The sequence below is a fragment of the Thunnus albacares genome, chromosome 15 (assembly GCF_914725855.1).
Source record: "Thunnus albacares chromosome 15, fThuAlb1.1, whole genome shotgun sequence".
NCBI classification, from domain to species: Eukaryota; Metazoa; Chordata; class Actinopteri; order Scombriformes; family Scombridae; genus Thunnus; species Thunnus albacares.
This window is the reverse complement of record NC_058120.1, coordinates 9,401,367-9,545,545: the sequence shown is the minus strand read 5'-3', so window position 1 is coordinate 9,545,545 and position 144,179 is coordinate 9,401,367. Positions and strand designations below refer to the sequence as shown.

Genomic DNA, 144,179 nt, shown 5'->3' with positions numbered 1-144,179 from the left:
GGCCTACGGATCAAACCTGACCAGAGACACTCATCCACTCTGCATGCTTTCCATCTATTAAGGCCACACAGCACAAGGCCTGGATAATGGTCAACACCTCTGATTATTGCAGTGGTTTGATCTCGGGGGATGTTTACTGTGTTGGCCCGGGTGTAAAACCAATTTTTGACTGCTTTCCTGAGCTGCACTGCTCAGATGTTGTGTCTAGAACAAGAATTACTTTTGCATTTTCTCTTACAGATCAAGACATGTTGGAAAATGATTAATGATGTTGTCTCTTCTGTTCTTAAGCCACATAAGTTGAAAATGCTGACGTGGCCATTTGTTTTGTCTTTGAGTAGCTTATATGAGCTTATGTTGCACAAGCCAGGTAATATTAACCACACAAATTCTTCTCATATCACTAAACCCGATTAAAGTGTTTTCGCTGTCTCTCATCCACACACTCTGTGAATACAATACCTGGTCCCAGTTAGGTGTTTCTTTTATAGCTCAGCTCTTCAAAGGGAAGAAAAAGATGGGTTTTGACTTCTGAGCCATGGCTCCACAATATTTGGTTTCTCTACATTTTCATTCATTTCTCTTGGCAGGCACAACCAGTAACTGGTGGAAGGTCTTGGCAGAACATGCGATAAAAGCTCATGATTAAAGGGACTAAAATAAGTACTGTATATAACTCATGTATCCATTAACCACTGAGAAGAGAAACAGAAAGAGCAAAAAAATTGTTATTCTTTTCAACCCTCGCCTGGCCAGTTAGTCTATATTATAAATGTATAATATATTCATCCTCATCTCTTTCTTTTTCTTCTCTTTTTATGCTTTTTCTCTCTGCTTTTTTGCACCTTCTCCTTTGGAAAGCTATATGTGACCTCTCTTGGTAATGATTTTTTGTGATGCATGTACTATATGATCAGTGTGGTTGACCTGCGCCCGTACCTTTTCTCAGTTCTTGTTCGCACATACACACATGTGCACAGTGTGTGCATGTCCACACGCCGACTGTCCAGGGTCATTCGATCCCAGCCAGCAGGCCCACACACCTTGGCTGGCTGGGTGGTGGTGCCGGTGAGTACACTGTAGTGGTTTGGCCCCGGGCCCCTGCCTAGCTTGCCTGCCTGAGTCTGTGCTTTAGCTCCTCTGGACAGTCGGCCTCACAGTGCTGTCAGAGACCTGGCTATACAGCTTTCCTTTACCTTCAGACGGCAGCTAAATAGCAGCTGTATAAACACATATACATTAAACCAGGCCTGTATTAATGACTTTATTTTGGAGCCTCTCTGTGGCGGCGGTTCTGATATTCTAAGAGGTTGTAGTGGTCGTTGTAGTGGTGGTGGTCTTAAGCATAGAAACGCTGATGTCGGCTGACTCTTTCAAGGACACACACTGGTGGGGAGTAATGGCGCGGTACCAGCTGGACCGGGCTGGACTTCAGGAAGTGGATTTTGAAATGTGTAGTATAAGAGTGATTGCCCTGACTTGGACAATGTAGGTGGCTATAAACTATTGTGTTACAAGTGCTTTGGCTATAGTGAGCACATTGTCTTTTTATAATGACAGGTTTTATGATTATGGACTTTGTATGCTACATCTGCCAACCTTTTCCAGAACTTTGATTTATCTGTGAAGGGATCAGACAATGAACCAATTGAGCAGTTTGAGTAGTGATTGTTAATGGTTTAAGACAGAGAAAGGTTTGTTCTAATCCATCCTGCACAAGCTCTGAGTGGGGCCCATTGTAGAAAAGATTGATTTACTATTTATCCCTCTGACAGCACAGATAGGGAAGAGTCATAATTCTGTGCACTGGGGAGATTAAATTCCTGTATCGTTGTCAGCTACATTAACTGACTTCCTGGATCTCAATTCAATTAGCGCAGCAGCATTCTCTAGCATTAATAAATCAATAGTGATGGCCTGCTGATAGGCGTGCTGCATGCAGCATGTTGAAGATGCTTTCTGTACACATACACACACATACACACACAAACTCATCTGTTACAGTATGTCCCTGTACTGTTCATTACTGTTCATTAATGACTACCAGCCCCACTGTAGTCAGAACAGCTAGCTCGTATGTTAGTTGATGTTTAAATACATGTCCACATGCAGGATTGGGCATGTTCTTTAAACATAGATGGATTTATGCACATTGTAAACACACAAACAACACACACACCTATTGACATAATCTCTGGCAATATGGGTGAGTACAACTTTACAGAACAATTTATCAGTTTGCAGTTGCTGCTGCTTATCCGAGTAATTAAAGACTGATTGTCCCTGCAGGCCCTTAACTCTTCACTCACTGCTTTATCGACTCAAGCCAAGAGACGCTTGTGCCTGTGAGCTGAAGAAAAGACATAAGCCATTGTTTTCCAGCCGTTAAACCTCCACAGCTGTTTGGAAACTTCTGTGACAGCCAGTGGAGAAGCGGAACCAGATCCTGGGTGCCACTGACAAGGAGGAGGAGGAGGAGGAGAGAGGACATGATATTGCAGCTGAATTTTTTTTTACACACTTTTCAGCATTAGCAAAGATGTCCAGATGGGAAAAATAAAACTCATACACACACTAACTTTGCTGCACCAAAAGCCATTAATTGATCGGTCAGTTAATCACTTTATTGGCCTCTATCACACACTCACGCAAACACTCACGTGTGACAATAAGCATACAGACGAAATCCCGATGTGTGAGCCAGTGTGATCTGACTGTGTGGAGGAGGAGATGTCCAGTCAGTCTGGAGTTGGCAAAATGCCCATTGGATCAGCTGTCGAGTAGTTTAAATATTATTTCTGTCTGTCATATCAGTCTTTTCAAGCTCATTTATAAATGCATCTTGTAGATCCTTCTTGCACTATTTATCAATGTAAAGACTATCTTGGGTAAAAGGCATCTTTCAGTATCTGTGATTTGTTGACTTGGACCTTTATCATCTTCTTCATCTGTTTCTGTCGCTGGCCATTTCTCTAGTTAACTGTTCTGCTCACTGTTTTTCCAGTGGATACTCTTGTTTCTTAGATGTTGATTTCTCCCTGATTACACAAACTATGCGTCACTCTGTGAATTGCCAGAGGCTAATTTGGCCTGTCGTCCTGATGGGACAGTTGATAAGGGCATTGATTGGCTCTCTTTCTGAATGAGGGAAGGATTTCATTGGGACAAAGATATGGGGGCAACACGGCATTCATTTCAGCAATCAGCTCCCATCCTCCCTCCCTCCTTTCCTTTCCCCATTTGGCCAAACTCTTCCCAGAAGTCTTTCAATATGGATTACACTGCATGGTGAGCACAGTGGTAATTCAAGGTGAAATAAAACTCTTTAAATCCTATTGGCTGCTGCAGTGAGAGAGAATTGGAAAGTGTAGAAGGACAGACATCAAACTAGAGGTGATTAGAGTTATAGGCCTTTCCTTTGATGCCCATATCTGCCTATTGCTACCTCTGGAAGTTGATTCGGTAGTAACGGTCTAGTGAGCACGTCCTTAGTCAAGTCCCTGTCTCCTCCTTTTCTGGATGCGAGCGCTGCTCCAAAAAATCATAGGCCTTCATTATCTCCAGTCAGGCAATTTTGGGAACATAATACTGTTTTAGGATTGGAGAGCTTGCCCCCATCAGGGCTGGGGCCTGATCAAACCACTTGCACTGGGAAGGGGAGTTAAAGAGAAGCACGCCCGCCAGTCGGTTCATCTCCCTTCAAAGGCATATGGTGCAAATTTGATCAAAAGTGGAGGGAGGGGAGGGTTTGAGGGGGCATTCACGTCGCTGATGTGAAAAATAAGGCCGGGCTGTAAAAAACCAAATCAAACCATGCTTGGTTCTCTGGGAGTGATTAAAGCCAAAGAAGAACCAGCTGCAGCATCGTCAGCCGCATCTCAATCTCCTCCACACACTGGCAGCCTGCTGGCTGGGCAGGGCAGAGGCAGAGGCAGAGGGAGAGGAGAAAGACAAGTGCTCATCCCTTCATCTTTCTCAGTGGCTCCTGAGCTTTGAGGAACCACAGAAAGAAAAGACAGCGTTAGACATGAGGATAAGGAAAAACAGAATGTGGATAGTGAAGGAGTTGTAGAAAAAAGAACAAAGGATTCAGTGAAGAAGAAGCAAAAGAAGGGAAGGAACGGAAGTGCAAAATGTGACGGAGGTCAGGGTTAGGAGAAAGTGCAATAAAGCAGGAGTGCGAATAAAGGGGCCTGCTTCAGCCCCTTTGGGATGTCAAATGGAAGAGTCCCAGTGTGTCCTTAAATATTCATGGGTAGTTTGAGTTGCAGGCCTCTCTAATGCTCACTAGTGGCCCTATGAGACCAGGCCCTCTGTGGATGAGTGTACACTTCATTTCAAATTACAGTCTATTGTTTAGACAAACACATATAGATCACTGTTTTATAGTCATGAGATCCTGTTATGATGAATTTCTAAAATTTGGGCCATTCATGTCGGAAGGTAGTGCAGTTTATTTGCTAATGATGTAGTATTATTTATTGGTGACTAGTGTGTATATGACATCTAACTAATATGTAAGTAAGGCTTTTTTTGTAACTGATTTCTTTGAAAACACTCACAATTCTTTCTTCAGGTTGTTTAATCTCGACCAGCATTTCTATATATTTCAGTTAGTGGAGAAGCATCTCCATTCCCAGAGGTTTAGTATAAGTGTCACTCTGGGCTACCCCTCCTCAAAGTCCTCTCAGCCTTAATGACAGCAGTAATTGAGATGAGATAGAGAGAAGTCATCACCTCGTGACTCTGACTGCATGCTCGTCAGGGCTCTAAAAGCCCCTTTGTCCTCCACAAGGGAGGGTGTGAGATGGAGCTGAGAGGGTGTAGGGACCAAAGGGACTGTATACTTTGTATTTTACGTCTAGAGGTAGCGAGTGTTTGTCATCTCCATGAATCATTCAAAATGCTCAACAGAGCCATACAACATCCATCTTGTCCCCATAATTTAAGGCCATCAGTTTGTTCTATTAGCAATGCTTACACATGCTCATGCCCTCACAAACACACACACACACACACACACACACACACACACACACACAAATCCTTGTGTCCAGGAGCAGTAATCAATGCCATTACCAATAGAGCCACAGGAGTCACTGCAGGGCACGGCCCCCTCTCTATCCACCAAAGCCATGGTCAGGTCCAGAGGTGAAGGTCAAGTTGCCAGAGTGGCTCTCCCAGCTGTAGCTCAACCACAGAGCAGAAGGCTCAACCTTGTGTTCCGTCTGTTTGCACATTTTGCACTGACCTGGGCTTTTGTCGAGGCTGTGGACCCCCAGATTGCGAATGGTCCCCCCACGTGGCCCTTGTGGTCACGGTCCGCAATGACCATGCTGTTGGAGAGAGAGGGGGGTCACAACACAACAAAGACCTCTCCTGTTAGGGAGTGGGTTGGTCAGGGTTGGCAAGAGGGCAGGGTGAAGGGTGATGATATTGATTGGTTATTTTCTAGTTTTAAGAAAAACACATCAGACTACTATCATGAAGCCTAAGGCCTTACTGTATCAGGGCAATGATTGATCAGTAGAATTATTAGTCATTGCATTCATTGCAAAGGCCATTGAGACTGAGCTGGACAAAAACATGTTGGGTGCTTCAGCTTTGCCAAGTGCTTTTTGTATCTTACATAATATGCAAAAAGATGAATTTATTTTGAAACACAAACTAATGGGGATGAAAGCATACCACAGTTCTGTCCTTGTTTTTATTTTATCCCATACTGCATGCTGTGCATATTATTGTTGTGTCGCCATGGTGGTGTCTGTTTGTGTCTGTCTGTTTGTGCATAGACACATTCCTGCAAACACAGTTACGATGACTCATCGTAGTCTCACCACAGGTTTCCTGTCAGGACATGTTGTGGGAGAAATGTTTGCCAAATAAGTCCTTAATTCGCTTAATTATAAGTGCTAATAAGCAAAGCTAGTTCTGTTTAAAGCATAGACTGTAAAAAAATAATTGATGTATCCACCATGACATCACCCACTGGTTTGTGGACTCCCGTTTTGATGCATCGAGTTTGGCATTTTGACTGTCACCATCTTGGATTTTTGGAGCCAGAAGTGATCATATTTGCAGCTGCTAGCTACTAGTTTGGTTAGCATGGTGCAATTACAGTCTATGGTTAACTGTAATGATGCTAATGCTAATTTTTGCTGGTGAAAAACAGGCTTAAAACCATTAAAACAAATTGTACTTACCGGAAAAACTGAAAAATCGGAAAATCTGTCTCCTTATAGGGTCTTTCATATAACCAAACACTGAACAAGACTTTTTTAGGTGACCAAAATGTTACAATTAACTTTCATGAACTGAAAACACACTGAAATAGCGATGGCCACAACTACACCTATACTGAATCTGGGGTTACGCCATGGTTACGTTACCTAATCAACGTTGTCAGCATGGTAGCAACTTGTCAATCAAAACATAGTCACACCCTAAAACATACCCTACTTTATCATCTATTTACTCTAAATGGCACCATAATCTACAAAATGAACATCATGCTGTTTTGAAGAAGACTTGAAATTAGCAATTAAGACCATAAACTTGTTAGGAAACTGTTTACTGAGGCAATAAATCAAGTGATCAAGTCATTTTCTCATAGACTTCCATACAATTGGATTTCTTTTTTGCAATCAGTGGAGTCGCCCCCTACTGGTCATTAGAGAGAACGCAGGTTTAAGTCACTTCTGCATTGGCTTCACTTTTCAGACCTGGAGCTACACGCATCGTTTAAAGGCACTATTACTGAGAAACGGTTCTTTAGTAGCATCTAGTGGCAACTGTGGGGAACTACAACATTAGCAAAATCATATTTTCTCCAAAATTCACAATATTTTTTGAAAGCAAACATCTGGATTGGGATTTATCTTGTACATTTTTTTTAGCTATCCAATAAATATGCCATTTTTTCATCGGTATAGAAAGTTTTTAAAATCTAAAAATACAGCACCAATGTTCAGTTGAGTTTTGAGGATATTAAATTGACCTATTATACACATTTACAGGTCTATATTTATATTCTGGGGCTCTACTGGAATATCTTTGCATGATTTACAGTTCAAAAACCTACTTATTTAACTCATACTGACCCTTAGTGACGCCCCTCAGTTCAGCCTCTTTCTGAAACAGGTCATTTTAGTTCCTGTCTGTTTAAGGCCCCCCTTCCGAGGAGCCCACTCTGTTCTGATTGGCCAGCTTCAGGAAGCTGCCCCTCGAGTAACTTCCGCTGGCTCCAGAGGCTACGTCAACAAACCATGCAACAAAAACAGTAGTAGGATTTCACTTTACTCAAATTGTGAACTTCTCAAATACATCTATACATGTTCAAGCCAAAATCTGATCTGAAATATGAGAGTGGACAACACAAACACATGGAAAAACCTTAGCAACAACCTAAGCAACAAAGACTACAGAACAGACCACCGTTTATTGGCATGCACAACAAGCTAACATCAGCAAGGTAGAAAAACATGTTGCAAACGAAGCTAAGGCCTGGGCTTTTGACTTGCAGAGAGGATTTCTACATATGTCAACCTCAAGTTTAGATATCTGACATCGTAAAAGTATATAAATAACAGAAAATCACAAAAAGCATAATATGTTCCCTTTAACTAAGTGACCATGCACAATGTTTAATTAAGGGGAGCAAGGAAATAATGATGTGGAAAGAGACAGCAAAGTATTACTTATTGTACCTTTAAAATCATTACCAAGGGTCAATATGTAGCTTGATTCTGTTGTGTTGAATATCAAATTAAAGGAAAAATACATTTAAGCTACATTGGCTTGCAGCTCACAACCTGGCAAGGTTCCTACACCTGCCCGTGACTAAAGGAATCAGCCTTATTCATAAAACCTCTGACTACTTTGACATATGGGGAAGTGAAAAAAGTTTGACAATTACCCCCCTTCTATGAGTTTTAGTCATTTTTCTTCCCCTGCGCTGGTACGTATGGATGTATTCAATCAGAAGCCATTCCCACTGAAACATGCTCTTACACAGCGAGTGAGTAAACCTTTATGTAACCGCCAGTCGAGTGGGGAGTTCATTTGATGGAGAGCCCTGCTTGATTTGTTTGTGGCTCCAAAGAGGCTTACGACACGCAAGCTGCCCCTGTTCTGCTCTGATAAATTGTTCTGGTGAGAGGGAGTAAGGAGAAAAAGTGTGTGTGAGACCTTGCCAAAGACTTTGGGGTTTTTCACAGCTTAACTATATTAAGAGACAATCTCCCGCAGATACACACACACACAGGGTACACACATACATATTCAGCTAATAAATATGAACACACACACACACACACACACACACACACACACACACACACATATGTTAAGTCATGTGAGAACATCCATAAACATTCTCACATTTTTCACTCTCACACACACACACACACACACACACACACTGGGTGGTATGAATTGAAATAAAACAGTGCAGTGATGAGGTGGGAAGCTTTTCTGTTCAGACTCCAGAGGAAAGGGTGGCTCCTTTTTCTTCCACTCACTCTCCATCCTCCTGCAGAGTGTGTCGTGTGTTTGCTTAGTAATGCAACGCTGCTGTCTTTTTGTCTTCTCCGTGCCGACCATGCAGGGCTGTAATTGAATGTTACCTGTCCCACCCAGCCAGTCCCCGGCAAAACACTGCCACAGCCGATTAGCTCACGCTGGAGCTATGCTAATGGTCCGTGAACGCACAGGGGCCCACGTGGAATGTCTGTTCATGACAGTGTGTGTGTGTGTCTTTTTTAGTCTTTTACATCTGCCTGCCTCTTTGTCTCGTTGACTATTATGTGTAACGAGTGAGTATTACTATAGCGACCGGCTGCTGACAGGCCACACAGAACGGAACACAGTGGTCATACAGTTGTCCTACCGACTCCCCCACTCTCCCCACAACACACACACAGTCCTCATGTCAAGACTGGGCAGCGAGTGTGCCACTGGAACACACAGATTTGCTCCGGCTGATGGCAAACCACAGCAGTGGAGCCTGTGGCGGCCTGCATTTCCTTTAATATCCTGGCTAATGTACAGAGAAAAGCCAGGGCCCCAGAAAGCCACTGGATCCCAGCCAGACTTCCTAACCTACCACCACACCAGTCTTATGTAATGTTTTGATCAGTACAGTAGTAGTTTAGTGTGGGAGATCTAAATGGGACTCATATCAGGACATGGCAGTGTCTCAGCTCATATGAAAGAGCTCCCATTTGTCTACAGTTTTTCTTCACTAATAGGCTGTTCTTGATCTCTTGGTATTTATAGCCTCATTTTAGCTCTTACTCTAAACTCTTACAGAGTCAGTAGTTTGACAATCAAGAAATATGCAACTAAATTAATATGTACTGTGTTGTGAAATAATGAAGCCCGAGATCAAGCTTTGTTGACTTTATCACCAGACAAAAAACTCCAGATCATGTGCAATGCCAACGTTTTCAGAAGTCCCACAATATCTGTGCTTGGCAACTACTGTATGATTAAGTTTAAAGAAAGCAAGTGGTCATGGCAACTAAAACACTCAGTTAAGGTTAGAGAATGATTATGGTTATGGTTAATACAAAAGCAAGCATTAAGGTCACTGTTCTAAAGTCATTTCTTCAACTTCTTAGCTGTAATTTCTTGTCATCTACACTGTTTGGTCCTCTCTGTCCTGCTGTTATTAGAGACATGTCTGAACTGGCCGCGTCCCCTTGACTCGCTCATGGACTTGTCTCTTATATTGAGCTCATGATGTTTTAACTCAGATGGTCTAGGGCTTATGGGAAATGGTATTCATTAAAGACCTCTAAAAACAGAAATTTTGAATCGAGTAAATAACAATATTAGATTGTTTTTAGAAGAATTTTGTTCTGATCTAGACATATGGAGTGAACCACATGACACACTGTTGAGAAAGGCTTTGTTCCATGGTTGGATTTATAGTTATTTCTGTTATTACAAATGTCAGTGGGATTTCAAATGAGGTTTCTTACTTCTGGGGTGAAACCGGGAAGTTCTGGTTTCACTTCAACACTCTATAGGGCGCACTACTTCATCCATTGACAGTTAACACTGGCATTGGACGTGAATTGTAAAGTGGAGAATTGTCCAATTTGGAAGTACTGTCAAGGGAAAGTGGGCCGTCCCGAGAGAGAACATAAAAATAAAGGTAAAGCAGAAGCTGCATTCAAAAAATTGCAAAATTCAGAGTGAACATACATGAAGATGATGGCGGGAAAGAGAATATTGAGAGAGATGTTGGAGTGAAGTGGTGGTGGGGGTGTATCTTAGCCTCGACCACGCAAATTAAGCATGGCCTCATGCTCAGACCTTCATTGCAGGATTCACAGCAGCTGGAGAAACCACATCTCCTCCCATGGAGCGGAGCCAGGGCCACAGCCAGACCCGAATAAGCATCATCTTTTTTGTACCACAAAAGAAAAAGAAAGAAAAAGAGACTGAAGGAGAGAGAGAGAGGGGTGGGTGGGGAGTGGGAGAGAGGACGGTTTAGAGGGCAGCAGTAAAAGAGAGGCTGTCTGCATGGGGGTTTGGGGCCGAGGAGCTGAGGAAGGAAACCACAGGAGGATTACGAGCGAGGGGCTCTGTGTTTCAGTTAGACTTCTCTCTCTCGGAAACCGTTATATAGACTTGCTGACCCTTTCTCTCTCAGTCAGGGCTTCCTGCCTCTGTCTACCATGCAGAACCCCTCACCCACTTTGAGCCAAATCACACCTCTCCGTCGGTCTGTGGCAGTTCATGAATTACTCCACAGAGAGGTGTTCTTGCCTAGACTCACTCCCTTGCTTCCTACTCACAACTGGGGGCTACACTCTTGTATTTTCTATATTCTAAGGTGGCTCAGCTTGAAACTGGCAGGTTTTAGGTTGGCTGTCACCAAGTCGTTGAGTAGGCACACCTGAGGATCGCCAATATGACAACTTAGGACTTAACAGCTGCTTCTGGCACTTTGATGAATGGCAAGTGAAATATGAGTGGGAATATGAGAGGAAGGCTCACTCACTGGTGTCCTAAACCTGCCCAATACTGTGTTATTTCTCCCGCTCTGAAACTTCCTGTTGACCTTGGTCATGTGACAGGGGTGGTTGCGGCCAGTCGTGATTGGGTGTTCCGGCCTTGTCTGGTCAGGTCTGGTTTCTCTCCTGACGTGGGAGGAGCTGCGCTTGGCCCGGCTGCCGCTCTACTTGGGTTGGTGTTAACAATGAGTAAATGTTACAGCTAGTGTGTTTTTGTGTCAACGCAGGATAATTGCACCCTGTCCAATGGTCATCCTTGGACCGGTACTATATGCAGTATGTGTATTGACTTTACTTTTTGGACCCTATATTTTTCTTATTTGATATTTTTTCTATGGCTGGCGATGAATCTTTTTGTTGTTTTGGTCTGGGTTGACGGAAGTGGTTTTGAATTGATGCAGAGAATAAAGTGAAGGGCTTCCTCCGTTGACAACTGTCTAGTTAAAAAAGCACTTATTAAAAGCAGATCATTCTAATGCAGAAACACCCAGAACTGTCGCTTTTCTGGTGTTTGTCTTGTGTGTCAGTAAGGTCCCGACCACCTACATTGTACAGTAGAAACCCCTGCAGCCACTCCAGCTGCTCTGTGTTTGCTGAAGCCTTTGTAATCCAGCAGTTGTCATAGGAAATACATGCAATTAACATTATGCTGTTAGTTGCTGTCATATCCTGTTGCTCCCTGCACACACTGGTGAGGGTTTTGCAATTTTCCATTTATTATTTACTATTTCTTTGTAGCTTATTAGAGAAGAACCTGTTTCAACTGTGTGGCTATAGTCTCCTCTGTTGGTACATCACGTTTCTACTCATCTCAGATCTGGAAGAAGGGAAGAGCAGGAACATCTGCAAAGAGCCCCAGTAATTATATCTGAAGATGTGGAGAAAGAGAGGGGGGTATAAAGGAATAAAATGAAGGGGGTGAAGAGAGGGAGGGGGGAAAGAGACACACACACAGAAAAAAAAATCTGACTGTGAAATGACTGCCAGATTTCTATTTGTGCGTCTTGAAAGGCCCGTGTCTCTGCCGCTGCATATGGGATGTGGGATGAGAGCTCTGGCAAATCAAAGGCGCACTGGATAAAGATCTCTGGAAGCCCATGCTAGTAAACAGGCTCATAAAAGCAGCTTGCGGGGTGGAGCGTCAAAGAAAAACTTGAACGTCTGCCCACCTCCAATAAAGCCAGAGCTTCTGCAGGCGTCGGTTCCAGCACTACGCATGGCCAGGCGTGCGGGGCTGCCGGTGGTTTGGAGCTTCATCATTGTATCATATCCTCTGATTAAGGGCTATCAGTCATGCAGAATACTACCATGTCTCCAGTGGATTTTCCAACTCTTCCTCCAGTCTTTTTTTTAGTTTGCTCTCTTTTTCATCATTTTGTTCATTGCCCTGCATGCCAACTCTACACCATTCGCTTTTAACCTATATTACACACATTTCAAATGCTTTATTTCCACCTTTAGTCTGTCATTATCTGTAATTACTAACCACCGGTTCTCTTCTATCTAACCCACTCAACAATTATTTTTCCAGCAAACAAGGCCTGCCCTGCAGTAGCAGTAGCATTAGCACTAGCAGTCAGTCAGTAGCCCAAAACACTGAGTCAGCAGATCTGTTCTTGCTCTGCAGCTGCTTCATTTTTTGCACTTTATCGCTGCCAACCGTCGTTGCACACTGCTTTTTTTTTTCCTCCATCAAGGATGTAAGTGTTTGTGACATTGTGGCTAGAGGGGGCGGAGGTGTTGAGGCCAAACTATTTCATATGAAACAACTCAAACCCGGTAGCATTCCAACGTAGGCAACCCTCCTGCAGTTTGCCCGGGAAGGGAAAAAAAATAGGAAATAGAAAAACATGGCTGCGAGCTTTGCGGTAGAGGAGGCTTCATGCTGTGTGGCATTTGTGTGTTGTTGTTTTTCATTTTGGTGAGCAAAGTACTTCACACCACAGAAATGCCCTTTACCTTTAGCATGGTTTATGATACACACTGCTCACATTGGTGCATTTGGTTGTCCTCCTTATCACCTACTGTATTCACAATAGAGCCAATATATCACATTAGGAACACACACTAGGAATAAAGCAGCAAACAGTGTGCTTCAAGGAATTTGTCTGACTTGATATCTGTTCTTTTGTTGGTCATACAGTTGATCATACTGTACATGCGACTCGATTTCTCAAGGCTTTAGAAAAACCTAAGTTTGAAATTGACATCACACATGATGCAGAATGTGGTAAATATCTAATATAACCTGACTTTGTCCCTGTTAATCTTCCCAATACTGTGTGTCTGTGGCGAAAGCATCTCCCAACAAAGAGCACTCTGTGTGAAGGTAGACGGAGCAGTGCCCTCCAGTGGTGTAGCAGCTAAAAGGGGCCCTTCAGAGCCACACAGCTTTACATGCATTCCTGCTCAGCCGTAGTCAAGGGCTCCTGGCTGACAAAGGCACACACAGCAGCTTTTAAAAAAATCAGTTTCCACCACAGTCTGTGGAATGTTTATCAGTGGTAAGCACGCTGCCCTGGAAGCATATGGTGTGGTTTCACTGCTTTGGGTGCACAAGAGGTGAACTTAAGGAAAAGTCGTATGATCATAGGAGACCTAACGGATGGCTGAACATGTGAGTGTCTAGTAGTAATTTCTGCTTAATGCGTCCATCTATTCATCTGATAAAATTACTGAAAAAAAATAAAGTGCAGTATAATTTATAATCCTTTACTTTTGACACCTTCCTCTGAAATGCCCTTAAAACACACACATGATTTTGTGCATACATGAATACATGTGCACATTCACGCACACACACACACACACACACACACATATATATTTAGACAGAATATATAATGTATATGTAGATGTAAAGTGTATGTTACTGCCAAGTTATGGAAACCACTTTTTAGGCTGTATGGCTGCCACAACCAACCAGATCAGCATGACATGTTCCTCAACTGAGATTCTACTATTGTCTGAGACAAAGATTTGAGGGAGGCGCTCTCTTAACATCATGATGGGATGCTAATTGGCGCATTAACTTTGGAGCCACACCTGCTTTGATTATAATTTGTATTTCCCACTTTGTATGCCGCAGATTGGTTTCCTTAAAGTGTCATTACCCGCGTTAATTTTTTCAGAATAAATGCAGACTGATGCAGGTATATAGCAAGTGGACATAATAACATGAACGCCTGTGCAGTAGAATACAGTCTGGTTGGCAAACCACACACCCACCCTGCCCGGTTTTGCAGCAATACTATACTGAAATAAGTGAAACTATGGATACCATATTTTAGCATTGTCCCTGTTATTACTTGGTTGAATACGTCAGTTACTCTCTCAACAAACTGACAGGTATCTCTTTACAATTTCTAAATTGAAAGTATTTTTAAAAAGAATACAGTCTACAATAGCCCAGCAGTAAATATTATTTTAGTTGAGCTTATAATGTTCAGTTTTTCTTCATGAGAGCTGTTTATTCAACTTTTTTCTTTTACAGGTTGTGCAGTATTACAGGTGTCATTGTGTCCAGTCCCTGTATTATGGTTTTCACTATGTAACATTATATATCCAAAATATATATACAGTACTACTATACCTAATTCTACAAACTCATCATATACACACACAGTCTCCTTGTCTGTCTATGGCAAGCTGATTTAACATTTAATAGCTAGACTGGATATGTATTGCAGATATCTTAATTCAATTCTTCCTAGTCAAAAAGAATATTTCAGATATCCACAATGACACTCTTCCCATCCACAACTGTCATTTCAGTTATCCACAACATCATTCTTCCTCAAATGATGTCACTTTTGCCATTGATGTGTATGGGGCTTTCAATTTCAGATATCCACAACTACATTTTTGATTTTTGAATAGATAGAATTCTTATAAGTAACTCCCATTTCAGATATGTTATGGATATATAACGACAACAGATATCCACTAATATATTGTGGATATCTGCAATTGCATTGTTTCTAGTCATAATATGGGTATCCATACCGACATTTTTACCAGTCACAATGTATTTTGGATTTTCAAAATTACATTATGGATATCTGGAATTAATCTAATTAAAATTATGACTAGTAACAACTGGATTGTAGATAACTTGAATTGGAGTTTTTAAGAAGAATACTTCAATTTAGTTTTGACTGGTAGAATCAAAGTTGTAGATATCTTGACATACAATTTCTTTATCTTAACTTTAATTACCATTCTCACCAGTGAGATTACAATTTTGACTAGGGGAAATGCTATTATGGATATCTAAAGTGTAATTACAGATGGGAGTGTGGTTTAATTAAATGTTAAAATAGCTTGCCATAGTGTCAGCAAGGCTTCCCGTGCCCTCACTTTAATGACCCTCTCCCCAGTAGGCCTCGTTAACTTCTCCTCACGACAAATTAGGAGGTGTTATACATGTCAGAGGTCACCCTGTTGCTCATATGGCAGTATGCAGGTCCTCCAAATTCACAACACATGTTCTCATCATCTGTAACCCTAAAAGGTGTTAACTCAAAGTTCACCACCTCATTTAAATCCCTGGTTACTGCCACAGCTCAGCCTAGCTGAGTCATGGGCAAACAGTGACAGTTTAATCAGATATGACTAGACAGGGGTTGCTGCAGTACGCTGCCTTGCTGGCTGAAGCTACTGCCGAGTGACTGTTTTTCTTTGGTGCAAATAAATAGGACCTCTGGATGTAGAATAAAGGACAGTTGGGAGCCGTGCAGTAGAGGGATATATAGTTGTGGATATAACACAGCGGATGCAGAAATGTTGGACCAGATGATGTGAGCCACAAGTTCTTTATTTTGGTGTGATGCCACATGTCACTGGTTTATATTTAATAGATATTATGATATTTTTAGCTCATGGGGAAAAAGACATTATGCTGTGAGCTATGTGGTATTAAAATACTAGCCCATACACAGTTTCATCAAAAGCAGTAGTGTGTAAAAAGATGGATATTCATCCCTTCAGGATTTCAACTTTGCTAAAAGGAAAAGCCTTTTTGCTCTTTAATTTAATTGATTCGGTTCACATTGATAAATGGTTCATTAGAATCTGCTGGTTCCAAACTTTTCCAATATGAATCAAATCAAGCACACATTTGCTGCTTTACAGTGCAGATTATTAGTGAAATCAGAGCTCACCGGATAGGATTCATATAACATCCCCTGCACTCTTTGGAACAAATACACTTGTTTATTTTGGTCTGCACCCCGTGATTTCTCGAGTGTAAGTGTAAATTACATGTCGCCACCATTAAATATTAAACCCAATGGAGCATTAATAATTGATGGCATCACTTCTTATGCAACGGTGGCCGAGGAGCTGGCCCAGAAAAGGTTCCTTTGCATTAGGCTCTTCTTGAGGTTAGAGACTGTGGCCACCATTCCCACCCATTTCTTTTTAGCGGGCTGATGGATGATCACAGGAAGTTCGTAAAAGAGGATCTCCCCCACCAGAACGGCATCATCTTGGGCAGGGAATGGCAGAGCGCTGAGTGGATGTAAGTGCTTCTTCAACCACAACTAAGTATGTTCTGTGGACCTGAGGACTCTCAAGCTGTGGGCAGGATGGGTATAATGATTGGTTTGGAGGAGAGAATGGTGTGTGTATGTGTGTGTGTTTGTGTGTGTGTGTGTGTGTGTGTGTGTGTGTGTGTGTGTGTGTGTGTGTGTGTGTGGACAGAGTGGTACAGGGTAGGTTACCCACATGGCTTCCAATGCCTGAAAGCTGCCCCCAAAAGTGGTGTGTTTGGGGTGGCTCTGGCATCTCAAAGTGCTACCGCTTCAAAAGTTTGCTCAATAAATGGACAGCCATAATTATTGTGATGATAAAAGCTCAAAACCACTGATGGAATTTGATGGTAAATATGACTTCCATGACACAGGCCTGGAGAAAAATCCTGCAGAGAAAGGCTGCTTAATAAAAATAACAAAGCTAAAAACAAGGCATGTCATTAGAAAGTTTGTTTATTGTCAAACCTGCTTTAAGCTGTTCAATACTGTACATTACTACAGTACAGTATACTATAGTGCAGGGAGCTGTAAAAGTCTCTCACTATACAGTTCAACAGCCTCTCTCCAGCACTCTTAGTTCCCCCTGGCAGTAATCAATAGAGCTTAATAATAACCTATAATCAGTCTCGTCACGTTGGGAGTGATGGTGACTGATAGGCCTCTGCTGTCCGCCTGGCGTTCCTTCTGACACTAATGCACCGACTGCCTATGAACAGCTGTTTATTACTCAATAAGGACATTTGGAAATAGCCTGATCAATAATGAATGGTGCTCCCTTAACTCTGTCTGCATGCATGGAGGAGGAAGAGGATTAACATGTAAACAACAACACATCATGAGCAATGTCCCTCAGAATTACTCCAGAAAAGAATGAGACCAGTGAAGGTCCTTGTTTAACTGGATTGCATATTCAATTCAATAAAAGAACGTTATATTTGATTGTCACAAGTGGTGGAAGAAGTAGTAGCTAGTAGTCATGAAACCACAGTGAACTATCACCTGACTCAGTTCTCCAGAGCTCCTTGGAACATTTTAGCATCTTCCAGCTAGATGTTTAGCAAGGTAACTGCTTTGGTTCACTCTCACAGCTCTCATCAGCATCAGTTTGACAAACATAACAGCAAATGGATGTTAGTGTTGCTCTGTGTCTGCTGGATACAACAGGCATCTGTTAGCTAAGTTTACCATATCAACTTTAAAAGGTGACAATATGTCAGTGTTGTTTTTACAGCTAGCTGCGCTACCCCCAATAGGTCAAAAAGTCAATCAATGCAGGTTTAGTCATAGTAGTAATAAAAATACTCCATTACAAATAAAAGTCTGGGCCCCTCTTATTATTAAACGGTATATTATATTGGTGGAATATTTTTTAGCACATGAATGTGTGCAGCACTAATGTCCCAGCAAGTCAAAATGTGGCTAATTTTAATAAATTTGTATTTTTTTAGATAGTGAAGTAGATACAAATGCATGTAATTTTGCAAGTAACAATAATAATAATAATAATAATTTAATTTTTACTGCACTTTTTATTCACAGTGAATCTTAAAGTACTGCAGCGTTAAAAACATATAACATAAAGAAGATAACAAGAGTTAAGATCAAAAAGTCATATGTTCTGTGTGTAAAAATCTTCTGCAAAGTAAGTAGTAAAAAAATGACCACAACTTTCAGGTTAGTTTAATTAATTTAACAAAATTTAAAATGTAGTGAAGTAGAAGAAATAACGTAGCATCATTTGCAAATACTGATTATCTGACTACCACTGAGTCACTATATGTTGCTCTCATTGCAGAGATTTACTGCTTTACAAGGCTATTCAAAAGGCTATTCAAATGTCTGGGATCTTTTCAGCATGACCACCAATAATTAAGGTAACGGACATTAGATGCTGTGGAGGTGTATTTTGCTCTGTGGACTTAGGGGGCCTTCCCTCTCAATAGAGGACCATTTCACATGGTCAAAACACTTTGATTCTGGCCAGTGAATGGTCCTTTTCAGCTGACACTCACTTTCAAACAGCAAGGGCGACAGATATATAAAAGCAGCTCTTCAGGCCTTAGAAAATATTTTGGGAAACCGAAATAGCCTGGCACTTATGAGAGAGCTAGAGAGAGAGAGAGAGAGAGAGAATGACACTTTTTTTTCAATATAACTGGAAGGGGGACAGGCACTATATCTAACTGTTGAAATCGCATTGGAAGGAGAAAATGTTTATTTTTTTCCTTTTGGCCACAACTTAGAAACCCAAGGAATCTGCTGTCCTCCTCGCTCCACCGTCTGATGGTTTAGTGTTAGTGTTTGCCTCCACAGTCGTCAAGGCGGGGTTGGGGGTTGGTGGGGGGGCTGACTGACTCTAAAAGTGGCTGAGGTTTCCTCAGGTCTGTTTGAGCATACCGAGGCCATCCTGTGCTGAGCCCGGCCTAACACCAGAAGTAACCCAGGTAGAGAGAGAGGAGACGCCCCGTCGTCTACCCATCTCTGTCAAAATATTTGTTCCGCATGGATGGGAGCTGGGTGTGTGTGTGTGTGTGTGTGTGTGTGTGTGCGTGTGTGTGTGTATTTGTGTTTAACAGGACGGTCAGTGGGACTTGTGGCACTCCATGTGTGGGCACTGCCCAGGCTGTCTTGCCACCCTTTGCCACCACACACACTCACTCATCTCACCTTTGCAGGACGAGTGTATGTCCTTCCCTGTCCACACACACGCACACACCAACACCAGACTCAGACCACCCAGGCAAGTGGGGAACCAAGAGAAGGCCACTTTATGCTCCCAGACAGCCCAGTCCGACCACAGTGGCGCCCCTCTAACACCCATGCAGCCGCTATTACCCACAGAGCCTGTGTGTATGTGCACGCATACGCATCTATGTCTGCCAGTCTATCCGCTTGCACTGACAAATGTGTGTGGACGAGGTAGTGACTCTTCTCTTTATATTCTGCCAACCACAGGCTCCAGTACATTTAACTGGGTTAATTTAGCTAAATGACTCTTGTGCAACATCAGACGTTTTACATTTGCTACCTGGCAAACCCCTACTGAATGTGTTAGTATCAAGTCCAGCCTCAGTCATTACTCCACCACTTTCTCTAGCACAACCATTATCCTTGCTAATATTTATCGTGCTGGTGTGTTGATAGAAACAGAATGGGAGGCTGGATTGGTCAAAGTGCTGACATATATCCTGTGTGTTTGTGGCTGCGATGGTTTGGTTGGGACTTGTCATGTGACCGCCTAAGCTTTGTTCTATCTCTCTCTGTAGACCATCACCCGACCATGATGGAAATTGCAAGGGACAAATTAGCCACATATGTTGAATAATGGTTACAACAATTGATTGTGCACAGCTTGCCTTTAGGGGAATTTCTATGTGTGTGTGTGTATGCGTGTGTGATTGAGCATATGCATGTGTGCCTGTTGATTTCCGAATGATTGTTCTCAGGGATTAAGTAGACTGTGCATGCAGACTGGTGTGTGACCCACTACATGTTTCAGCACAACAGCTGGTACGTGTGCAGTGCAACACGTACATTTGTGGGTTTGTGTCCATCTTGGTATCAATTCTTTTTAAGTGATCAATGATCAGCAACTGTCATATTTTCTCTGATCGCTGTGACATTCCAGATGAGGGAGGAGGAGATGCAAGGGAATTGCACCAACAAATCTGGAAAAGCATGACTCATTTTCTGTGATGCTTTTTCCAGCCAAGCCTCCCTCACGCTACACATGCCATGGCAGCCATTCCACCTTTGATTGATGACTTCTCCTATTGTCGGCCCTCGTGCCTATGATCTTTTAATAAAGTTTGTTTTTACGCCCAGTCGGCCCTCGTGCCTATGATCTTTTAATAAAGTTTGTTTTTATGCCCACAGAGCAGGTTGGACGCACTGCAGTGACTCATTGCAAGATGTTGCTCTGTCACAAACAGTGCAGAGTGAAACTAGGTGTCTGTGTACAATAATATATTTATTCTGCTGTCGTCTCTTGAGGGTTATTTGATTTTGCATCTGTTTATCAGCTCCCTCTGCTATAGAGAATATTGTAACATTGTGACACTTGGCTTGTGCTTTTTATATGTCATTGTGCAAACCAGTGTTTTTTTGAGTTTGAACCATACAGAGACCAAAAGTCAAAGAGGTCAAAATCTAAACAACAGTGGCTACTTAGATTTTTTTAAAAAAAATAAATTCCTAGAGTATCACTTTAATGCTTTCAAATGCAAAAGCTTATACTATATCACATTCCTGGAGGCTGGAATGGTGTATAATAACATGTTTTTTAAAAGTGTGCAATGTACAGGCAATGTGTACATGGAAGATGCTTTATTTTATTGATTATGTAATGTACAGTTGACTTAATTAATATAATTATTACCACACCAAAATTATGTTTCTTGTGCTGTGGTTAAAATGGGACACCAATGGGAAAGATGAGATGAGGGTGAAGGAAAAATAGAAAGTAATAACATTCTTGGGAATACTGTCGCCATAGCACAGGACACGCAAGCAGGATGATGAAACCACCGGTGCATGCTGTCCATTCAGTGTCAGAGCTTCCTATTTATTTTTCTTTCCTGCCTTCTGATTGGCCGGCAGAGGTGTGCGGCCTGTGAGCTGCGAGCTTCCCCTCCAGAGCCCGATGACAGATCTAAAGGATAGTTCCCTATCCCCCTTGTTACAAATAACTTCCTCTGACATGTTTGGGCACGCTGACAATGTTTTGAATGAAAACAGCTTTCAGGGTTGGATGGGATACAAGCTTTCAACCCCTAGGGTGGGCTACTTCTTCAACCGCTGCTTTATCCCTCAGAAGAGAGAAGGCAAGAGGGAGCAGAGAGAGAGAGAGAAAGAGCCCAAGCAAGGCTGGGATTAAGGACTGCACAAGACAGTGAAGCGCCATGAATAAAAGCCGTCTGGACTGTAGGCATTATGGCTTTACAGTGTGACACAGGCCTGTTTTTTCTCTTTCACTCTCAGTCAGTGCTTTAAAGACAGCAGGATGAGGGAGGGGACAAGCCAGAGCAGAGGTGTGTCATTGTTGACACAGACAGGGAAGAATGCCTGGACAGTTTTCCTCTGTTGCTGTGACTGGATCCACTTCTGTGGTCTAGGCTGTGTGTTTAGAAGCAGTTCCAGGTCGTTGAAAGTGATCAGTGTCGTGGGCACAGACAGGCTTTGTGTCTGCACTCTGTCCTCCAGGTCTGAAATCATTGAGCAGAACACGTTCTACTGCTTTGTATATACTACAAATCCTTTGATTTGAGTCAGTCTATGCGTAACAGTATTGTTGTGTTTCCTCCTTTCTTTTAAGTTTATCACTGATTGAATGTTCCTTTAACTCCACACCCGAATGTTGATTGTCCAATCATAGCTTAGCATCTGTAACTAGGCCTGAAAAAATTTGGATTTCTCCAAATGCCAAATCAGTGAGCATGGCACTGAAGCAAAAGGGAAAGTCTGCATTTAAAGAGCTTTTAGAGTGGTGTCTTTTTTTCCAAAAGCCAAAACACAGAAATGAGGGTATAAGGAATCAATTAAACTGTTTATCTGCCCTAACGTAAGCAGTAATTGCTAGCATGCCTGGCTAACTAGCTTACTACCTACAGTAGTAGTTAAGTGTTACTTCTAAGACCAAGGAGAACATATTTTACTAACTTCATGAGTTTTTTGGAGTACAGGTAACGTTACAAAACAACCACTGTATTTGTATTTCTCTACTGTATGGAAAGTGGTCCTGGACACTAAACTGATAGGGTCCAGGACCACTTTCCATACAGTGGAGAAATACAACACAGTGGTCATTAGCAGTGCTAACATTAGCAGCTCTGTAACGCTCTTTATTGAATTGGGGAAGTTTACACTCCAGCAACTCAACCAACATTTCCAAAGATAGCATTACATTTGCCAGATGGTAAATTCATATCCTAAAAGCCTTTTCTATCATAAAGTTATGAGTAAAAACACACTGTTTGAAAAAACAAATATGTAAACTCTGCCAAACAGGGTTACGATAGAATGAAATAATTGCTCTAACATTTTTCCTTACACTTAAACACTTAAAGGGGACATATCGTGCTTTTTGTGATTTTCTGTTATTTATATATAGTTACGTTGGATAGTTCTCATGGTCAAAGTTCCAAAACTTGAGATTAACGTGTGTAAAAATGCTCCCTGCGAGTCAAAAGCCAGGGCTTTAACCTGCTGTAAGTGCTTTATTTGTGAGGGTTTTTCAACCTTGCTGATGAGCTGATGTCGACGAATTTGAAAAGTTGACATTTTGAGTAAAGAATGAGAAAAAGTAGTAAAATCCTGCTACTATAGTTTGTTTCATGGTTTATTGACATAGACTCTGGAGCCGGCAGAAGTCTCCTGAACTCTCCTCTCAATCAGAACAGTGTGGGGGGTGAGTTAAAGAGACAGGACCTAAAACAACCTGTTTCAGACAGACACTGAACTGAGGGGCGGCATAAAGGTCAGTATGAGTTAAATAAGGGGTTGTTTGAACCGTAAAGCATGCAAAGTTATTCCAGTAGAGCCCCAGATTAAAAATATAGATCTGGAAATGTGCATAAAAAGTCCCCTTTAAAATTCTTGGGTTAACTAGCATTAGAAGAACAATGCTGCTTATTTATTTCCATGTCTTCTACATGGATCAACTGGTAAGGGTGGTGACTCAGGACATGCGGCTTTAGCCTCAGTCTTTTAGCACAATGTCATATGAAGCCATTAAATACATATTTACGACTCTTTTTGCATGATTCTTGTTTTAAAACAAGTCAGCTGAAAACATTAAAATGTCATCTGGAGACAGCATTTTGAAATAGCATTTTTATGTTCAACTCGTGGAGCTAACATTAGTTTAATTAATTTGCTAAATGCAGCTGATAAAATCTGTCTAGAAATCAGAAATGAGAGGCTGCTTTTGTCTTCTACTGTGTCAAATAAAGGAACTATTGTATCAAAAAATACTAAGAATTTTGAGTGTTAAATCTGCCAACGTTATCATTGTAAACAGCATGTGTGCTGTGCGCAAACTAAAAGCTTGACAGATGTAGCAACAGTGACTAAGGAAACGGGGCTTAGTGAACGGTCAATTCAGGTCTCAGTCATTCTTTTGTCCCCTGTCTCTCTTGTACTTTTTCCGTCTAATTTTTTTCAACTGTCCTTTGGGGCAAGTCTTCCTGATCAGGCATCGGAACGCTGGCATGTTCTCCTCAAGTGCCTAATCAGAGAAGATGGTGAAATCAATGAGGTGGATGGATCCTAACAGGAATCTGAAATGAACACCAGCCCCAAGGATCAATGTGTATCTTTGCCTGTGTGTTTGTATGTGAGAGTGTGAGGGGTTGAAGATATTCGACCTTTGCCAGGACAGTGACACTTTCTGCTGGCTACATTCGATCACTTTTGGTAAAGGATAGAGGGGGAAGGGCAGAAATGGTGTTAATTAGAGGTCAAAGGTCTGCTGACGGAATCAGCCACCACAAGGCACTTTAGGAAAATCAGAGCATTATGTTCTGAGGCCAAAGTCAATCTGTGTATTGTACAAAAGGACAACTGATCCCATACGATCAACCATACGATCAATCATAAATGTGAAGTGAATGCACATTGATTTAGTCTACAACTAGTCTACAGCAATTGGACTGGAAACCAAAGGCAATAAAAAACATTTTGATGGCAACAGCAGAGGACAACAAATGCAGACGATCTGACAGATAAGATAAGCTAACGGCAGAAAGAAAACCATATGGATGAGAAGTGAAGAGAGGAGAGATTCAGGAGTGGCTCGTCACCATCTCTTCACCATCTGGTCCCCATCACCTCTGCCATGACTCCAATGATGTCACTGTGAGAGGGGATGGTACCAATTACCAACCAGATTGAAGACATCTCTTGTACAAGGAGGCACGGGCTCAGTCCCAGGTCTCTGTATCAATAGTCTGCTGCAGAGTCAGTGGGTCAGAAACCTAAAGGGCTTTGCTACCAAGGCCAGTTATCCACACACCAAAGTATTGATCCTATATTTTTATTTAATGGTGCAGAGCAAATCACATTATCAGTACTCAGCTTTGTAGATAATGGCTGTCTAGCTGGGAAAATCCACCACATTTTAGAGCTCTACTGTCACCTCAGGAGCAAGACGAGCAACGCTGGCTCTCCTCTTATTTCTTTATCAGGACCGGAGACGGCTCAAGCGCTTTCCCAGAATCTGTCAGGGCCCAGCGAGTGCAACGCTTCATCCATCACAGGAGCCAGCTCCACAGGCTTTTCATTTTACTGGGGAGGCCCACTTCAGAGGCCAGGCCCATTAAGTTTTCACATTTATGTCCCAACGCCTGTCATTTGGCTCACATCAACCGAAACACTCTTTCATTCTTGCAGTTTCTCTCTCTCGATTCTTCTTGTCCCATTTATCTTTATTTCTCAGTTTCTCCCTCCTTGCCCCCTGTCGCTCCATCACTTTTCTCACTTCTAATGAGGAGCGAACTCGTTTTGAAAATTATGACGTGATCCCGAGGTCAAAGCTGCAAATGAAACACACGTTTCGGAGCTCACCCAAGACAAAGCAAAGAGGGGATGTGCAGCGCTTCCAAAATAAAGCTGCTTCAGTGTGTGCGTGCATTTGTGTTCCTTTCATGGTGTGACTATTAGTTCCCATTTATCCCACATAAACAGAACATCACACTGTAATTTCTGGTCTAACAAAACAATCTCCCTTAATCCTCAAGTCACGTGCATACCAAACAAAATAGTGAGAACAGCGCTGTCTCCCTCAGAAGTTAAGCAGAAAATTCCTCGATCTGCTGAATGGCTGAATTGACCATCTAAACACTATCAGGTTCCTGCTATTACTCCATTTCCCCTTCTAAAAGCATGGCGTGCACTGTGTGTCATTCTGGAGGGCCCGATCACAGACTAACATTGTTGACAGTCAGATTTAGTCTTGGAACAGACCTGATGCCTCAATCGCTTTTCCCCCCTTCATCTTCTCTGACCATTTAAAAGTGGTTCTGGTATCACTGCCAATCATTCCGCAAACATTTTCCCTAATAGGAATCCGATGACTCAAGGCAATTTATCCCTCATTCTGGCACTGCCTAAAATTGTTTTGGGGCCACAATTCTGGCATGATAACATTTGGTCTCAAAGGAGGAGCGATGGCGTCTCTGAACTATCCTTGTTATGGTTCTATACTGTAACAAAGTGATGCAACACTAACCATCAAACACTCATGTAGTCTACAGCATATACCAGGGTGCTCAAATACAACTCTTAGAGGTCCACTTACCAGATTTCCACCACTTCAAAGGTCCAGTAACAGAGCATTAAAAAAGGATATTTCAGTAAAAAAGAAGAATAGAAAAAAGGAAATAGATAGATAGATAGATAGATAGATAGATAGATAGATAGATAGATAGATAGATAGATGGGGTCACACAACAGAGACAAACACATGGATTGACACTTTATACACCACAGACTTGATGTCTTGTAACTTCAGAGAAGGTTACTTATTTAAAGCTTTATGGCTGTTAATAGGAGAAATAACACCTTTGATGTTTAACCAAGTCGTCAAACTTGAGCATGAAATGATGAGATGTCCAGGCAGATATCCAAGCATGTTTATTAATGAATCTCCTGTATGTGGTATGAGTTCTTCACTGCATTCATTGTTGAAAATGTCATTGATTTTATAATTATTCTGCTGGAGGCTTGATATGACTTCAGTTGGTTCAGTTTTGTGGTTCTGGTGATAGTTTTGTTCTAAATGGGCATGTTTGGTGTCATGGTGGCATTTTACACACTCAATGCATCACTCTTCAAATGCAATCGTATTCCTCAGTCCGCTCATCCTTTAATAGACAGTTTTAACTGTCAACCTTACTTTTCTTTGGAAATGCAAGGGGGTTTTGGGGTTGTTTTTTTTTTTTATAAAGCCATTTTACGTTATCAGCCGGAGCTCCAGCATCCAATAACAACTGTACTAACAGTGGTGACTAGCAGGTAGCTGAAAGATGACAGCTGAAGTTACATGATATTGATTTCTCACTCAAAAGCGGTCTGGGTTTCTGATCCAGAAACAAAACTATTTTGTATGCATGGTATGTACAGTATGTGCCCCTTTTGTACACTTGCCATAACGTATTCTTCATTCAAAGCAAGACTGTGCAACACCGTCTTCCTCTCAAAAATACAATTATAAATAAAAAGTTGAAGTCATCGGCAATAAATTGCATCCTTGCTCAAGTATAAACACTCAGGGGTCCGCTGAAGTCTTACTTGGTCTGGTATGATCAGTAGTTTATGGTGGCTAATGTTAGCAAATTTAAGATTGATATTGCTGTGTAACAGACATTATGGAGTCAGTTCAATGACTTTATGACTCTTCCCTACTCTAATAGTGCTCCTGTCACACTACATTTTAGTATTTATCATTAGCCCGTTAATGCCACAGGTCACCAGTTGTCACTGTTCAGAAAAAGTTGCATAGGCTCATTTAAACCAGATTAATTTACGTCTATAAGTCGCTGATTGTGAACGCCCCCGTCGCATAGATTATCTATGCTAAAGTTACTCAAAATTTTGATTGCTGAAGAATCATGGGATTAAAGGCACCCTGTGTTTACATTCAGTATTTCTCACCATCATAACTATCACCTTCAAGGCCTAAAAAATGCATTCCTTCCTCATAAAAAATTGCAAAGCAGGTTTTTATTTATATTGCACACCCATGTTTACATTCACTGGCAGTCTTCGTCTTTCCTGCAACTCGCTGGCACATTCGTACATTTTTTAGCACATTATCACTACCAATTATCAATCTGTGGAAACGCAATAAATCTGTCAACAGGAATATATAATGCATAGAAGCTGTAGCAAATCTTTTTTATTGCCAAACCAAAGATTAAGTGATTTGTTCTACATATTATTAGTTTAATACAATAGAATAGTTAGTTCATGCTGTCAAACATGAGCATTATATATAATTTCACAGTCAGTAAAACATAACTGAGCCGCTAATTATTTTTGAAAGTAATTACCAAGTCCACAATAGGTTTTCATTAACTTGATGTAAAAATCATTAGCACTGAGACAATAACACAAATTCCCAGTTCATTTAAAAACATGTCCCAACTACCATGAAATTTACCTCCCTCCAGCTCTTCATTACAAAACACGCCACAGAATTCAGTAAATCCCATGTAGTATTTCTGTAATAGGTGTTCTGATTGTAACCACAGCTCCTAACTCATTAGACATGAACAGACATGACCAGGGTTGGATTTTGCCATCTCATTTACATGTCTTCATTGTTGTTGTGCCAAGCAAACATTTGTGGGAATCCACATCAGACTGCCAATAAGGCAGCATTTAAAGTAAACATGCTGAACATTCCTGTGTGTTGTGATTGTGGTACAGTGTGTTCTTACACGTTTTGTGGGCAGAAGCACGTATCGCCCTCTGCGTGTCAACACTAAACAGTTAGGGTCCAGAGAGGGAGTATTGATTAGGGGTTGGTGGTGTGCAGACGGTTTATTTACTCTCCTCTGACGCTCGCAATTTGGAGGGAGGAGCTGACAAATTTTTCCTGAACAGCCTCTTTGTCGATTTTGACCTTTTCTCCTCTCTTATCCCCCCGTACCACTCGTACCTCCGTTCAGGAAGGAAGCAGTTGTTGTGAAACACTCTGCTGGCTTCCTCTGTACATCATCTGTCAGTTCTCTTGGAAACAGCAGCAAAGACAGAAACGGTTTTGGACATTGTTCTATCGATCCATCACTGTGTTTAGGTTATCTTGCAGAGCACCAAACATTTACTTTTGAGTCTTTTTGCACATGTGCAGCACTCCAGTAAAAACTCCACTTTTATTTAATCTCTACATTTTGACTCTTTTACTCTCTTTCCCCCTCTCTCTCTGCTCTTTAAGGTGTTTATATAATGAACATATTGAATTTGTTACTGGGTCCAAGTCTTATTTCCACTTCACTCTGGGTAAATAAAAGGATAGACCCTATATTAAAACATATTTTTAAAATTATATGATAATTAAACCAATTAGGAGTTGTTTATGGGCCCGTGCTTGGGTTATGGCCACTTTGGGCATGCCATTGAACAATGTGGATCTTGTTTGGCTGACGTTTGAAGCGGTTTGGCTGTTTGGAGGGTCCTGTTAACTGAGACTTTTAAATAGCTGCTTTTTGAAGCTCTGTCGTGCGCGCTGCACTCAGCCCAATCCGTGGGCTCCTGGAAACCCGAGGGGAACATTATCAAATTTAACACAAAAACACGCATTCTGTTTTATATTTTGTCAACCATATCCCTTCTACCAGCCCGCCACCAATAAAAAGACACCGGTTCCTTTTTTCTACAGAGCTCCACCTACTGTATTCTCTCATCTTCATCTTGACTATCAACCAAGTGTTGATCGTACAAGGTTATATCTCTACTATCTGAAATACATTACTGCCACATTTTGCATCTACATCTGTAATTGTTCCTCTTAAATCTGAATTAATTTATATTACAGTTATAAGAAGTTTACAGAAAACTTTTTTTATGTTCATACTTATGAAAAGTCAACTTTTAAAAGATGAGATTCTACTTTGAGAATTGCATCACTCCTGCTCTCTTGCTGTTTGGAGTTGAGACAAGACGAGCGAGAAAGCATGCATCAGTGCCTTCCCCACGCACATTTCAGAGAGGGCTTTCACAAACCACTGGTAAAAATGTTTGTCTCAAGTTAATGGTCCTCTTCTCACACTTGAGACCAAACAGAACAAACAAAAAGCACTTATGTCAAACAGCATCCTTCATTACATAGGAAAGAGAATGTTTTATTAACTCTAAATAAGCCCCACACCTATCGTAAACACCTATATTACTGTAATGCTATAAAATGAATGAGCGAGAGGAAGCCTTTCAGCCTGATAAACAGCAAACAGCTCTCCATTTGCCTCTGACTAAAATGATTTAATGGCCAGATTGAATCAGTGAAATTAAGTTGTTGTTTCAGTCCCAATGTATAAGCAGCCCGGCCTGAGCCAATGGGAAATCATATTCCTCTAACTCTAGGTAACCGTAACTTCTCCATGTACCATGTGATCTGCTTTATCATGCTCAGGTTTTATCAACACTATGCGCCCATAAATCTATCCACAGTCTGTAATGTTGCTGAGTGCAGATAGACACGTCATTGCAGCATCACGCTGCATGATAAGGCCTTGTTTACTTTTGAATATCAAACAACTTGGTGCGTGCCCATAAAGAACCCACATGCCTTCATGTGTGGGAGGACTCCCGGGCCTGCACTCATACCTTTGGTTAACCATTATCTTACATCAGGTTTAGCATGCTAGGCCGCAACCCAGATCAGGCCTGAAATAGGCGGTTGATGTGAAGTGTGTGTGTGTATCTGTGAGTGTGTGTGGGGAGGGTGAGCGACGTAGGCCCGCTCCGGATCGGCGTTACCTGCAGCAGCGACGCAACTGCTGCTCAGGGCCAGCTCGGGGTATTTTTAACTGTCAGCACTAAATGCCTCATTCAGCCCCGGCATACCCCCCCACCCACCTCGTAACCTCAGCCAGAATACCTTCACTTCTGTGTACACAGTACCACAGGCAGGCTTGCCAGCTGTTTACACATGCGCACACACACTCAGACGCTCACACACACACTTACACATACTTAAAAAACACAAATATGCAGCAGGCTTTCTCTGCTATACACACAGACAAACACTCATAACAGAACACATCTATATACACTCAGTCTCCATGAAAACATATTCATATTAGCAAATGCAGACACACAAACAGACTCCTCCACTCATACTGTACACACACACATTATGTGATTTGGCCCGGGCCTGTCCCGTCTGTTGGCGAGTTAGAGGAACGGAATGTGTAAGAAACGGTGCCCACACATCGAGCAGCCGCCCAGCGCTCGAATTGGCATCACACACAGTCGGGTAATATACCAAGTGAACAGCAGGAGAGGAATGCAGACAAATAACTTGTCTTTATTAAACAATAGTGCTGCAATTAAACACACACTGTCTCACCTTCTGTCTCTTTCTCTCTATCATGAGATCTTGGAGATAATGGGTGGCACTACGTGACGAGACGATGGTTATCTATGAGAGCTAGTCAGAGGCCAATCCATCATTTCAGTGAGACAGCTTTATGACTTCTAGTGAATCTCTCCCACGCCACCAACAACACTGGATTTTCAGTCCCAGCCAGAAGAAGTTTTTGTCCCCAGGCTGAAATTCAAAGGCGTTTATCTGACGTTCATCTGAAGTTGTGCTTGTTTGGCAAAAGAACCGGTGCTTTTTCTTGAGGATTGATGAGATCTAAAGTTGTCTCATAGTAGAGGCGCATTTCTTTTTTCCACACCTACTGTTAGGGATGTTTCGACATTGCATCACCCCGTGTGTGCAGCTGTCTCGTGGGTCCCTGCTTTCCCTCTGTTAGCTCCTGTGTCTGTTCAGTGCTAATGAATGAACGAGAGGAGCTGTGGCTGAGCTGCTCTGTATTTTTAGGGCTGTGCGCCTGTGGTCTATGTGGCCTGTCCCATTCAGAGGAGCCATGGGGGGATATTTTTGGCCACAGGCTGAGTTGAGTCCAGGCCCACACAGAATCGCTGACAGACGCAGGCAAGGAGGAAAGAGGGATGTTTTCCTATTGGGAGGAAACCAGGCCTGATTATGGAGGGGAGAGAGAAACCAAGAGAAAAGGCAGATGGATCTGTTTGAATGTGTGTTTGTGTGTAACAGAGATGAGGAGAGAGAAAAGAGAATTTTTCTGATTTCAACATCCTCTTTCTTTGTACCCAAATATTTGACAGGCTTTTAATATGATATTTTAGTCTAATAAAAGGAAGAGGAAAAAGAGAGCACATTTTGTCATACCATTATCAGCTTTTACCTTAAATTGTTAATTTTATTCACTGACACACACACAAGGTCAATGCAACCATATGCCACAGCAGGTTCACATGCAAATTAAAACAAAATAATGATAATTACAGTAATTGCTTCCCAGTTTTATATTATTTTTTCCCTCCGCAGTTGGTTTAGTCCATATTAATGATATTAAAGATAACCCTAGTCTTATTTATACAGCTTACCAGATGCTATTTCAGTTGGCTCACTGATTGGAGCGATTTGCATGCTCCATGTAATGTGGATACAGCTCTCAGGCTATGATTCCCCATATTAATATTTAATTGCCATCAAAGTGTGTTTTCAAAGTATAGGGTGACGCTCCGATCTCCCAGCCCAGTCACGATAGAGCTGATTCCGGAGCGGGGTGAGGAGCGTAGTGTGGTTCCAAAGCAATGAGTTCTCGGTCATCTTATCCCTCCCTCCTCATGCACTGGCACCTGTAGCTCCTCTCCAGCAACAGTAAATCACGTGACCATTTCCTCGCTAAGAAATTCTAATCCTCGTGCCAGATCCGTCCGGGCGCACGCAGCTGCCTCGGCCCAAGACATATTGAAACCCGAGGCGACGGCATTAAGAATTAAAAACGCTAGAAAGTGGTCCCTGTGCGCACCTTGTTTTGTCATCAATGTTCCATTAGTGTCACTTTATTCCGCGCCTCCCCTCCTTCTCCCCTCTGTGTGTTTGAGTCAATATCGGGAAAGCCGGCCCGTTTCTGCCCAAATGGTTACAATATACCATCTTCACGCCTAAAGAGCTGACAAAGGTTATTAAGCTGACCTGCGCTCTGAGCATCAGACAAGGCCAAGCAGATAAATCAGAGCTGCAACAGATATGTTATCGCAAGCCCAGGGAATTTGCTCGGAGATGTCTATGTAGGAGGAAGTGTGAGGGGATATAAGCATGTTGAAGTCCATTAATTATGCTACTGCAAATTAAACCCATCTTAAAAATCAAGAGAAGCCAAAACAACATTGAGACACATTTTAATTTCTCTTTAGTGTTGGTTACAGAGAGGGGTACTGGACTTCCTGGACAGTGGCCTTGGTGTTTAGAGGCCTGTCCTGCAGCAGGAAGTCTCATGGATATAATACCTATGTGTGTCTCCAGACAGTGGCCAGTGTGGTGATGTTGATACAGAAGCAGACCTGACACACAGCTGTTGTTTATGATGTGGCTAGCCCAGGTGGACGGCGCACAGCCACAAGCCAACCTGACCTCGAATCCACAGATCTATAGTCCCAAGCAGAGCTGTTTTAAGTCTTTTGGGGGAAGTCTAGTCACGTCTATCCAAGCAAGTCTCAAGCAGAGCCCCAAATCCTTTCGAGCAAGTTCACGTCAAGTCTTATTATGAATTTCATATGCAAGTATTTCAAGTTCTAGTGAATTTCAACATTTTATTTTAAAGCTATTTAAATAGTGTCAATGGCTGAAACAAAATCCCTCAAATGGAAATTATTAAAAATCAAAAATGTGCCATAAAGAAGAAAGATTAGACACTCTTTTGGAGGGAAAGGCTCTAAAAGATTTTAGTAACTTCAAACATACTCATGTGTACAGCTCTGGTCCTGATACACATACACACATGCAGAGGGTGGCATATATACAAATACATAGACATAGATTTAGACATACATGCATATGCATGTATGCAGGTTGTAAATCCAGAATGTTGTATCTGCATTACAAATTAGAAAAACCCTTCAGTTTCCAGTTTTATAATAACTTCAATTAATTTCAAAAAAGGAGGTTGTGTATAACTGATAATTTATTAAAAAAAATCCTGGAACTGACCATTATTATATATTTATATTGAGTGAAATGCATTAGGCCTTCCAGTTTATTTGAGTTTCTAAGAAAAGTTAAGTAATTATATAGTAGTTACATAAAAATGGAAGAGGTCAGTTTGACTGAGTTCACAAGAAGCTGTTAATGCCTTAAAAATAATTCACTGGACAGTTCTTTCCACTGAATTATTTTCAGATTCTGGATTCATAATTGGAAAAATTGAGGCAGAGATCCACTTACTAACCCATGTAAGTGAGGAAAGTTTATTTACTGTATATGATGTAGCACCTTTCTAGAGAGAACATCACAAAATGCCTTAATAGACAGTAATAAAAACAAAACGAATGATGGACACACAAAAAATAAACAACAGGCCTGTCTGTCCAGACTAGATTGTTGTATACAATATAAAGACTGTAACAGGTCCAAGGAGCCACAATGGGAAAAGCTTGGTCACCCTCGCAGTTGAATTTGAATCGGGGGACAGTCAGTAAGTCTTGGTCCAGAGTTCATCCTGTACAATACGGTGTTAAAGGAATTGTTTGAGATTTTTGGAAATACACTGATTTGTTTTCTTACCAAGAGTTAGACAAGTAAATCATAACCACTTTCATATTTGGATGCTAAATATGAAGCCAGAGCAAGTAGATGATTAGCTTAGCAGACTGGAAGCAGCTTCTGGCCGTAAAACCACAAGTGATAAAGTGATGTAACGTGTTAATTAGTGAGCTTTAGAGGTGCTGCTAGCTGGATTTTTTAAATGTTTGGACAGAGTCAGGCTAGCTGTTTTCCTTTTCTTCCAGTTTTTATATAGTACAACCATGAGAGTGGTATCAATTTTCTAATCTAACTTTAAGCAAGAAAGAGAATAAGTCAAACTGTCCCATAAAGATTTCCCCATAAATATTGATTTACAATGAAATAAAAACTGAATTTATATCTACATTGGAAGACAAACATCTTGTTTGAGAAGTTGTCTTGATGGCAACTAACCCAAAGGCTTTTAACACAACTGTAGGTACCCTGACCTCACATCCACAGCTTCTTGAGCAGACACGGTTAATAGGCTGAGCTCATAAACTTGTAAGTGGCCTAATGCTGCACATTACATTACATACAAGTAATTCTTATCTACCTCTATCTACTTCCCAAAATCATTTCCTAATGAATTATTTTAGGAATTATAGCTTCTCATAAACTTTTCTAAAGCTAGCTCTTCCGTTTTCTGTGAAACAACAATTTCATTTTATGGCTGTTTTGTAGAAACTCTAATTAATCAGGAGGTTTTAATTAACTGTGCCTGCTGTTCCTTTTGTCCACATTCACTGTTAGTAGTGCATAATGCTAGGAAATGCCCTCAGACATTACCATTTACAAATAAACTCCATTCTAGGTAGTTACCAAGAAACTAAAGGAGTGGTACCTTCGATCGTTATCCATTGTTCAGGGACATTGCTCTCCCAGAGGCTTTCAACATTGTATAACAATCCTTATATGGTTTTTATCTTATGACATATGATATCTGTGAACCCATAAGCAGCAACTGTCCTAAAACATTGTTAAAGCCTGATGCTGCATGTACAGTGCATGCATTCAGTTGTACTGATACACATCTATACACACAAACACAAAGGCAGAAACAGAGCTCTCTGCTCCCTGGCCTTCGAGTCATCTCGCTACATCAATAAATACAGCAAAATAGCATTAGCAATAACTTCAACTATATGACCAGGCTCTAATATGATAGAATTAGTATCAGTGTTTTAAGGTTTGGCCATTTAGGTGAAATTCTAAGCCGGGCAGGGAGTAATTTGGACACAGGAAAAATTGATTTTGACCATCAGCACTTTCTCATTTTCAAACAGCGCCTGCGGCTAAATGGGTTAGCCTGCTAAGCACATTACACAGGTAGCTTCTCCTTTCCTCCCCAATGATTATGTGTCCGCCTTGAGCAATTGATATTTCTTGCAAATAAGAAAATTATCATATTCCATGACTGGAAAGAGAAATTAGGGCCTGCTGTTATGGAGCGCAGCCTCAAGACTGAGTGAGGGAGACTGAGGTACATTTTTTCTTTTCTTTTTTTGTTTTTAAGGGTGCGGTGTGAGTATCAAATGTCCTAAGCTATATTAGAATTGGGGCACTGTCAGGCTTCATCAATAAAAATATACAGTGATAGACTGTAAGTGGTGGAGGGGGAACAAGGAGGGGATGGAGGGACGCTAAGACAGAAAGATGGGCTTTTACTCTGTGCTGAGGCAGAAAAGGCTGGCTGGGAACATATACAGTAGGGCGTGTCATAAGAAAGCTGTAATTTCATTACCAAACTATTCATTGGTCTCATGAATCATACTTCTAGTAAAATTCCTCCTCTAAATTTTTATTTTGCTTCTGTGTCTGATTAAAAACTAAAGACTAAAGAAGCATTTTATGCAAAACATTTGTCAAAATGTATCAGTTTATTGACCGTCTTACATTAACCTTATAATAAATAATAACCAGATTGCCTTTTTGTTGCAGTGTCACTTTTTACTTGACCTATCTTATCATCCCAAGTAAGCAAAGAAGCCCCCTCCTGAATAACAGTAATGATCAGTGGGCAGTAACACTTTCACTCTGGGCAGTCAGGCACCAAAGAGGCCATGAGGCACCAGTTGCTAGCGATGAGGTGTGTATCATTATGTGGGTTATTGAGCCTGCTCCATATCCAGTCGGTGGGGCCTTCCTCTGCATCACTCCTGCCCTGTGGCCTGAGAGGCTGTCTGCAGACTTGTAGCCGGAGCCCCTGGCGGTCTAAGTGGAACCACATGGGGGAACCTGATAGTGGCGCTTGGCCAGAGAAGTTAACCTGGGCAGTGCGGCAGGCAGCCCCAGGCCTGCGAGATGGATGGTCACTGCCGCAGGGCCTGACCCTTCAGCATTCAAACAGTCACACACGTACACAATATCATCATGTATATCTTGATACATGCACATTTAAATGTACAGTATGTTCACTCACAAGGATGCTCGAACAGACACTTTCTCTTACTTGCCCTCATGTACACACCTCATCCATCCTACACCCTCTCAGGGGTTTCTGTGGCTGCGGTGCCCTCAGGAGTGGCCGACCGATAAGGAGCATTTACCGTAGGGCCAGTCGGAATGTGAACAACACCGAACACACTAATGGGAGCGAGACAAAGCCACAGGCCACAGACATCCAGTAAGCAGCAGACCACAGTCCACGAAATGTAAGCTCTCTCCTCCATTTGACCATGCAGGTACACCAACCAGAGTTGTGACTTCCTCAAGTCTTTTGTGTGTTACCGCTTGCTGTGTGGCCTGAGTAACTTGAGTAACTGTCTACAGTAGGCTTGTATATAACAGAGAATGCCCAGCTACTGCGGAATAACAGTGTCATTAGGTTGGTTGCTCTCTTACACCTCAGTACCGTGAAGGATCTTTAATCGGTGGGTCAGTTAATAGGAATAATCAGTCTCTCTCTGTTTCTCTCCTTGTATCTAATGTGCTCTGCAGCCATGTGCTTCCAGTTAAGTTGACGCTCAGCTCTGAGCAGAGGTTAAGTGAAACTACCTGCTCCTCTGTGTCTGGCGATTATTTGCTTTGTCCGCGGCGCTGCCAGATCATAAAACACTTGCGTCCACTTTCCTCCCGCTCTCAAAGTCCCTGAGGTTCATTATTGTTACGCCTGGACATGTGGCTGTACAAGGCCGCCTTTTTAATGTCACGCTGTGACAGCCCACTGAGGGTTTCACTAACAACACGTACCGAAAGCTAATATTTCAACAGCAAACTATTATGCACTTCAAACCTTTTCCAAAAAGATTTCCCCCCTCCTACATTTACACAATATTGATGATCATCAGTCTGGAAGTGATACAGTAAATAATGAAAAATGAGGTTTCTGCAGGCAAATGGGATGAGACATGAAAGCGGACTGGAGTGCTGGCTCTGGTTTCCTGTCTGAATGGCTGTTAATTAATGGAGCAGACGAAGGCCATAATTCTTCACTGGCCCGAGACTGCCACAGTGCCAGGCAGTTCAGCGATCACAATCATACACATGCTGCTGGCCTCATGCGTACATTGTTTTGGGTTTTTTTTTTTCAGTTTTAAAGAATTCGCTTCCATTGGTCCTCAAGGAAACTCAAGCCACTTTTCTCTTTCTCCGTTTTACGCCACACGCACTGCATAAAGAGAGAGATAGGGAATCAAGAGTCGAGATCAAGGCTTTTTCAAACCCTATCAGTTTGGAAAGCCAGTCCGTTCTAAATGATTTCCAAAACCGCAGGTGATTCGTCTCTGTCTCTCCCCCTGACTTCATTTGCAGGATTCAAAGATCAAAAGGGCATGGAGATCTTCTAAGATGAGCTCTAATCGCTTGAACTCCAGCACGGTCATTAAATACAGTAGTATGGATGTCTCTGCCCGAGTGCCAGCTAAAAAGTCCCGCTCTAAATTTCTGCTCTCTTTAGCAGACGCCACTCATGGGGAAACATTGGCGCCTCCCATAGACTGTGATTAAAGTAAATGAATGAAATAAGATACAAGGAAATTGAAATGATTAGTTTTTATAGTAACCACGACGACTGGCAAGGCCCCGCTGCTTCAGAATAGGAACGACGGAGCCAATAAAGAAATTGCATTCAACTGTAAATGAGGGGGAGGGCAAGCAGGCAGGGAGGGTATATGCACAACATAGCAGAGTAAGACAAAAATTACATTGATTATGTATTCCAACGCATGGATTTTTCTATGAAATTTGGTCGGCTTTCAAACATGGTTGAATTTCAGAGGTACATTCAGAAATCCCCTAAACAATGTCTGGTTTAGATCATTGACAGACACTGACATTTCTGTCATGTAATTCCCAGAAAAACTTTTAACATGCATGTTTAAATGTTCAGACTAAAGCGTTTCTTTTTTTTTTCAGGCATCTTGGAATTCACTTAATTGAACAACATATTTTTATCATTAGAATATGTAAAAAGCTAAATTCCTCTCTGACCATAATGAGTACTCAGTCACTCTCATGACTCATTCCTACAATTTAATGTACATCCCTTTCTAAAGAGTGCATTCATATATTATATTCATGCTGTTTTTCAGAAGCTTGACTTGTTGATGTTGTTTTATTTTATTTTATTCTAATACGGTCTAATACGAGGATAAACCCCTTGAGATGCACCATCTCATTTTCAAGGGGGTCCTCAGAATAAATAATCCAATGATGCAAAACAATCAACATACACGTAAGGGCTCTCCCACCATCCTAAACCACATCCACTACATCTGTTACATGTGTCATCTGTACAAAAAATGAACGAGAAATAAAATAAATGAACAGACCAAATAACATTATGTCAAAATACTGAGTCTACTTATGAGCTAAAAATGAAGGTAAATACAATCATGAACAAGAAGTAGATTTAAGATAAACAAGCAAAGACGTTTTGAAGTCATGGAAAGAAGTAATCAATCTGAGTGAGATAGGCAAATTATTCCAGTCTGATGGTGCTTTAAACTTAAAAGCATGTCTCCCAGTTTCTTTAAAGATTCTAGGCACAATTAAAAGAGGTTGTTGAGTGTGTCTAAGTGAATATGAAGATCTGAATGGAACTAAAAGCTGTTTTAAATATAAAGGATAGTTAAAGTAAATGCATTTGAAAACAAAAAGGAACCAGTGAAAATGTCTCCTAGAGTGAAGTAGTAGCCAGTTCAGTGTGTTGTACATGAGACAATGATGTGTGTGGTAAGGACACCTCAGGACAAATCTACAAATATTATTTTAGACTACATTTAAACTCTGAAGATGTGTTGGAGGTGTTCTGGTATATGATATTACTATAATCAATAATGGGAGATAAAAGCTGTTGGATAGTTCGTTTTCTTACTTGGAGAGTAAAACAATTAATTGACCGATATAGTATTCTGAGACTAGCATTTGTTTTATTTCTAATAAAATCAATATTAGGCCTAAAAGAAAAGAATCAATCCAAAGTCCCAAGTATTTAAATATATCATCTTTAATAAGTGGAGACCCATCAGTAAAATGAATAGCCAACTCAGCAGATGAATTATTAAAATTATAACTAGTACCAAACCACAATCTGCTTGTTTAATATGAGATTATTTAAAAACCATTTTTGAACAAAAGAAAATTCTGATTGCAGAGAGCTTTGAATTTTAATTATATTGGAATCAGATGTGTATATAACCGTGTCATCTGCATATACCTGAACAGAACAATGAGAGCAAATTTTTGGAAGATTGTTAATTAAAATAGAGAAAAGTAAAGGTCCTAAAATGGATCCTTGAGGTACACCCTTTCAACAGTTAAATAATCCAATTGATTGTGATAGTTAAATCAATAAAAAATTGCACCTGTAAATTGACCTTTGTCTATACATCATTGGTAAATTTTACAAAGGCAGTAGTGGTAGAAAAATTAGACCAGAAACCAGACTGAAATGAAGATAAAATATTGAGATAATTAATATACTGTGGTAATTGATTAAAAATTAACTTCTCAAACATTTTAGTTGTAGTGCAAATAATAGAAATCAGTCTATAGTGGATCTCCTCCTTTATGAAGTGGAGTGACTTTCCTACATTTCCAAATAGATGTAAGTTTACAAGTAGATAGGGAAAGATTAAATACTGGCAAGTGGGAAAATAAGCACTTGAGAAGCTAATTTTATAAATTTAGCCTCTAAGCCATCAGCTCCAGGAACACAGCCAACATTTAGGGCAGAAATAACTTTCATAATTTCAGTAGGTAAAATACATCTAGAAAAAAATGAGCTACTGGTAATTGAATTTCTAATTTGATGATTTAAGTAAGGTTAAACAAAAGAGTAAAAACTACAGAGGAAAAATAATGATTGAAAACTTTTGAGATAATGGCAGGGTCATGGACAACTTCATTATTAACATGGATCTGTGCAACAGAGCTTTTACTGGGACTGAAGATACTTTTCATCCTGTTCCAAAACTGTTTAGGGTCACGAAAATCTTGAGAAAGACTATTTCTATAATAGTTGGACTTCGTTTAAAAAGACTTATCAAATCTGAACTAATCCATGGTACATGTCTACCTTTAACTTTCATTGTTTTCCAAGGGGAATGCTTATGAACAACTTTAATAAATTCACTCAAAGAAAATTTCATGCGTCTTCAACATAACATATCAGCTGAAACCTACCCCAGTCTATTGCAGTAACATCTTGAATAAAGTCATCAATATTTATGTTTTTACACTGCCTCATACTTATGTATCTTGGAGGAAGATGGGGGATTTTAAATTTCCAAACTCAGCAAATAACAGAATGGTCGTTAAAATGATCAGAAAGCACCTCTGACTTGATCATCCTATCTGGGTGAGAAACAAACATCAAATCTAGCAGAGATGATGATATTTCAGTAACTCTGGTAGGTTCAGTAATAAGTTAAGTTTTTATCATTTGAAGAGGAACGATCAAACCAATTTACATTAGAGTCCCCTAAAATAATCAACTCAGACAGATAATTAAGAGAGCCAATTGTAGACAATATATATTTAGTGGATTCAGAAGGTGCAGATGGAGGTCTATAGAGATTTCCTATAACTAAATGTTTATTGTGATGAAAACAGGGTCAGTTTGAGGAATAACAATTTGTGACCTCAATCTCCTCACCTAATGTTCAGATGGATAACTCTTAAACCTTTTACGTTATTAATGATGTAAAAAAATTAAAATTAGTATGACAACTGCATACATACATAGCAAGTCAGATGAGAGAGGGATGAGAAAAGGAGAAAGCCACACCAGAGCACAAGACACACACAGACATAAACAAAACAAAAACAAGACAAAAAACAAACAAGCAAAAACTATTTACCCACAAAAAAAACAAATGGAAAAATAAATTCATCCGCCCGCCCTCCCAGTTTTGCAGTGTCAACTTATTTTTGTATTATATTTTATATTTTTACTCTCCCTCTTCCTACACCTCACTCTCAGTCTGTGTCTTTAGGCGTGGGTGTAAAAGGGACCGCATTCCCAGCAGGGACAGTTAAGTCCCTCACGAGGGGAAGCAATCAGACCCAAACCTCCAAATGATGAGTGTCGTCTTCTTCCCTCCCCATCCGGCCGGAGCCTGTGAGTGGTGGTTGGTTTTTGTCCGATCCTCACCACCACTTCTGGGCTGGGGTTCCCCACTGAGAACCCACACGGCTGAGCTGGAAGGGCTGGGATAATGAGACACTGTGGGGACAACAAAGGCATCTGCCCCTGCTCTGAGTCACATCACTAGTGCAATATGTATGTGAAATTCCCAACCTCAAATACAGTATGCAGAATCAGAGTTTGGACAGTGACGCTGTTGACTGGCAAATTACAGACATTGGTCATGGTGGACAAAAAGAGTGGTATATTTCATAGAATATGCTTTGCTAGTGCACATGGAGTAGCAATTTTAAACATGACTGGAACTATAAATACCTCACATTAGCAACTGTTTTTCAAGTCTTTTAGTTGAACCTCTGCAGGGTAAACAGTGCAGAATCTATTTTCAGTTAAATGTTGTGTGTCATTTTTCCTGGTATTAAAGAGGGAAATGAAACACAGCATCTAACATTTCAATGAATGGGACGTTAATAGCCTCAGTAATATTCCAAAACCAGAGATGTGGAAGCCTCATTAACACTAACAGAGGGGGGAAAAAAAAGCCAGAGGAAATGCACAGACAATTTGTGCAATAATTAATTTCATATGAATTAAAACCATCCAGTCAATTGACCACTCCTCACACTCCTTGCACCACCACCACACCACCCTTCACTGCCTCTCTTCTGTTTGATCCCTGGCCTGTGTCCACCCCCGCAGTGCCCTCTTTTATCCCCCGCCCACCTGGCATGAGAAGAAAGGCTGCCTCTAAAAAAAAAAGTGCAGAGTAGGTCGGGCCCAGCGGGCATCGTGCCATGCGTACATTTTCACATTCTCTCATCGCCTGTGCTGTGTTTCCTCTCCAGAAGCCATACATCAGCCACCGCTGGGCCTGCGCCTCGCCCTGCCCAGCTCCTTTACGCCTCACAACACGACTACAAAGTCATGGGCCAAATGACAGGCGTGGAGACGATGTACAGGATGACGGGGATGAAGAGAGGGGGGTAGGTATTTAACATGGAAGTATTAAAGTGAACACAATTCACATTCACTCTCCGGTAAATTAAAACATTCAGCTACATCAGTGGGTGTCTTGCTGTGAAACTGGGTGAGGGTGTGGATGTCATGGCTGGTTGCCATGGTGGAAGCTTCAGGGCTTCCTAGTAGAGCACAAATTGTCACATGCACCAGTGGCCAAATCCAAACCACCATGACCATGGGTGGAAGTGACATCATTCGCTATGGCTTGGCAGGCAGCGATGATGGCATTATAATAGCAATGGCGTCGCTCTGAAGGAGTGAGCCAAGAATTGGTTAACCACCGAGGAAAAGACATGGGGGCACAGTGAATGACAAGAAAGGAAGGGGAGGATTTGTCAGGTGGCGGTTAATTGATCTTGTTTTTAGCCAAAAAGGCTCAGTAATGATCAGTTTTTAGCCTTGCTATATGGATGACAATGCCAGTCTGCCAGTCCGCCAGTCGGTCCACCATTTTGGTCCACATGGAAATATTTATTGGAAGAATTGTTATGAAATTTTGTACAGACATTCATGGTGCCCAGAGGATGAAGCCTAATGACTTTGGTCATGAGTTTTACTCTAGTGCCACCATGAGGTTCACATTTGTGGTTCTGAGTGAAATGAGCAACAGTCATGTTCCCCTCAGGATGAATGATAGTTACATGGTGGTCCCGCAACTTTTCATGATCAGGAAAAAATTTTAATTGACTTTGGTTTATGACTAAATAATTATAATTATTAACCAGTAATTAATAATTATTTTTATATAACTTATTTGTGTTTAGTGCTGATTAGCTAACGTGAACATGCTAACGATATAACTTCTTTGTGTTTAGTGCTAATTAGCTAACATTAACACACTAAATTAAGATAGTGAATACAGTAAACACTGCTAAACTGCTAAATATCAGCATATTATCATTGTCATTGTGAGCACGTTAACTTTGTCAATATGAGCATATTAGCATGGTAACCTTAGCATTTAACTCGTAGCTGTGCCTGAGTACAGTCTCACAGAGCCGCTAATATGGCTGTAGACTCTTCACAAATGCAACGCTAAACATACATATTACATGTGGTGCAACAAAAATTGTGCATCATACATTAGTAACAAATAAAATTTAAAACTGAAATTAAAACTAATCTTTTGCCAAAGTATGTATGAAAGATTTTATCAATCAAATAACAAGTTAACTAACTAAGTAATCATTAAAACATGAACTGAGATGCTACAGAAAAGTCTATCCATCTACCAAACTTACTTAACAAATACCAGTTTTTCTTAGCCCACTACAAATTTACAGCAGCCTTCTTAATTGACACAGTTTCAAACACCTTTTTTAGGTTTTTGCTGTCAGGACATTGAAGCTCTACACTCAGCGCTGGGGCTTTCAAACGAATGATACTCCCGAAGCATCCTGAATGTGTGTTTATAAACAAGACTCAATATTATTGTGATGTCTGAGCTGAATTCGATAGATTCCTCCTCTGTCAGTTGGGCTTCCGCTGCAATATGATCCGAAATTACATTCAACAGCAACAGGAGACGGGCACGGCTCATTCTCTCTCTGCCGTAGCGCTCCTGCTGCCTCTCTAACTTCATCACAGGGGCTCAGCGGGCCCCGTGAGGGGCCATGGGAGTCTGAAAACACCCTGGTCCATTACTCAGAGTGAGAGGCTAACCTGGAGTTAGAGTGTCTTGGCTACCTCCATCAGAGTCCCATGTCTGGCTAGAAGCGTTCCCTCAGAGGCTTTTGGCTTTAATGGACTCTGCTAAACACATTCTCTCTGTATATTACCTTTAGGATTGGCCCCTATCTGGTTTCTATATACTCTGTTTACACATAGCTCAAGCTTGTTCTGCCTCATGCTCGTCTTTCCTTTTTTTTCTCTTCATTTCTTCATATATTCCTTCTTACTCTTTCTCTACATTCCTGTGTTTTTGTTTTTTCACGGTCGACAGCAATTCTCTTTTTCCCTGCACAAGATTTTAAAAAGGACCTCTAGTCTGAATTTGTGCTGAATATTTTCCACGGCACTCTGTCTGCTCCTCCCAAGAGGGTCAGATTATAGCCCACATTAGGGGAAACACCTCATTCATTCACACACATAACCCTACATCACTGCAGATTGTCTGGCTGAGACAGTTCATTGACTCTGGAATATCCGTCATTGTTTTCCCTGTCCTGTTCAGCGCTCCCACGTGCACGTCTGGTTTTAATGACTGTAAGTCACCCACAGACTCCGTTATAACTTGACACACCAAATGGTGCCAATACCACACTGGAAATTTTTACACTTTAAAAATACATTTTTTTTTCAGTCTATTTGAACAGCAGCAATTGTCTTTGTCATTAATTGTATTTAGTTGTCATGGTTTGATTCTGCCTCCAGTTCTGAGTCATCACTTTATCATCTCACCTGCCCACCAGCAGGCCTACTGAGTTTACAGCCTCAGCTCATTTCATCTGTATATCATCCAAAATCCCTTACAATGTTGCCAGAGGTGTGTTTTATGTGTTTTTATTATGTTGTCAGGTGGTCTGTACATCCATCCGTCCATCCCATTCTCTTGAATGCGATACCTCAGGAATGCCTTGAGGGAATTTCTTCAAATGTGGCATAAATATCCACTTGGACTCAAGGATAAACTGATTAGATTTTGATGGTCTAAGGTCAAAGGTCAAGGTCACCATGACCTCCAGTTTTCTATCGATTTAGACCCCTAAGGTACTTCCTCTCCCTGGATGACAACCAGCACAGGGGTCCTCCTGTTCCTCTGGTAGTCCACCACAAGCTCATTTCTTTTGCTGATTTGAGCTTCAGGTGATTATCGTTGCACCATGTGACGAAGCTCTCTATCAGTCCTCTGTACTCCTCTGTAAAAATAGTCTCTAAGTGAAGACAGCAAGTTTCTCGCTGGAAATTATTCACTGGAATCATACATGTCAATATAGTGAAAACTTCCATTTCACCAAAAAATACACTTAAGACCTTTCATCAAATTCCTTCAAAGTCTTCAATTCAAATATTATATGAGCCTGGACAGACATGGATGTAAACTGCATCTTGACTGGTTGGCAGAGGCATACAACCATGAGGCGGTATTTCTAGTTATTCTTTATTTGGTTGCCTGCTTGTAAATGCTCTGATGACCATCTGCCTGCCCATTCACTATACAATCTGTGTGGACTTCTGAGGTTCAAATAATTGAAGTGATAATTGCTAGTTTCTTAACTTTTTTGCTGTTGTTGTTGCACATGAATCTTTACAAGGCAATGAGAGGAATTTGTTTAAGAGCTGTCATAGCACTGGTTTGAATATAATATTGTTTTTCTGTCTGTTTTCAGTTTAATTTGTCATTCATTCATCTATTTATTATGCATTATATATGTATTTCTCTTTTCCTCTGTAATCTCCCAGATATAGTTTGAGGGTTTAAGGAGAGGACTGCTGGCAGTGTGGGCGGAGTAAGGTGGTTATGAAATGTTGCTATGGGAGGAATGGGAAAATTGTGGGCATGCTGTATGGTTTGTGGACATACAGTGCAATATATATGTTGATATGTGTCTTCATTACCACCTTGCTGCACCTGCATAGTGTGTATGTTTATGTTGTAAAAGCACTTTTTAAAAAGCTGAGCACAAAAGCACTGTGCAAATGTACGTTGCATCCATGTGCTGCTCTTAATTGCAGCAATTCCCTTGAAATTAATAGATTTTGGTTCAGTAAGCGCTTCCTCTGCTTTTGTTTGCTGGTCTACAAGCCAACAGTTTTATAAAAATCTGCTTTGTCTTCTTTGTCTACCTTCATGTATCAGATCTGTGTCGCTGTGTTATAGAGCATGTGCTAAAATGTATTGTAACATGTAATAGTATATAATGCTATGAATACTTATTGGACCTTTTTTTATGATTGTAAAGTTTATTTGAAAATGCTTGTAAATTGTGTAAAATACTGAAGTACAAACTGCATATATTCTTTTTTCCAGATTTTTCTGTATCAAGGTGTTGATAATTTCTCGCATCACAAGTTCTACTTTATTCCCGGGGGGAAATACTCCCCACCTTGAAAATGACTAAATTAAAATTTTCTGCCTCACAAAATAAGTTGGTTCATGAATATAAAAGATCTTTTTAAGCCCTAAATAGTTCAGAGAATAAACCATACTGACCATGAAGAAAGAGCTCATTTAGCAGTTCACAGTGGTGTTGTTGTTGACACTTGTTTTAGATATTTGGCACTCGTTTGTTCATCATCAGATTTGGAATTAGATCATTGGCGCCTTCAACTTAACATGAAAGGAACTGCAGTTTTTGCCCTAAACAGATTGTTAGTTCTCAGAGCCCAGAATTGGGTGGGAACGGGATTCACATTTGTGTGTGAGTGGTGTTCTGCGCCCACATGCATTTTGACACGTGTGTGTGTGTGTGTGCCTTTGTAAAGTTATTTGATCGGGCAACTGATTTTGCGTGTCAAGCCAGGGACAGATAGGGAAGACTGTTGGCCTACACAGCTGCATGTCCAGAGGCTGTTCGCTGGCCACCTCTTATCACAGCCCTCTACAACAGCGTATTGTTTGGCCAAGTGAGAACTTTACTCTCTCATTAAGGTCACTGGGTAAGAGGATGGGAACTCAGAAGCGGAAACCCATGACACTTCTGGGCCCCGCTCAAGGGGAGACACTCGTGTTGAACTTGTGTGTGGGTATGGTGGTGAATAGATGCTTCACAGCAGATATGGAGCCCACTGCTTTCATCTGTGGTGAGAACTCAAATCTATTGGTGATTGTGGCTGTGGGAAACAGAGACACAATTGCATAAGTAGGAATAGGCATGAAAATGTGGCATTTTTATTTAATATTCTCACTGAGGTTTAATACGACTGTCATTTCTGGTAAAACATCAGGGAAATGCCTCCCTCTTGTGGTAATTTAGAGTGTAATGGGTTGCAGGAGAAAGTGGCTTCAGCCACTCCTTGTCATCACTTCAGTGTTTTTTCCTTCTCAGGATGAACATCTCACAAACACTTCCCTCTGATAGTCCCATTTGGCCCCACTTACCGGAATCGCTCAAACTTTTTTTTTATTGCAGTCCTCTGAGTTTATATTTTTGCTGCACTTTAATTTTGATCAGTAATTATGATCATAAAGTTTGTGGATCATTCTGAGTTCCTTTGGATGACAACACAGGAGACATCTGTGTGCCCGCAATGTACGGGCCGTGGAGCTGCTCTCCCTGTGGTTGCTGCTAGTGGAAAACCCATAATGGCCTTTAATTGGGACTTTAATTGTGTGCGGTGGAGCAAAAGCATTGACTACAAAACTGGTGGTATTTGAGTGCATACATGCATCTTTTGTGTAAGTATATGTGTCGCTTACCAAATCCTCTTCCTCTCTTGGCCTGTGAATGGCTTCACTGCGAATCAGAACGGCTAGCACTGTGTCAAATCATATATGTCATGATATATATGATGTTAGCATTCTTTTGCCTTCGGGGAAAGAAGTTAATTGGTGAGTCGAGCTCGAGAAAGACACACATACACTGGCATTTGTGCTGACACAAAGATGCATTTGGTGTGAGGCATTTTATAGGGACTGCCGTCCAAATAGTTCTGTATTCACCCCATTCATGCATGCCCTTTGGATATGTTTAGCAGCAGCAGTTCTGAAATCAATGGGATGCATTTTCAGTGCTATGGATGGCTGATAATGAGGTGATGTGAGGAATAGTTTGAAAATTTGCTTGTTGACATATGACTGTGTGAGAGATTGCAATTTCTCACATAAAGTAGAATATGTATCGCTGCAGTAAGTATTTGTAATTATTTTGGCAGCATTGCAGACACATGCTCTCTCTCCAAGGTCTTATCATCACCTTATATGTTATGTTAACAAGCATGCTATCTGATATGAATAAATAGAATTGGGAGGCATGGATAAAAGAGAGAATGGATGAAAGGCAAGAGTAGTATAAATGAGGTGGATAAAAAGGTGGCAGAGCTAAAGAACAAGAGGAGTGTGGAGGGGCGGAGAAAGGAGAAAGATGAAACAAGGCTGGTTGTGCCTGTCATGATTATCCTGGCACCAGTGGGAACATTTGGATGAGATGGAAAACAAGACGCCATCTTGTGTTCCATTCATGTCTGCAGTGCCTTGGCCCCTGTTCCCTATACATACACACACTCACACATACACATCCACACAAACTCACACTGGCAGAGCGAGGCAGGAGCTTGTGGTTCCAGTCCAGTGACAGCGGCCTGTAGTCAGGGTGGCGACGCTTCAGGAGTAGCTCCTCGTATTGGAGAAGCATGTTTGTGTTGGCCCTGAATTAATAACTTTTCATTTAGTGCGGAAATGACAGGAATAGTAATTAAGGAAATGGAATGATTTTATTGGCCATGATGTTTATATTAAGTTCCAGATGTGAAGCAGCTGCTTGCGCAGCAAGAGGCCCAGCCCCCCATGTGCTATCTAGAGAAACTCTTATTAAGAGCAAGATAACAGCACCAGTCACATGTATTTCTGTGTGTATAAAAACATATAGTATCTCATTCACAGCATGTCAAAAAGTGAACTAATATCATGTCCAGTTTGATTAATGGGAGACGGTTATGAAGGACCATGAGGTCTGTTCTGTATTTATAAATGCGCCCCTAAAGTGCAATTTATTTGCAGATATAATGTTACTCTATTTCAGGCCTGATTTGCCTGACTGGAAAAGTTAATATTGAGGAGTGGTTGTTCAGCATTTTTGGGTGGCCTCCCCCAACACATGTGAGATCCATGTCATACTGCACTAAAGTTCAGTATCCCTTAAATGGCAGTGACAGCATTGCTGAGACCCTCACGCTGCCTGTCACAAAGCCAGTTTGGATTTCAAATTTAGATCAATCCAATCTCTACTGTTACTTATGAAGCTGTTGTCAACTCATGTCAAGCAGTGGCACAGAAACAAAAAAAGACTCTTTTTCCTTTGCTTAAACCATATTGTGCATATTGTTCCTACATTGCGCAAGTGTTGTATTCTCTTTCCTGATTAATGTCAACTATAATGTAGTTTATGTGTCCCCAAACACTGTTTAATTATTTAAATGTTGCTAAAATGAGAGCTGCTATACCTCGGGTTTATACATGACATGAACATTAAACATGAAGGTACAATTGTTACATGAGTTTGAGAGTTTTGTTAAGCTTTTTGTCCATTTCTGGTTATTCTCCATGGACTGAAAGCAAAACATGGTTTATCTTCTGAGGAGGTGAGTGAAGACACCCTGAGGGGAGTTCAGCTAACATATGAAAATGCTTGAAAACTGAAAAAAAAAAAAAAAAAATGTGTGTGTACGTTTCAAATAAATTAACAGATAGTGATGAAGGACAACACCCATAAACTGTAACCTCTCACACTCATTTTGTATTGATGTCTGGAAATTTGAAAGTCATATACACCACCCTCTCTTTTCCTGTTGTTTTGCAACTGTTCTGCACACTGCCATTATAAATTTAAATTAAGTACAGAGGAGAAGCTATTTTGCTTCATTCTCTTTTTTTTCTGGTTACTTTTCTCTTTTGCATGGCAATAGTAGAGTCCTGCCCATTAATGTAGCCAATGATGTTTTGTTCTGTTGTGATGTTCTCCCATCTGGTTTCCAGTGAAAATGCATCACTTCATTAACATTGCCTGTGATCTAGAGGATGCTTTAATCTAAGACTATAAACTCCATTTAATTACATCCTCCAAAAGAGCTCTATTAGTATAATGCAATCAAACAGAGAGCACATCCATTTTGGCAAGTCAAACATGCTCAAATGGCTCTTGAAAGTGTTTACTTTTGTCTTCTGATCAGATCATAGAATCATATTTGGAGGTCCAAGGTTATGTTCCAAGGCCCTGATTGATACTTTTGTTTTTCGTGGGTAAAAATAAGTTGCTATGGTAAGAAGTTTGAGATTCCATTTCTCTACAGCAAAAACAACCATAACAATTGAGTTTAGGGGAGTCTAAACAGACTCTCTGTGTGGCACACTGATGACTTTATGGTTGATCTTTCATGCCTCTCACTGTATAACCTCCAGTCATATTCATAATTGCTGTCTGTGTGCATCGTGCCAGTTTCCATTAGTTTGGCAGTATTCTTTGAATTCAAAATTTTTCTTATTTAAACTTCAAAAGGCAGCAAAACGGCCTAGTTTAAAATTATATACAAAGACATTATTGTAAAACTCAAGCTGCCTGGAGATTATTTTTGCCATGAGTGCCGCGATAAAAAAAGATCTAACATATACACAACTGATGCAACATTACAGCACATTATTATGAGGCTGACATGTTGATATATCAGATTTGTCATTGTTTTTATGTCTAATAACTTGGCTCTGATGACACAAATCTGCAGCTGGGTTGTCAAATAGAATAAGACTGTCAAAACCTCAGTTCCTGTTCAATATCCCCTGCTGGAAAACTTCCTTAAAAAAAGATAAAGAACATCTACAAGAGATGTGGTAAATAACAAAACACAATCTGTTCAACGAGTACAAGCCTCCAGCTCTTTGAGTTCATCTATTTTTATGACATGGGTCAATAAAGGATTGTTGTCCTCTTTGGTACTAATATAGTAGGTGCCTTAAGTTGTTCTGTAAGTGACTGAAAAAAGCTGACACATATTTCAAAATGAAGTCTATCCTTCTATAATTTATACATGTAGCTTCTTTGTTGTCAAGTCCCTTTTTCATGCAGTGTTACAGCTATTTTCCCCAGCTCTTACAGGGCATTAGATCATCTGCTCCTGCACATTCTTACTTAGAGTAAATCATAAGAAATTCATACTGTACACAAGGTCATAAAAATACTATGATGTTATGTTGTGAATAGCTCTGCAGTAAATAACTTGGAGGTATAGATATTACATGGGTAAGATGTGTTTTGTCCTTAGGAGGTCAAAATAAAAGATTTATTTCATGATGAAGAAATAGAGTTCACATAATTCAGATGCTTTTGAAATGTATTTTTCACTCATTTTTCTTAAAATAAAGGATAACTCATCCAAATTAGAGAAAAAACATGTTCATAGTGATGAAGGATCAATGTTTTTTGTTGTGTAATTTAAATCCATTTAGCAGAAAATTGTGTTAAACAACCAATTAAATCTATTCATAACATTTATGTACTGTATATATGTATATATTGTCTAACAATATAATTCAACATAACCATTTATCCATTTTGTAATATCCGGTACAACGTCAGACTTCTGCTGTGTAGTACAACAATGGCGTCCTGTTCTGCAATGCAAGCTGAAATGGGGGAAATGCCTCTGCAAATTAGGAGGGTCAAGCCTATGTTGGCAATATTGGGTTAATTTGCAAGGACGCAGTAGATCAAACCCTACAAAGGCCATTTTGCAGGAGTGTTGGGAGCATAATAAGTCTGGATTTTTCAGTTTTGGTTGGATGGGGAATGCTAAGGCGCAATATGCAGGTCTATGTAATCTCAAAATGAGCCCCACTGCTCCATCATCAGCCATACATTCTTGGAGATTCATTATGCCATGTATAGATACAAGTCTGCAGCAAAAATTGTAAAATAAACTTAAACTGTTACCAAAGTTGATAACAGTACAAAACTATAAAGATCAAGGCCAACATAAGATATTTATATTTACAGATGGTTCAAAAGAACTGGAAACTTGGCAAACAGGTGCTGGATTCCTCATCCTACATTGTGAAATAGCAGTGAAAAAGAGAGCATCAGACCATCTTTCAGTTTACACAGCTGAATTACTTGGAACATTGTCAGCTTTACAGTGGGTGGAAAAAGTGTCGTAATTGCCTCTGATAGCTTATCAGCGCTTTCAAGCATTAAGTCTGGAAAGTTGTCATGTAGGCAGATTATTGTGTATGAAATCTTTCATGTACTACTCAGGCTACATTACAGGGGATGGGATGTCTCCTTCCTTTAGGTTCCTGCTCATGTGGGGGCGGAAGGAAATGAGATGGAAGACATATTAGCTAAACAGTCAGGTTAAAACTATTATTAAGGATTATATTTGCAAAACTTGGCACTTGACACAGGAAGACATTTTTGCAGTGTTCAAAAATATGTTAGCGTTGGTGGAATACAGGGCAAGAGCCAAAGGGAAGAGATAGTTATTACCCGTTTGAGAACAGGACATACAGGTTTAAATCAAATACTCTATAGAATAGGCAAGCATCCTACTGGATTATGTACACACTGTAATAAACCTGAAACTGTCAGATGTACTGATAAATTGCAACAGCTATAATGAAGAAAGAAGGGAATTACTATCAGTATTAAATGGTGAAAAACACAATATTACATTGGGGAATCTGGTAGGAAAGACATTGTGGAAAGTACGTGATCTTCTGATTAATTACTTAAGAGTTACAGGAATAAAAGAGAGAGTTTAGGTTTTTTTTTTCCCCTGCCGAGCTACTGTTTCACACTCCAGTCCAGTAGGTGGCGGTAATGCGACTTTAAGCTGGTTTGCCAATCGCCCTTAAAACTCAAAGAAGAAGAAGACGAAGAAGACGAAGAAGAAGGAGCGGAAGAAGAAGAAGAATGGCGTCCTGTAGTGAGGTTAGTAGTTTCTTCATTTTAATGTCAAATTACCCAGTTTATTCGATGTTTTGGCAGATCATAGTTGGTTAATATAATTCCTTTGAGAACAATTTGTCATTATGCGGGAGGAGGATGTGTTCGTGCTCCACAATTGTTGTTTACAGTCTCGTGTTGTGGTGCTAAGCTAATGCTACTAATAACGGAACATCTTTTCCCTTCGCTCTCCGATTGTTAGATAGTTTCAGATAACTAGTCTGTAATAAACAACAGTCGGCCATAAAGCAGTCCTTTTTAATTGAGTATTTACACAAAGTTAACGGTAATGGTGTAATTTGCAGGAGTCTACTAACGTTACAGCCACCGAGGAGGAGGCGACAGAAAGTGTTGCGTCCCAGAAAAGAGAAGCGAGGCTACGAAAGTTTCGAGAGTTACATTTCAAACGGGTGAGTTATTTAACTAGCATTGAATTTTACAGCTGTTTGGTTGTGTGTAGGTGGTAAACATGACTGACATCACCTGACACACAAGTGTGACAAACACATTGAACACGAGAAGCACTGTTTATGTGAACAGTGTCAGTTTAAGACATATTCATTTTCACTTCCTAGTGAAGTCATCAGCAAGTCATCAGATATTTTCCTCCACAGAATGAAGCACGTAAGCTCAATCACCAGGAGGTTGTGGAGGAGGACAAGAGACTGAAACTCCCCACTAATTGGGAGGCTAAGAAAGCCCGGCTGGAGTGGGAGCTTGCTGAAGATCAAAAGAAAAAGGTATTTCAGTCTCTTAAGTATTTCAGTATAGTACCCATAAGCTCCGTGAAACTTCACATATTCAGCATGATATATACAGTACCAATAAAAAGTCTGGACACACTTTCTCATTCAAGTTAATGGGAAACTGTGTCCAAACTTTTGAATGGTTACGGCAGTGTTTCCCACAGAATCAGGTTGTGTTTGTGGTGGTAGAAGGTGGGGGACTTGTTTTTACAGTCTATGGTCAGCGCTTTACAAAGCAATGTAGACACACAATCTATCTTTAAGTGTTCATGTGGAAATAGTGCCTCTCAAGTGTAGATGGTGTGATGTGACTGTAGGGTAAAAGTTCAGAGGAGGCTGTTTGTGTGCAGCGGGGGGAGAACAAACCAGAGCAGGTGTGTCTGTGTCTGTTTGGGATTATGTCAGCGTGGTGCAGCTCCAGAAATAGAAAATCAATTTGTGGCAGGCAAAGTTTTATTGTGGCAGGCTGCCACAAATAAATAAATGAATGTATGGGAAACCCTGTACTGTAGATAGAGATGTTTTGAGTGAGTTAAACTGAGCTGACTGACCAAAGCAAAGTGCAGTAGGAGCATAATGTCCTAACATCGTGCTCCATACAGGGTGCTCTTAGAGAATGGAAAACATCCACCAGTAAATTGTAAATGTTGCCACAGACTTCAAACAGGGAAAAATTTACTCTGAAATATCACACCAAAGATTTTAAGTGAATAATTTTCATATACAGTAAATCTTCAAAGCAACATGTTTTTTCCTGCTTTGCATTAATGAAATATCAATACTTGTCTTTCAGGATTGTGCTGCCAAAGGTGAGGACTATGACAGAGTGAAACTGCTGGAGATCACTGCTGACGATGCAGAGCGGTGGGAGAGAAAGAAGAAGAAGAAGAACCCAGACACAGGATTTGCAGGTTGGTGGAAGGGTCTCCAATAGTGGTGCAACGGATGCCTATGGTAAAATCTTGGTCACAATCTGTGTCAGACTGTATGATATCAATTTGAGACTGTCAGATTGTGTCCATGGTGAATTGTAGCAATAAAATGTAAATGGAAAACAGTATATGAAAGCAGAGACACGTCATCAGCTTGCATCATCCATCTGCTGATCTGATGTTTTGAAAATGCAGATAAGTCACACAAATTCATTTTGTTTTTTTGTGTGCCATGGATTTATGTATTGAGGAGTGTGTTTTCTCCCTAAACTTTATTTTTAAAAACTGCATTTAGGAGATGTCACACTGGACAGTGTAACATTTCATGCCGTATTCTGATTTATTATATCTGGTTTATTTGTAGACGTCATAGCAGCAGTCAGAGAATTTGATCTTAAATTTATGAAACTTTCAGAGTTTTGCCTCAGGCTGTCTTTGGTTGCCAAACCTCCAAATAGGTCATTGGTCAGTGGAAGTGTCTCACAGTGCGATCTAGGACCACCGTTTTGGATTGACAGCCAAAGATTTTACCATGTTTCTCTCATGATGGTCAACTTTAGTCTCAGGCAGCCCAAAATCACACAGTGTAAAGGGGCCTTAAGTCTACCCAGTTGTTTGTTTGTCCTCCTTGGGATGATGTCAGCAGCTCACCTGGTGGTGCACCCTGGGCTGCTGCATATGAGAAACCTCCAGCACTGGTTTGCACAGTTTTGGCTGCACTCAAACCGGGACAACAATGTCCCGGCTTGGGTGCAGGTAGAAGCTTATTCACCTGAGGGCTTTCTCCTCCCTCCTCACACCGGTGGGAGGAGGAGCGTCTTCACACCTCACACCTCACAAAACAGCAGAGCATGCGCACGGCAGCTTTCAGGAAGTCCGACTACAGAAGTTATTAGGTGGTTGGTTGCCCACCCCCGGTGGGTATGAGGACGCACTCCACCAGGGGCATCGTATCTTCTATGGCGCCAGTGTCCTCAGTGGAGGACATCTGTTTGGCTGCTTCCTGGTCTTCCACTTTGACCTTTATGCAGACAGATCTCAGGGACATGACAGGTGATTCAATGTTTCATTCAATGCTTGGTGCACTGTCTGGGGGGGGGACCTCGTCTGGAGTAGGCTGAGGTGTTTTGGTAAGCGTCCAGCTTGTTACTGGCTTTTTGCAGTCCGGTGCAAGGCCCTCAGGCAGCTGTCAGGCGGCTGCTGTTTCTTGGTTGTGGCTGGGTTTGGACTAGTGTCAGTTCAGGCCCAGCTGGGAGTACATCTCATCCCTAACAGCCTTAGCCTTAGGTTTTAACCAATAGCGAAGCCTGTTAGAGGGTGGAGTATGCATGACATAAAAATAGTAGTTGCCTGGACGCAACTCCATTTCAACGAGTATGTGCGTAGCCCTCTAACCACAAGCCCAGCTGACCTCAGTTGTTTGTTTGTTGAGTTTCAAAGGGAGACGAGCAGCAAGTGCGCTGGGGCTTTATATTGGGAGGGTGCTGTGTGGTAGCTATGTTCTGGTTGGGCGGTGAGCGTAAAGGTCTTTCTCAGGTGCCAAGACAGAGCCTCGTAGGGTAAACCAATAGCAAAGCCCATTAGAAGGCTACACACATACTCATACATAGAACTGGAGTTTTTCTGTTGTTATCTGGCAGCATCTAGGTGTGGGATAGTTGAAAGGCTACCACAGTACCACCCTTATCCTGGTTAACTGTTCGTTTTGCCCCTTGAATATTCTAGCTTATTTCTTGTCTACTGTATACTTGCACCTTAACATATGATTTGTAAGCTGTCTGAAATTTACAATTCACCTCTTTGCTTGGAGATGTTTTGTCAAATTTCCAATGTGGTTTGATGTATTCTAGAGATTATATATAGATAAGAAGAGGCGGTGCTGTACTGGAACTCGTTATCAAAGTTGCAAGCTACTTTCCTCCCTCAAATGCTGTGTGTGACTTTCCAAACAACTTGTATTGAGGTAGGTGGGTGGAACCATGTGGATGCCATCTTTTGATCACCCAGCAACACATGCTGTCACAAGCTCTATATTTCAACTGACAAATAAACAACTGTGTGAAGCAGTTAAGCTCAAAAGTAAGATCTAAAGACAGCATGCTTATTTAGCTTAAAGTTTTTAAAAAGGAATCTAAGCTGATTACACATTTCTTTATCGATTATAGGAAATCATGTTTCTCTCTCTCTATCACACCTAATATGATCAAGGTTGTTTAACACACTGAAGTGGTTGTCACTTACTGATTGTATTGACTTTGGAATCCTTTTGCAAGCGTTTATAGTCACGTCAGGAAGTAACCTGGAAGCACATAGCAATTGGATCAGGGCTGCTCTATTTTAGGCATGGGTAAACCCCCCCCCGTCACGCCGTAGAACCTCAGTCTATTCATTTAGTAAATAGTAATTTAATACAGTTTACTGTTGAGGAAACAAGTGGTACACCGTGATTCTTTTCTGCTGTGCTGTAGCATGTTTGTTTAAAAAGTCTTTCCACTTCCTTATCACACAGTGTTGCCGCTAAAGATGGCTCCACCTAAATTATACATAGTGTACACAGCAACACTGGTTGCATGTAAGGACCCCTTGGGTTATTAATCCTCTCAAACTGCTCCCAATTTAATCTACTAAAAAAGGGGCTTGTTCTGTCTCCTAAATATGGCTGCCATCTGTTGCATCAAAACCTCGTCTGAATTAAAACCTCTGGGGAGAAAATTATCACCAGAGGGGCTTCAATAGAGGAAGGGAGGAGGAGAGTTGCCTCCTCGTCCCTTCTTAACCAGCCGCAGGTTGTGTTGCTGAGCCTCGTGCCTGCTTGCTGTTTGTTCCGGTAATTATAACTCACTCAAATTTTCTTTCTTTCTCTCTCTCTCTGTGCCTCACTCACACACACTCACACAATGGGCTGCAGGTTATGCTGAGGCCCAATTCAGACAATACCAGAGGCTCACCAAGCAGATCAGACCAGACATGGAGGGCTACGAGAGACAGAGAGAGGAATGGTGAGTTAAGTCCGTCCCATCTTTTCTTTGCTGTGACAGTACTGCATCTGTGTCCTTGATGCTTTCTCCAGACAGCTCAAAACGGGAAGAAATGTCTTCTGGCAATACTAGACTTTTGTGCATTCCCACTAAGAGGCCCATAAAAATGATACATGAGGATAACTCTACTATTAAGAGCATAACTGTGAAATCTCTAGTCAAGTAAAATGAATTGTAAGGATTTTCTCAGCGTAATCCTCTTAAAATTCACCCATCACATGTGCACAAAGCATTTCCTATATGTTAACTATAGTGCCCCATCATTTGCCCTGGGGTTAGTGCTGACATAAATGCCCACCCCCATAATAATTTAAAGATTTTCAAATGTAAATTCAAGGCATACACGCTAAGGTCGAAGTAGAGTTCAGTGCCTGCATGTTTTTTACCCTTAAAGGCTTGCAGAACCGTGAAGGATGCACCGACACATTTTGCCCTGAAGTCGCATCATCTTCTTTCATCAGGATGACTGTAATCACAATGATGGGATAGAAAAGCCACTTCAAGTATGTTAAAATGGTGATTATCTGTGATAATGTATTTCTAATTTCCTTTGCTGGGGTTCCACAGCGGCGAGGACTTCCACCCCACGTCCAATAGCCTGATCCACGGCACCCATGTCCCTACAAAGGAGGGCATTGACCGCATGGTGGAAGATGTCGAGAAACAGTAAGTCATACTCAAAAACAGACAGATATGCCATATCCCTTCCTGACCCTCCATTAATATCATCTCAGTCTCAAAATCACTGCGTGTAGACTGAGATAACGACTAAGATAAAGCAGCGTACTGACTGACTATTGCTTTCCCTTCTATCCCTGCAGTTTTCTCTTAACTAGCTAATAAGCTAAACGCTAAATAATTGATAACTTTGAGAAAATATTGATCCCTACATAAGTCAACCATTAGCTACTTGTAAAAAGGTCCTCAATAGCATTTTGTCCCTCCATCACTATCAAACAGAATCACTGGTGAGCTCAGCTCTATCAAGGCTCAACCTTGCTGATTGTGATTGATTTATTCAATTAAAACAGCCAAATTATTTTTCCATCCATCTCAGCATGACGGTGGGTTCAGTCAGACCTTTTCCGGCACTGGTACACCACAAACTTAATCTGGAGATAGTTCTCGATGATGTGAGACTATTTCAATCGTAATAAATTGTGTGGAAGGACTGAGTTTGTGATCTCTTTGCCAATTTGGATGAGGGGGATGTTTTGTGTGAACCAGGGCCTATCTGATGAAATCAGCCCCGGAGTGGAAATCCTGATGCAAGTGGCTGATAGCAGGCAGCTCATTACTATCTGCATGGGGTGATACTTAGATGGGAGGAGGCCAACTTACCCAACTGGACTATTTTAAACATGTTTACCAGGGTCCTTGTCAGCACACGGCTCCTGGGCAGACCATAGCAGTCTATGTGCATGACCTTTCATCTGTTTGATATCTCATGTCACCACAAGGAACCTTGATATGTATTTTGGTCAGTGGGTGTCGGTAGATGGTTTGGCAAACCTTTATGAAAACCACGAGAGGCCAGTAAAATCATGTAACAAAGGATCAAACGGTACCTTTGGTGTCTCATATTTAACTTAAAGCTGCTTCAAACCGTTTAGTTCTTCTACTTGTCCTTGTTAAGTTTTTGTCTTTGCTACAGAAGTCCCTTTCACCTTTGATTAGCCTGGTCTTTCCCTGAGCCGAGCTATATTTGAGACAGTCTAAGGCTTGTGTTAGAGATGCGACTGTGGGGCATTAGACAAGAGTTCAGCTGCCAGGGTATGACGCACAACAATGCTTTGAAGACACATTGAATCAAGACTAGGAGCTCACAAATTGACAGTATTTTCCTCTGAGTATGTGAGTGGGTGTGTGTGTGTGTGTGTGTGTATGTATGAGTACGTTACGTTTTCCATTGCCACTCTCCTTGCCAAATGTAAATGCACGGCCCCAAATTATTGCCTGCAGCCAATTATTGTTATTGGATATGCCATGGATAGTGGCCATATTGGTTTACAAAACCTTCACTAAGCTGCTTTTATTTGCGATTGTCAGAATCGAGAAGCGGTCCAAGTACAGCCGACGCAGGGCTTACAACGACGACGCAGACATCGACTACATCAACGAGAGGAACGCCAAGTTCAACAAGAAGGCGGAGCGCTTCTATGGCAAATACACGGCAGAGATCAAACAAAACTTGGAGAGAGGCACAGCTGTCTAGTGGGTCCAGTCACCTCATGGACATGTTCATTGCTTCAGTTTTCTCTTCATTCAGGAGTCTTGGATGCATATTTTTCTTCCAAGAATACATGTATTTCATAGCTAAAACAGACTTTGTTGTAACGCTTAGTTTATTTTGAGCTGAAAGATAATTCAATCATCTGTAAGATATGTAATGTTTGGTGTTTCTTTGTACAGTATAGGAAGTGAGAACAGTTATGAGTATTCTTATCCTTTTTTTTTCTTTTAAATAAACCACTTTCAGTTTTCCAGTTATCTTGCACACTTATTGGTTTTTCTGCGTGTGGTCTCATGACAGAGACCTTTCGAGCGTGAGAATGAACTACCATTAACTAGCATCAAAACCCTCGGGGGCACGTTGAGCAGAGGATGCCAGCCAATGAATGTTTTAGTGTAGGTGCACATAGAGATAAGGACCAACAATTGAGCAATTCAATTTATTCATTATCACCCACATCTCAGTTTAACCAACTTGCCCCAAGCTGTGACATGAGCAGGAAAGCCTTGTGACTGAAGATAAAAAGAAAAGAAAACAGGTTCCCATGCGAGTCTCCCATCTCTGCAGTCCTGTCGGTCAGAAAGTAATGGCATTGCTCCCTCTACAGGGCAGACAGCTATCACTATGTGTGGGGGGGGGGGGGATGTAGTATTAACAGTGAATGTGTCCTTACTTGAATTGCAACGTTACATATCTGCATCACTCAATCTTCTAAATAAGCCTCAAAATAAATTTATGAGATGCCCTCAAAGGGTAGTAAGCAAAGACGTTTTGACAGAAGTTGTTTATGTCTTGCTGATGAAGGCTGGGGGCCGGGGCGGAGGGGGGTCATCAAATTATGCCTTTGATAGCTGACTCAACTTTAGAGCTGTTATGGAGTGTATTAAGTGTTCATGTGTATGATTGTGATATTTTTGTAGTTTTATCTGATTAGCCCAAGGATATTGGCTGGGGATTTCATATGGAACAACGGCATAAATTGTTGTTGTGTCTCACACACGATATGACACCTTTGATTCTTTCAAGGCCAACTGCCAGTTGAAATGTTCCCCTTATATAACAAAACAATTTAAGCCTAATAAACATAAGAAAATGACTGCATAACAGTTAAGTGTCAATAGGTGAGTTTGCCTGCAAGTGACTAAGTGGCACTAATTCTTATTTTTAAAAAGAAACCTACAAGAAAAAAAACAAAACATGCATATTCACGATGAATCAGTCATAAAAGAATGACAGGACGAACTTGTCTGTCTTCTCTGCATTTCCTCATACAACTAGGAAGGAGTGTGCTATGTGTGCACATCACTACAGCTGACGTGTAGCAAGAAAACAGCACCTACTCCCTGCTCGTAATTTCTGTAAGACTTACTGTGTTACGTGTTTTCATGTCTTATCTCCTATCAGAGTAATTATTCAGAAGTGCAGGTCAGTTTACAGCAAGAGACACGCAGTCTGGCAGTCAGACGTACTCAAAACAGTTAGATTTTACCTTTCTATTACAACAGATTGTGACACGCATCTAAGTTATCAGCCTGAAAAATCTTGGGAGGATACATATTTGTCACTTATTCTATTAGATAAGTTACCTCTAGCGGTAATTCACTAGTATTTTCAACTTAGGCCAAGAAACCGTCAAACTCAGTAAACACATGCTTTAGGATAAGACGCACATAAGCCACAACAGCAGGATACATCAAGTCACTCGAGAAGGAACATGTTCAAGTCTTGTGTTAGTAGACAGTTGATGGTGATAGATGGTTGGATCATCTGAGCTGCCAGAGAAAGAGCTGAGAGTGTGGTAGTGATACATTAATAAAGGCTTTTTCTCAGAGTAGATGTTTTGACTAGTCCAATAGTAGGAAAAGCACAGGTGAGACTTATAACATTAACAAAGGCTCCGTCTTATGCAAGTGTCCCAGCGAGCACAATGATGCACAATACCAGAACTATTCACTTTATCATTCACGCCTGCGATTGTCCTACTGTGACATGTCAACATGAAAAATTGTAAGATTTGATGCATGAATTTGATGTACAGTAATACAGCCGTTTCATTTCACTTCATTCATATCTTACATCCCTCAACAAACCGGACATGTAGGCTGTAATTCAGAGGTCTGTAACCAGGATATTACATAAACCCAAAAATCTCAATGAAAAGAAAACGCCCCTAGCAACCAAGTGGGGAACTGTTTAAAAAGAAAAAAAGTTTCTGTATTATGTGATAATGCTGACACTGTGTGGTCATGCTAGAAAATGCAACTAACTTGAATGAGACCTGTTGACATTGTGCAGTTGTAAGAGGACAGAAATATCACGGCCATGAGAACATGTATTTATGCTGGAATGTAGGAGAATCCCTACTGGCAAAACTACAACTAGACATGCACACAAGGCCAAAAAACAAACCCTGCACCTTTTTTGTGGTGAAGCAAATGTGTCACCCTGTTCTCTATCTCAACTGCCTGATGTATTAACCCGCATGTACATGTACTCACTATTGTGGCTACTGCAGGATGATTTATAGATTTCTTTTCCATTGGTGACAATAAAACTAAATGTTCCATGTCATTGACACTTAAGGATTTTTATTGATGTATTTTTATTGAGCTAAAATGATTAATCGATCAACAGGAAATTAATCTGTAACTGTTGAACAAAAATGCCAAACGTTTGATGGCTCCTACTTTTTAAAATGAGGATTTGCTGCTTTTCGTTCTTTTAACAAAAGCAAATTGAATGTCTTTGGGTCTAACTGTTGAACAAAACAAGACCTCAGATAAAATCACCTTGGACTGTGGAAAACTAATGGGCATTTTTCTAGTTTTCTGATGTTTTATAGACCAAGTGATTGAGATTTTATGCTCTATAAAAATGGATTTACCTGGGTTATTTTACATGTGCCAATTAAACAGATGTCTCTTCATGTTTATTACTACTTGACTGTCCATTAATGCATCATTACTTTCATACAGACTAGTAACTGACATGTACTGAAGAACACTTTGGATTCCCCTTAGCGTTCATTAATAGTCTGTGTAACCATCGTGTCGTCGTATGATTTAGTCAGTCTTGGGAACATCTGAAACCTGACAACTTTCTTTCAAGGCTCAAAATTGGCTCACTGACTGCAAATCAGCAATATATGTGACCAATTAAAGAATGCAAAGACACATTATGTATTTTTTTAATCAAATAAAGACTTTATTGAATTTATAAACAGCACCATATAAAACTAAGGGGAAAAAAAATTATCCCACCTGAACGAATTCTTCAATTCTTCCAACTTAACTCTAACATCTGAAAGAAAACATCTGCTATAAAATGATTGAACATAATATGGACAAAATATTTACAGTATTTACAGTGTCCATGTACTCTGCCACACTAGTGTGACATTTTGAGTGTATGTTTGCGTGCGTTTGACGTTTGTCGTGATCTGACTGGAACCCAGTGGCCGTAAGGCTTCCTGCTTTCATAGCTGTCCACTCTGGGAGTTACCTTAGCACAAGACGGAGCTGCCACTGTTGGTTTGGCCACAGAATTCTGAAGGGACAAGACGAGGAGAAACAAAAAGTAATTAGAACATGTTCAGGGTAATGTGAAGCAGTGTTTTTGGCTTTTAACATAAACAGTTTAATTTAAATAAGACTGCAATTTAAGTCACTTACATTAATGCTGAAAGAGATGGTTTTCCTTTTAGGGGACATCTTTGGGCTGAACTCATCAGGCTCCACATCACTGCTCTGTTTCAAAAAACAAAAATCAGACTTAGTTAGATATGAGTGTAAAACTTGTGGTAGAGCTTTGACAGTTTGTGAAGTTCATACAGATTGATTATAGGTGCCATTACTAATATTATAAAGCACTTCTATTGCATAGGTAATCATTTAAGTGTTAGCTTCAACAAACTGCAGCTCTCATGCACATTTTCTCCTCACACTGCTGTCAAAGACTAGGCCATTAAAATGAATGTTTCAAGGACAGACCTTGAAACAGAATAAAGATAAAAAACAAATTAAAAAACAAAACTGCAAACAAAATAAAGTAAAGAGGATGTCTTCTCTGTCTAGAGTGGCAGAATGATGGTGACGTAGGTTTCCCAGACCCTCAGCACACGCCTCATGTACCAACTTATCTTTGGCATATGGAGAGGAGTTCTTCATCTGTTTTTAGTTCTCGACAGGAATAGTCACTATAATGCAGCCCACACGCCTGCGCTCCATCAGCGAGTGGAGGATTCTGCTAAATAACAATGACCCATTTCAACTGCAAGCACAAATACATTCGTCATGTCAAAATTCTACAGCCTGTATGAAGTATGAAGTCAGTGAAATTCAGTGTCTGAATTGCTTGTGTATCTAAATATCTATGTGTGTAATTAGCATTTACAAAGACTGTGCATCATATCTAAATGTGAGATAATCTGTGTATTTATAATTGAATTCAAACCTCTAGTTGATGAACTACGCATTGTGAACATTGCAAGAATTATCAGTTAACCTTTCACGCAAACACATATTGTCGTCACCCAAGTCACATGACAGCCCTTTAATCCCAGGTGCCGATGAGTGAAGGAGACCACTGTCATGTTATCTATGAAGACAGGAATAAATACAGAGAGCATGTGTATTCCCTCAGGGGTCCAAAGGTCAACACAAGACACAGGAAATTCAACACAACATAGACCTGAAGCTTAACAATACACAACTTTAGAGATTAGCACTCTGTTTGCACACTGTATCTTTGTTGCAGCTTTGGTAAAATGGTGCAACAGCTAGAAGCAACTTATTTTAAAAAAGAAAAGAAAACAAAACAGTACAGCCAAAGATATGTGTATCATTTACCCATATAGTAAAAAACTAAATAATGGACAGTGCATTGTCATGCACGAGTGGTTTGGAAAAACTGATCCCTAAAATTCTCATCACTTGCCTTGTCCAAGATAGAAGAAAGTACTTACTTCTAGGCCTTTAATTACAATTTGTGCCAAAGCCTCATCTTTACTGTGTGATATGTTTTGTGTATACCCATCATTCACTCTCAGACACCCACCTGTGATGGAGTCTTTTCAGGGTCTTGTCTCACCCATGTCTCTGACACTGGTGACTCTCCGCACTGCTCTGACAGGATTGGTTTCACACTCTCAGGAAGTTCAAGCGTCTCCAGTCCTAGGATCTTCACAGCATTGGCAGCAGCATCTTTTAGGAGTTCTCTTTTATCTGTGGAACAAGTTAAGAGTAAATTTTAATCAGTTGTATGATTTAACACTTTTACCAACTTCAAAGTCTGCCTCTCTAGGCAATAATTAGAAATACACAAAATTATGTTCAGTCATCTCATCTAATCAACTTACCACCCAGACTCGAACTGACAGAACGTCCTGAAGATCTGGACCTTGAGTGGCTCCTGTAGCTTCTGGGTGAGGATTGGGAAATTTGGCATCTTAGCCGACTCCCAGCCCCCCTGTATCTTCTCAAACCACTTGAAGACCTGGAGCGGGACCTGTAGCGCCTACGACGTGAGTACCTGTCTGGCGAGGGCGAGCGAGAGTGGGCCTTGTAGTGCCGGGGTGGGGAGCGGCGGTAGCGGCCACGGCCATATCTGCGATGGTTGTCACAGCGACAGCGGGAGGAACGTCTGTGGCAACGAGGGTGAGAGCGGGACCTGGCGCGGGAGGAAGACCTGCTGCTGGATGAAGATGATGTTGAAGAAGAAGACCTGTACCGTCCCCTGTTGCTACCCCGTCCCCTGTAGCTGCCAGAGCTAGAGGGACAGCTGCTGTCACTGCTGGTTCTGGTTCTGGACCAAGATGAGGGAGGACTGTTCTGGTCAAAGATAACATTGATGCCATCACTCTGACGAGCAAGGGCCATTTCAGACCTTGCGTCTTCTCCCTTGGCCATTATGATGTCTTGTGCCACAGGCTGAAATGAAACAAAAATGTGCAGGGATATTTAAGAAATGTTCACTTTTTACAGTAACCAGTAAATCTCGAATGGGCTGGCACATTTGCCCTTTCTAGTCATTACAGCAATAACGTGCGTCATTAAATCTTTTCAGTTAGTGCCTCAGTGTTATCAGCTTATTGCTCTAACAGCTGGTTGCACAACAGCTTTTCACTCAGCACTGCCCACAGCGAGCACAGCAACGTTACGTCACTGCAACGGCCAACTGGAAAATTCCGGACTGATGCAAGCTAAAGATAGCTTGGCTAGCATTAGCTTAGGTCTGTTATCGCTCGAAGATTTCATATTCAATTCTGTAGAATTTGATTCAGAGGCAAGTTCGACATAAACATTGCAAATACACATGAATATTTATAAAGAGTAACTTAACACCCAACTCTAGCTCGGCAAAACAAAGTTTTTATGCTACCGTGGCCTTTCTTACCTAGTCGACTGTAGCTCGAAACCTTCGTACGGTTATCGTCGATATAGATCTGTAGAGTCGCCTTCAACAAAGTATCACGAGTTGATGATTTTCAAATATAACTCAAAATGTTCAGATTTGGTGGTTTTAACTAGCGGCTAGTTATTAAACGATTTAATAGGTTCAAAAACGCGACCGTTTCCTCTTCGAAGTTCAACCGTCTGCAGTCGTCACTCCAATGAAGCGAGGCGGAGCAAAAGACTTTAAGTAGCCTCTGGAAAATTCCAGTCACGTGGTGAAGAGAACGATTTGATTCTTTTGAACGACTCTTTGGATCTGTTTGGTTTGAACCGAAAGACTCGATTTGCTCCGGGCCAGAGTTGTTTTTTTTTAATGTTGTTCAAATGTGACATTGTCGCATGTGCCCTTATTATCCAATAATGTGCCGAGCTGTCTGGATTCAGGACAGTAGGAAGCCATTTCATCAACATCATTTAAACTCTGACAACGTTGTTCAAAAGAATCAAATCATTAGATCGACTATAAACCAGCAGGGAAACAGACATACAAGCAAATGCAAGTGTAGCAGAAAAAATACAACAGCGTGTTGATCCACCAAAGTGAAAATAGAGTAAATGCAGAAAGCATTATTTACAAAGCAAAACTATCCTTCAAAGTAGGTTGTGAATATATTCATTAAGTCCTAGTACTTCTCAAATGTTATTAATGTACTCACGGTCTTTGCGTGTTCATGTTGGTTTCATGTTAAGGTTTACCCATTGATTATATGGTGCAGATAAGGAAATCATCTCATCTCTTTGGTCGCTACATTCATTAGATTTGGGGAAAATGTACTTAAAGTGTGAAATTAAAGGTACACGTTTGGTCCCTCTGGCTGATATATTATTATGTAAGACATCATTGGACTGTTAATACTGAAGCATCAGTGTGTAAACAGCATGTTATTGTTGTAGCTGCTGGAGGTGGAGCTAGTTTGAACTACTTCATATACAGTTAGCTAGTTTAATCCAGTGGTTCCCAACCTAAGGGTCGGGCCCCTCCAAAGGGTCACCAGATAAACCTGAGGGGTTGTGAGATGATTAATGGGAAAGGAAAGAAGAGAAACAAAGTTTTTGGACTTTTTCTCCAGTTTTTGAATTTTGATGAAATATTGGATCATTTGAACATTTATTGAAATGAAACCATGTGAGAAGTTTAGAGGGAAAAATCGCTATTTGGTGGAGCTGTTCACAACTTATAGACATCTGAAATGTGACCCTGACTACACACTGCTTTTTGTAAGACGTCAAAAGCTAAAAAGGTTGGAAACCACTGGTTTCATCTTTAACAATGTGTTGTATTTTAAAAGCTTGTTATATTATCCATTGTGTCCGTGTTGTACTTAAGTACAATACTTGAGTAAATGTACTTACTTTTCACCACTTTACGCTTGTTTCCTTTCTCCTAATTAAACAAGTGCTCTCCTCATCTGAGACTCATGCGTAATGTGACAAAAATGAGGGAGGGGAAGTTTCCAGGCAGGGTCCTACTCATGGATGTACCAAGGTCCTACTCTCTACTATTCACAAGCTCAGCCACATGCAGGATTAGCATATATTTTGTTGATAAGTCACAAATTCTTTATATAGGCTACAGTTGGTGTCTCAAGAAGGTATTGACAAAATGGCATAAGATCAAATCAGTGCACATTCCATAAATACAATATATGCTTTGCGACAACAGAGCTGCATTTTAGGCAGCGCTGATATTTTTGATTATATATAGATTTTATATATAGACTTGTCCTACAGACACAGTCTGCATTGATTGGTATTGTGAGATAATCCTAAGCATCTATCCATGTTGATTCTAGAAAAATAAAAAATCATGAATAGAATGTCATTTTTTTAACATTATATACTTCAGACGACAGCAATTATGTAATTCCGTCACGGCTGTAGGTCATAAGTAAACAATACGATTATATATGTATTATAATGTTTTATGTTGTCATAAGGACTAGAGCCTTGAAGGTGATGATAATGATGATGATGATAATGATGATGATGATGATGATGATGATTATTATTATTATTAGTAGTAGTAGTAGTAGTACAATTTTGGGGTGTAAGAGTGGGAAAACATTCATGTTTCAGCATGTGGACTTAACTTGATCAACTGAAATATGAGGGGTAAAAATTCCTGGCATTGCCCTTTAACTATAACCACAGCAAGCACGAGATCTCGCGATATTTTTATATAACCTCAGCTCTGTTTACGTTAGTTGCTTCCTCCTTTTACACAACGCTTTAAAGCAGAGTCGCGTCCTCTCCCCTCGTCTCGTTTGCGCGCCGTCGTGTTCTGTACACCTGCAGCTTGAAAAGCAGGCTAAGTATCGACAGGAGATGGATATTCTGACAGTGTTACCGTCCAGTTTTGGATATGTCATATTTACTTACCTCTACAGCTGGATAATGCTTGGCTATCTCGCGGTCAAGGTTGGGGCTGCCAGAAAGAAGTACGATGTTAAGGTAGTTAAAATTTTACTTAAGAGGAAAATATTGAAAAAAGTTAGAATTGGACGCTCAAAATTGTTTAAAGGTCACTTTACTGTGTTTCTTGCTCTTTTGCATGATTAACGTTTGCTTTACTTTGCAGTATCCCACTATGTACAGTGATAAGGAACAGGTATTCAACTGCATCCAGAGAGCACATCAGAACACCCTGGAGGTTTACCCTCAATGGCTTGTTTTCCAGACCATTGCAGCTCTGGTCTATCCAGTATGTATCATTTTTATACACTTAATTATACACAACCATAATTTCTCTGTGTTGTCTTTAGTCTTTTGCTGTACTTTTTGGGCATAGAAGTGAATATTAATGTCCACAAAAATTGTTACAACTCATCATGTCAAACGTGTGGGAGGGGCAAACATTCCTCATGATCTTTGGCATGAATCACCAGATAACAGTCAAGGCTGAAAAACAGTGTCACAATGATTAAGCACATTTTCACTTAACTAAATCACCCTTGTTCTCTCCCATTGACTCTGATTCTGTGTTTATATACTCAGCTATCAGCATCTGTGCTGGGGGCTATTTGGGTGACCAGCAGGTTGTCCTACGCCTGGGGCTACTACACTGGAGGTAAGACTGACACTGGTTTAGTGGAAGTGAGGACGCACTTGAACTCAATTTACCCACAAAAAAGATTTTATATACATTTTAAGGTTGAATAAATTAATAATACAGACCAATGTAGCATCAGAGTATCATGTGTATATTTGGAAATATTATTGCAGTATATTATGATGTGGAGTTATATCAGGATAGAGCCTTTTTAGGAATAAAACACACTTCTGAAGATATAATAGTTTGTTCCTAGTTGCTTTGTAATGATCACTGCATAAAGGTAACAGTCAAACCTTTCACTGCACTGCTGATAAATAGACAATATATTTACTCTGATACTCAGCAGTATAATAGGACCATTCATTGATGCATAATAAGATACCATTTTTGTAATTTTGAAGAAAAGGCAGCATAACACTGTAGCATTAGGTGTGTAAAGGCTGAAGTTCAGGTGTCACAGAGGTTACAAAGCAGTGATTTTCTGAACTTTTTTTTTTTGGCTCTTTATTGCTAGTTAATAATTTACACAAGATATGGACATGTGGATCATAGGTTATGAATGAACGGTTATGCAGCTAATACATTCATAAATGAGTTTTATGTGTTAAAAAGTAAATTACAGTCATTGCTGAAGTTAAGTGATGATAGAACAAGTAATTCACTTTCATGCATTAGCTACAAAATATTAGATGAGTAAAATTTTAAAATCAAACGTCCCTTATGAACAAAATTTGTATTCACTGTTCATACTAAATTGTATTAATAAGTTTCAAATAATTCTGCCTTGGTTTAAGTTTGCATTATGCTTTTTTATGTTTTTATTCCAGATCCAGCCAAGAGGATGAATGGTGCCTATGGCTACATTGGATACTTTGGAGTCATCATCCTTTCCATATCTGTAGCCTTGCAATTGCTTGGAGTTTTTTAAGATCATCTTGTATTTGCCCATCTGGCTGAAGTGTTTACTCATTTATACTGGCTCGCGTGGTACTTTGAAATGTAGACTATCAACTATAAAGTAGCTGTACAGTTTGTTGAACTACTAATTTCAAATTATGATGCACAACATAATATTTTATGGACCACTAACTTAATAGTTGATGTCTTTTTTTTGCAATATTGATTGTGAATGTATATTCAATGTAATCAACAACAATAAAATACATGTGGACTGGTGATACAGCCCCAAGTGTAATCTCTATAGCAGTGGTTACAAACTGCCACAAGGGATGGTGAGATAAAACTGAAGAGTCTTCAGATGAGGAAAATAAGGAAAAAATCATATTTAGGCTTCATGAAGTTATGTTTATTTTTATGTTTCCATTTTATTCTTGAGAATTAGTGTATTTTTTTCTTATTATTTTTCTATAAATATACAGTGTTCAAATAAAACAGTGGAAAACAAGTCTGTCTCTGGTTGAAAAGGTCACAACTGGTAGACGTGTGCAACCAGTGACAGTTTGTCCCAAGCAGACTATTTGCTGCTTCTTTCCAAAGGGTCACGAATCAAAAAGGATTGGAACCCCCGTTCTGTTATACCCTGATCACAGTTGCAAGGATTATAGAGTGTAAATAATAAAGGGTCAGCAGCAGGCGTGAATGCCCCATGTGACTCACACATGATGTCTCTGTCACTAATCCCCCAAATGCCTCCAAGCCAATCTGTAGATCATCTTAACAGAAAATGTAATGAAAATGTTCTGATGACTGTCTCAGGAAAGTTGCTTCCACTGAGATAACCAAAGTATAAACATTTTTTCAAAATAATAAATGAATAAATAAACCACCTTTTACATATGTTGCTGCTTTCTCTGCCACCACGAACATCACTGAACCCCTATTTAAAGTATTTCCGTGTTTATTGTTTGAGTCCAGCATTTGTTGCAGTTTGCAATATCTTCATAAGTAACTTTACTTGTGCTAAATGCAATGTTGTAAAGTTTGGTGAGCATTTTTTAACATTTGCGCAGATATTCAGAATTCCATGCTGAAATATCGTATTAAACTAGAAAAAGCGTGTTCATGTGTGTTGTTTTATATTTCACTTTTAGTATGAACTGTTTACAGCATGATTTTACTCCCTTCTTGTACGCTGTTTTATGATTAACGATGTTAAAAATCCCTACAACCCATATATAGCTACCACTTTTTGACTCGTCCATAACCATTTTGTCCCACGACACCTGAAGGCACCAACATCAACAGCGTCTCAGAGGTTCACTTCATCAAATGGGTGGGGGGTGAACTGCGCATGTGCATGACCGAGCTCTTTCGGAAGCAAAGTCGAGCTTAACCAGGGGGTGCACATCAAAAACCGAAAATAAAAGGTAACAGTTCCCTTTTAAAATGACATTGTGTTAGAGCAACGCCACCGAGGTGTATGTTTTTCCTCGATAACACCGTTGTCGTTTGAGTTGTGTAATTATTTTCAGCGACTTCGTAGCGAGAAGGAACCTTCAAGGAAATGATAGCTAGTGCCAAAGCGATGAACAAAAGAGCCCGACGACACTCTGGTGTTTTTTGACCTGCTTTATAAATAAACGGCGTGTTTCCACTGTTTTGAGGCGGATACGTCGACAGCCTTGTTGTCGAGTAGATGTCACTGATCATTTGCGGTTGAATATCTCGCTGTTGTTGGTCTGTGTGGGAGTCAGGAAGCTGAGCATCATCCTTACTGTACAGCGATTGCGCACAAAGATATTCATTGTTTGTGAATTCCGATATAAGTTTTTTTTTTTTTTGGTGGATATTGTATTTGGCTGTTACATGTTGGTCAGTATATATAATGGACGCCTGTGTTGTCGAGATGACGGAGTTTTTCTATAAGTTTCTAATGTTGTTTTCACTTTTGTCATTGTTCGACCTGACGCTGTTTTCCCAGAGTCATGTCAGGATTTCTGGACGGGATCCGGTGCGGAGACTGTGAGTGCAATGTGGACTGGGGTGAAAGAAGAAACACCATCGCATCTATAGCTGCTGGAGTCCTGGTATGTCACTTATTTCCCCAGCTAGGGCATACACACTGTATGTAGCCTTGCCTCTAGTTGCAATTTATTATGCACAGCTGTGAATTCCTGTTTAAGAGTTATATATTACACATTCTCATTAAAACTTTACATGTCACCATAATGGTCATTGAGATCCTCAGGCTTACTTTGCATCCTGTGTCGTTGCAGTTCTTCACCGGTTGGTGGATCATCATCGATGCAGCAGTGAAATATCCTGATGAGGGACAGTTTCATCACGCTTATCACACTTGTGGAGTCATTGCCACGGTGGCTTTTCTCATGTAAATATGAGATGACTTTGCAAACTATTCCTGTTTCATGAAATATTGAATCCTTGAGTTTGACAAAAATCATTCTCATCACAAGGTCCACTTACATGGTGTTTCTGAAGCTTTCAGCTGTCTGTAGCTCAGTTGTCATCTCATGTTTATGTTGTCACATGACGTCAGTATGGAATTTCGGTCACATAATAACAGTTGTTATGGGGTGAGATTGTTAACACTGTCTCTGAACTGTCTGTTCAAAGATGGCCTCCTTAATCTTATTCCAACCATCCACTGACTCCTTGCTGATGACTTTGAACCCTTCCCAGTCGATGCGGTGACTAGTTTACGTCTAGTGCCCACACAACAAAGTCACATGACCAAAATTCCATCTTTAGGTCATGTGATAACAACTAAACCATATCCATGACAACTGAGCATATCCGTTCGCTTAGGAAGACCACAAGATGTGGCTGACAGCTTCTGAAACAGCTTCTGTAGCTTATCATATGTTTGTATTTAAAGTTTCTTCTTTCTTTGATTCATCTAGGATAAATGCTGTGTCAAATGGCCAAGTGAGAGGAGACAGCTACAGCGAAGGCTGCATGGGACAGACAGGTGTGTATGATAGGAAACATATGGTGAACTACTGGATATTATGAGTTAAATTCCCCATAAACATTTAATTTTCTCCATTTCCCATTTCTTTACTGGCTAGCTGAATATTTTGATACTGTTACATCCGGTTGCAGTACTTACAGTATGCCTTAATTTCAGACTGTATGTATGACCATTACAACATTTAGTACAGGCTGTAAAACACAAACCTTTAAAGATCCCCTCCAGACATGTGAAAATACTCTTTGTGCGTAAATAATAATTTGTGTCTAATACGGTTTTTCGACAAAAAAGTTCAGTTAACAAGTTAAAAATTCTTAAAATAACATCTTCTCCTTGTCCTTCATTGAAAATCCAAAATCTATGAATATGCACATATTTTTCTGTTCAAAAGTTTAACTGCTGGACACAAGATGTTTTCAGCTTCACTGAAAAGTCCTTTCTCAGTGTATGTGCGCTGAAGGCTCCATGTTTCCACATTACATTCTTATAAGCTGCATATTGGACCACTATTGGCTCCAAACTGGTTGCGATGACACAAATCCTGCTTGTACATACACGTCTTAATCTCAGATTTACGGTGAGCACAGAGAAACTTTCCCCCTTCAGTAGATGAGTGTGGAAACAGCTTTCTAGTGTTCAACTCTGCACATACATAATTCTGCACAGTGAAGCTCAACCATCCAAGCGAAGTAACAATAATAAAAACTTGCGGTTGAGTGGAGGTGAACCTTTAAGAAGTGCTGTGTGGAGTCACCCAGTAACCCGCCCTTTCTTATCTTTGTTTGCAGGCGCTCGTGTCTGGCTCTTCATTGGCTTCATGCTGGCTTTTGGCTCCCTCATTGCCTCCATGTGGATTCTGTTTGGAGGATTTGTAGTGCCTCGTAAGTCCTGTTTGTCTGCTTTCAACTTGCACCTACTGTATAGTTTTTGCGGTGTGACAACGAGAGGCTCTTACAGTGTTTTTTGAAAACTGTAGTGATCAAAGATAAGCCAATTTGATGCAGTAACTGAATATACATAGTATGCTTTATAAAGTGAATCAAATTTGATATAGTTCTGGTGTGCTATTGTGCAAAATAATACATACTGCCTCATTTTTTCACCTCTGTAAACCTGTTGTCTTTTGCAGAGAAGCCTGTTGTGTACCCTGGTATTGCCATTTTCTTCCAAAATGCATTCATCTTCTTCGGGTAAGTTAATAGTCCTAAGCGGCGTCTTATTTCCAACCCTTGCTTACACTTCAGCACAGGTATTTTGCAAATTGTGTTGCTGACATTACCATCGTTTCTCCTGATTTAGGGGTTTGGTCTTCAAGTTCGGACGTACAGAAGATCTGTGGCAGTAATGGACTCTGTGTGTCTGTTTGTCCACTGTTAAACACTCTGCTTTCTATATTGTATGAGACAATATGCTTTAGTGGTTATCCACTTTATATAGAGACTTTTTTAGCTTTCAGATTAACACATTTAATTTATGTTGTTTGCTGTATAAAAAGGCTAAATCATATCTAAGCACAAATTTTCACAGATTCCTTGAAAGTTTGAATATTTTCAAATGTGGCACCTCTTTTAAGTGTCTGTTTGCACTCAGACTGCATAGCCATGTTGGTATAATGGTTTACAACTTGTGTATAACAAAATGTGTATTTTGGGAGCTATACTTCCCTGAACTGTCCACATTTCTTTTGGGTATACTGACTTCTATGACACCCTTTAATTTGACATTTATTTGTCTGTAGAGTGGAAATATCAAATTATCATGGTACAAAATATCATTGAGAGAAATGCATATTTCACATTACTGTACACACACATATTTACTGAATGTAATCATGTGGGACTGTTTGTATTCCTCTGAAATAACACTACATCAGGTTTAAAATGTTGCAGTGATCCAGATTTATTGTTAAAGGTTAATTAGCTTACACTGCTGACCTAAAGTCAACAAAGGTTTCACAACTGCAGGGTGTTATTTATGTACTGGAGATGTGTTTGACTGCAACACATCAATTTGCTCGTGTAACATCCATGGCAGCATTAAACAGAAACAAACGGAGCAGTAAATGAGTCTTATATTCCTCCACATCTCAACCTTGCTTTTTGTCCCAGTCTTGCACACATAAAAACATCTAATAACTACTTTGCATATACATGATATAAATGTATCATATGGAATGTAATATATTGTATGAAATCATATACACTGACATGAATGAATGCAAAAAAAGGTTTGTACTTCCAGGATCAGACTTGGTCTGCTTCTTTTTCCATCTTCTTACTTGCGCACTACAAGATGGGGAAACTGCAAAACAGAGATATTTTGTTCAGTTCTGTCTTATTCATTTGAAGAAAGGAAACATTCCAAGTGCATTTCTGGTTATTATCCTTGTAGATAATTAGAATTAATAATATTTTTTACAGTACAGTGAATTATCTTCTGGTGGATGTTTTGTTTCCTTGTTAAAAAATTAATTTTGATCACCAACCTCCCAGAAAGCCTGATCATCAAAACATTTGTTGTCTTGAGGGGGTCTCCAGAAGTTCCACTTCAGCAGCAGCCCTTTGAATGGTGACATAAAAGTCATAAGGAAAACAAGCTAACAAGTGACATATAATACAGCACTGACTTATGGATGTCAACCTGAGTAAAAGGTGTTTACATGCCGTAAAAAAGAGGCAACTTCAGGTGACTCCTGGATTTCACAAAAATAATGAAAACTTAACGTAAAGTAAAAATGTACTGCATCTTGTGGTAATATTTCACTTTCGATTGCATTAAGTTACTACAGGATAATGCCAAAAAAACCCCAATCTTCTTGTATGATTGTACAAACGTGCAGATAATCAAAACCTTACCAGTAATGATTCCCGTCAACAGACTCAGAGTTACGGTGATGAAGAGAGCAGAAATGTGAAACACAGCAAACCTGATTGCCCTGCAAATGGAAGACCAATTAATAATAATAATAATAATATTCATAATAATACAGTTAATTTGTACTGCACTTTTCATTCATAGTGAAACTCAAAGTGCTACAGTATTAATAACATAGAACACACAACACAAAGAAAATAGTAAGAGTTAAGATGAAAAGGCCTTCCTGAATACAAAGGTATTGTGAAAGACCATAATATTGTGTTACACCTTTAGTGTGTTTATGTGTTAATATGCATATGACATGATAGCACACTCTTACATTGTGTGGTTATCAGCGTCTATAAGCTGCAGGATGAGATGTGCCAGCCATCCCAGTAGACCAGGGAGCCCATATGTGCTCAGAACAGCACAGGTGTCATGGCACTGAAACGCGAGCAGCATGTGGATCTGGAAGATGAGAGGTTATGAGGAGTTGTGATGACTGGATTATTAAATCAAAGGGTTAAATGTCTTCATGTGGTGATCCAAACCTTGAGGTATCGGAATCCAATGGTTGATACAACAGCGGCAGTGAATCCGATTGTCATGGCCTGCCACGGATGATGAACCGCTGATATGGAAACCCCGACAGCAACACCGCCAGCAAGGATACAAGACTGCATATGGATCTAATAGAGGAGTGAAGACATAAGCCCCATTGTAGATCAGATGTTGCTGGTATGAAGCACATTGATAAGATTTATTGGTGGTTGTCATGGTCTTAAAACAGGTATCAGTCCTTCTACTCCAGCCATTAGTGACTCTATACATGAAAGAGCATAATATTGTGCTAACATATTAAATGTCAGACGTACTGGGTTTAGTTTTCCCTTGGGACTGGTGAGCACAGACACAGCAGCTGCTGTTACAGCACTAACAGCCAGGGCCAGGTAGGTGTTGCACACTGCCCCCAGCTTCCTCCCAGGAATACGGTCATCCACAAGGACTGCGTTAAAACTGGGCCAAAACATCCACAGAAACACGGCCCCTGGAGAACAGAGACAACAGATAACAGGAGTAAGAGGTTTGCTCTCTTTCTCAGAGACGCTTCACCAAGGTGGATGCTGGCTTTGTACTCCCCCCTACAGCCCTGTTTAACAGTAACATCGGAAAGACAACACACCTAACATGGAGAATAATCCTGTTTTGCGGTCAAATGTCTCTTTCTCAAATTGCTGTTCTGATCCTTTCCGATACAGGATCCACGTCAGCGTGAGCCCAAAGAAGGCCCCAAAGATGTGAAGCAGCATGATGCTGTTCAGAAGCCGGACCTAGAATCAGGAAACATTATCATTAGCAAATTACCAACAAAAGCAGGATAATCATATTATTTACTTGAGTAGCGTGCACAGTGTATGTGTGTACAGTGTGATGTGAATTTTTTTGTCCTGAAGGGTGTTAAAAGTTGCTCACCTTCAGCAGAGTCTGGAGGAGCCATTGATTCAGGACAAACCCTGACACCTCCAGCAGGGCGATGAGGATGAGGTGGACAGGGTTGGTCTTCCCCACCACAGTTCCAATTGCAATGAGTGCAGAAGATGCACACATCTCAGCAACCACCAAGCTATGTTAAAATGTAACAAGAATTTACAAAACTATATAATATATATATTATATATATATATAACAAAAGTTAGGAGTGAAAAGATATCCTACAATATTATGTTCCTTATATTTGCACATTTAACTGATGTTTTAAGTTACCTTTGTTCCATCATGTAACTTTATCTTTTGCTATACGCCATACACACATACTGTATAAGGACAAATGGATCCAGAAGAGATCCGCTTATCAGAATTAAAACATGATCACTGTACCTTTTCAAATCTAGCCTGATCTTCCCTCTGTAATACCAGGACTCAATGCCGTTGAGTATAATTGCCAACTGGGTGGCCATGACAGCCACAAGGAGGTTGAACCCAGTGCCACTGAAGCCATACCGCACTAAAAAAGTGCATAAGAAGCCAAAACCTAGAATCACCATCACATTCACATCCTGGAATTCTGCAAAAGAGGAGAAGACTTAAAAATTGTCAGACACCTGAATCACAATACAGTCCTATATGATCTTATATACAGTCATTTTCTGCTGTATTTCAGCCCAGTTTTCATGAGACAATTTAACAGTCATCTGGTCCTAAAGTTTGAGCCAACTCTATGAGCTTATCAAGGGTCAACAGTAATAACTGCAGCCCCTCCCCGATATTCTTGGATTCTGTATTACTTTGTTTTGTTTTTTAAAGTTTATATACGACGTTAGTTTAAACATAGTTTCTTCGTTAATGGGCTTTTCAGATGAAACATGAAATGCTATACATTTTACCCTCACCATTCCCACTCCAAACTCACAACAAACTCACCTGGGTAAAAGTTGCTGAATGTAGTCCTATCTTTTTGTACGTTGTTTTCAATCTCAGTGCAAAAGGCATATATAACAATGAACCCTATCTGCAGGAAAAGCAGAAAAGGTGCCAAACGGGAGCGCAGACTTGGTGCGTACCGCGGAGCCATTGCAGATCTTTGCGTACTTCTCTTTCAACTGACGCATGTGTCGCCCTGGCGCTTTGAAAAGGGGCGCAACCGCAAGACCTTACCAAAGGCCCCATCTGAAAAATATCTCATGATGCACAAATACAGAATATGCATATTTGTATATTTTAGTGAGCCCGTTAGCTATTTTTTTGCCATATATACAAAAAAACGATAACAAAACTAACAACAACCAAAAAATAAAACAGGAAGTTTGTCAACTGCTTATTCATGCCCAAAAAATATAAATTTACAGATTTCTTTTTAAATATTTGAAAATTCCTTTTATATTTCAGCTAAGAAAATGATCAAGGTCACTTCACCTTACATATTCTCGCTCTACTTTTATCCTTTTATTAATTAAGCCACTTTGTTATGGTCCAACAGACAATACTGAACAAACCAGCCACAGGTAAAGTTACTTATATTATAGGCAACTGCCAAAGACACCCTTTTGTCAAATACACGCTCACACTAGGCACATAATTTAACGTGGTAACCAAACATAGATGGCATACAAGGCCCTGGGGCAAGTATGTCAATGAACCACAGACAAAGGCTCTGATATAAATAACCTCGCAATGCTGGAATGGATGTTTTTGTATGTGGCACAAAAGGAATTTTTCCCAAAGACTGCATATTTTCAGTTCATAATAAACCAAAGGCAAAAAACCTCTAAGAAAAAAAACCCGCCTCTGTAATCAGTTGATTGGTCAAGCAGCGATGCCCGATTTGTCCACAAACAATCTGATTGGTTAAACGTCAACACGTCCCACACACAGCGGCCCTCATCTCTTCTCTCTCCCTTGTTTGTCTTTGGTGGAGGCGAGCTGAGCGACCGGACACGGTGCAACATTAATGGCCCATCTCTGTATCCGTCAAACAGAGAGGCCTCGACGGATAAGATTGGTTGGATATAAGGACCGTCTGACAACTAAAACACAGCGCGGTTCGGGCTTTATTGAGCCTGCGCTAACAGAAAAAGAGGAGGTTCCCGAATAGAGTCCTTTATTTATTTCTTTGTTTCCAGTGTGGGGGGGATAATAACAGCGACATACACCACAGGCACTTCATTTATTATCTTTGTCCGTATACACAAGAAAACTGGATAAGATTACAGTGGTTACTCGAAGGCCCAAGCCAAGAGGAGGAGGATGAAGCGGCGCAATGCGGACTGCAGCAAACTCCGACGGCCGTTAAAACGGAACCGAATCACCGAGGGTATATACGGCAGGTAACTTACATGCAGACTGGCTCCTCACGACAATAACGGGGGCACTGAATGCACATGGCCCGAAAGCTGCAGAACATGAAACTTTCCTGACGTTAACTGTTTATGTCAGTGCCCTGCCATGTTTTCGTTGTACATTAGCAGGTAGCTGTTAAGCTAGCTGTAGCGCTAGGCCCCAAAAACAGCCTGTTTTTGAACCATGTCACAAGGTCTCTTATAACAGCAACGTCCCCGTTTGAGAATGAGTTGTAGCGGATATTTGGATACTAATTAAACAACACGGACTATCTACCGTTTGCTCACGTCAGTTGTCAACTGCCAGCCGCGTTAAAATTAGCCGCTTTCCTTGTTAGCTAAGGTAACTTGAAGGAGCTAGCACCAGCAGCTTTGTCTGCTCATTGCCAACTTCACTACATGCGCCTTATTTATTCAGTAATGATATAGCTAATGTTAACCATCCACCAGTTAATAAGACAGCAGTCAGATTCGGTAGTGCTTCTGCTGCACTGTTCAGTTTGAACAACTTGGAAGTTGATTGGTTGTCCTTCCCAGCAACACCTGACAGGTCCGACCTCTCCGAGACTTTCTACTTATCTGACAAGACAAATGCTAAAGGCCACTAGTTACACATGTGGCATCTAGATCTACAGATGTGAGGCAGTCCTTGAATTATTGAACAGGTGCCCCATCATAAAACAGTCATGCTTTCGAGATCAAAGAGGAACAATCCCTGCTGTGTCACTTTCTGGGTCTCAGTGCTTTTAAATACAAAATAATGTCAGCTGCAATCCAATATATTCATCCCATTCAAGTAACATGGATCGTGAAACAGGAAAGACAGCAAATACATCATAACAACGTCCCCGGGTGTATGCACCTCCTCCACAACCCAACATGTTGTCATGTCCAAATTTTTAAAGCAGCGTCACCTAAGAACATATCAAGGTGCAGCCACAGACCTCTTACAGAATGCTTACACAAGTCTTTTACATGTTTTTGTATGTGTCCTGTACATACGCCCAGTTGCATTTCATAACATAAACCACCTCTACTGATCGCAGCACACACAGGCAACTAATCTATCAAACAGCCGCAAAAAGCACCAGATATACTATACATTTTACACTACCACCTCCTACACATTCACAATAAAGCTGAATCTCTTTGTTCTAACATTATAATGATTTCCTATATATTGACTGTAGATGATGAAGAGGAGGGCCATTCTTGTCAACACATCACATGGCCAATATGAAAAAACACTCTTGAAGGTTGTTGTGTGTATGTGCTCCATAACATATTGTGTCAATAGTTGTCCTCTCTCTCTTTTTTTTGTAGTACCTTCCTGTACCTGAAGTTCTTGGTGGTGTGGGCACTGGTGCTACTGGCAGACTTTGTACTGGAGTTCAGGTTTGAGTACCTCTGGCCATTCTGGCTCTTCATCCGGAGTGTGTACGACTCCTTTAGATACCAGGGGCTGGTGAGTGGCTATATCCTGTCATTAAATGTACCTTCATAAAGATAGAGAATGAGCAATGTCTTACAGATGGCTATCTCAGCATTTTGTTTTTTCCTGTTTGACACTCATCATGTGCTATTTATCACATTTAGATTACATTGCCTTTTTGCAGGAGCTGTATCGCTTAAACGCCATGCAAATGAGAATGAGTTGACTCTAGCACGATAAGCCAGATTACTGTTTGTGAAACATGACTTGTTGGCCGTGTACGTACATGCTTTACTGGGCTTTGTACAAGCACGTATGTGCATGAAAAAGAAGAACAGATAAAGTATCGCTTTGACAGCAGTGTGTTTGAATGAAAGGAGATATGAGAACACATAGTGGTGCATCTTTGTGTCCAAAGTAATTCAATCCAAAATCAGACTGAAACTGAAATGAAGTCTTAATTCTGTAGGTCATTTGTCACAACTGAACTGTAAATGGTTGTTTGTGAAGTACAGACACACACACGGTAAGACAAACGTGTCTCTCACAGTACATGACCTTTCTTATCACTTCACCATGAGTCCAGTAAGTGAAACCAAAGAAAAAAACCAACTTGACGCTTATAGACTTAGGAAATGTCAGCTTTGATTCAAATATGTCACAGAGGGTTAGAGGAAAGATTGTTTGCTGACCAGCTGCAGGTGAACATGGATTATACCGTAACACACTTATTGCAGTGCTCTGATTTCTTGTCTTACCGGATTTCTCCCAACACATAATTTCTTGTGTGCATGTAAACATAATCAGTGATTTAGTTCATTAGCAAGAGGAAAAGAGACTGTGGAGTAAAAGAGTCAGACCCTATCCCTTCAGAAGCATAGAATAAAACACAAGATGATTATGTTGATTCTTAGACTCAAACAAAAAGAAGTATAAACTTCATGAGAACCCGGGAGGCAACAGAGGGCTGATCAACAGGAGAGAGCAGTTACAAATATCAGAGGTAGAGACTCATTATCCATTGTGCACCTGCTGCAGCAGAATATAAACACTGGGCGACCATAAACAAATTTCAGCTTTCAGCCAGTCTCCCGTCACCTCAGTTGAATTCTGTTAGACTCTCAAAAATGACAAGCTGAACCACAGATCTGATCAGACTTGCAGGTCATTAGTCTGTCTGTCTGTTATAATTTATGGTACATGCTGTCTAAATCTTGTATGCTAATGTTAGTCTATCATAGTTGTAGGTCCATTGTGTAGGTGTGTGTTTGTTTTGTGTGTCTGTGTCTCGCAGACATGCAGAAAGAGAGAACTGAGAATGTAATATTGGTGTAACCATTCTTGGTATAATTTTCGAGCCTTGTCTCAACCATTTCCCTTTTTTCTCTTTTAAGGGAATGGTTCAAATTGAGATTTGATCTTAATCTGCATTTTTATGTTTAGCAATCATATTTTCTGTTGACTTAATGTGCCTTTCATTTATCAGAGTTGAGTGTGAAATACTAACCAGGACAAGCAACCTGCATCTCTTTCTCCTGCATCTGTTGCTGTTTTATCATAGCCACCTCTAATCTCCCCCAACAGGCCTTCTCAGTATTCTTTGTGTGTGTGGCGTTTACCTCGGACATCATTTGCCTCCTCTTCATCCCAGTACAATGGCTGTTCTTTGCTGCCAGTACCTATGTATGGGTCCAGTATGTCTGGCACACAGGTAAGGCCCTCCTCTGTTTAGATGTCTTGATATTTGTTCATTTAAATTCTGCATTTGGGAAATGCTATTAATTTGACTAAAGATTTGCGAGAGACCCATAAATGGAGAACAAAAGCTACCTCGAGACCACGGCCCTTGTATCTACGTTAGTTCTGCAAATGCAAACAAATGAAGGAAAGAAGGAAGAAGCTTTCTGTGTATTTACACTGTGGACCTAAAGTTGTAAATTGACCGAATTCTTACATGTAGAACTTGTACAAGTTTGAGTTGTTGTTCTTCCACTGCAACAGGGGAGAGTGTGAGAAGTGTTGCACAATGCCCATGCACATCGATGTTGATGTTATTTACAAATAGTTGGCTTGCTTCTTAGAATTTTGCGTGGTGTGTAAGTGAGCTGCACACCGCGGATTAGTTGTCAGTCTGATTTAGCGGTATCCTCCTGTGTTGACCAAAGGCCAGGTGTCAGATTGAAATCCTAGTGCCAGTTGGGGGAGGGAGGAACACAGTGTGGTCCCCAGTTGCTTTCTGAGCCATCCAACTTTACTCACCAGTGACATTCATACATCCATTGGTCATGGGAGTATTAATATCTCTTACCACTCTGCAGCCTGGTGGTGAAAGTGTCTGACTTAATTACAACCAAGAAGACAATGGGTAATGTTCGTATCCTTACCTCTCTGTCCTGAGGCACCTGGTTCAGTAATGGTGCGGCAGTGGGGAGATCACCACAGAAGTTTACTGTATGTGTGTGCGTGCAGATCTTAATTAATCAAGTCTAATGATCCCGCCATTGTCCGTGTTCTAAAACATTTGTATGGGACAGTCACATCATCTAGTGGGCACTTGGCCCAAGTCAGCAGTGTTTGTCTAAAAGCAGGTCTGGGTGTCCTCTGATATTTCTCCCTATACTAGTACTATACCTGAGTTTTAGTATAAATGATAAAATAATACTCAGTTCAATACCTCTCTTTGCTAAGTAAATACATTTTCAGCAAAAATATTTTTCTGTCATTTTTAAAAACAAGCTCATATGCATCGTTTTGACACTGAAAGACCTGTAAGAACGTTGTCTGAATACAGCATACAGTTATGATTCAGGTAGTATCTCGAGAGAGACGTAAACAATGACTGAGCATTCTTGCCAACTTTTGCAGTTTTTGATACTCATTGCTATGGACACAATGTGGGTCTTAACTCCAGCACTGAGGTTTGATGCTCAGTTCTAACACCTTCGTCCTGTTTTGTTTCCTCAGAGAGAGGCGTCTGTCTGCCCACCGTGTCTCTATGGATACTCTTTGTGTACATAGAGGCAGCCATCAGATTCAAAGACCTGAAGAACTTCCACGTGGACTTGTGTCGTCCTTTTGCTGCACACTGGTGAGGCCCTGTTCTGTGTTAAATAGAGGCAGTGGAACGCTGACGTATTTCGACTGAAACGCATGTTTCGGTTTAGTGTCTACTGTGAATGTGTCAGCACGGTGCAGAGGAATGACGTGGACTAAAGGCAGCATTATATGAATTAGTCTCCATCTTCAGTGTCACATGATTGGTTACATTGTGGGCCTCATGCCTCTTTTTTTTGCTCATTTTCATGGTGAATCAGAGTAAATTCACTTAAATATGTCTGTTGTGCAAGTAGGAACTATAAATATATATCTCTCCTTTAGCAAGAGCATCACTTGTATTTATTATTGGTTATGTTAGCCATTAGCTTTCAGAAAACAGTATTACATTTGGTTATTGGTCTATGTTAAAAAAGGGGCTGAAGTTTCCTTTTAATTCTTTCTAAACTCTCTTTGTTATTATGAAGAGAAATTATAAGCAGATAATTAGCCTATTTATTAAAAAAAACCTGAAATTGGCATTGCTTCTATAGTGTACGTTCATATACTGCATAAGGCTAAGAGAGGGCCACAATTTTAATCTAATGTGCTTTTAAGACCGTTGAGCTGGATTTGGATTTGGCTATGTTAACTTATAATATGTTGTGAGGTCAAGCTGTTTACATGTCTCCTTGATTGAATCAGTACTTAGTGATTTTGATCTATGACGAAAGAGTTTACTTCCTGTGTCCATCTCTGCAGCATTGGCTACCCAGTGGTCACGCTGGGCTTTGGCTTTAAGAGCTACGTAAGCTACAAGATGCGCCTCCGGAAGCAGAAGGAGGTGCAGAAGGAGAATGAGTTTTACATGCAGCTCCTGCAGCAGGCTCTGCCTCCAGAGCAACAGATGCTTCAGAGGCAAGAGCGAGAAGCAGAGGAAGGTAAGATTCATGTGCACATACATTCACATGAAGCACCTGGCTCAAGAAATCTGAGGTTCACGTACACTCTCTACCAGGACAGAACAATAAAATCACATTATGTCATTAATTTGACATGCACAACTCACAGTAAAGAGATTTCCTCAAGTGTGCATAGTGTTATCTTGTTGCTCTCTATCAAACAAACAATGCTCATTACCATCTGGTTTGCTAGCTTGCCTCTGTGAGTCAGTGGTGACACACTCATGGATTGGGTATTTGAAAGATGTGCCAGTCAGTCATGCATCAGTCAAAACTGTTGTTGGAAACTGGAGCAGCAAGCAACAACAACAGTAATGTCTTCAGTGTGATAAAGATGTGATATGGTGTTTTAAAGTCTTGTGTAGCATCGCTCCAATAATGCTCTTTGTGCAACTGATGTTGTACATGAAGGCCTGATTAGTACAGAGTACTGTGTCTTTGAATTGTCTTTGTTTGTGTAAAATTGGTTAAAATCATAATCATCCATAGCTTTGTTTTGTTCTTGAGAGGTTTTTCGTTGGACCTGGGGAGAAAGTTCTCAGCAGATTTTGGTTGGAATCCTTCAATTTGATGATGGAAAAATACAGACCCTAAAAACATAACTTTTATCAAGTTCCTGTTAGTTTGTCATGAATCTGTTTTGTCAAACAAGCCAACGTTACTCGAACGTACACTTGCAGCACATGCTTTTCCTCTTCAGCCAAAGTCTGTGGTTGCAGGTGCACCTGGTTCATAGTTTAAACAAACCATGCACACAACGATCACAAGAGGCTCTGCTCATTGGGTGTCATAAGGCAACGATTTGAAAGGGGTTCTGGTTTTTCTTACAGATGGAGAAATTGATGGAAAATTGTCACTAGACAACCAATATGAAAAAGACAACGATCAATTGAGACACAACACAGCAGTGTGGTTGTGTTGTGCAGTTGTTTGGCCATTTCACACATTTCAGTGCTCATACTGGTTACAGTCATGTTTCAAATAGGATGTGGAGAGTTACACACTGGTCAAGAGAGGAAAGAGAACTTTGTGAGATTTTCTTTAAGATGAAGTCTTGTGGCAGTTATATATATTTCATATACCATATGTATCTCTTTCACTTCCCTCTTTTTTCATACAGCAGCAGCAGCAGCAGCTAAAGGAATATCTGAAGTGGACACACCCCCAGTGTCACAGAATGGCGCGCCCGCCAATAAAAAGACATCGGCACCACTGCCGGAGTTAGAGTATAGAGAAAAAGGGAAAGAGGGAAAGGGTGGCGGAGAGGCTAAAAAGCAGCACAACAGCAACAGCATCCTGCCGTCATCAGTGGACTCTAAACTCCAGGAGATGGAGTATATGGAGAACCATATGAACAACAAGAGACTGACCACAGAGCTGGGCAGCACAGAGAACCTGTTGCTTAAAGAGGACAACAATTCCTCCTGCTCCTCCTCTTCCTCCTCCTCCTCCAAAAACTACAAAAATGCTAGCAGCAATGCCGCAACACTCAACTCCTCGCCCCGCGGCCATAGTGCTACCAACGGCAGCGTGCCCTCCTCTAACTCATCCTCCTCTTCCACGGCGAAGAACGAGAAGAAGCACAAGTTAGCAGTGAAGGGGACATCGGGTGGCTCCCACAGGGATCCCACAGACAACTGTATCCCCAACAACCAGCTGAGCAAGCCAGAAGCACTTGTTAGGTAAGAGACACATGCACAGACCTGTACGTACTCATTAAACCTCAAGCACATTACAGTTGTGGCATGATATATGTTTTTTTTTTTGTTGTTGTTTTTCTTGCATCACTTGCTGCCATACTTTGGCTCTTTGGCTGGCTGCTGTTTTATTTTATGCTTCACTCAAAAACTATGTGTTTCCAGTTTTTTTATGGATTGCACCAGTTAGTTTTAACAGCTGGTGCACCTGGAAGAAACACATGACCAGAAATGTATGATGCCAAAACAGATCATCACAAAAATGGCCAAATCTGCCCCTATTCCTCTGATCAGCTGATCAACTTCTGACCTCCCTAGTTAAGGCCATCCATGATGGAAAAAAACTGCACAAAGCAAACAGATGGTCATGGTTGAGTCTCATGTGGTTTTTATGTATTTTATGAGTCATTTCCCAGGGGTAAAAGTAGGTTTAGTGTTGGGTTGATGATGGCAGATAATTTGGCATAATGTGCAGTGTATCATTTTCTTAGCGCCCCCCTGTGTGTGTGTGTCTAATTTTAGCAGCGGTTTACATTTTGCAATCCCAATTTTTGTCACAGATTTTTCTCTGTACCTCACAGATGGCAGCAGATAAAACAAGACAAATTTTAAAACAATATCTGTAGCATCAAATTAGATTCTTTCTCAGGAATTATGCTGAAAGTTTGACTACGGCAGATGATATTTCTTTCCTCAGAGTAGGATATTAGAAACTGCTGTGAAGCTTCACTTTCTGCTCCTGCAAGAATTAGTTACATCACCAAACACCCAGAAGCATAAATGCTTAGTTTTCTTTGTTAGGCTGACTGATTTAAAAGACTTAGGTTAGTCTTTATTTTATTTTTAAGTCTAAATAAATGAATGTGAACATGCCTTGGCTTGGCTCCAATAATAATTTAGGCAGTGCTTTGCTGCATGTGCATAATCTATGGTTTGAATTTCAGGCTACAACATCTGGAATCATGTATTCATAACTATATACATGTAAGGCTGGGCAATATGGACAAAATCAAGATATTCTTGACCAAATACCTCTATGGGTATTGCGACAATATTGTAGAGACAACTATTGGTGCTTTCACAAAATATTTACACAATGAGATTTTTGATAAATGATCATGAGTAATGTGGATATAATGACTAAGTGGGTAAATGCAAATAATAGAACAGCTAGAACAGTCTGGTAAGTTCAGAAACTTACATCACTGTAATGCAGCCTTTAAAACCAGGAAAAGGCAACATTTATGCCATATCACAATATCCAAAATCTAAGACCATATCTAGTCTCATATCACGATATCAATATAATATCGATATATTGCCCAGCCCTATATACATGTAACTGTTTTTTCTATTTTTTTAGTTTAGTTTAATGTCATATAAGTAGCATGTCAAGGTGTCTCTCTGTTCTTGCTCACCCGGGATAGATTGGAGCAGGACGTTAAGAAGTTAAAGGCGGACCTGCAGGCTAGCCGGCAGGTGGAGCAGGACCTGCGCAGCCAGATTGGCTCGCTGGGCAGCGCTGAGCGCTCTGTACGCACTGAGCTGGGCCAACTGCGCCAGGAGAACGAGCTGCTGCAGAACAAGTGAGTGGCTCTACTTTCCAGTAGGTCGGAGAAAGGTCAGACTCGTGATCTTTTTGGTTTCGGATCATTACAAGCTTAGGGGTATTGGGGTGCTGTCATGTCATGTGTCAGTGTAAACAAACAGTCAGGAAAGAGCAGCTGTCAGCAGAAAACCATCACATCAACACTGCAAAACAACTTTACATTTACAAGTTAATTTCTGCTCAGGAAATCTATGCATATTTTTCAATCTATCTGCAGTTTCACTTTCATTCAAAACAATAAGCACAGTTAAGAAATACTGATCGTTCCACCCGTTATTTCCTGTTTGCTAATGTGCTGTTTTATGATATGTATGTGTGTGCTCTTGTAGGCTCCATAATGCTGTGCAGGCAAAGCAAAAGGACAAACAGGCAGTGGGCCAACTGGAGAAGAGGCTCAAAGCAGAGCAGGAGGCTCGTGCCAACGCCGAGAAACAGCTCGCAGATGAAAAGAAGCGCAAGAAGCTAGAGGAGGCCACAGCAGCCAGAGCAGTAGCACTAGCAGCAGCATCCAGGTAAGATAACATCTGATATTTGAAACGTAGTGTTCAAGTATTTTACCAGAATGGATTGTTATACTCCTGACTTATTGTTTGTTTCTTCATTTATTTTAGTTTTTACTTTAGTTTGTTTGTTTACTTATTGTGTGTTTATGATTTGTTATTGCCATCAAAATAAATTCACTTAATTTGGTTTCCCAGAGGGGAGTGCACAGACACGCTGCGGCGGCGGATAACTGAATTAGAAACAGAGTGTAAGAAACTAACAATGGACAACAAGCTCAAGGAGGACCAGATCCGAGAGCTTGACTTGAAAGTTCAGGTAAGGATTTGTTTTATGAATTTCAAATTCACGATTTTTAAAAATTGTCTACATTTGAAAAAAATTCTTGTGTTTGAGTGAATAAAATAAACTATTTTGTTCATAATCCTGAGAATTTCTATAGAAGCCGAATTTTGTGTGCATCCCACAATCCGCTAATGGGTGTTCAAGTCTAGTGAAAAGAGTGTAAAATCTGTACATATTCAACTTGAATGGCAACAGAGAGGATGTATGTGCTGAATGAATTTGCCACTCACATCTGTTATGGAAGTTGTTCAGCATCTGTTGGGGAAAATGGAAATATCAGCCAATATTTATGTCAGACAGCGTTCACACTGCTCACTGAGCCGTTAACAAAACATGAAATTTTGCCAAAGCATCCGGTCAAGAGACGTGACCCTGACTGTATATCTCTTCTCCCTCGTCTTTAAGGAGCTTCATAAATACAAGGAGAATGAAAAAGACACAGAGGTGCTGATGTCAGCGCTGTCAGCCATGCAAGACAAGACCCAGCACCTGGAGAACAGCCTGAGCGCAGAGACCAGGATCAAACTGGACCTCTTCTCTGCGCTGGGAGACGCCAAAAGACAGCTGGAGATTGCACAAGGTCAGTCCGATTCACAAAATATTTATTCACACACGAGACTCGGAATACGAACTCTCAAAAGTTACCTCGTTCTTTATGACTGACTCGTGGATGTCTGCCCGTTTTCAGGTCAGATCCTGCAGAAGGAACAGGAGATAAAAGATCTGAAGCAGAAGATAGCTGAAGTGATGGCCGTCATGCCAAGCATCTCCTACACAGCCGACACCAGCAGCATGACCCCCGTGGCCCCCCACTACTCCTCCAAGTTCATGGACACCAATCCCTCCGGCCTAGACCCCAACGCCTCCGTTTACCAGCCACTCAAAAAGTGAACGCTTCGTCCCGTCCCTCCATCCATCCTCCCATCATTTTTATTTCCCCTGCAGGCTCACCACCTTCCAATCTGCTCGGCATGTCTGCGGCTGAGAACGTTGTTTTTTTTCTTGGGTTTTTTTTTTGTTTTCTCCTCGCCAGGTCAGAAGGATGTTGTATTGTGTGACTGTATTTGTTGTAGTTAAAACAAAAGACAAAAAAAAAAAACTTAAACGGACATCACATGTCAACTAGGAAGTCCCGGTTGTTTTTGGGTTTTTTTTTTTCTTCTCATAAGTGTCTAGTGAAACCTCACAGATTCGGGTATGTATCTTCATCTCAAGGGTGTTGCTCTCCCTTTCCCACCACCACTGCAACTACCTGCAACCAGTTACCTGCTCTTTTGGTCCTGGGGAATAACTGCTTTATTATTTAAGTTGATTTTTTCCCTCCTAAAATTGGAAAACAGTTCTCCTTTATCTGTCATACAGCCCGACTCGGATCCCAATTTATTTGACAGATTGTTTTTCTCCCAAGGTAGTATGGCAACATCTGTAAAACCAGAGGAATGTAGTGCAAAGTTAGCACAGCCTCTCGCCCTTGTTGTATTTAATTTATTCTTTTAATCTACAATCAGACACCAAATTAACCCTGCTCTCAGCTGCTTCGGGGTTTGGTGGCAAATTGTTCTTTTTAAAAAATGTATCATGTGGTTCTATTTGTTTGCTCTTGAAGATTCAAGTGTTGATTACAACAAGTTGGAAAAGATCTTTTGATGTTAGCAGAAGCAGACCTTGAAAATCTGTAAAGTATGAATGAAACCCAGGCAGCACCAGTGAAAACAGCAGTTTGGTAACCCCCCCCCCCCCCCCTGCTTTGAAGAAAGAGTGCAGAAAAAGAAGCCTGTGTTAAAAGTGTACAGTTCGTCTTCTTCTGCAGTCTTTCATCAGTTGTCATGATCACAGTGCCTTGAGTGAGGACATAGAGTGAGTTTCATAATGAGATACAACCCACCCCTTCTGAATGAGTTGCAAAGCATCTGGCTAAGCTGGAAAGGATAAGAATTTGACCCCCACCCTGTAAACTGGAACAAAGTTGCCCTCGGATGCTGATTTGGCTTTCGGACTCCCTACTGATTTCCCCTCTGGTGGGGAAGCTGATCCATTATGTGCAGGCGAGGGCAGCTTTGTCCCTTATACATGTCACATTTAACAGATACACCGGACAGCACCAAATCCAAGACTTGGTCATTCTCTCCTTTTTTCTTTATAATCTATTTGCCAATTGGTCAGTAAGTTGAGATGATGTTAGCCACCACAGAGTCTACTGCACACAGGTTTCCGGCTCATCACATGTCCGCTCATCTCTACTGCTGTTTAAACTCCAAATCCCTCAGTTTAGCTGCTGCCACCTCTTCTTCTTTTTTTTCTTTCTGAATTTAAAGTTGCACTGTAGGAAACAGATGCTGTTTGAAAGGGAAACATTTGTAAAGATGGACTGTGCAATGTAAACAAGAGACAAAGCTTCGGAATGCCAACTCTAATATCGCATTCAAAATAATTGTATTTAATTGATCCTCCACTTCAGTTCATGTGCCAAGAATGGAATGCTTGTTTCTCTAGTAATGTGATCAAGAATGTACTGCAAATACATTGGCCGACATGTTTTGTCAGATATCCAGTTTAATATCTCTTAATGGAAGTTTCTGTAAAGCAGGAAGAGAAAGTGGTCACCTGTTTGAAGTAGACTGTGTAGTTAAAAGTAAGGGACTAGAAAATCCAATTTCTTTTTGTGAATGTTACAGTATTTGCAACTGTCGGGCAAAGTGGCTGTTAAAAGTTTTCTTTATTCCTGTTTCTGGTATTATTGTTATTTTCCTGCAGGGAGAAAATCGCTTGAGTCCGATGTGGTTCCACCATCATCTGAAATGGTCATTGTTGTGCGTGTGGTTTTCACCTACTGTATATGGAGAAGCTTTTTTTTGCTCGATTGCTGTCATCGGCTCCTGGGGAAAAAAAAAATGTTGTGAAAATTACAGTTTAGCCAGTTGTTTGGTCAACTGATTGTTGAAAGTATAGAAAAGTGTTTTGGTTTTGTTTTTTGTTTTCTATGCCCACAGTCACTGCTCTGTTTCTCCCCAGGTCTGACCTTGGCTGCGCTCTCGCTCTGTGAGGTTTACAAGGAATAAACATTTTTTTTCTTGCAAATTGACTTTCTGTTTGTTACTTTGACCATGTGTACAGAAATTTCAAAGCAACTTGTCAGCCTTGATTAGCATGCATAATTGATGTATGGCATCATATGTCATTTGATTTTAGTTGTAATCATATTGAAGAAACATTTTTTCTCTGACTGAGCTCTAATGCAATATATTGTTACAGTAATTTAAATATATAAGGCAAGTAAAACACAATATAAAGAATGAGTTCTATTATAAAATTTAAAATGTGCAAAATTTAAAACTTGATAATATTAACTGCCATATGCTGTATTTGAGCCTCACAAGATGTATTATCATTTTACTGCCACTAGGAGGCAGTATCTATCTGTATGTTGCAGGCTAAAGGAGATTATCTCTGTCTACGCAGACTCTGGTTATTAACTGTCAGGATCCACTAATTCCCTCTTTTCACGACTGCAAAATCCCATTCAGCTTTGACAAAAGGAACTTATAATGATTTATTCATATCTACTACTAATCACAGCTAGTCAAAACACGGTGATAACCAACGGTTATCCCACAACGCTATCTGGAAGCTCTAGTAGAGCGGCATTAGATTTGGTAGGTAAATGAATTTGACCCTGTGTGACAGGGGGAATGCTAGTCTTCAATGTTAAAACTGGGTTTTTAACCACATCTTTCTACACTCCTCTCTTTGTCTACATTTCAAACTCAGAGGTAATCACCATGGGGGACTTTCTGCACTTGCCTGACCTCTGGGCCTGACATTTCAGTCAGCAATGCAATCATAAAAGGGAGCAAATTATGGGCTGCCACACAAGTGATTTGAGGAGGGTGGGGGTGGGAGATAAAGAACCCCTCTTCCAAGGACACTGAATTTCAGTACATGAAAGAAGCCCCTCTGCTCAGCATTCTGTCACATGCCAGGTTTCCCCAAATACGCTTGATTAACCTGTGCAGCGAGACAAATGTGAGTAAAGCTCCCTGCTCATTTTCTCTGCATTAACTGGTGCCTAGGTTAGACATAAATTTGTTTTACACTCAATCCTCTATATTTTATTGCTCCTCCAGTTCCAATTTTGGCACCACACTGTTTGGCACAGTCGACCATGTGGAATTAACAGATTATAAAAGGTCTTTTCTAGCAGTCGGCATTTGGCACAGCTGTACCTGCAATGCCCGTTCGGTCTCTGAAATCTACAGTAAATCCAGCTGTTCAAAGAGAAGAAACTCCAGGCACAGCTCTCCCATTTTTCTTGAACCTACTTAATTAACATAATGTCTGTGAGCAGTTTTCTCTGTGAAAATACACTTTCCACTCTTTGCCTCTAGGCCTCCCCCTCTAGAAAATATGGAACATAGTGAAACATTAAAAATGAACTAGTTTTCTCAGATGATCACATAATATAAAGTGAATGTGCTGTGCAGGTAAATAGCAGTGTGTGTATAGATAAACTGTACTCACATGGTTCAAGCTGTGATACTGCTAACTTGTGTTTGTCCTCATGTATAAATCAATTATGCGTATTTTATCTTTCATACAAACCCTCACAGTGAAGAATCATCTCAGTTGAATGTTGGGAAACCTGCTCGCGAGCCCCTCCACAATGTGCAGTTGGACCTCTCTTCTCTCTCCAAGCAGAAACTCATTGATTTTTTCCCTCTCAAACACACCTACTGTAACTATTACCTGTGTTGCTGCTTTAAAAGTCAAAATATGTCTTGCACGCTTCAGTAACTGGCAGATTTACTAGCATGGTGCACTCTTTTGTCTCAAGCCTCTCAGTGAAGCACGGTTGTAGCTGCCAAGTGATTTAAAAGGAGTGCACCTGCCCGAGTACAGAGGCACCCTTTAGTTCACAATGCTACACTGATGTGGTGATAATTCTCCCTTTTTATCTGTTTTTGTTTTTTGTGCAGAATGAAGCCGGTTCTTTGTCACTGCCAACCCAGCTTCAGATTGCAGATAGGAGTGTGATGGTGTTGCCTAACATGTCCTTGGGGACATTTTAGCCTGTTGCACTCTTGTGTCTGAGTTTGTCATCTCCTGTGAAATCTGGTACTGCAAGATTTTTTGAAAGCCATTCATGCTGGAGTGACTCATTTATAGCGTGATGATGTAAGCTCAGTGAAACTCGGTATAGAAATTGGGCTTGGTATCATTTAAAATGTTTTTAGAGTGGAGCCAAGACAATAGCTAAATATCCTTTTAAGCAATATTTCCACGACTAAATGTGTAATGTCTCAACATACACAGCTATACAAGAACTTTGCCTACAAAGAGTCTGGCAACATCCCACTTTAAATCAATATGTTATCAAAGAAGACAGAGTAAGACAAAAGCTACTACAGTATGTTCTATGGACATATTTTGGTCAGTGTTGGTATTGAGGATCCATACCCAAGCGCAGACAGAAAAACATTACTTGTGGATATTTTTGTACTTTATGTATAATTACTGATTCCTTGCATTCTCTAAAAAGACAATGCTCTGCAGAAAGAGGGACTATAAAAGGTCACAAAGGGTCATCTTGAGCTTGAAATTTTAACTGTCATGTATTTTTAATCATGCACAGAGGAGGTCAAAATGACATGAATTGCTGTTGGCTGGACTCTCCTCCAGATGTTCATCAGCCCAGGCCTGCGGTTTGTTTTTGAACAATGATTCACTGACATACAGTGCCTCTTTCATAAAGAAGTCTATGTTCTTTCTCCCCTGCAGATGATTACTTGTATGACATTGGCCATCAGAGTACCGAGGCAGAACGTGAGGGCTAGGGTTACATGCAATACATGGAATATGATGCACTTGATCAGAAATAATGCTATTATATTTAATGCATATGTAACAAAATCAAACAGACAATAAATAGGAGAGTGATATATGATTTTCATCCTGTTACCAAAAGGAAAATATTAACAATAAACAAAGACTTACAGTATATACTCAGAGGTTTATGTTTTTATAGCAGCTTTTATAGCGCTTTATGTCAACCAGAAATGGTGAGTCAAGTGAAGTAGTCCCCCCTCCAACCTATTATTCCTGGTCATGACATTACTGACATTTCCTTTGAATAGACGACGCTTTTAGGAGCTAGGGAAAGAAGAAGCCATGTGGCTGAATTAAACATGAGAGAGGTTTAAGCACAGACCGTGATATGACTACCAAATCATTTGTCACAAAAGACACTGGGTGGGAGTAAAACTGTACCGTGTATTAACAGGAACAACAGCAGCAGCGGCGGCAGCAGCAGCAGCACCGCCCGCCCGGGATGCGAGTGCTGCAACAACCTCACTCGCGTGATTCCACAAACGGGCGTCACGCACATTATCCGGTTAATTTACATACATAACACCGCCCACGGGGACGAACATGATAATCTACCATCGATTGAAAGCTAACCGTGTGGAGGGGAGAAAAAAAACAGCAGGAAAAAGTTCGCAGGGGAGAGGGCTGATTTAAACCAAGCCAAGTGTTTCGACAGAGACGGACAGGGTTGACGGGGTGTTTGCCCCACTTTTGGACTGCGATATGGACGCTTTGAAATCCGCTGGAAGGGCGATTATACGGAGCCCCAGTATCGCCAAACAGTCGTGGGGTTCGGGCAGACATAAAAGTAAGTATTCAATTGCTCAATACATCAATACGAAGGCGCTAGCATGTGCTAATTTGGCTAAACCAAGCTAGCCTCGACGAGCAGCTAACATTACAACCGGCGTTTAACGTTACTTAGCGTTACTTTACAACTCGCCAGCTACAGTTGTTGGGCACAAAGTAGCTGTCAGTGTAGGAGATGTTTGACAGACCCAGCAACTCAAACGTGTTATAGCAGAACACTAGAGTGGCTAATTAAAGTCGTAAATGTTTTGTTATGCTTTTGAACTTGACTCTCAAACTGACAGCAGCGCCCCGCAGCTCGTAAACTGACTCCTGTTGAGGCTTTTGCGCACAGAGTAGCATGTTCATCACCCTAACTGGTTCCCCAAACCTCCAACTTGCCGGAATGAGTCGCTCAGTTGTGTAAACTGAGACTAAAGGCGGACTCGTATCATGAAAAAAAAAAAGTTTGAAGGTCTTGTGTGGAAATCCTGTTGTTGTCTGCCACGTCACTCTGCCAACCAACTGACTGACACGGCTTTGAAATGGACAACAGAGTCTCAGCAGCGGGGAGCTGAAAAATGCTGCGATGTGGACTCATGAGCGACAGGAGAGAGGAGCAGGAGAGACAGGAGTGAGAAGGCATGATAAAAAAAAATGAGTGGTCGTCTTCCTGGCAAGGCTGTACAGTCCTAGCAACACACTGTTGCTAGGCGATACACTTTGTGAAACAAAAAATGAGTGGCTGTATATAAGGAGTGATGGATTAGATAGATAGATACTTTATTGTCATTGCATGTTAAACACATCGAAACTTGGTTGGACAGCAATCGACTCCACTTAGCAGCATATATATGGTTGTGGGTTCTTTTCAAATCTTATAGAGTCGTCTAATTTAGCTCAAATTAGGGGTTTAATGATCATGAGAGCCACCTCAGGATTAGCTTGGGATTTCCCCCATGATGTCTGGCTTCAGCTGCTGCCCAGCACCCTCCAATGTGTACAGCCATCACCCAGGCATGATCACATTGACTATGCTGGCGTGGCTTTCACATGCAAACCCTTTTTATGTTTGCTTGTACAAAAGGGGAATGTCCCCTGCCTACTCACACCCCCTCCCCCCTCCCTCTTTTTTTAATTTCATAGACAATAGAGCAGTTGGCAGCGAGATGTCACACGTGCCGGTCAGTGCAATTGATGCTTTGTTTTGGTCCACTCCTCTCTGAGGGGGAGTGATGCACAATCAGCACGGCTTGTCCACATCTGACCAGGCAGTGGTCACAGAAGGCTAATGACCAATTAAATCGCTAATACAGGGAAGCTGAGGCTGGTAGCGAACTTTGCAACGACTCCACATTCAATCTGTGGCAAAAGTCAACCTCCTCACTTCTCTGTCGCTGCCACAAACAGACAGTCAAACAGCTGATCCTCTCAGTCTTTTTGTATCTATCACATCAGTTTCTCACAAAATAGGTTCCTCTTTTGTCTGTGATCAAGTGACTGTTCATCATCTTCTTTTTTTCCTAGATGTAATTTATAGACTTAGCTCTGTTCGAGAAGGCACCAGTGTACTGCAGTGTCATGAGTAGAAAGCAACTTGTTTTTATCTTGTAGTGTCAGTTAGTTTCGGCTCTTTTCGCATGAGGTGCATGCGTTGTAATTTTAGACAGCAGAATAAAAATTGTGGGAATTCTTTGATAATGTGCCTTCATACTTGGGTTGTTTAACAAATGCGCTATTTTTAGTTTTAGACAGATCCATAATTTGAGGCAAAGTTTTGCCACATGTCTCAAGTATAATTGTCTCTCCCTCCTGCGTGCGTGCGTGCGTGCGTGCATGCGTGCGTGTGTGTGTGTGTGTGTAGGCTCGGCCTTGTCAAAGCAGCATATTCACATCTTTGGCATCTATCAGCACTGCATTCCTTTCACCCCACTGTCAGTTTTACATCACAACAGCTTCCAGTATTGTTTTCACTGAACTGCCCGGTGTCCTGTTGATGATCACTGCACACCAAAATAAAAGGCAACACAAATGTCTGTATGCCCTGCTTTTGCGGTTATGTGTCTCTGCACAGGCAAGAATGTGTCGGCTATGTCATTTCCTGCATGGTTTTAAACGGCTCAGTTGCTTTTTCGGCAGTCTGCTGAGCTGACAAAACCTTTTCACTGCACTGCCCTCTCATTACATCCAAATAGTTCCCATTTTTCAGAGGGGGGTAAATGGTATGCAACATCAACCATCTTTTTAGGTCATAAAGGCCCTGCTTTTCTGTCTTTGCCAATCTGAAAAGTGTGGGAGGCAGAAAATCCCTATCTGCATTGAAGAGAGACAGCTCCCTCCTACGTTCACGGTCAAGGAGCTGTCTTCTGTGCGGTTGTCAATATTGAAACGGCTAGATATCAGGATATCTGCTCAGCCGACACATGCAGGTGGGTAAAGGGAGAAGTGAGTCTGACCTTAAACACCTAAATGTGTTGTTGACACTTTCCCCTGAGGTGGTACCGGTGGGTGTAGCTGTCAACTAATTTGCATTTTGTGCATTAGCCTACTTAGATAGTGTCACTGCAGTGATAGAAGTTGAGGCTGGTTTTAAATAAAACATCTGTAGTTTCAACTTAAATGTCATAATGATTAATGGCAGAGATAGCAGGCACTTCACTTTACATGCAGGCAGCTGTTGGTCTGTATCCTCTCCGTGGCCTGCACTGGCCAACCCCCCCCTCCTGCACCTATGGCCCTGCTCTGACCAGTCAGTGGTATGTCCCCTACACAAAGTCATCCAAAGGCTGGTCAGGTTGTAATGGAGATTGCTTCCTGCAGGATTCCTTTATGGTGTTGTAAAGCTCTTATTGATTTATAGCCCTGTTGGGTCCTCTGTATCTCTAAAGCCGAGCTCAGACTACAGAAGTTTTAGGCCGATTTATCCTCAATTCACCCCTCCTGACAATCGGAGGAGAAATCTGGTCTGGGACCTTGGTCGGTACCGATTTTCGGCTTATTATCTGGTAATGTGAGGAATTTACAGATCCAATCTTAAACCTCCAGAACTGCTCACAGACTCATCGGAGCCACCCTGATAGTTTCAAACATGTTTGATGTTTAGGATTTTCAAATCTGGATGATTACGTCACTACTTTCCAAGCGGGACCACAATAGCAAATGAGAGAGACGTGTTCAAAAGGAGATGGAAGTGAATGAGAGGACTTTTGAAATGGCGACCACAAAGAAACAACAACAAGCTGTTGTACGGGTGTGTTGGACAGCTGAGATGGAGGAAAAGCTTGTCTATGTGGCAAGAATAAAACACGACTGCCCGTATAATATGTCTTTTAAGACATATCATAACCGTACCGGGCAAAGAGAAGCTTAACTAAAGCGAGTTTTACACCATGTCAGTAGCGATTTTGTTTACATCTACTTCCCCATGAGATCACATATGGTGGTGCATTGCTCTCTCTGGTGTTATAATCTTAATAATATCCTGTAGTGTGTAATGCGCCATTATTTTCAGATCTTGTAGTGTGTGCGTATTTGAGATTAGAGAGAAGAACATCTGAAGTTTCTCCTTATGTGCGTGATGCATAAGCTGCTTCTGTGTGTGTGTGTGTGTGTATGTGTAGTCAGTGCATGCAGTCACGTGTGAGTGAGTGTGTGTGTGTGGATCAGCTTGCACAATCATGCTTTGTCACTGTTTCTCCAAGAGGACTGTTTTTCATCCTGCGGGGAAATAGATGTTTGACTTTCTCTTGCTTTAGCTGACACAGCAGGAAAAAAATATGATACTTTAAACATCACAATCATTATCATTACAGCAGTAACTGCATAGGCAAAAACGAGCACTAGATTGCAGAATTTGTGAAGAAAAAGCCGATCTATTTCCATCCGTCATATTGACCGCGCTATATTGCATCCAGTCGTCTATGATTAGAAATGTACATCTGCTCTCATGCGTGTCTGTCGGCGCAGGATCTTGCCGTTATTATTTCAGAGTAAACATCATTTCCTTTTCCATGTAAACTGCAAAATTATCCCTATAAGATATTCAAATTAAAAAAACACATTTAATGGCAGAAACAAAATTATAAACACACTACTCGTAGAAAAAATTGCCCTCATATCGGTTTGTTACATGACAGTTTTCTTATGGAAGGAAATGAGTCTTTTCTTCGCCCCAGTTTTTAAAGTAGCGGCTTCTTTGAAAGACTAGGCCGTTCTGTTTAAGCCAGTGGGGAAGTCTGGGTCAGAGGCACTGTGGTTAACCAGTTCGCCTTCCTGGTAAGAAATAATTAATGTAATCTCCTTCGCCCATATGTCTAGACATATGGTCAATGTTTTAGTTCACAGTCTTTAAGCCTCATTGTCATGTCTTGGTGAAGTGACGACTGAGACCTTTTATAGCAAGGGGGGGAAAGCCTACAAATCCCAATTAAGTATATTTAGACAGCTATCTCAGCTTGGAAACAGTTACGTTGTTTGGTCGTTTTCTACTCTTCAGCAATTACAACTCCTTTCCTTTTAATCTGCTTTGAGCAAGTGAGGTAATGATTTGACAGGTACAACTGTGGGAATGCCAAGAACATTGTCTAAAGACTTTATTGGGCACCCACAGCAGCAAAAGAAGGTTCCAAGTTGTCAGTCAAGCTGTGGGGGTTGAGGAATGTCTTTGGGGTGTTTTGGCCAGTACTCTGGTAGCTGATAAGCAACCTGTCCTTCCCCTCGCTCCACTTTAGTGAGCGTGTAATTCAAGTAAGACTTGCTTTTTTTTTTTTTTTAGTGCCCACTCTAAAATGTTCCTCCTAAGAGCTTCACATGCTTTTGACTCAAAAACACATAATTGCATGGTGGCTGTGTGAAAGAAGATGCAACAAAAAGCCTATTTTTTTCTTCAGTTTTTTTTACAAATCCCCATAGCTATTGCTTGGAAAAATCACTGTTTTGCTCTGTCAGTCACACAACACACCCTTTACCCTAAACTCACCTCACATGTGAAGTCTCTAGGAGTGCAAGCCAGATGATTTTTCTTAATGGAAGATTCCTCTTCATCTCATTGACCTGTCCCTCTCTCCTCCTGTTATTTCTTGCCAATGCCGTTATAATTACAGGTTGAAACATGTCTGCCAAGAAGCACATAAACATATTTGAGTGTTGATGCAGAGAAGGGCTTTCTGGATATCCACAGTTTGCAGAGACGTGCAAAGGAGCTGATATGCACAACTCTAAAACTGCACGAGTAAATCAGTGATCCCGTGTGTCAAACACCGACCGGTTGAACAAGAGGAATATTAATCAGCCCTCAGGGTAGTATGCAACCAAAACAAAGAATCAGTCAAAGCAAACAACTGATTTATTTCTTTTTGCACTGGTTTGGTACAGCGGTCTTAACAGGTCATCTTGGTTTCTATATAAGGAGACCTGACCCAGGATCGGAGTTATGTCGTGTCCAAATTTATATTAAGTCTAATTGGATCCAGGCAGGTTCCTGTTCTGTTGTCGTAGGTCTCAGGTCAGCGTGTCCGTCAACGTGTCGAGTACCCAGGTGGATCCAGGCAGACTCGCTACCAGCTATGATCGGGTGGTGCGTCATCATCATTCCAGAGGAAAAATGCTTTTAGGCTTTTTGACTGCTGTTAGTTAATTGGTGGCACATCATGCTTTTACCAGTTTTTGTGTTCTCCCTCTATTTAGGAGTGTTCAAGTCAGCAAAGTTCTGGATCAAGTCTAATTATCCTTGCATTTCAGACCTGTTCTGTCTGTTCTCTGTTTCCTCTCCAATGTGGTCTCTTCCTTTGTGAAAATTAATGTATGCATGTCAGGTTTGGGTAGATTTTCTACAGATTTAGACTTGTGAAGGCCCCCAGTTTAGGGCACACTGCTCCCCAGTGTTTTGTTTTTGAATTATGCACATGTTCATAGATTTGAAGATGCACCCAGCCCTCTGCATAAAAACGCATCCTTATTTGTCTGTTTTATCTGAGCTGCAGTAGATACAAGCTTCTCCTCTTTAGCATGGCTGTACTCGGAGTGCTCTAAGGATCAGTTTCATAACCCCGATTCTTGTTGTGAGTACATTCTGGCCTCAGCTGGTCATCAGCTGTAATCCCTGACTGGCATGATCACTCATTTCTCTTCGCTCTCCTCACTTTCCTTCTTTGAGTGGATTTAGCCAATGCTGAAAGACACGTGTCTCAGCGTTAGGATGGCTATAAGACTCTTATCCTCTGCAAATCCTTTCCTTTATCCAACTGGAATTGTTTTGAATGGTCATCAAATTAAAAACGGACTGCATCACAGTCATGCAACACTTCCCCTGTATCTTTGGGAATGCTCCACCACGGATATGTAAGAATATTTTAAGCCTGCTGGATAAGCCTGCTAAGATGAAACTAAAGGAGCATCCTGGTGCCTGAGGACAAAGAAAAGAGGACAGAGGCTGTAAGGGCATAACAGATCCCCACTGACTGTTCATCTTACTTACTTTGTATCGATTGTTCCTTTTAGTGAACTGGCCTGTCTTCTGCGGTCATTTGTACCTAATGCTGTTATTTGTGTATGTCACACAGAGAGACTTTGACCCGGGTCTCAGATAATATGTTAAACATTTCCTGTAATCTGCTCCACAGAAGCTGAAGTTAGGAGTAGGAACAATAGTACTAGATTAGTCTTTGTACGAGGCAGGGACAGTGACAGTCGCCCCTTGTGTAGTAACACACTTTCCCTCCTTAACAATGCTTTTTCTCAGCCTTCTCACATAATGTCTGTCCTTTGTTAGGCTTCTGCGATGTTGGTGCTCATCTCTTGACCTGCACTGGAACGAACAGCCTCAACAGGATATATAAGGTTACTAATTACATGGCTAAATGAGACTTAACCTCAAAAGACAGTCTGCAGTAGAGATGTAGCACTTAACTTTTTTCTGCGGCGTAGTTAGAGGTTGTCCAAGGCTCTCTCTCAACAAGCTCTGTACTCTGTATATCCCTCCAGGCATCTTTCTTCATCTGAGTCAGCAGTTTCTAAATTAGCCCAAAGTGTCCTGATTGGAATCTAATAATGCTGGAATAGGTCTTTTTTTTTTTTTTTTTTCTTTTTTTTTTTTTTTGCATGTCTTGTTGTTGTGAGATAAGAGGAGGTCATCTCGCCACAGGCGGAGGTCGACTCTGGCTTTAAATAGCTGAAGATTCACAAGCAAATGTTACTGTGGTAATTGCTTGCAGTTGGAGCTAAAGCTAAGTCAATGTAGTCGCCTACTGTTGATCTTTTAGACACTTGTTTGTGATTGGTCTTAGCAGACTATGACTTGCACATGTACACACAAACACATCTGAGCTGACCACGTGAAAGTCAGCCAGTTTTCCCTCAATATCCCAGGCAGACGCACATCTCCAACCAAAGCAAGAACTCAGTGGCTGTTACTCGCCAGATTTCTGCACTTGCTTCGCAGTGTGGCAGCAAGTGTGTTTTAGAGCAACAGAAGCCCCAGTGGAGATGTATTCATTTCCCCATCTTGTTCAGGAGAAGGCACGCAGGTGGGCAGGAGTGCGTCCAGCCAGTCCGAAAACAATGAGTCATTCACAGTTTGGGATCCAGAGGGGCTCAGATGAATGCGCCAGGATTCTCTCCTCTCACTCATTCACCAAAGCCAGTGCGACACCACATGCGGAGAGCTCTCAGTGCTCAGAGGCTCCTTTCAAATCTCAACAAAAGGGAAACTGTTGATATAGCAGGCTCGACTCGTGGAGCCTGCTGTGGAGTGCTGGGACTTTGACGATTGACCTGAGTCTTTATTTATTGTTTGTATAGCCCCTTTTCCACTACAAGGTAGCACCTCAAACGACTCTTCTCGCCTTTTTTTTTTTGGTTTTCCATCGGGCAGAAGTTGTGGATAGTACCTGGTACCTGGTACTTTTTTTTTTGGTATCATCTCTGTCGAGGTTCCAAGCGAGCTGAGCCGATATTAAAAGGTGACATGAAACACCGCAGACCACTGATTGATCAGTCATCTCTGTCATTCACTGATCTCTCTCTCTCTCTACCGCTGCTCCCTCTCCTCACTCCATCACTGCCGTGCCGTCTCTCTCTCTCTCCGCTTGCTTTCGCTCCTCAGCTAAAAAAAAATTCACACATGCAGAGGAGGAAAATGAAACTAAGAGCGTCCGTCTCCACAGTAAATGATCTGCTGAGTGTTTGATGGTTATTTATTTGTGCTTTGGAACGTAACTGCCTTGAAACAATCAGGAAATAACGTTTTATTTCTCTCATTCACAGGCTGTCTCTCCACCATCACGCTCTCTCTCTCTCTCTCTCTCTCTCGCTCGTGCTCTCAGCTCACTCGCACTCTTTTTTTTTCTCTCATCTTTTTTTTAAAATGAGTCGGGAAGCCGACAACAAAGTCTAACTTTTAAAGTTATCAAATGAAGAGAAATGTCCTCATCTCATCCTAAACTGGTCCTAAATCGATACTAGAGTACTTGTGTTTTGATTGAAGAGGTACACAAGTTTAAGTAGCTGCGCCGTGTGTGTTTGATCAATCAGCGATGGTCATACCCCGACCCACACTGAGGGGGCGCTGCAACGGAAAATGAAATCTAAAAAAGTAAAGCAAGTCCAGTAGAATAGAGTCGAGCTGGTACCATGTAGTGGACAAACGGCATATGTTTAAATCAGGCTGGGCCGCTTCTTTCCTTCTAGTCCCCCTCCCATCCACCCCTAGAAACCCGAAATAATAATTCACGACAGACTCGGTTGAATATCTAACTGCTCCAACTGATTTCAACACTGCAGCGCCTCACTCATGTACTCACAGCTTTACTAACTCGATCCGGTGTCACTTGTAGAATAATGTCAGTAACAAGGATGTGAAAAGATTTTCTCAGATGCTGCTAGAACATTAACTCATACTGTTTGACATAATGGCACTAAGTCCGACTCAGTCACGCCAAAGTCGTGTCATCTGGTCAGCTTTGTGATTGACGAATCGGTTTTGCGTTGAGAACTGTGACGACGGAGAGGAAGAGTGGACATTTTCATCTTCAATTCATCCTTGTCTGCTGGAGAATTCTATATTGTATTCAGGGAAACGTTTTCATCCATTTTCCAGCAGAGAAACACTATTAATGTTAGCTGGAAGGAAGCTAGATCACAGTGATGAAATGAAAAGTTGTCAGGACGGCACTGTGATTTGTGTTTTTTTTTTTTTTTTTATGCCTGTATTGCTGCATGCATCTCTCTCCCTCTCTGCTACCCCCAGAGTATTAACTTCATTATTTAGCAGGCATTCACAGCATAGCGGAGCACTCCTGCTGTTTCCACGGTGATTAAACTGTTGCACCCCCCCCCCCCCCCAATTGTCCATTACATTTGTTGTGTGAAGGGTTTTGCGTATATGAATTTATGGTGGGAAATTTTGACTCGCTGCCTTCATTTACTTTACCTCACTTCCTATTTCCCTTTTATCTGCTTGTTCTTCATTTATGAACGCCTCGATGCCTCTGCCTGTCTTCTCTCCCTCCCCCTCCATCCGTCTGTCCGTTGTCTTCCCTTCTTAAGGCCAGGAAGAGCAGATCATCTCTCCTCATTATTGTCACTGTCACTGGCTGTTAACAGGGATCGTGATAGCGATCCTCTCTGACCCTCCCGTGTCCAAATCGCCAGCTTCATTTTCTGTGTGCTCGCTTTGACCAAAATACCCGCCACCGCCACATCCACCACCCTTCTCATGCTCTAGTGCTGCACAGGCTCAGCCCTCAAATCCCTTTGATTATAATTCCTGAGTAGTGGTTGACCAATATGGGTTTTCCATGGCCGATATTCAGAGAGCAGGGTGGCCAATGACCAATATATAATGCCGATATCATGTTTTGTTTTTTTTTGTTTTGTTTGTTGTTGTTTTTGCATCTGATAAAATACAACAATTTAATAATAATAACAAATGAGACACAAAATTGCTGAACTTAAATGAACATTTATTTAACACTAATGTTATTGTCTGCATTGTCTCTGTTTGCTTAAGTACATCTGTGCAGTGCACTTATTTTAAACTGAAAAAATGATCAACTAAATAAATGTCCACAGGTAGTCAAAAAACTAAAGATTGTAAAAAAAAAAACAACAACAAAAAAACAGCAACTTATGAATGAAAAATAAAGTTTTAGTGCACTTAACAACAACATTTATTAGCAGATAGTGGCATCTACTTGTTTCTGAGAGAGAATGAAAATGTGTAAAGCTAAAGAAATAAAACATAAATAAACAATGTTAGTGCACACAGTAGCATCTCTTTGTTTGTGGTCCCTAACCCTAACCAAGCGGCAACCTCAGGGGTTGTTAAAATGAAGCCAATGCAGAAGTGCCAAAAACTGCACTTCCTCAAATGGCAACTTGAGGCTGGCTCCAAAAGCAAGTCAATCCCCATAGACCCCCCATTTTTTTTATAACTCACCCGTTTAAATTTTATTAAACCGTAAAGTTATGCATAATGAAGGACATGGCTGCTTTGAGTGACAGGTCCGCCAGCCGCTAGGTGGCTTGTTTCAGCCATTCGGCCGGCCTATGTGCCTATTTTTGATTGGCTGGGAGTTACATAGCGTCACGCACTGCCAAAATGGCGACGGCTGGAGCGGCTCACTTTGAGCTTCAAAACCGCTCTTCAGAAACCAACAGGTGACGTCACGGTAACTACGTCCATATTTTTATACAGTCTATGACCCTAACTCACCCAAGATGGCAGCGTGCTAGGTCGCTTACATTTCATGGGGCCTTTAAAGAAGAGTCTAAGACCATTCTAGTGCGTTTTCCTCCACCATGGTCTTGTGTAAGCACTTGAGGAGTTAGCTGACCACAGCTTGGCCTGACACTCAGAGCTCTCTGACAACAGAGAGACTCACTGGATTTCTGCCCCCACAGCTCCAGTAATAACCTGCCTGAAATCTGAGAAATATTGGCCATTGTTGGTAGTACACAGTATAGTTTATAATAATTATGTTTGGGACTCCTACACTTTCATAATTTGCATATCTGAGAAAAATCAGGGGGAATACAACAGGAGTGATATGGTGTACGCTAGTGGTGTAATGGAACGTAGTTGATCGTGATCCGTACCACAGTTTGGCAGGCATGTGAACTGTGGATTGATTGCAAAATTTAATGTCTCATTGGAGACAAAGTAAACAAACTGCTGTAGCTATAAGTCATGGACAGACAGCGTGTCGCTAACAGGGATTTTGAAGAACAGGCATCTAACAGGTCCGAAGTGACATCTGCAGGTATGTTTACAAGCTGTTTAATGTGCTGCAACCAAGCTGAGCACTTTTCCACGGTGAATGTTTGTTTGGTGGCTCATTCAACAAGCTAAGCTGCAAGACAAGACGTGTGTTCATGTCTGTAAGTTATCATCAAGTTTTGATGATGTGGACACAGGCTGTTGTTTCATTCACTACCATGTTTTAAGGAGGAAGGTATCATGCCTCATATTGCACTTTAACAGTTGAGTATTGAATATATTATATATTTTAAGATTTTATTTAAACATTGGACATCTTGAATGTTTTTTTTTTCCATTTAAGCCCATGGGTAAAAGTTGCTTTAAGTGTTTTACAGAATAAATGCAAAGCAAAGTTATATTTGTTTTGTTTTTTTCTGCCGATCTGAAAAATGATCTGATCTGTGACTCAAAACCGTGATACGATCTGAACTGTGAGTTTTGTGATCCGTTGCACGCTTAGTGTACACCCAGTCTCGAATAATGCTCATAGTTTCTTTTTATTGATTTGTTTGTAATTTTCACACCACAGAAATCTGCTGAAACAAGACCACAGGTTTTAATTTGAAATGTGTTTTAACACATTCTGACATTGTCATGCAGTCAAGAATACACTCAGTCACACTTCTTGTGCAGAAGTATATTGCTTTAGTGACCTGTTATCACACTCGTCTATGGTAGCATTCAATCCAGAAGTCAGATGTCCCTGTATTATTAAACCTTTGTCAACTGAGTAGACAAAGGTTTAATAATACAGTGTGATATATAGATTTTTAATGTTTGTAGACTTGTACTAGTTCAGATGAGGTGAACTGCAGAGAGAGGAAGTATCTGCTTGTATTTTCTTTGTTCCCCTCCTGGCTGAGCCTCGCCGGTGGAGTGTTGAGACTTGTCTGAAGCAGGAGGAGACACAGGCAGGAGACACAGGGGATGGGACTAAGTTTCCATCTGACTGGCAGAGTGGAGTTCACACTGGCTGTGTGATTACAGGCTGATTACGCTTCAGTGAGTGGATGCCAATGGGGTTTTGTTTTGTTGAGGGTTCTAAGTATGGCAAACTGCTACACTAACAGTTATCCCAGCACAAACTAAACATCAAATGTGTAATTATAGACAGTTATGTGTTGTAGTTGCACAATATCATTCCAAAACTAGACCAAAGGTAACAAGAGCAGTTTTATTTTTCTGAAGCATATGAGAAAAATTAGTCCCTGAAATTCTTTCCTTGGACAGATATAATTACTCATGCTTAGAGTGGTTAGTGATATAAAACAATTTATAAGGACCAATAAAACAATGTTCAGTTAAGTTACCATTTCCTGTCTCTTGAGTTTTTCCTTGTGTGCTGAGATTTTGTGGAGCCTTTCCTTGTCTTAGAGAGCATGGGCAGGGTCAAGAATCCCATTGAGACCTTGTACGTGAAATTGGGCAGTACAAATAAACAGAGACCTTTTCTGGGTCAAAAATGTCTCATGATTTGAGCAACTGTAGACTTTAGGCCTTTCTCAATACAGAGTACACCAAGTTTCGACTTGTGTGTGTGCACTTGGGAGTTCAAACTTGGCAAGTTGAACTTGGGAGGGGAGGATGAACACTGAATTTACACTTGCACAACAGCATTATTGCTGCTTAGCTTAGCTTAGCCTGGCTCCAGTCTTCACACTTCAACATAACTAAATAATCTCCAATAAAGTAAATAACGTAATTGCTCAATAAAAAAATACGGACCTTAACTTGGCTTTTAGACAAACTAATTTGGCATCAAAAAATACTGATTTTGACTTTAAGACCGATGTTTGTCTTTTTTATTTACAAGTAGTACTTATTTTTGTGAAATTGCTTACTTATAAAATACTTTTTATAGATGTATAAACTGGTAATTTCTCACTTGGAAAGAATATGAAAACTTAATATGGTGACAGAATAACAGCTGTGGGACAAAAATGATAACATTTGTGATTCTGGCTCAAATTCTCCACCATCAAACTGGTTGGCAAGAAATGCATGCTGGCATGTGTATTTTCCCCAAGTTCAGACTAGTCGGTTCCCAAAGCCTCTTAGACAACACGGGTGGAGAGAGAGCACCTCAGGTCATTTGGACAGCACTTTACTCGGTGGAACAATTCTTGGGCCGTGACTGATGAAGTTTCACAAGCCCATGAGAACAGAGAGTAGTACAGACAGGAATGATGATTGAGAAAGGCCTAGTGTGTCTCATGAGGTCATCGTGTTTAAATCCTCCAGCTGTGTGGATATTGTATATGTTCATGAATATTCATAAATGTCCAAGGTTGCCTAAGGAACTCAGATGTGAATTGTGTTTTAGGCTCAAGTCTTTTTGTTTGTATATTTTCATGCAAGAGCCCTGCAACAGAGCAAAGGGGATTCTCACTATTCTGTTTGAGCACGTTACTATAACTAATTCTTTATTTAGAAGACCCCCTTATCGAGTCTAATTTGGGAGTTAATCCAAGGTTGACAGATGCTGGGAGAGATCATTTCTTATTTTTCAAACCCCCCTCCCCTCTAATCATTTGGCAGTCAACCAGCTGATATTTGTTTTGCTTCTGTTCAGCAACTTTTCCCCTACAAAAGTTCCCTGGTCTGGCATGAGCCTCTCTGTTGTAGTATAGTTGATATTTACGTGATGGTTTATGTGTGTGTGTGTGTGTAAACTGGGCAGCTGTAAAAAGTTTTCCAGAGGATCAACGTTCAGGCACCTGGCCTTGCAAAGACTTGCAGATCAGGAGCCAGAACAAGGCCGAATGAACCCCTCTGGTTCATTATCCACACTATTCTTTGAAGATGATTGGCTAATTAAACACCCACACCTCTTCTTTTTTTTTTTTTTTTTTTTTTTTTTTTTTCTCACTGATGTTGCCAACAGCTGCAGCCCTCTACCTGCCCCCCCCCCCTCCCCTCCCCAGTCCTACCCCGTTGCACTCAGCAAACATCAGTGCTCCTTTGCATGCTCTCTCTGGCTTATTTACAGGCAGTGCCACCCAGGCGAGCAGCGTTCACTGACCAGCCAGAGCTCCAGCGTAGCCAAGAAGCCTTTGAAGTTTGCTCTAATCAGCACCCCAGCTGCAGAGAGCTGCCATGGAGGGGGGTTGGTGGTGCTGGTGGTGGGTGGGGGGTGGGGGGGTTGGTTGTATGAATGCAAATGTGACCAGTATGAAAATGGATTATTACTCCATACAAAGCAGCACTCACTGGGTAAATACACCACTCTAAAAATGGGTTCGGCTCATGAATTGCTCATTTGAACTGTCAACATGTTTTTTTGTTTTTTGAAGAAAGGTGTTGTTTCGTTTCATCGCTCACTGAAACTACCACAGTGAGACCGAGTGTTTTTCTTCTTCTTCTTCTTTTTTGCGGCTTACTCTTCCTGAAATAGAATACTCATCTGTGCCTTCTGTTTTCACACTGGGCTAAATATTTCTCATCATCTGTGTAGTCCAGTCTTTCAGTAGCCCTCCTTAGTATTTCTTGCGACGGGGGATTCCTAACACTCTGCAGTCAGGGTGAACTGCTGCTCATCCCTAGAGACCTCCTGCGAGCAAGCATTAGTATGGGCAGTCGAAGCACGGGGGCTAACTCCTGATATCTTTGCTGGACCAACACAAGCCGGCTGGTGCTGCTGCGTGTGTTATGTGAATGACATCTCTCCTAAGCCTTGAATCACTCAGAGCATCTTCAAAGCACATCTGACAGATTGTTGAAATTCAGTGGAGCAGACCTGTCAGCAGCATTGCCTTTTTGTAAACACCGAAAATCTCTGGACTTGAGCGTTCACTGTTGCTTTTGTGAACACAAGCACGAACTGAAGGTTAGAAATGTCATAGTAGCTGAGGTTAAGCCTGCAATACTCCCCATCATGTTTGTGTAACTGTCTGCAAATGTTCTAAGTGGCTACACCTCATAATGGACATTTATAGTCCACTAGGACCACTTGGTAACTTGATTTAGGTCACGAATAGCATGTGGTGATTCCTCGCCACAGATTATATTACAGTAAGGGTGCTACTTATCCAGGCACTAATGTAACTACAGGATCAGCAGAGGAGGACAGCTTGATCTGTTCCCCACACTTAGGAGCTTGAAGACCTTGACCTTAGAGTGGGTGTTCACTGTCAGCCTCACCCATTACTTAAGTATGGGTTTGGTTAGAGCTGCATTTTTAGACCATTAAAACCATTCCCCACAACCACTCAGGCTTGACATGGTTTGGCTGGAGAAGAAATGAATGTTATAGTTATGAGTCCGCTGCTGTCCCCAAATGGTTTATGTTTCCTAAATGATTAGGTTCTTAAGCCAAATGATAGTGTTCACAAAGAATAAATGCATTCAAAAAGCTTTAAAAGTCCTTCACTTGCTGGGCTGAGTAATGGCTATTTTTTTCAGGTTAACTGTATTGTGCAGCTGTCAGTCACAACAATTCACAATACGTCACTGTATCTTTGACGTCCGGAAAAAGCAAATATAATTTGAGATGCCAATCAATAACATTTCACAGTTGACATGAGGAAGCAAGTAGCACATCTTTACTGCACTGAGAATGAGGTTGTCAATGAAAAAAATGCATATAAGAAATTTTATTATAAAAATAAAGAGAATAAACTTAATAAAAATAAACCTAAACCTTTTTTTGAGTGCCAGCATAGAAAAACCATTATCGATTAATCAGCAGATTATTTTCTCTCTCTATTGTTTGGTCAATAAAATATCAGAAATTAGACAAAAATATCCATCACACTTTCCCAGAGTCCAAGTTTACAGAATTTAAATGTTTTGTTTTTACTGACTAATGTTCAAAAACACCCAGATATTCAATGTACTATCATATAAGATCAGCAAAACAAGTAAACATTCACATTTGAGAAACGGGAACCAGTGATATTTGGGCATTTTTACCATTTAAAAAAAAAAAAAAAAAACCAAAAAAAAAAACGACGACAATAAAGCAACTAACAAAATGGTGGCCGATGAGTTTTCCCATGAGTATTGGAAAGCACTCTTCTTACCGTTCATAATTGGCTGCACATCTCTTTGCACAAAAACACTTCTGTTTAGATCACTCTGAAGATACTGGGTGCCGTGAAGACCACCCAAGAGGGAGGGGGTTTTATTGATGGCTATGTTTTCTGATGGGCCTTTTTAGGAGACAAATGGATCCCTCTGACCCCCGCTAGCTCTCTCACCACATAGTTGCAAGTCCATAAAGCTTTTATGGGCTTCAAGATTACTGATATTTTCAACTTCCTCTCTGAGATTTTGTTCCTGCTGTGGCTTTATTGAAAAAAAGAATTGTACAGCTGGTTATTTAAGTTTGGTCAGTGTGATCTGAAATGTTGCTGAGTGTAAAAGAACTAGTATTGACTGTCATTGCAGTGTAATTCATTTGCATGTGTCACCATGAAACAGGAAGTTGTGGTGACTAGAATGTACGGTGCCCAATCTGCCCCAAATTTCTCATGCTTGATAAGAGTCCAGGCCTGAACACATCTGCATGTCAATATTGAGTCATAGTCATAACACCACTTGCTGACAACCAGAAGTAAGCTTATGTGACATTATTATATATATATATATATATATATTATATATTATTGAGAAGCCCATCGATTCACACAAGTTGTTCTTTTCTCTGCTCTGCTGTTCTTTGCTGTTCCATCTCTGTGGTTTAGTCCTGTGAGCAGGCACCCCCGGCTATCTTCATAGTGATACAGTATGAAGCAGCTCACCCAGCTTCCCTCTGATAAAAGAAAACAAAACTGCAGGCTCAGTGTTAAATTCTCAAAACAAAATTTACTATACTGTGTTCTGGATGTTACTGTCTCGTATGCTGGAGGAGATGAATTTTTATGAATGACTTTAGTAGGAGTACTGGACAGGATTGTAAATGAATCCAGGCAAGTAGTCAAGGGGCCAGTTTTTAAATATTTTATTCTCTTAAATTTGGTTTTATGGCATGTATGCTTGATTAGTCTCTATACAACATAGAGTGATAGATGAGAGGAAAGTAAGGGTTTATAAGTGAATAAAATAGTACATGTTATGGGCACTATAGGCTCTCAGAGTGGAATCAGGAAATGGGGCAGATAAGAAATGTGTATGATATGATAAGAGAAAAGTTATTGACCCTATGCAGGGAAGTTGAAAGTGTTACAGCAGCAGAAGGACAGAACAGCTACACAAATGAGGGTTTTGGTTAAATGCTAGCTCTTTACCAAATTCAGTCACTTGTGTAAGGCTGTCAAACCACTGTCAAAAAAAGCAGCAAACAATGCCCATATATAGACATTACTGATATTATACGTTTACAGTAGCAGAGCTATTTCTCAGGTGGCCAAATAGGTGAGCCACCTTTTGATTTAAATTTGCAAGAAAAACTCTGCACCTCATTCTATATACTGAAATATTTCTGAAAAAGGACCTGAATTATTTTAGCCAGTAAAAATAAATTCCATAAGAGCGCTTCCCTGCCTTCAAGGAGAAGATCAAAAACATGTGCTCATTACACACACCCATACTGAGGACATGGTTTGACCTCAGTCACATCTAATATAGTTGAATATGTTCTCCTCCGAGTGGCCTGAGAGAATGCCGCACTGTACTGACACATGTCTGACAGAGCATCTCTCAGCTTACATCACAGTACAAGCAGCCAGTTTGTCATGATCAGAAGTGTCACCGGTGCGTGTCTCTCATCTGCAGAGCTTCCAGAGAACTGGACGGACACAAGGGAGACCCTTCTGGAGGGGATGGTGTTCCAGCTCAAGTACCTGGGGGTCACCATGGTTGAGCAGCCCAAAGGAGAGGAGCTGTCTGCGGCGGCTGTCAAAAGGATAGTGGCCACGGTGAGAAAGAACACACACACACTCATGCTCTTACGTAAGCAGCCAAGACACACACACATAAGCATCGGAATAGCTTGAACACAGGGTACACAAAATCTCTTATCAACGCAGTGCTGTTCAAGAAAGTATTCCCAGAAAATGAGTTTCTGTCAAGCACCTATAATATTTTTTTCCCACATCATCACCCCTGCCACTTGAAAACAATAGACACCCAGTAAGTTTCCTCCTGTTCATGACCTGACTGACACCTCAGTGAAAAGTGACTGGTTGGCTGCCTACTTCTCCCCCGAGGCCCCAGCTGACATTTAGAGGAGGATGCAATTAGTTTGGACACTGTTGCTCCGTATAAGGCTCAGCCAGCTTTATCATGGTAGAAAAGGCTTAATGTTATTGGATCTGGCAGCTCAGTGGATAATGAAGTTAGCAGTGGCAGAATGGTGGGACTCAGGACACGGTGATGTATAGAGGAGGAGGCCGAGGCTCTGATTGGGCCTAATCTGCTGGATGCCCTTGTTGACCCTCCAAAAAGGATGCTAGGCTGCTGAGTTGGATATGTTTTAACCTGTCGTGTTGTGTAATCTGTTTTTAGTAATATTTTGTCAGGCTGTAGTTGTGACTCACACACAGGCTCGTGCTTGTTTTCTTCAATATGTTTGCTCAACTTTGTTTGTGTTTGTTTGACAGTGTTTTTGACAATCACACCAAGGGCTCTGTAATCTTTAGTTACAGGGACTTTTGACTCTCCTCTTTTGACCACACCCTCCTTTCTTTCTCTCTTTCTCTCCCCTTCTTCCAGGCCAAAGCCAGTGGGAAAAAACTCCAGAAAGTCACATTAACGGTCTCCCCTCGCGGAATCATCCTTTACGACAGTGCCTCCAACCAGCTGATAGAAAACATCTCCATATACAGGTAAGTCGCCCTCTTTCAACTCAATGTTACTCACATGTTCAGTGTCCCTGAAGCAGTTGGGTGGCCCCGGTTATGAAATACTTTAACCACAAGCTTTTCCTTATCACCCACAATAAAACAAAACTCAGTGCTTGCTCTTATTCATCACCGGATGGATGTGAGTGCAAGGAGGTGTGGTACTTTTGAGGAGGTGTAAAGTGTTGCTGTGTGTGTGGGTGTGTGTGTGTGAGTGTGAAAGAGAGGGAGAGTCTATTAGCAGTACGTCTCATCAATCTTAACTCTCTTGGGAGCACTACAACAGCTGTACGTCTGATCTTTCACCTCAGGTGTGACTGACTATCTGACACACACACACACACACACTCACCCTCTCTAATAAATGCCTACAGATTTCACAAAACCCCTTGCCTGCCACAGCCTGCATGCTTAAAGCTGCCCAACCTCCATTGGCCTTGAGCTTATGAGTCAAACTTGAATCACTTCTCTAAAATTCCACATTTATGAGTCTACATATCAAGGAGAGATGGGACAGCTGTGGCTGGAGGCATTATGTTTTTGGGTTGTCCGTACATCTGTCCGTCTGTCCCATTCTTGTGAGCGCAATATCTCAGGAATGCCTTGAGGGAATTTCTTCAAATTTGGCGCAAACGTCCACTTGGACTCAAGAATGAACTAATTAGATTTCGGTGGTCAAAAGGTCAAGGTCACTTTGAATTCACAAAACACATTTTTTGGCCATACCTCAAGAATTAATATGCTAATTATGACAAAGTTATTAATATGCTAATTATGACAAAGTTTCACACAAATGTCTGACAGGATAAAGCCTTACATGTAGCCTATGTGCATGAACGGTACTAAAACAAAGTTCACTTTGCTTCACCATTGTCATATTACAATTATTAATCTTACATAGCCACAAACAGATACATTACCTCATTGCTATGCATCCTGCAAATGGCCATTTTTAAGGAATATAGTATTATAAAATAAGTAGTGTCTTTCTTTTACTCTCTTCCAAAACAAATAAACATGCTAGCTAAGATCTTTATGACACTAGGCAGTGGTGCGCTGGGAAATGCAGTTTTTATTCCTGGGAAACACTACCGCTTCTGTCCACAGGGGCCGCTAAAATCAACACAAAATGAAAGTTCCTTGTAGTGACTTTAAATTCCTTCAAAGTCTTCACTACGGATATTATTATGAGTCTGGACAGACATGGATGTAAATTGCAACGTGACTGGTTGGTGGAGGCATACAACCGTGAGGTGGTATTTCTAGTCTTTTCAAGCATGGATAGCCCTGTGTTGAATAATTTCTTATAAAATCTGACAGATTGAGGGCAAAATCTCAATTGCTGACAGATTTCTTAAATTATCCTGGAACAGTTCAATTGACAAGTCATCCTCACTGACCATGTTTCTGGATTTCCAGTGTCACCTTGGGATGCTCTTATATTTTAGAGCAAAGTTTCAATTTTCCCACCTGTCCCCTCTTCCCAGTTCAGTATTTTTTGTAACCAGGATGGGAGTTAATTTCTCAGACATACAGCATGTATCTATATTAAATCTGGTCTCTACATCATAGGGCTGTTTTTTTTAGATTGAATCCAAGTAACATTTCATATTCAAGTCCCTGGAAGGAGGGGTGTGGTAGAATGACAAACATCTGTGTCGTAGGCTGAGATAAAATTGAATCGATATGGTTCTTAAATTGCTGTAAGTGCATCCTAACACACTGAGATCAAACTGAACATCGACTGTCTTGTGCAACGTGGATTCACTGACAATTAGTGTTCCCTCTATGATTATTTTCACCATTGATTCATTTGACAGTTACTGTCTCAATTAATTGTTTGGTCTATAAAGTTTCAGAAAAGAGGGAACAATGATAATTATAGTGTTCAAATTGCTTGTTTTGGAAGGAACAGTCCAAAACAAAATACCAAGTTTACTATCATATAAGACAAAGAAAAGTAGAAATCTTTACATTTTAGAAGCTGGAACTAGAGAATGTTTGGCATTTTTGCTTGAAAAATTACTTAAATGATTAAGTGACAACATCTACATCACAAATCTCTCGGTTGCACAGTCTCCTTAGTTTTTGTGCAAAAAAACCAAGGCTGCAGCTAGCGATTATTTTCATTATGGATTTCTTGATTAATAGATTCGTCGCGTCGTCTACAAAATGTTAGAAAAAGGTGAAATAATGTTGATCAAGGTGACATCATCAAATGGCTTGCTTTCTCCCAACCAACAGTCCACAATCCAAAGATATTGAGTTTACTGTCATAGAAGTCTAAAGAAACCAGAAAATATTCACATTTCAGAAGTTGGAACCAGAGAATTTTGGCATTTCTTCTTTATAAAACAACTCAAAAAGATAAATCAATTGAATAGTTGCTGATAATGATTAGCCAGCAATTTACAAAATGTTGCAGCTCTAAAAAAAAAAAAGAAGGTCAGTGCACACAATCTTATCTTTTTGCAATGCTTCTCTAGTGGAAGTGTGCCATGAATGTGGATTCTCTTGTTTGAAGAATATCAATTAAAAGGTGCAGCACTTAAAAGGCTGACTGCATGAGGTGAATCCAGCTGTGACCTCAGGATGGTGTGAAGACATAAAGCAGCTTGTCGTATCTTGCACCCCACTGGAACTCTCCTCCCCAGACATCTGCTAAAAAGATGGAAGACCAATAAAAGAAATAGATTTGCCTAGACATCCCATTTCCCCAACGCCCTCCCTCCCAAACATTTCCCTGTAAATCTTGATTATGTTTTTCAGACCACAGCTGTGATTCTTAAAGCTCTCCAAACTTTTTCTCCCTTGCTTTTTATTGATTTATCATTTCCACTCCTTATATTCTTTACTCATCAGTTAACTGAGTGTGTGACTATGCCACAGTGAAGTTAACAGTTGGAGCAGAGTGCTGATGCTTGAAGGAGAAAGGAAGGACAGATGGCAGACATTCATTATAGCCTTCCTCCGTCGTTTTGGGTCTCCCTCCCCAACTGGCCAGCATGCCCGTCACTTTGGTCTTTGGCGTAATGGCATCATGATCAAACAGTGGAGAAAAGCTATTTGCAGAGCATTACAGCGTAATTTAAAACCCCTACTCTGCACCTGAGACTGAGGAGCAAGACTGACACCTCTCACACATGCCACACAGAAGAATGCGACAGTGCAGCTTCGCACCTGAGTAGATCACCTTCTTCTACACCACAACAAGCCAGGAGCACTCCCCTCCGTCTGTGTGTGTCTTTTCATGTACCTCAGAGTGGCCGGGCCCAATGTAAAAGCTATAATTTAAAACTCTGTGTGTGTGTCAAAGTTGTTAAACAGGTGGACACAGTTAGGGTGTGATGTAGCAACTTGTTTGAAAAGCAGAAAGGAACAGCATCCCTTTGGTGAAAACAGTGCAGATGTCCAATGCACGCGTGTTCAGTGTCGATTAACGACATTGTTCAGCTCTGTACCTGCACACAGCTGGGGTGTGTATTTGATCATGTGCAGAGCGTTATGAGCGTTAGGCTTCGAGATTGCCGGGGATTTTTTTTTTTCTATAATAGTTTAGAGAATTGCTAGATTGAACAGTTTAAATCAGATTTCTGGACTAGCTTAAGGGCTTAGCGTAGATGAAGTTGCACGATAGCCCCACCTGATCTGTGATGACTATAAAGTCTTTGAGTTTTTATTAAAGTGTGTGTGTGTGTGTGTGTCTCTTTGTGTGTCATTTTCTCAGAATATCATATTGCACGGCGGACAAGATGCATGACAAAGTGTTTGCCTACATCGTCCAGAGCCAACATAATGAGACTCTTGAGTGTCATGCCTTCCTCTGCACTAAGAGAAAAATGGTGAGTAAATCAGTGTGCGTAATTATGTGTCACTGCACAAGTAGGCTGTTTATTCCAATGTGTGCATTAACATTCTCATCTTTATACTCACCAGACGTTTATGAGCAATTGAATCAAAATGTAAAAGAAAATGTTTTACTGCCTCTCCGGTGTCGTAATCCAAACGAACGCTGTGGGATACTTGATGATAAATGCAGGCTGTAGGTGCAAATGTAGACTTCAGATTCTGCATACAGCAGAATTCTGCATGCAGGTAACCAATGCAGCTTTTGCTCCTAGCAATATGTGGAAAGCACTCTATGCAGATATTGTATGTTGCAAAGAGACCTCAGAACAACCACACAGCCACTTTTAGTCACACTTGACTTGTATGTACTGTATGCAAATGTCCAAGTATTAAGTCAGGAGCTAGACAAGGAGTGAGCACATGAAGGGCGGGTAAGCTGTCATCCCTCTCTGGCATTCTCTCCATCCCTGGAGGTTTGCTGAACGAGTGAGCCGCTCCCTCCTCTTCCTTCCCCTCACTAATTTTGCTCTGGCCAAAAGGCCACATATCCTCCCAGTTACGTAAACAAGTTGTCATGGAGCCCACGAGTTTTGCTTCCTCCACTTCAAATATCTGTGTAGGAACTCTTCCTTGCGTCGTCGGTCAGTTCCTGTTTTTATCGTGCTCATAGTTCCTCACGTTCCTGGTGTTTCCTTCCTGTGGATGAGATGCATATGAGTATTAGTCATCTAATGTTTCACTTTATTCTCTGTCTCCCTATTGTCTGTTTCTCTGCCTCCCTCCAACAGGCGCAGGCGGTAACCCTAACGGTGGCTCAGGCTTTCAGAGTGGCGTTTGAATTCTGGCAGGCTGCCAAGGAAGGTACGCATGGCCGCCCCCGACGACCAGAGTGTGACGGATGAGTGAAAACGTTCCCCTCCTCTCTCTCCTCCCCCACTGTTGTTATTCTCCACTCCTACTGTATACATCCGTTTTCTAGCATTGGGTGGCCAAACAATGACTTTTATCCCGAGGTTTCCCGGGCAACGTAGAAACATACATTTTCTCATGTCTTCCTGGTCTTGCCCTGGGCACCCTCTAGGGGGGTCATGTGAAATACTGGAGATCTGTTTGGCTGCTCCTGCCAGTCACTGTTATTTTTTTTTTCTCTCTCGCACACTTACACACTCAGACAGAGGAATGTCTCAATTGATTGAACCTGTTCCTCCCTGCAGTGGTTCAATCACCACCACGGGAGCAGAAAGACCTGTTTCGGTTTAGCGACGCCTCTTTATAACAGGCAACTTAGTCATGGCTAAGACTCATCTAGGTATCGACAGAGGAGAGGGTGAAGAGAAATTAAGGTTAGCCCGGGGCAGAGGTGGTCTGAATGGAGTAAATCTTCTCCATCTCCTTGATGGTGAGAATAGGACTCAGATGTGTGGGATTTTCCCTCGATATATTTCATCTTTACTGCACCCCAATCAACAGAAATGTAGTTCCTCCTCATTACATATTTATATATTTTTTTCATTCTTTTATGTCAGACTTGTAAAGCACTCAACCCCTTTGAAATTGCCAGCACCCTGAATAGTTGACTATTGCTGAGGAGATAAGCAGACGGTGCATGTTGAGGCACCACCGTGGACACAGCAGGCGATCAAAGTGCTGTGTAAGGACGGTGTCACACACAAGCAGCTCGTTCTTTTGTACAGCTCAGCAGAACATGCATGTAATTTACTGCATGTATGACTCCAGTGTAAATGAGCGGTTCTGAGGACACATAATATTGGCTTCTACGTCACCCCCCCACCCCCCACCCCCTTCCCTTCCCATCCTCATCTTTACATGTGTGTTGGTGCTGTTTGAATTCTGTGATTATCCATTGTTGCTGTCTGTCTTGTTTTGCACCTGGCACCTTGAGTCTACCCTCCCTTGTCGAGTTATTTTCTTCTTTCTCCTCCCCCCATCCCAGCACTCGCTTCTGTTTATTATAAAGGAGGAGACGAGTGAAGAGGAGGAGAGCGAAGGAGGGGGATGGGGATGAGGAGAGAGGGCAAGAGAGCATGAAAGGCGGGGCAGAGAGGGTGTTGGGATGTCGAGAGAGAAAGGAAAATGATTGTGTGCGTGTGTCAGTGGGAGCTCAACCCCATGACAGATTCAGTGTCAGTGCCATTGATCCTGTCTCACGCGAAGGCAAGCTTATTTATTCAGTCCTTCAGAGACCCGCACTTGCACTGTATGAAAATTCCAGACGCCTTTTTTTTTTCAGTCACTCCACATTTCTACCACGTCTTCTTCTTCTTCTTCTACTGTGGTGTTGAGGAATGTTTTAATGTGGGCACATTTCCATTTTTGGAGAGAGGGGGGGTATTTTTCCAAGATCAAGGCTGTGCCTCATGCCTCTTCATTTGTTTTTGTTTTTTTTTTTTATTTCTGAGTTGAATATTAAAAACTGCAAATTAGTGCATGCATCCTTCTCACTCTTTCACCTTACACTCTCTCTCTCTCACTTAACAACCCCATCTCTCTTTCTTTTCTTATGTATCGCTCACCCTTTCTCTCAAATTCTTTACCTCTCCTCGTTTTCTCCTAGAGGCAAGCCTAGTTGGCCGTTTAATTTGGTGAGCTATTTTCTCATAGTTCGGTACAGTGTCACTGATGAAGGAGAACCGATGCCAAGCTCGTACGAGGTTACAGTGGGGAAAGGAAGGATTTTTTTTTTTTTTTTTCCAGAGTAGAGTAGTGGTGTTCTCTTGTGGCAGAGAAGAAGAAAGTAAGATGAAGAGAAGGGAAAAAAAAAAATCCTTTCGAGTCTGTTTCATTAAAGTTACAAGACCCCAGAGGATCAGGGCAGGAAGAGAGGGTATCTATGTATGAAACGAGCAACAAACTAGGCAGACAAACTCTCCTCCACCACCCACCGCGGTTCTCCGCAGCCCACCACACATTCCTGACCCACATTCCTCCGTATATTACAGCTTCCATCTCTCTTTATTGGAAATCTGTGTTTGTAGAATATTCACTCTAAACACTGCCGCCAGCTTTGAACTGGTGTATCTTTAAGTTGGTTCCATTTTTTTTGCAGATACTCAAGTCAGAGTGAAAACCAAGACCATGGGGGGGGGAAAAAAACAGGTGCCTGGGGAAAATTTTGTAACACTGCCATCGCTAAGCTACCTGGGCTTATGGGAAATGGGATGTTGTTTTCCAGACTAAGAATAGTTATGAAATAAAGAACACCTCCTTTCTGAAAGCAGCTTTCTTTAAATGGAAAGGATATGGCCATTTAATCTCTGACCACATCATTGAAAGCCTGAGTGGTGGTTGTTTGATCTCTGCCCTACCTTCACATCAGGGGAAAAGGAGGCTATTTTAGATAAGGCAGAGATGGGTGTTGATGTGAGCATTTGTGAGTAGACTTGAAGTAGTTTAAGAGAGCAGGAAATACAATGAAACTTAGTGACCTGCGCTATGTCATAAACCTTCTTCTTGGCAGGTGAGAATGTTTGGAGCGAGCAGAGCTTATTATCCGTCTGACACAGTCTGTTTAAATGCTGCAGTTACTGCACTAACTGCTATGAAGTATGAAGTGTGTTATGATCTTTGAAGCCCTGGCCTCTAGGTTTCCGCTGGCAGATGGCTCGAGTAAAGGCCTTAACCTTATCTGCTAATTTAGTCCTCCTAATTTATTTACACACGCTTATACGCTTGGTTAGCGAAACATTTAATACAAGCATTTTCAGCAGTTAGACAAGTAAACAGCTCCTGCACAGCTCCTGAATCATAGCCGTTCTTCACTGAGAGCTCTTTCTTTCTCTTTCGTTTTTTTTTTTTTCACTTTTTGTCTTTCCCAATCTCCCGTCATTCCCCCACACAGAGAAAGAGAAGCGAGTGAAGTCAGGTTCAGACGGGGAAGGAGCCAGCAACTCTCAGTCGGAGAGCTCGGCCAGCCTGGGCAGCCTGAAGGGAGGAGGTGAGTCACGTCGCCCATCATCACGTCTTTCTCTCACTCACCCTCTCTGTCACAGTGGTCGTAGCCTCAGGGGGAGGAAGACTATTCAGCCACTTGTCAAAGGTTGGCCTATATTGAGGCTGCGGTTCAGCTGATAACAATCTGCATTTCCCCGGGTATTCTTTCTCCCTAGCATCATTACAATGAACAGCAAATGACATTTTTGAGTGATTATGTATGATGATAATGGTAATGATGATGCTCTCTTTAATTTGGAAACATTAAAGGGAATTGCCATATTGTGGATTCATTAAAAACAAGTCTTGGTTCACAGATTCTCTGTGACGTTTTATGATATTAGAGAACTGTTCAAGAGACAAACAGTAACGTTCTGTGCAACTATGGTGACACAATCGCAGTCCTGTTTTGTGAAAAGCATGAAAGAGGCCTACGTTTGTCTGACCCAGTTGTTCGATCAGATTCACTAAGATTCCAGGGCCTGAGTCCCGATTCATACCTTATAAACATGTAGCAGACAACCTTAAGGCATTATTAGCTCCATGTATTGTCCTCAAATAAAAGAAGACAAGGAGCATCCTGTTGCCTGTGGCACAATGGCTGTACACTCATTCTTCTGTGTTTGTGCATATGCCTTTTCCCTGTCACACTTAGTACACCAACGACCTAATGTTCACATTCTCCCTGAGCTGTTTCAGAAGGCGGCAGTCTTTTTTTTGTTGTTGTTGTTGTTGTTTTGTTTTTGCAACTCCAATAACATCTAAAAACCCTAGCTTTGGACTGAGCCTCCCCCTCTGCCCAGCCAGGTGGCCTCCAGCCAGAGAGGGATCTCTCTAAATCTGTTCTGACACTTTATTTGGGGCTGTGGCCCTGGGTATGCTGTATTTTATGGCTGACATGGGTTTTATGGATGATCCCTAGTGAGAAGACTCAACAAAGTAGGACTTGGAAACAAATCGTGGCAACAGAGAGGCTCGTCATGCGTTCGGGCTGAACATTATCCCGCTGATCATTCGGTGGATCATTTGGTTGCCAGTGGATTGGATTTCTGTAAAGCAAATTGGCATAATTGTACAACTGAGTAATACGTGGTAGAGGCCTCTGAGTGCCTTATGAAACAGCCAGAGCATTTCTCTCTTCGCCAAAGGTTCCGTCCTAAAGCGGTGATTGGGGACAGCACAGCTTTAGAGCCATCAGAAGGTTACATTTATGTACCCTTCACTTTGGCTGATCAATTGGCATGCCACTGAGTCAGAGGGACTCACGGGATCAGTGGTGTTATCAGGGTTGAGTCAGCTTTATTCATGAGATATGATACCTACGACTCTCTCCCGGCGCCAGGCTTCTTACAGTGGCTACATAATATTAATGCTACTTCATTGTTAGGACGTTCTGCCTGCTTGATCCTCTTCTTTACATAGTTACATGCATCAGCTGGTTGTTTGCTCTCAGAGCCCCACTTCCACCTTAACAGACACTCAAAGCTGTTAACTCGGAGGGATTACCATCAGATGACCCTTGAATGACAGCCCCAGCCCCACAATATTGCCTTCTTCATAAAGGGAGAGTTCTCTAAATGCCTTTGAGCCAGTGTTGACAGAGAGGACAGGATGGAGAGAATCGCTATCGCAGGCTGACTCAGTGTGTGAGCCTCTCTTTTGAGGAAATGGTGAAAAGGTCAGTTAAGGATATTAAGCTTTGGCATAGAAGAGTGAGCATAGCAGAGTTAAGTTTAGAGAAGCCATTGAGTTTTTTTCCTGTTCCCAACGGACAACATTAGCCTAAAGACTAGACAGAAATTAAGGTTGACAGATTATTGACAGACATTAATCATCAGGCGAGGCCATTACAAGCCAATCCCATTACAGATCAGTGGTGTCACCGTGCTTAGGCGTGCAAGTCACGGGGTTACTCCATGCTCACTTATCACAGAGTGACAATGCACAGATGGTCATATCGATGAGATACATCAGAGGCTTGATAAGGAAATGTGGAAAACACTTTGTACTGGGCTACTACCACTAATGTATTCTTACACTTACATTGAGGTTTGAGGATTTTCATGCATTTATATGTAAATTGTCTGACATTTTTCCTGCTTTGTATTGCAGAGGTAGCCACAGGGAAACTTCTGGATTTGGCAGAGGGGGCCAATATGGCGCTGGTCCACTCAGGAACAAAGCAGACCGAATCGGATCCTTTTATGGTGCATAATCACGCAACAGAGAACAACAATACTGTATGGGTAAGACAAGAGTCAGGGCTGGTCAGTGAGTTTCAGCTGTTTAGGCTCGATATGATGCACTGTACCTGTTGTATTCAAAGGAGTGGATTCTACAGTTACGCTGCTGCTACGCTGAGTAAGACAATAGCCTATTGAACAGAGCTGGTCTTATCAAATGGTCACATAGCTGTAGAGGGTGTGGGGCTACACATAGCCTACATTAACCTTTTCAGACCATTTTATGCTAGAGAAAAGTGGTGAGAGGTGATTGTGTGATAGTTAGCATACACATACAAGCAAAGGTTTGCATGAATAAACACTGTTTACTTATCTCCTGACCAGAATTTAACTTTTTAACTTCATCTTTAACCACTTCACATGTTCTGTCTGGCAGGAGTTGGAGGACGGTCTGGATGAGGCTTTCTCAAGGTGAGAAGAAGTGTGGATTTGGTTTTCCTCATATCCCAGTCCCAGTTAAACAGCCACACAAGCTGCTGCTCTGGAAATAGCGACCTGTGGTTTTGGGCTGCTCTCTGCCTCTGCTTGGCTCACCCCAATGCACTCCTAACGACAGGAGACAGGCTCAGTTTACAGGCCCTGGCACAGCCGACACCCGCCCTGAGTCACACTGCTTCTGTAGGCTCCGTTTACAATCGTCTCAGGCCCACACACCCATTTCAGATGAGCTCTCCCTCTCAGGAAGCCTATGATTTTAAATGGGGGACACATTGTTGTAGGATTTATATCACAAACCTATTGGAAAGTTACTAATTTTGGTTCATAAGTTATTTAAAAGAAGCTACAGCATTGTGGTGGAATAAAAGCAATGAAGACTCAAGAAGAGTTCAAGTCTCATAATTTTCTGGTTCAAGGCTGACAGGAAAGCGCATCGTCTATGCTAATTGGAATTCCTTAAACTCGGTCTACGCCATCAACAAAGTAATCAGAATGAGGCCCGAGTCCTCTGTGATTAATGTTTCAATTTAGTCTGTATCAGCGGCTCACTCAGATAAGCTTTGGTGGTCTGCTGTCAGGTTGCACAGTGCAACTGTTTACAGCTATTTGTTTTAGGCCGCCGCAAGGACTCATTCAACCCTTTATTAGTGCATTTATTAACTTTGGCTCTGCTTTTCATTCCCTCTGCTAATTTGACAGTGGCCCCTCTTTATTCTTACTTTCATTTAGTGGAGGGAGAATGGGCTCCACAGTCTCTGTAATCAAGCACTAAGAGGCTATTTTAGCCCCCGTTATCGGATGATTATTTGTCTGCTCACACTGTAATTACACCCCAACTCTGTTAATCTTCCATTCTGTGATTAATGAGGACGCTCCCACTGTAAGCAACGAGGTATCCAGATGTAGATTTCTTTAACTGAAGGATATTCAGGGGCCCGAGGGCCAGGTTGACGTCTTTGTCCGTCAGAAGAAGATGATTGTGCTGGTAGATGTCGGAATCAGAGCAGAGGTGATAATTAGAGACAAGTAATGGTTCTGTGAATGAGGATAATGCTGATTGATGGTGTTATTTTCACTTTACTTGCTGTTTAGTGTGTAGCACATGGGTGTGGTTTTGCGTGAGGACTGAAATACGTTCCGGATTAATGAAATGTTTTTGAGTTGAGTAACCTGAATGTGCCTTGTCATCACTGTACTTTGAGTAAGCTCCTCTACCATATTATTTCACACAAAAACACTATAAACAGCAGAGAGTAGTAGTTATAGGATGTAACTTAAATTAGCACTAGAGTACTCAGTATGTAAACATTTCACTGGCACCAGGGCCTCGTGCGCTGAGATAACTTGAAAACTGAATCATGTAACAGGCAGCATCATAAAAAAACATCTGCTCCCTTCCTGCAACACCAAAGTTTTCAATCTGAGCATCAAAGTGGCTATTCCCCAAGTTGAACTCCTTTTTATCTTTTGATTTGTGACATTTCAAGTCTCTTAGATGAGTCGTTTTGTTCATATATCTTTCCATAGAAACTGCAGATCTGCTCATAAGTTGTCAGGGATATTTTTTGTTGCGAGAGACTGTACTGCCATCTGGTGGCTGTGAAGTGTGGATTTACCTTGTAGATGTAAAAGCCTCTAAAGTGCCTGTTGATCATTATAAGAAAAAGCCAGTATGGTGTGCATATGTTTTCTGTCTTGCGAAAAGAAAAAATTGTGGTTAACCCACTTTGTTGTAAGGCAGTTCAGAACAGAGTTTAATTGTTATGTTTCCTTTGCACCCCCAGCCGCAGTCTGGATAGCTTTGAATCCTACTCAGGTAACGTCATTCACTGGATCTAGTGACTTCCACCTCATTCCCCGTTAGTCACCCCACTATTCAAACCTGCTCATCTGTCTGGATATCAGTGTTCAACCAGATAAATTAAAGCACAAGTAGTTTTGCATTTTCTTTCAAGGCCATCAACACAGACCAGAACCCTCATCCGACTTGTTCGCGGGAAAACCCCTCCTATTACCATTCCACAGTTCAGTCCATCCCTGTGCTTCACGAGACACGTTTCTCTGCCACAGAACCTAATGTTGTCCTCCACTGTGTCCACTTCTTTCATCACAAATATGTTGTTTCTCCAACTCACACATCATCAGTCTTGTAATGTTTAATGTCATGTCACTGAATGAAATGTCCTGGTGAGACAAAATGCCGTTCACATGTACATGTAGGTCTAACATGTTTGTGTTTTAAATAGGCCTTGTGTGCGCATATTAGAGCGGTCTCATGTTGCTAATTTTTACGTCCACACTTTGTCCCATTGTTCACGAGCATTTTAAAATGTCATGCATTGTTATTCGTACTATCAGTAATCTTTATTACACTCCAGGTTTTATTTTGGCAGTTGCTAACTAAATGTCTCTTTTCCTCTGCTTCTCCAGACTCGCTGAGTCTCGCACTAACCCCCAGGTCCTGGACATTGGGGTAAACCCTCAGGACTTCAACACTGAAGAGTGCCTGTCCCCAGGCAAATGGGACCAAGAGGACACAGACTTCCCCGCACAAAAAGACTCTTTTGGGTTCTAATGTGAAGCCTCCGCCAAGAAGGAGAAAAACAGGGAAAGATGAGGAGAAATGGTGGGTAAAACATGTTTGCATACTGGAGAAGTGGCAAAACAAACGTTTGTTACATCAGTAAGGTTTCCCACCTTCTCCCTGCTGCCAAGTCCTCTGAGTGGTGCAGTCTAGTGGCTCTCGGATGCTTCTGCATCGACACGACCAGAGAAGGGCAACATGAGCAGGCTGCTCACAGAACAGGCCAAAGCAATACAAACCAATTTATCCCTTTTCTACAAGAAAACATGCAGTCATTTCATGTTTGTTACAGTCAGTGTATTACTTCCTTTTTTGGTGTCTGTTTACCCATTCATTGTATGTAATGTGTTTGTGGTATGTGCTTTTGTACATTATGTTAAAGAAAGCGTGTGTGTTGATGTACAGTATATAAATGTACAAAATGAGACATGATAACTAGGACTTGTTCTGTTTGGAACAGTTTTTTTATGTGAGGTAAAGGTCAACAAGGGTGCTGTCACATATTTTATTTACTTCAAGATTTAGAAATGTAACTGGATTAGAGGGAAAAGTCACTGGTGAAGGTTACCAACACACCAGTACTCATATCAGTCAAAACTATAAAGTTACTACCTGTGTGCTTCAAGGCTTCAGCCTTTTTTTGGGCAACAAAAGCTTTAAAAAATGTGTGTATGTGTTAGTCAAAGGAGTGTGTGTGCGTGTGTGTGTGTGTGTGTGTGTGTGTGTGTGTGTGTGTGAGAGAGAGAAATTGATGAGAAAAAAATGACAATCCTATTTTTTTTTTGTAATGCAAAATCTATTTTTGCACTCAACATTAAACCATCTTTAAAAGCACATATTTCATGTAAGGGAATTTAATGTCAAAAAGCATCAAACCCATGACTTAGGCTAATTTACACTGCCTGGATTCACTCTTCCCCTTGGATTTTTTTATGTCATGTTTTACAACTTTTTATTCACAGTGGATTAACTAATCTTTTTGGGTTGAGCCTCAACCCTTTTGACAATTAAACAAGTAGAGGATTTTCTGATCTCTTTGATAGCAGCGTGAGTTTATTAGCAACACAGTTCAAGCTAAGCCAGGCACACAAACATATCTTGGTGGGAAATAGGAGGGAAGCTTGGATTTGTATGGAGATCACCTGTATCGCACAAGGTGATCTCCATTCAACTTAATATTCATCTTCTCAAAACAATTAGCTATACATGCAAGGATTTAGGTGATATGAAAGAGCAGCTGTCAATTCTGTATGTTTGCTCAATTTGTAGAGATTCATGTCAGCAATCCTCATTAATCCACTGTGATTCATAGCTGTAAAACAAAACATGGAGGCCAAGAGGGTGATTGTGTTTTATTGGCACTCTACCACTGTAAATTAAATTATATTGCTACATTGACTTTGCTCTTTTTTCCAGGGATGGTTCCCAGTGTTATTTTTGGCATTTTGTTTATGTATGAATTAATTTAATTCATCAATTTACATAAACTTCAATAAAAGCACATTTGCATATGAGTAATATTTATTCCAAGATCAAATTGTTCAACTTTTTTGTAAACTCATGTGCACCTAACTCTAACTGCTTCATGTTATCTGTTACCTCTTTCTTTTATTTTCTTGCATCTTTAGTCTGAATCTAACCAGTGCTCAAGCTTGGAAGGTCTATGGCAAACTTCAACCCATTAGATTTTAAATGTCCTGTGTAAAATGGGAAAATGTGATGTTTGATGTTGAATAGAAGGTCACATGGTTACCATAAATGGGGGTTCATCCTCTGAAGAGGCCTGAATTTCAAGAGCACATTCAGTGGATGTATTTTGTTCACATATTTTGACCAAAGGAAGTGACCAATCAACAGACTGACATCATAATCTCTAAGCTTGTTTTATCCTTCCAAAACACACGACCACATCTGAAACCATTTTAAGTTAGTAAGGCAGAAATGTACAATTTTCAAAACATAATATTGTGTTGCTGTTGCCTTATGGTGTAAACACCATAATAAATCTGGCCATGGGTGAGATTAGACCTGTAACAATTTGTTATCTTTTTCAAGCAAATGTCAGATATTCTCTAATTCAATCTTCTCCAGCATTCTTCACAGTTCTGTGCTGCTTTTTCCGTTTTATATTATTGAAAACCTACATTTTGAACTGTTAGTCAGATAAAACAAACAATTTGAAGATGTCACCTTGGACTTTAGGAAATTGTGGTGGCCATTTTCCACTATTTTCTTACATAATACGGACCACACAAGGTCAACATAATGCAAATAACTGAGTTGCCTGTATGATGTGCTGCATTACACTACAACTACATAAACATTGATAAATTCAATGCAAATGTTTATATTTCAGGGAAAGAATAATTTTGGTTTCACTGAAGAACGCAAACATTTTTCTTCCAATCTATCACTCTTTGTACCATCTGCTTTGCCACACTCAGAAATCCTCATCTCCACTTGTGAGCAGCAGCTCTGTAAAGCAATTCAGCAGATTTACTATCAGATCTGGCCCAGGGGGTCTCATTTGTATGCTTAATTTAGTTCTCATTTATATTGCATCAAATATTTCTGTATTACTGTACTTAAACATGTTAGACACCAGTTCAGCAAATGAAAGGTATGCACATGCAGGCACATAATGTTCTGTTGTTTTGCATTTGGAGGATCAGTAGCTGAATAATAGAGTCAGATATACTGTAGTGGCCTCTGGGGGGGAGTCGGGGAATGTTCTTGACCTGGAATGACTTCTGTGGTTAAGTCAGTTTGTACAAAAATGTTTTCTGTTGCAGGCCAGTAATCCCTGATATACAGATGGACTGGGAGTGTTAGAAACAGCTGTATGAGCCTTTTGTTACCAGACTAACTTATAAATGATCAAGGTATGAACCTGATCCTTACTAGAAACAACTAGACAACCACTCTGAGCTGGCCCTTTGTGGGACTGCACTGCCATCTGCTGGCAGTTTGGGAAAATTTGGAGTTCATTAATTTTCTATTAGACTACGATACAAGTGGTTAGACACATTTACTTTTAAGGCCATATACCAATCATGTATATAGATGAAGGTCTGGTAGACTGGAGGCTCGCTCAAAATAAAGTGAAGTACTGCATAGATCTAAGTATACGGAAATTTCTTTTATTAAGAAAGGCCATATACCAACGCCACCTTCAGCTTAACCTCTCTAAGACCAAGCTCCTTGTCATGCTAGCAAGTCCTTCCATACAACAAAACATCAGCATCCAGCTCAAATCAACCCAACTCATGCCCACAAAATCTGTCCGGAACTTGGTTGTCATGGTTGATGACCAACTAACCTTTAAGGTTCACGTGGCCTCAGTTGCTCGATCGTGTCACTTCGCCCTGTACAACATCAGGAAGATCAGACCCTACCTGTCTGAGCTTGCAGCACAACTCCTGGTACAGGTTCTCATAATATCACGCATCGACTACTGCAACTCCTTACTGGCAGGCCTCCCTGCATGTACACTCAAACCCCTGCAGATGATCCAGAACGCGGCGACAGGTCTGGTCTTCAATCAGCCCAAAACAGCACATGTCACCCCGCTGTTGATATTTCTCCACTTGCTCCCAGTTGCTGCCCGCATCAAATTCAAAACCCTGACACTTGCTTACAAAACAGCAACTGAAACAGCTCCTGCCTACCTGAACTCCCTCATTGAGGTCTACACTCCCTCCCGCCCACTATGCTCTGCCAATGAAAGGCGCCTGGTACAACCACCACAGCAGAGCCCTATGTCACTTGCTTGACTCTTCTCCTCTGTAGTTCCCTGGTGGGGGAATGAGTTACCAAACTCTGTTCGATCTGCAGAGTCCCTCTCAATCTTTAAGAAAAGACTAAAGACCCAGCTCTTTCGTGAACACCTCTGCACTTGATGGACTGTAAGTAGAGAAAAAATAAAAAAGACAAAACCCCCCCCAAAAAACTTGCTTCTATGCAATCTATGCACTCTATGCATTGCCTTGGTGCACTGCCTGTTGGCATCAACGTCCTATGGGTCCCAAACTTAAGCTGTATGGCACTTACTCATGTTGTTGTCTTCTGACTGGATCCCTGCTTGTGTTGTATCAGTCTCATATGTACGTCACTTTGGATAAAAGTGTCTGCTAAATGAAAAGTGTAAATGTAAATGTCAGAAGCCTTGTTTGACTGGTTTGTAGAAAACCACTCACTGTCATTTCACAGTCTGAATGATCCCTGTGCTTTAGAAGTTTCTCTACAACAGACCATGTCATGTTACATGTTAGAGATGTGTGTAGTTCACATGTAGCTCTATCATATGTTTTTTCATGTTTGAATAGACCTCTGTATGTTAGAGCAATCTCACATTGAGTTGTCACTGTAAGGTGAGCAAGGGTATCGTTTCTTTGCAATTCCTTTTTCATTGTGATTGTTTTGAAATGCCACTATTATGATTTATGTTTATACATTTATGTTTTTTCACACAGAAATACCATTGCACAGTTTCAGGTTAAGCCAGGTTCAATTTTAGATTAAAGGTTGTGCAGCAAATGTCTTGTCATCAACCTGTACTAAACCTTCACCTTTATCCTCTTCCTTAAATTGAGTTTGTTCACTTCAGCCTTGAAATGCAGATCTTTGTCCAGAGTAAAAAAAATGGGTCAAAGCAGAGGCCAGAATGAATGAGTGTAGACACAGCCAGCTATGACCAAGGTATCAAACTCCCTGCAAGGCTGCAAAACTGAGCGCGATGGTGTTATCATATGATCATTTTTTCTACCTGCTGAATAAAAAACTACAAACCTGTTAAAGATGTTGGTTATTCTTGAGAAAAATGGGACAGAGCTTAAATCTGTCTACTAGTAAGACCCATATGGAAATATCCAGATCACCAATGGACATCCAGTAATCCACTGAATTTGTGTCCAAGAGATGTGAATACGAAAAATCTGCTGGCACTGTACAGGCGGCAGTGATGCTGTAACAGGATGTAAAAAGTTATTCTATTAATAGCAGAAATGAGTTAAGCAAATTGCAAATTAAAACACACATGGGCAAAGTACAGAGCTGTGTCTGAAAAAAAAAAACCCATCAGTGATCATATTATGTAATTTTTCATTATGGAGGCAATAGGTGATCTTCTAAATTTGTGAAGAAATTCTTGAGTTAAGTAAATTCAGCTGTGGCTAATGAGAGCTGAGTTAATAAAAACAAGTGGTAAGACTAGTGTGTTAATTAGCAGTAAATGCAGTATTGGACAAAATGAAAGTTCTGATGGTCTGATGATGGCGCTGGATTAAAAGGTCAGAGAATCATCAAATGATTAGTTCATGGGGAAATATGAATGTACGTCATGTCAATATGTCCAATAGTAGAGATTCAAAGCCACTGACAACTTCATTACCTCCCTGTAAGCCTCTGGTTGGGAGGTCAGAGATCACATTGTATAGTTGTATAACAATTGAGGAGCTGATGCCCCCTTTTTACAAATTTAAATTGACAAGACGTCTTCTCCGAGCTACACCATGACATTAGGCTATGAGGGTGCTGCACATACAGTTATGTTCAACTGCAGTGCCTGGTTTGTTATTCTGTTTTAGTGTTTGAAGCAATGTCAAACTAATTACTATACTATACTATACTATACTAGCACTGTAACTGTTGGGTTTCTGTTGCTAAACAGAAACCACTGATTTGTGTCATATTTTTACATTTTTAAATCCTCTGGGCAGTCAGCTACATGTCAGATAAGCATCAATATTTTAATTGAAATGTGTTCACTACAGCAGGTCTTGAGACATAATATCCATGGCTAACCACATATTTGACTTTAACAAAAGGGCTGATCCCAAAAGTATTGAGAGATGAACTGTTGCATTGTTGGTTTTGTTTACAATGATGAAAATATACAATATCACAAACCTCATCTTTTAAAATATAAAACGAAGAATATAAAAGAAGGAAAGGGCTTCAAGAGGATCTTTTGGCAATGTTAATGATGATAACTTGAAACTAATAGCTAGAAACTGTAATTCAGAGTTACTGATCGCTTATGACATATTTTCTGAACACAAAGAATTATAGTATATTTAAATAGATATGTAGATATGGTTAGGGTGTGTTTGGCCCTCTGAAAGCCTTTTTCCTTCTGTTATTGAGTAATAATGACCCACCTACAAAAAAAGCATTAGCATATACAGGGTCTTCAGAAATGTTCCATTCAAATCCTAGTCAATAATCATTTACTAGTCTCTATATAAAGTAAGGAATCTCTGTCTGTCTGTCTGTCTGTCTGTCTGTATGTTTCGCATATCTTGAGAACCGTTCATCTGATCTACTTCATACCTGGCAGGTGGATTGCTGGGGAATCAAGGAAGTGCAATGTTGATGCCTGAAGTTGTTTGGATGAGCGGTTCTTAAGAAATACATAAAAATACCTCATAAACAACGTTGATTTGCTTCCTCTGAAGAAGAAGAATGGAATGGAAATATGGACAGCACCACTCTGCAATTGCAACCCAAATTGTGTTTTCTGTAGATGGATTTTTGCAACTACGTAACACAAAACTCTACCCTCCTTCAGTCTTTTTCATGCTAATTTTCACACTTCACACAAAGAGTTTTGTTGTTGTGTAGCTGACATGTAACATGCATTTAACAAAGACATCTCCTCTGCAAACCTTCTGCTCTCACAGTAAATGAAAGAGTGTAAACACAGCGACTGCACAGCAGTGGTCTCCCACAGGCGGTTACCTGTATGTAACTCCAATTCTACAGTACAAATTAAAACACAATTCCACCGAAGAGACATTTCCCCACTACACCTCTCACATAATTTCATTTCAATAGCTGTTCACATGATTCAATATTTCAAAAAAAGCTAAGATCAGAGAAAATTAAAAAATTTAGATACAGATTTTTGTATCAGAACTTGGTTTTTTTCTTCTTTTCTCTCTTGTGATTGATTCATCTTGTGGTCTATTGGATGGGGCCCGACTCCAGCTTGAGAGCCACAACTAAACTAATATTTAAGTAGCTCAAACCGGCAGCCCCCTGGACCCTCTTCAAAAGTAATATGCTGCTTACACATTGATGCATCAGTACCAATTTAATAATGTTACATATCATAATTTATCAGTTACAAGGGACTTTTGGGGCCATAATTAATTTGGTGGCCCAAGGCAGCTACTTAGTTTGCTTGATGTGTGACAGCTTGTGAGAGAGAAAAATCACAGTTTAAAACACTGAGGAATTAAAAAACAGAACTTCATAACTGTCACAGTCACTGAATTTTAATGACCTGTTTACAACAAATACATGGAGGGAAGAAGAAATGTATGGAGATAGGGATAGAGGATGAGGGTAAGGGTGAGAGTGAGGGTGAGGGTAGGGTGAGGGTAAGGGTGAGGGTGAAGGTAGGAAGGGTACAGTGGTGGGTGAAGTGGGGGAGGGGTTTGGGGAAAGAGGGGGCTGTCACTGTTGTTATTTATTGCGACTCCAACTCCAGAAGCTCTTCTTCTTCTTCCTTGAGCTCCTGAAAAGAGAAAGACAGCATATTTTGAGTTAAATTCCAAAGCTCTTAAGTTATCTGAAATCAGTTATTAGAATAAAAAAGATGAGCTGAGGCAGCAAACCTGAAGCTGAAGATTTTCCTCTGTGAGAGGTTGGATCTCCTCTTTCCTCTGTGTCTCCTTGTGGATCCAAATTTTGTCTCCTCCAGCTCTCTCTTTTCTTTCTCCCACTGCTGTGATCTCCTCTCCCAACTCTCACACAGCTTTGAGAGCTCCTTTTCTGGTCTATCTCTTTTTTCCTACTGTTTTTTTCTGTTTTCTTCAGTGGCAGAGAACTTACTTTGCATGGTCGTCCTGTTATCCAGCAGCTGCTGTCTGTCACTTCTCCAGGCAACCCAATTGCCAGAATAAAATATTGGCATTGTACATTTTGGCAAACCAAGGACAAGCTGAATATCTACGTTTCATATGTAAAATCACTACGTTTCAATGTTGGCCATTATCAGTTGAATAATGATGTTTGAGAATGGTAAAATGCTATGGTTAAGATCTGGTTAGGATTAGAAACAAAAACAACTTGGTAAGAGTTAAGGAAAGATCATGTTTTGGGAAAATGCCATCGAAAAATGAAAAAATGAAAATAGATGGAAACGGCTGCATATGTCTCAAAAACTCACCAAAAATGCCATTGAAAAGTGAAAAAATGAAAATAGATGAAAAGGTCTGCAAATGTCCAAATGACTTTCCAAAAATGCCTGACTTTCTGGGTAGACAAATGGCTGCAAATGTCCCGAAGACTTGCCAAAAATTCCCATATTATTCGGTAGGAAAATGGCTGAAAACGGAAGATGAAAACGGCTGTAAATATCCTGACGACTCGCCAAAAATGCCCAACTTTGTGAACAGAAGAATGGCTGCAAATGTCTCGAAAACTCGCCAAAAATGCCCGACTTTGTCAATACAAAAATGTGTTCCTGTATTATTCAGTAGGAAAATGGCTGCAAATATCTCGAAAACTCGCCAAAAATGCCCATCGAAAAATGAAAAAATGAAAAAAGATGAAAACAGCTGTAAATATCCCCGACGACTCGCCAAAAATGCCAGACTTTGTCAATAGAAGAATGGCTGCAAATGTCTCGAAAACTCGCCAAAAATGCCATCGAAAAATGGAAAAATGAAAATAGATAAAAACGACTACAAATGTCTCAAAAACACGCCAAAAATGCCCGTCGGAAAATGAAAAAATGAAAAAAGATGAAAATGGCCGTAAATATCTCAAAAACGCCCCAAAAAAGCCCGTCGGAAAATGAAAAAAGATGAAAACGCCAGTAAATATCCCGACGACTCGCCCAAAATGCCCGACTTTGTCAATATAAAAATGGCTGCAAATGTCTCTAAAACTCGCCAAAAATGCCCATCGAAAAATGAAAAAATGAAAATAGATGAAAACGACTGCAAATGTCTCAAAAACGCGCCAAAAATGCCCGTCGGAAAATGAAAAAATGAAAAAAGATGAAAACGCCAGTAAATATCCCGACGACTCGCCAAAAATGCCCGATTTTGTCAATAGAATGATGAATACAAATGTCTTGAAAACTCGCCAAAAATGCCCATTGAAAAATGAAAAAATGAAAATAGATGAAAACGATTTCAAATATCTCAAAAACGCGCCAAAAAAGCCCGTCGGAAAATGAAAAAATGAAAAAAGATGAAAACGGCCGTAAATATCCCGACGACTCGCCAAAAATGCCTGACTTTCTCAATAGAAAAATGGCTGCAGATGTCTCGAAAACTCGCCAAAAATGCCATCGAAAAATGGAAAAATGAAAATAGATGAAAACGACTGCAAAGGTCTCAAAAATGTGCCAAAAATGCCCGTCGGAAAATGAAAAAATGAAAATAGATGAAAACGACCATAAATATCCCGACAATTAGCCAAAAATGCCGACTTTGTCAATAGAAGAATGGCTGCAAATGTCTCAAAAACGCGCCAAAAATGCCCGTCGGAAAATGAAAAAATGAAAATAGATGAAAACGATTTCAAATATCTCAAAAACGCGCCAAAAATGCCCGTCGGAAAATGAAAAAATGAAAATAGATGAAAACGATTTCAAATATCTCAAAAACGCGCCAAAAATGCCCGTCGGAAAATGAAAAAATGAAAATAGATGAAAACGATTTCAAATATCCCGACAACTCGCCAAAAATGCCCGACTTTGTCAATAGAAGAATGGCTGCAAATGTCTCGAAAACTCGCCAAAAATTAAAATAGATGAAAACGACTGCAAAGGTCTCAAAAATGCGCCAAAAATGCCCGTCGGAAAATGAAAAAATGAAAATAGATGAAAACGACCATAAATATCCCGACGACTCGCCAAAAATGCCAGACTTTGTCAATAGAAGAATGGCTGCAAATGTCTCGAAAACTCGCCAAAAATGCCCATCGAAAAATGAAAAAATGAAAATAGATGAAAACGATTTCAAATATCTCAAAAACGCCCCAAAAAAGCCCGTCGGAAAATGAAAATAGATGAAAACGCCAGTAAATATCCCGACGAATCGCCAAAAATGCCCGACTTTGTCAATAGAAGAATGGCTGCAAATGTCTCGAAAACTCGCCAAAATGAAAATAGATGAAAACGACTGAAAAGGTCTCAAAAATGCGCCAAAAATGCCCGTCGGAAAATGAAAAAATGAAAATAGATGAAAACGACCATAAATATCCCGACGACTCGCCAAAAATGCCCGACTTTGTCAATAGAAGAATGGCTGCAAATATCTCGAAAACTCGCCAAAAATGCCCATCGAAAAATGAAAAAATGAAAATAGATGAAAACGACTGCAAATGTCTCAAAAACGCGCCAAAAATGCCCGTCGGAAAATGAAAAAATGAAAATAGATGAAAACGATTTCAAATATCTCAAAAACGCGCCAAAAAAGCCCGTCGGAAAATGAAAAAATGAAAATAGATGAAAACGATTTCAAATATCTCAAAATCGCGCCAAAAAAGCCCGTCGGAAAATGGAAAAATGAAAATAGATGAAAACGACTGCAAAGGTCTCAAAAATGCACCAAAAATGCCCGTCGGAAAATGAAAAAATGAAAATAGATGAAAACGACCATAAATATCCCGACGACTCGCCAAAAATGCCAGACTTTGTCAATAGAAGAATGGCTGCAAATATCTCGAAAACTCACCAAAAATGCCCATCGAAAAATGAAAAAATGAAAATAGATGAAAACGATTTCAAATATCTCAAAAACGCGCCAAAAAAGCCCGTCGGAAAATGAAAAAAATGAAAATAGATGAAAACGATTTCAAATATCTCAAAAACGCGCCAAAAATGCCCGTCGGAAAATGAAAAAATGAAAAAAGATGAAAATGGCCGTAAATATCCCGACGACTCGCCAAAAATGCCCGACTTTGTCAATAGAAAAATGTGTTCCTGTATTATTCAGTAGGAAAATGGCTGCAAATATCTCGAAAACTCGCCAAAAATGCCCATCGAAAAATGAAAAAATGAAAAAAGATGAAAACAGCTGTAAATATCCCCAACGACTCGCCAAAAATGCTCGACTTTGTCAATAGAAGAATGGCCGCAAATGTCTCAAAAACTCGCCAAAAATGCCATCGAAAAATGGAAAAATGAAAATAGATGAAAATGACTGCAAATGTCTCAAAAACACGCCAAAAATGCCCATCGGAAAATGAAAAAATATGAAAATGGCCGTAAATATCCCGACGACTCGCCAAAAATGCCCGACTTTGTCAATAGAAAAATGTGTTCCTGTATTATTCAGTAGGAAAATGACTGCAAATATCTCGAAAACTCGCCAAAAATGCCCATCGAAAAATGAAAAAATGAAAATAGATGAAAACAATTTCAAATATCTCAAAAACGCGCCAAAAAAGCCCGTCGGAAAATGAAAAAAGATGAAAATGCCAGTAAATATCCCGACGACTCGCCAAAAATGCCCGACTTTGTCAATAGAAAAATGGCTGCAAATGTCTCGAAAACTTGCCAAAAATTAAAATAGATGTAAACGACTGCAAAGGTCTCAAAAATGCGCCAAAAATGCCCGTCGGAAAATGAAAAAATGAAAATAGATGAAAACGACCATAAATATCCCGACGACTCGCCAAAAATGCCCGACTTTGTCAATAGAAGAATGGCTGCAAATATCTTGAAAACTCGCCAAAAATGCCCATCGAAAAATGAAAAAATTAAAATAGATGAAAACGAATGCAAATGTCTCAAAAACACGCCAAAAATGCCCGTCGGAAAATGAAAAAATGAAAAAAGATGAAAATGCCAGTAAATATCCCGACGACTCGCCAAAAATGCCCGACTTTGTCAATAGAATAATGACTACAAATGTCTCGAAAACTCGCCAAAAATGCCCATCGAAAAATGAAAAAATGAAAATAGATGAAAAGGATTTCAAATATCTCAAAAACGCGCCGAAAAAGCCCGTCGGAAAATGAAAAAAGATGAAAACACCAGTAAATATCCCGACGACTCGCCAAAAATGCCCGACTTTGTCAATAGAAAAATGGCTGCAAATGTCTCGAAAACTCGCCAAAAATTAAAATAGATGAAAACGACTGCAAAGGTCTCAAAAATGCGCCAAAAATGCCCGTCGGAAAATGAAAAAATGAAAATAGATGAAAATGACCATAAATATCCCGACGACTCGCCAAAAATGCCCGACTTTGTCAATAGAAGAATGGCTGCAAATATCTCGAAAACTCGCCAAAAATGCCCATCGAAAAATGAAAAAATGAAAATAGATGAAAACGACTTCAAATATCTCAAAAACGTTCCAAAAAATGCCCGTCGGAAAATGAAAAAATGAAAATAGATGAAAACGTCTGCAAACAACTCGCCAAAAATGCCTGACTTTCTGGGTAGACAAATGGCTGCAAATGTCCCAACGACTCGCCAAAAATTCCTGTATTATTCAGTAGGAAAATGGCTGCAAATATCTCAAAAACTCGCCAAAAATGCAATCGAAAAATGAAAAAATGAAAATAGATGAAAACGATTTCAAATATCTCAAAAACGCGCCAAAAAAGCCCGTCGGAAAATGAAAATATGAAAAAAGATGAAAACGGCCGTAAATATCCCGACGACTTGCCAAAAATGCCCGACGTTGTCAATAGAAAAATGGCTGCAAATGTCTCAAAACTCGCCAAAAATGCCATCGACAAATGGAAAAATGAAAATAGATGAAAACGACTGCAAATGTCTCAAAAACGCGCCAAAAATGCCCATCGGAAAATGAAAAAATATGAAAATGGCCGTAAATATCCCGACGACTCGCCAAAAATGCCCGACTTTGTCAATAGAAAAATGTGTTCCTGTATTATTCAGTAGGAAAATGACTGCAAATATCTCGAAAACTCGCCAAAAATGCCCATCGAAAAATGAAAAAATGAAAAAAGATGAAAACGACTTCAAATATCTCAAAAACGCGCCAAAAAATGCCCGTCGGAAGGTGAAAAAATGAAAATAGATGAAAACATCTGCAAACGATTCGCCAAAAATGCCTGACTTTCTGGGTAGACAAATGGCTGCAAATGTCCCAACGACTCGCCCAAAATTCCCGTATTATTCAGTAGGAAAATGGCTGCAAATGTCTCAAAAACTCGCCAAAAATGCCCGACTTTGTCAATAGAAAAATGTGTTCCTGTATTATTCAGTAGGAAAATGGCTGCAAATATCTCAAAAACTCGCCAAAAATGCCCGACTTTGTCAATAGAAAAATGTGTTCCTGTATTATTCGGTAGGAAAATGGCTGCAAATATCTCGAAAACTCGCCAAAAATGCCCATCGAAAAATGAAAAAATGAAAAAAGATGAAAACCACTTCAAATATCTCAAAAACGCGCCAAAAAATGCCCGTCGGAAGGTGAAAAAATGAAAATAGATGAAAACATCTGCAAACGATTCGCCAAAAATGCCTGACTTTCTGGGTAGACAAATGGCTGCAAATGTCCCAACGACTCGCCCAAAATTCCCGTATTATTCAGTAGGAAAATGGCTGCAAATGTCTCAAAAACGCGCCAAAAATGCCCATCGGAAAATGAAAAAATATGAAAATGGCCGTAAATATCCCGACGACTCGCCAAAAATGCCCGACTTTGTCAATAGAAAAATGTGTTCCTGTATTATTCAGTAGGAAAATGACTGCAAATATCTCGAAAACTCGCCAAAAATGCCCATCGAAAAATGAAAAAATGAAAAAAAGATGAAAACGACTTCAAATATCTCAAAAACGCGCCAAAAAATGCCCGTCGGAAGGTGAAAAAATGAAAATAGATGAAAACATCTGCAAACGATTCGCCAAAAATGCCTGACTTTCTGGGTAGACAAATGGCTGCAAATGTCCCAACGACTCGCCCAAAATTCCCGTATTATTCAGTAGGAAAATGGCTGCAAATGTCTCAAAAACTCGCCAAAAATGCCCGACTTTGTCAATAGAAAAATGTGTTCCTGTATTATTCAGTAGGAAAATGGCTGCAAATATCTCAAAAACTCGCCAAAAATGCCCGACTTTGTCAATAGAAAAATGTGTTCCTGTATTATTCGGTAGGAAAATGGCTGCAAATATCTCGAAAACTCGCCAAAAATGCCCATCGAAAAATGAAAAAATGAAAAAAGATGAAAACCACTTCAAATATCTCAAAAACGCGCCAAAAAATGCCCGTCGGAAGGTGAAAAAGTGAAAATAGATGAAAACATCTGCAAACGATTCGCCAAAAATGCCTGACTTTCTGGGTAGACAAATGGCTGCAAATGTCCCAATGACTCGCCCAAAATTCCCGTATTATTCAGTAGGAAAATGGCTGCAAATGTCTCAAAAACACGTCAAAAATGCCCGTCGGAAAATGTAAAAATGAAAAAAGATGAAAATGACTGTAAATGTCCCGAAAACGCACCAAAAATGCCCATCGGAAAATGAAAATAGATGAAAACGATTGTAAATGTCCTGAAAATTTGCCAAAAATGCCCATTGAAAAATGAAAAAATGGAAATAGATGAAAACGACTGTAAATATTCCGATGACTCGCCAAAAATGCCTGACTTTGTCAATAGAAAAATGGCTGCAAATGTCTCGAAAACTCGCCAAAAATGCCCATCGAAAAATGAAAAAATGAAAATAGATGAAAACGATTTCAAATATCTCAAAAACGCGCCAAAAATGCCCGTCGGAAAATGAAAAAATGAAAATAGATGAAAACGACCATAAATATCCCGACAACTTGCCAAAAATGCCCGACTTTGTCAATAGAAGAATGGCTGCAAATGTCTCGAAAACGCGCCAAAAATGCCCGTCGGAAAATGAAAAAATGAAAATAGATGAAAACGATTTCAAATATCTCAAAAACGCGCCAAAAATGCCCGTCGGAAAATGAAAAAATGAAAATAGATGAAAACGATTTCAAATATCTAAAAAACGCGCCAAAAAAGCCCGTCGGAAAATGAAAAAAGATGAAAACGCCAGTAAATATCCCGACGACTCGCCAAAAATGCCCGACTTTGTCAATAGAAAAATGGCTGCAAATGTCTCGAAAACTCGCCAAAAATTAAAATAGATGAAAACGACTGCAAAGGTCTCAAAAATGCGCCAAAAATGCCCGTCGGAAAATGAAAAAATGAAAATAGATGAAAACGACCATAAATATCCCGACGACTCGCCAAAAATGCCAGACTTTGTCAATAGAAGAATGGCTGCAAATGTCTCGAAAACTCGCCAAAAATGCCCATCGAAAAATGAAAAAATGAAAATAGATGAAAACAATTTCAAATATCTCAAAAACGCCCCAAAAAAGCCCGTCGGAAAATTAAAAAAGATGAAAACGCCAGTAAATATCCCGACGACTCGCCAAAAATGCCCGACTTTGTCAATAGAAGAATGGCTGCAAATGTCTCGAAAACTCGCCAAAAATGAAAATAGATGAAAACGACTGCAAAGGTCTCAAAAATGCGTCAAAAATGCCCGTCGGAAAATGAAAAAATGAAAATAGATGAAAACGACCATAAATATCCTGACGACTCGCCAAAAATGCCAGACTTTGTCAATAGAAGAATGGCTGCAAATGTCTCGAAAACTCGCCAAAAATGCCCATCGAAAAATGAAAAAATGAAAATAGATGAAAACGACTGCAAATGTCTCAAAAACGCGCCAAAAATGCCCGTCGGAAAATGAAAAAATGAAAATAGATGAAAAC

The 144,179-nt window shown here is 40.8% G+C and overlaps 7 protein-coding genes across 13 annotated transcripts; 5 read left to right on the top strand and 2 right to left on the bottom strand.

Annotated features, from left to right (window-relative positions):
- The first annotated feature begins 52,940 nt into the window (after nt 1–52,940).
- On the top strand, nt 52,941–60,280 carry syf2 (SYF2 pre-mRNA-splicing factor). Its single transcript, XM_044374498.1, has 7 exons — nt 52,941–53,063; nt 53,384–53,488; nt 53,693–53,818; nt 54,618–54,735; nt 57,665–57,755; nt 58,362–58,460; nt 59,844–60,280. The coding sequence occupies exons 1-7, from the start codon at nt 53,046–53,048 to the stop codon at nt 60,007–60,009; spliced, it is 723 nt and encodes a 240-aa protein (XP_044230433.1). The 5' UTR covers nt 52,941–53,045; the 3' UTR covers nt 60,010–60,280.
- A 2,927-nt stretch (nt 60,281–63,207) lies between these two features.
- rsrp1 (arginine/serine-rich protein 1) lies at nt 63,208–66,660 on the bottom strand. 2 transcript variants are annotated; one of them, XM_044374497.1, is made up of 6 exons: nt 66,421–66,660; nt 65,384–65,954; nt 65,083–65,249; nt 64,166–64,269; nt 63,699–63,773; nt 63,208–63,573 (listed from the first exon to the last, which is right to left on the bottom strand). In XM_044374497.1, the coding sequence occupies exons 2-6, from the start codon at nt 65,931–65,933 to the stop codon at nt 63,525–63,527; spliced, it is 945 nt and encodes a 314-aa protein (XP_044230432.1). In that variant the 5' UTR covers nt 65,934–65,954; nt 66,421–66,660; the 3' UTR covers nt 63,208–63,524. The 2 variants fall into 2 exon arrangements, with proteins under 2 accessions (XP_044230432.1, XP_044230431.1); XM_044374496.1 differs by lacking the exon at nt 64,166–64,269 and having other exon boundaries at nt 66,421–66,659.
- A 2,004-nt stretch (nt 66,661–68,664) lies between these two features.
- mgst3b (microsomal glutathione S-transferase 3b) lies at nt 68,665–71,328 on the top strand. The gene is made up of 4 exons (XM_044374028.1): nt 68,665–68,930; nt 69,058–69,180; nt 69,474–69,546; nt 70,359–71,328. Exons 1-4 carry the CDS (start codon nt 68,805–68,807, stop codon nt 70,457–70,459), a joined length of 423 nt encoding a protein of 140 aa, XP_044229963.1. The 5' UTR covers nt 68,665–68,804; the 3' UTR covers nt 70,460–71,328.
- Nucleotides 71,329–71,744: 416 nt separating this feature from the next.
- tmem50a (transmembrane protein 50A) lies at nt 71,745–75,478 on the top strand. The gene is made up of 7 exons (XM_044374026.1): nt 71,745–71,858; nt 72,413–72,518; nt 72,708–72,820; nt 73,353–73,420; nt 74,212–74,304; nt 74,553–74,613; nt 74,723–75,478. The coding sequence occupies exons 2-7, from the start codon at nt 72,417–72,419 to the stop codon at nt 74,766–74,768; spliced, it is 483 nt and encodes a 160-aa protein (XP_044229961.1). The 5' UTR covers nt 71,745–71,858; nt 72,413–72,416; the 3' UTR covers nt 74,769–75,478.
- Nucleotides 74,881–79,584, bottom strand: rhd (Rh blood group, D antigen). Its single transcript, XM_044374025.1, has 10 exons — nt 78,701–79,584; nt 78,158–78,344; nt 77,753–77,903; nt 77,463–77,610; nt 77,155–77,327; nt 76,831–76,968; nt 76,620–76,747; nt 76,279–76,358; nt 75,909–75,982; nt 74,881–75,724 (listed from the first exon to the last, which is right to left on the bottom strand). The coding sequence occupies exons 1-10, from the start codon at nt 78,849–78,851 to the stop codon at nt 75,698–75,700; spliced, it is 1,257 nt and encodes a 418-aa protein (XP_044229960.1). The 5' UTR covers nt 78,852–79,584; the 3' UTR covers nt 74,881–75,697.
- A 204-nt stretch (nt 79,585–79,788) lies between these two features.
- On the top strand, nt 79,789–92,776 carry maco1b (macoilin 1b). 2 transcript variants are annotated; one of them, XM_044374024.1, is made up of 11 exons: nt 79,789–80,103; nt 81,439–81,580; nt 83,132–83,258; nt 84,512–84,635; nt 85,343–85,521; nt 86,666–87,224; nt 88,667–88,825; nt 89,178–89,360; nt 89,547–89,667; nt 90,100–90,274; nt 90,383–92,776. In XM_044374024.1, exons 1-11 carry the CDS (start codon nt 80,024–80,026, stop codon nt 90,583–90,585), a joined length of 2,052 nt encoding a protein of 683 aa, XP_044229959.1. In that variant the 5' UTR covers nt 79,789–80,023; the 3' UTR covers nt 90,586–92,776. The 2 variants fall into 2 exon arrangements, with proteins under 2 accessions (XP_044229959.1, XP_044229958.1); XM_044374023.1 differs by having other exon boundaries at nt 79,792–80,103; nt 86,663–87,224.
- Nucleotides 92,777–95,985: 3,209 nt separating this feature from the next.
- On the top strand, nt 95,986–129,957 carry ldlrap1b (low density lipoprotein receptor adaptor protein 1b). 5 transcript variants are annotated; one of them, XM_044375067.1, is made up of 10 exons: nt 95,986–96,364; nt 114,317–114,459; nt 115,256–115,368; nt 119,111–119,225; nt 120,021–120,093; nt 123,092–123,187; nt 125,296–125,390; nt 125,803–125,837; nt 127,649–127,680; nt 128,295–128,459. In XM_044375067.1, exons 1-10 carry the CDS (start codon nt 96,280–96,282, stop codon nt 128,339–128,341), a joined length of 834 nt encoding a protein of 277 aa, XP_044231002.1. In that variant the 5' UTR covers nt 95,986–96,279; the 3' UTR covers nt 128,342–128,459. The 5 variants fall into 5 exon arrangements, with proteins under 5 accessions (XP_044231002.1, XP_044231001.1, XP_044231000.1 ...); XM_044375066.1 differs by having other exon boundaries at nt 125,296–125,429; XM_044375065.1 differs by lacking the exon at nt 127,649–127,680 and having other exon boundaries at nt 95,987–96,364; nt 128,295–129,957.
- The last annotated feature ends 14,222 nt before the right edge of the window (nt 129,958–144,179 follow it).

Coding starts and splice junctions, on each gene's coding strand:
- syf2 (XM_044374498.1), top strand. Junction 53,819..54,617: donor CTGAAGATCAAAAGAAAAAG/GTATTTCAGTCT, acceptor CTTGTCTTTCAG/GATTGTGCTGCCAAAGGTGA. Junction 57,756..58,361: donor GAGAGACAGAGAGAGGAATG/GTGAGTTAAGTC, acceptor GGGGTTCCACAG/CGGCGAGGACTTCCACCCCA.
- rsrp1 (XM_044374496.1), bottom strand. CDS start 65,933: ATGGCCAAGGGAGAAGACGCAAGGTCTGAAATGGCCCTTGCTCGTCAG. Junction 63,774..65,082: donor CTGAAAAGACTCCATCACAG/GTGGGTGTCTGA, acceptor TTTTTGAAACAG/AGCAGTGATGTGGAGCCTGA. Junction 63,574..63,698: donor CCATCTCTTTCAGCATTAAT/GTAAGTGACTTA, acceptor TTGTCCCTTCAG/AATTCTGTGGCCAAACCAAC.
- mgst3b (XM_044374028.1), top strand. CDS start 68,805: ATGGATATTCTGACAGTGTTACCGTCCAGTTTTGGATATGTCATATTT. Junction 68,931..69,057: donor GAAAGAAGTACGATGTTAAG/GTAGTTAAAATT, acceptor TTTACTTTGCAG/TATCCCACTATGTACAGTGA. Junction 69,547..70,358: donor CTGGGGCTACTACACTGGAG/GTAAGACTGACA, acceptor TTTTTATTCCAG/ATCCAGCCAAGAGGATGAAT.
- tmem50a (XM_044374026.1), top strand. CDS start 72,417: ATGTCAGGATTTCTGGACGGGATCCGGTGCGGAGACTGTGAGTGCAAT. Junction 72,821..73,352: donor GCCACGGTGGCTTTTCTCAT/GTAAATATGAGA, acceptor TGATTCATCTAG/GATAAATGCTGTGTCAAATG. Junction 73,421..74,211: donor AGGCTGCATGGGACAGACAG/GTGTGTATGATA, acceptor CTTTGTTTGCAG/GCGCTCGTGTCTGGCTCTTC.
- rhd (XM_044374025.1), bottom strand. CDS start 78,851: ATGGCTCCGCGGTACGCACCAAGTCTGCGCTCCCGTTTGGCACCTTTT. Junction 75,983..76,278: donor GTTGACGGGAATCATTACTG/GTAAGGTTTTGA, acceptor CACCATTCAAAG/GGCTGCTGCTGAAGTGGAAC. Junction 75,725..75,908: donor ATGATCAGGCTTTCTGGGAG/GTTGGTGATCAA, acceptor TCTGTTTTGCAG/TTTCCCCATCTTGTAGTGCG.
- maco1b (XM_044374023.1), top strand. CDS start 80,024: ATGAAGCGGCGCAATGCGGACTGCAGCAAACTCCGACGGCCGTTAAAA. Junction 81,581..83,131: donor CCTTTAGATACCAGGGGCTG/GTGAGTGGCTAT, acceptor CTCCCCCAACAG/GCCTTCTCAGTATTCTTTGT. Junction 88,826..89,177: donor AACGAGCTGCTGCAGAACAA/GTGAGTGGCTCT, acceptor GTGCTCTTGTAG/GCTCCATAATGCTGTGCAGG.
- ldlrap1b (XM_044375064.1), top strand. CDS start 96,280: ATGGACGCTTTGAAATCCGCTGGAAGGGCGATTATACGGAGCCCCAGT. Junction 119,226..120,020: donor TCTGCACTAAGAGAAAAATG/GTGAGTAAATCA, acceptor TCCCTCCAACAG/GCGCAGGCGGTAACCCTAAC. Junction 125,430..125,802: donor AGAACAACAATACTGTATGG/GTAAGACAAGAG, acceptor TCTGTCTGGCAG/GAGTTGGAGGACGGTCTGGA.